Below are 121,896 nucleotides of genomic sequence, written 5' to 3'. Positions count from 1 at the left end.
TGTGGTTAAACAAAGGGAATTCACTGCATGCTTAAAACCATTGCTGATGTCTTGGAATTCATTATGAAGGTGTAGTTGAAATACAACTACTTTTGATTTTCCAATAGATGGTTCTTAAGCTGGTCTTTGACCCCGAGTGAGCACTCTGCGCTTCTCTGGGGTTTAAAAAAAACAAAAAAATCAAATATCTTCACTTATCCTGATAAATAATCTGCTCTGTGTTATTATATAAACTGTGTATGCTACACTGTAACCACACCAGTCCTTTTGGATACTTTAAATGTCTTTATAGAATTATTGTGGTATTTGTTGCCTTCTCTGCTGCCCTCTGGGCACCATCGTTTTTAATGTCAGTGACAGTTTTGCCACAAACTGATTGCAGCTTCTACCTCATAAAATTGCCGGATATTATTCATAAGAGATGGTTGACAATATGTGTTGCACATTATAGCCCAACAGTTCATTTCTAGCTGTTTAAATACCAACAATCATTTTTTGGCAAATACTGGAAATCGTTTCTTGGCCTCAGACTTTCAGGTGCTGATTCTCATTCTGCAAATCACTCCAACGACCTGTTGTTGTGATTTGACTCTATGTAAATGCAAATCAGTCAAACGTGTCTGTGAACTCTGACAAAGCATTTCTGTCCTACAGGGGGAGTCTTTTTTTCCTGTATACTGATCTGGATCATAAGCTGTAGATTCAGATTGAACCCACCTGTACACCTGTGCTGTTCACTGAGTTTAAGGCACTGAAGCATGACACTAGAGCCAGACTGATGCCAGGATTGAATTTTACAGTAGTGGGTCTCGGACAAGTTCAAATCTCAGGTTGAGGTCAGAGTTCAAATTTTCTAAAAATCTTGCGAACACGATAACTTCAGAAGGAAATCAGAGTATTTTCAAATTCATCCCACAGGTGCATCTACCAGCTGCCAGTATTGTATTATATGCAAACGCAGCACATCGTTTCCTTTACGAAAAGCTGCTGACTTGCATTTCTTTGGGTCGTACGGTTACATTGTAACCTTGGTTCTCTGAGTGAGAACCATATGACAGAGAACGTCACTTTCCTTCGGAGAATATTTGTCTTCAATAAACTCCACTTGTTCCAACTGTTTGCCTCCACACAGGAGCTGATTTTCAAACGTTTCATTCAAGTTTTACAACTATGTGGCTGTTATTCGGTTATGCAATAGCTGGAAGGGGGATGTTCAATATGTGTGTAACTATCAACACTTCATGGTTGTAGCGTGGGGCCCGGTCTAAAATTAGAAACTATAATCCTCTCCTCACCCAAACACCATAACAGACAGCAGGCTCTCATGTCCAGTCTTATTACTTTAGGGCCTCACATTAAATGAGCTGTGGCCTCCTTTAGTGTTCAAGTCGTACAAAACAAACTCAAAATGCGACATAAGTGTCACTGAACTAACACAGCCGATCCCTCAGCATGTTTGTGCTCATGTTGCCTTCATATTAAATCAGTTTTTGTTTTTTAAAGAACTTATTTGAACATTGCATTCAAACAAATCCTCCGTAACAAAAAAGTCACTTCGAGGGTCAAACTGCATTAGATGATGCAAGTGGGGGTGACGTGGGCCGCGAGTTTGAGACCCCTGATTTAGACATTTTATCAGGTTACATTTGAGTCCTCCTCACTCCCACAGTGGGGGCTGCTGGGAAAATGGTTAGTTTCTTTAAAGCCAGACAAAAGTGAAGAGACCTCCAAAAAGCCACAGACCTTTCAGGTGTTTTTATTCATTTCACTTTGACATCAGTACAGAGACACATATGCTTTTTGTCCTTCCCTCCACACCAGCCTTCCCAAAGCTTCACAAACTGGAACCAAAGTCAGCCAATACAGAACAGCTGATGTTAGTGAACAACACCTACATATCAGTAAAGCAGAAAGCCATTGACAAAAAACCAAAAAAATCAAAGTCAGACACACTCTGGTCAGATCGTGAGTCGAACGTAACACTCAAAAGGTGTTGTGCATCTGGAAGCTAGTTCTCTTTGTTTCATAGCAATACTGGTGGGACGACTGACAGCCTGAGGTCAGCTGGGTGAATATTAAAGGGTCAGGATGAGCTTTCCAGAGAAGTTAAATAAAAACGGGGGAATCAAAGATGCTGACAAAATAAAAGTTACAAATGTTTCCTTAAAAAGTAGCAACGGCTTCATTTTCATTAATAAGCAGATGTGAAATAGAACTAAAACATTTTGTTTTAATGCAGAAATCTAACATCTAATAAATCTAATCTGAATGACAAGACAACTTTAAAATAAGTTTCAATATGCAACGTCTTCACATTCAAATGTAGAAAGAGGGTGCATAACAACAGTATCTATGTGAGATCTAAAGTGTGATTAGCTCAAACACATGCCGTGCCCTCTGCACCCGGAGCAGCTGGACACAGGCCGGCCGGCCCGGGTCAGCAGCACGAGGGCAGCTGACCCGGGCTGGCCGGCAGGCTAACAGGGAGTTACACCTGTGGATGTCTCGCTCGCCCACAGTGCGAACAAGACACCGGCACATGCAGAAGGAGTCAACACACAGAGGACATGCATGGGGAGCGGTGAGCACACGAGGCAGGGGCGGCCTCTCGCCGCCGGCCGTTGGGTACGTTCAGGAGATGAGCAGACTTGCACGACGAAGCAACACTAACACACACTATGTCTCATTTCCATCCACATATTCATCCCTTAAATTAATACGGAGATTAAGCAGTAGTGCCGACACAGGAGATCAAAAACACCATAACAACAATCACGAGTATTCATATTAAACCAAAGTCAGGATCAAGAATATGATACAGCCTATAGAAAGACTCCAGCTTACACCTGCGCTTCACGGCAGTCAAAGAAAAACAAGATGACACACAGAGCTCTGTAGTAACCCGCCCCATCTCCTCCAGCAACACTACATTCAAAACGCACTCGCCTGTTTGTACAAACCCACACCTATGCTCTAAACTCGCAGCCGATGCATCGCACGAGTGAGATTTCCCAAACAATATTAATAAGACCTTTTTAAAATGCACCAAAGCTAAAGCAACTCTGTTTAATAGACATTTAATAAAGTCGAGTTACAAACTAAAACACATGACAATGCTGGAAGATTCAAACATTTGACACTTTGTCATTTTGAAACTCAACAAAACAATCGTCTGCAAAGTTAGCCGGGACGTTAGAGTTAAGGGTTGTGGCACAGCTCCGAGTGTGTGCTGCTTAACCTAGTTCATAATCAGGGATTCATGTCTCGGGAGGCTTCTGACAGACCTCCACGTTAAACTTATGAAGCTCAAAAACACTTAACATAACTCTTACATTGCTACTGTCAAGCTAGTAGGGAGATCAAGCAGCTAATGTATAATTAATACCAATAGCAGTAATAAGTGAGAAGAAGAATCAAAATTTACAAGTGAACGTGAGAACTCAACACTCTGGAGTACGGGACTTTCCTTTAGAACGCGAGGCTAACGTGCTCGAACACAGAAACCTACATCTGATCAGAAGGTGAACTAGACCAAATTATCACAGCTGGCTCAGAGTTCCCATCCTTTTTATTTCAACCTGCTCATGAAAAAATAAAGTTCAGTGCATTTCAGAAACTACTTACATAGACAAGTGTCTGTACGGTGAATGGAAACTTGTTACCACCCAAAAGGATGCCGACTTTTTACTTGGAGACAACGTTGCCATCTACCTTCAGGCAAACATGCGGCTCAAGTACAGACATTTGCTATTTTGTGACATCAGCTGCCATCGTACACCCTCTGCTCGCTGCACGAGACAAAACCAGGTCATAGATTCAGTCTAGTTCACTCGATCCCGTCTCCGTCCCCCCGCGGCACGTCCACAGCCAGGCGGGGTACGTCGTGCCGTTACGCCACTTCCTCGCTTGCTATGTGCTTCCTGTCTGCACAGGCACAGTTCTCCTCTAATGCTTGCAAGTTAAGCTGCACAGTAGTTGATTATTGAGTAGCTCAGAGATTTTCTATCTAGGAAGTTTCAGTGTAGTAGGGTGCTGATGGTGGACGGTGTGGGGAGGAGGAGTTAGACCGGGGAGTCGGATAAGGGAGGGAAGATATGGTGATGGACATGAAGATGATGGGGACGTGGTTCTTGGTTTGGGGCTGGGGGATCATTCAGTTTTGCTGCGCTTCACAGCTCCTGGGAGTTTCTCTTGTAGCCTGCGGGAGAGAAAGCACCACAGGAGTGAAATCCAACAACCTGGACACTGAACGAAGACGAAAGACACGTTTCTGCAACACTTACTTGGCAATAGTAGTGTTGACTTGAGTACGTGCCAGGTCGATATACTGATCAATCTGAGTCTGGAACAACAAATGAGAGCAGATGTTACCACCTCAGAGGAAGACAAAGTAAGGAAAACCCTTTGGAGCGCATCGAGCTTCTCTGTGTGCAGTCGTCGTCCACGTTTTCAAAAACTCTTTACTAAAAACAAAACGGAATCAAATTCATTGCATCAAATAACCTGCTGCAGTCACCCAGTGTAAAGTGCAGTCAGTCTCCTGTTAGTGGGGTAACTGGTCAATCTAAATGGGTCTGTCTCTGTGTGTTAGCCCTGCGTCTCGTGGGACAGGCTCCAGCCCCCCTGCAACCCTCAAAAAACGGATAGAGAATGGATGGAGTCTGGGGTCGGGCGACTGGACGAATGTATCGACTATCGCCGACAGGCTGAGCCCATCGCCGATCGTTTTTACAAGGGTGATTTATTTATTTCCTTATTTGCTCATGAGTAAGTTTGCTAATAATGGAGCTAATAGAAGCAGTCAGCAGAAAAAATAAAAAAATCTCTCATCTGCGAGCACATGCCCCTCCTCGGAGTGCGCCCAAATGCTCGTCGATGGAGCTGCAGAAGCTGCTGGTAGCCTAGCATGCTCAGGTTTACCTCTATGATCTGGTTTAAAGCCAAAGAAATCCCAAATTGGTGACTTTTTATTTCTTTTAGTGCCGTCAGCGTTAACGCGCCGTCATCACGACTAACGCGATTAAAGATTAACCATCTGGAGCGCAGACTGAGTCTAAATCCCTGAAATTTCGGCAGTTTGTCCAAAGTTTGTTCGTTCTGCGCTCCAGATGTGCCGAACGCGTGAACATTTTAATCGGGTTAATCGTTAACGCTGACAGCCCGAATGTTTCGGGAAATTAGTTCGTCCGTGTTTGGACTTTTTCTGTGTTGTAAACGCCCAAATCAGTCCATGCACGATTACATGGCTCCGCCCATCACAAAGTCTGCGCATGCGTGGATATGTCACCTGTTGGACTGACGAGTGTCGGTTGGAAAATTGTTACCTATCGCCCGACCCTAATGGGCTCTCCTTTTACACATAACAGTCATTTCAGGAAAGAACAGTGGATGACAAAGACATTCAGGGACCGCGTCACTGACAGCAACCACACTGGTTAATTTTAAACTATTGTGAGCCATAAACTGGGACCAGTACAGATGATGGTGCCTGCCATTCCTGGCAGTCCGTGACTACAATCCCCTCAGTGAGCCAATGACTTCATGTTGTCAGGGCCTCAAAGCCTTCAGTGTGTGATGAGACTGCACTCACTGCTGACGGCCATGTTTACACCGCTGAGCTGATCAGGAAGCCTGAGACTCACCTTGTTCTTCTCGTAGACGGGAGGCACCGTGAAGAGCAGGACGTCGGCTGGAGAACAGAGAGAAACACGTTAGCCGACAGCAGATCCTGCAGAGCAAGTGCAAAGCTTTGAGTCGCTCTTTGACCCCAGAGCAACACAACCACCTGACCGACATGAGAACGCAGCACGGCGTGCATGAACAGTGAGCGGTTCAAAGCTTACCCAGGATGAGGATGGTGATTCCATTAAAGACGGCGCCTACGTAGGTCAGCAGCCACATGACCACAGCCAGCTGCGAGAAAAACAAAGAGCAACTCAGAGAGCTCAAGATCAACAACAAGCAGCGCTTACACACGAATGACATCTGCTCAGTGTGACGCCACTCATCCTCCTTAAATCCTTAGTCGTGTAGGGAGCGCTTGATTTGCGTTCTCCTGGCTGAGTGTTCGTTTTCAAACTGTTTAATTGTGTTTATTTAACAGTGGAAAAACCAAAGTCATGGCCGAGATTAAAAGCTGATTAATTGTGCAGTCCTGACACAAACGAGCAGATGCTGTTTCCTCCCTAAAGAACAGCGTCGCTGTCGTTGGGGATGGGTTTTGATTAAAATCGATTTTAGCTTGAATCACGTGATATCGATTCATTGAAATCCTGAATCGATTTTTTAATTTACATTTATTTTGCCCCAAATGCCAGAATCTCAGGTAAAGCTCACGAAATTTCAACAACCACCAAACAGCTGAAACAGGAAATGAGAGCAGGTACACGGACTCTGACGTAAACACAAAGAGCCGACCCGTCAGACACAATATGTACTGATAGTGGCAAAATGTCCCCGATTCAAATCAAAATCGATTCTAGAAATCAGTGACGATACGCAGCCCAAGTCCAAACAAGCACTCTTACTCTGACAGCTGCTCTCTGTGGAGGCATTCTAGCTTGATATTGAATTTCCAACATTTAAAGAGCTCGGAAAAAAGGCGACTGGACTTCTTTGAGCTTCTTGAAGACGTCTCACGTCTCATCCTGGAGTTCAGAATCGCCACCACGTTACCTCCAAGTCAGAGTCTTCTCCAAACTAATCAACGTGCCTTTGTGCAGATTTAAAATACGATCTGCCCCACACATAATTCAGGTTCATCTGGTGACCGAGCTCTGATCAATAAAACAATCAAATCACAGCCGTTAGTAAATCATTTTTAGGAATTCCCAGTCAGGAAATCAGAGGACCGGCTGGATCTAGAGGCAGATCTGTCTGCGCTTCCCTGCAGCTGGATAAGGAGTACTGATGTGGGACACAGTCATAACACGGTCATAAATCCTGGGGTTATTCTGAGGATGGAGATGCGATCCAACCGTGACCTGGTTTGAAGTTAACATTGCACCAACAAAGCAAAGGCTGCAGCAGGCGAGCAGGGAGAGATCGGGGCTGGTGCTGCGCGACAGGAAGAGGAAACCGCCACCGACTGACACAAGCTCAGAGCTGCTCACCTTTAGGGAGTCCACAAGGTCTTCAACCAAGAAAAGGTGGCTCATCTGCTTCAGAGCTCGGTTGATGTAGGTCAGACTTGCATCCACGTGTTTGCGGAAAGACTCTGGAGCGATGCTGACATCCTTATCTATCAGTGCTCTGTGGAGGGACGGAGGAAAAGAGGCTGAGCACAAAGGATAAAACCAGTCGCACTAAAACACTCACATAAAATAAAACAAAGACAAATAAAAAAAACAAAAACACGCCTTTCTAATATTTAAATGCAACATATTCCAGAGTTTGGGAGCCACAACTGAAAAAGCTTGTTCTCTAAGTTTCAGGCTAGTTTGTGGGACAACCAAAAGCAGCTGGTCGGCTGATCCAAGGACCTGCGAGGAACGTAAGGACGAAATTCCTCAGAAAGGTGTGGAGGAGAACGACCGACTTCTAACATGAACAAAATATAAATCAGCACAATTGATTTGATTTCACCAAACGAAACATTTTCAGCAGCCCGCACTTACACCAGCCAATCAGAAAGCACCTACAGCTTCACCGACTTTCTATCCAAGATAAAGGTGGGAATCAGATTCCACATGACAGCAGATCATCACAATAATCCCCTTTGATAGGACTGGGTTAGGTAGGGCAGTATTACATCATCATATATTGAAATGTATCACTTCTTTTAAACTGTGATTTATGTCTTCAAGGTTCAACTTTATTCAGTAAAACAGATAAAACAACGTTTTTGCTGTCCAGCACACCAACCCTGCCTGACTGGGTCATGGTGGCAGCAGTTAACTGTGACAAGCAGAGAAATCTCCCATCTGCGGCCGTCTTACTTGAACGGGTGCCCCTCATTGGACTTCTGCACAGCCTGGACCACAGACTTGTAGATGCGGAAGGTGATGGTGACGCAGAGCAGAGCCAGCAGCAGGTAGGAGACCACGCTGATGATGCTGAAGGCTGCAAGCGACAGCAGCATCAGCAAGGACAGGCCGAACGCCACGCCCGACTTCTTGGGGTCTCGCCAGTGAATCAGATCCTTAGCTGCAGAGAGAAGACGGGACTAATGTGAACATTTCCAAACATACATTTGACTCCAGCCCTAAACTCCTGCAAACTCCTGCAGCTTTAATCCACCTTTAACCCTTCTAAGCCTACAGGCGTCTCCGCAGTCCCATTCACATATCTATTTTTAAATCCCGGTAGATTTGCAACCAAATAAGCGAGAGCAATATTTTTGTTCTTTGCATGAGAAAACGGACGAGTTACACTTACATTTCCTGAATTCAACCAGGTGGTGGCTTCCTTCCACTAATGCCTTTGCAAAACTTGTGTAAAAAAAAAAAACAAACAACAAAAACATAATCCAGAAACACGTTTGCTGATCTGTCAGCTATTCATAGCGCTTCCATGTTGGAATAAACGCCATCGCATCGTCAGCAGGAGCTATCGCATGTCCGCCATTATCTGCAAAAACCGTTTTTCCCTCCTGCAGGGCCTTTCACTGGTGCTACTGGTGCTACTGGAAGTCGTTCCTGGGACACTTGGATCTTAAGCTGCACTGTTGGAAATGGTTGATTTTCATGCATAAGCTGTTTTTTTGCAAATTGTGCTCAATAAGATCCATTTTCATTTTTGCTGGAGTTTATAAAAATGAGTCTGATACCAAAAAAATCTGCAGAGGTTTGAGCCTGAAACTGTTTCACACTGTAAAACTGATTTTTGCTGAAGGCGTAATAACAAATAAAAGTACTGATACGGGAGCCATAGGATCAATTTGAAACTCCCACGCGGCCTCATTTTCGAGTTATCGCATTCACAAACGTGGGCGTCAACACCGCCCGACCGCTGCAGTTTTCACAGCTGTATTGTATTGGTCCATTTATAGCAGTAGGAGTGTTGTTTCAGGGACCAAAGGTAACACGGCCTCTGTTACAGGTCATAAACATAAAAACATGCCAGCTGCCACAGAGAGACAACAGGAGGGTGGTCTGGTAAACACAGGTCAGATGATTCAGGCATGAAGTCAGAGCTGCTCTGGTTCTCTTTGTAGACGAGTCAGTTATCTACAAAGAGACGGTCGTTTTCAGGCACTCGCAGCACATCAGCTGTGACTGGCTGATTTCAGGGGAAATGAAGCCATTTTCCTTCAAGAACACATTCTGTGAGTGGGATCAGATAAAACCTGAGTGTTCACCATCAGTCTCCTCGGGCATCTGCAGCCCACAGTAACTGAATAACTTCGGACACACGTTTCATGTTTGTATGCACGTGCAGACGTAACAGCCGCAGTTACATAACGGCGGGATGGGTTGGCACACTGGAAACTGACTTCCTTACAGTGTATTGGGAAAAAAGGGGGCAGTTAAAAAAGCCTTCTGCGGTGCAGAAACCACATGGGCTTATGCCACGGGGACAGTTCAAGCCTCAGTGCTCCAGCAGCTTTAATTGGAGCAACTGTTATATAGGCCTCTCTCACTCGCTCACACAAGCAGTGAAAAGCAGCTACACATCGTTTTGTTTTAAACAGGACACCAACTAGACACTTGCAACAGCGGCGTTACCCTCAGCCAACTAGCAGACTCGCCCAGGGTATCACGTTCAACATCCTACGTCACCGCTCTTGAGTTCATGAGATTTTCAGAAAGCTTGACCTCTGACGTTCAAGTCGAGGACAATGAGACCCAAAGATGTCAGACTTTTAGTAGATGCACCTATCTGAAGCCGAGTCGCTATAACCTGTGGCAGCTGACATGCAGAGCTGCAGCCATCACCTCACATTATATGGACAATAGACTGGAGTGGGGATGGAGCAGCACGCTGGAGATGCTGGGACGCTTGTTGGAGCAACAAGCAGCGATCTCTGCAGCTCTGCTCTCACCTGAAGTGAGGAGAAGTGATCTCTATACTCTTACAGAGGCTGATGGAGAACATACAACAAAAGCTCTGAAGCCACTGCAGGCAGCCAGCTGCTTTGCACTACAGCATTTGAATATGAATGCCGAACATTTCCTTCCAGTAGCAACAGAAATATGTCAACTTCTCTGGTTTGAGTTTGATATTATTTTGTAAATAAATGCATTCTTAAATAGGATTTTTCATCTTTCAACAGCAAGAGACTGATGGTGACAGAGCTGAGGAAACTGCCTGTCCCTTGGTCCCGATGAAATGCATGATGCATCTCCAATTAAGAGGTCAAATGACTGCATTAATGGTTCTCCTTGGGCCAGCCTTCTCACCACAACATCACAGCATCACAGGAAACGCCAACTCAGCAGGCAAAGGAAGAAGTCAACAGTTGCAACCGAGTTAAGGCTGTTTCATTGATCTGGAGGAGCGACCATGCAGGGAGTGTCCTCCTTTGGCTCGCCGAGCAAAGCAGCATCTCTGCATCCCTGGTGAGGCTGTTCGATATAACGATATATGGATATGAAAACTTCTATCGTTTCATTTTACGCTATCATTTGTTTCATGGTGTCGCAAAATAAACTGTTTACTGCAATATTTTTCATGGTTCTGATGGTCACTGTAGTGTACTTTAATTTCTTAATTTCTTTCTCTTATACTTAAGATATCAGGACAGACAAGCGCCTGTTTATTTTCCACATAAACCTTTCACAATAGAGCTGAAGATCCTGTTGAGATTTTTCAAAATAAGAGATTCACAGGATTTACAGAAAATGTAAATGTTTGTGATATATATCGTTGTCATGACGATAAATGTCTTCTATCAGGATATGAGATTTTGGTCATATCGCAGAGCCCTAATCTCTGGGACCAGTTTAATTCTGAACCATTTTTTCCCAGCTACTGGTGACATTGTTACTGGGAACTGCCTGAATCCACAACATGTAGACCAGCTTCTCTTCTCGCAGAGAAATCCCCCGTCTCTTCACCCCTGCCCTCACTCACAGGAGTTTGTTGCACCAACAAAGAGATACAACGGGCAAAAAAAGACACGTAGATATATATAAATAGATAAGTTTCTTCAAATGCAGTCAGATTATCTTCCATTAGCCCCTGAACTGCCCACTCGTCTATGTTGCAGTTAGGTTGTTTTTGGTATATGCAGAGGTGTGACATGACACTATAGATTCAATATGAATCTTGTGATATTCATTCAATACTTCAATGGGAACATGAGCATATAAACCTGCCTCAGCTAACAAACAATCACCAGTCTCATCGCCCATCGACACAACTTTATTGTCGTGCACGACAGAACACACCAGCACAATTGTGAACAACTGCTCAGAGTGTCGAACGCAGTAAACCAACGCTCACACAAGGCGTCCCATCATAACAAAGACACTGTATAATTCATGGAGTGCCTTCACCTTCAGTAAGACTAAACAGCACGTCAGGACAATGAGGATGCTGGGCGTCAGCGATTATATTACTCTTACTGATTTAAGCAACTCTGCCTCAAATGCATCTTTAATAACATCTACATGAGTTCAAACACACACGTTGCTTTTGGCATTTAACACTTAATTTTCATTCTAAATAAGTTGAGTAAGAAAAAAAGCGAGGAACACCTTTGCTCTACTTCTCAGCAACATTCAGACACAAGCTTCAAATTTCGTTGGAAAGTTTGCTGGAACAGATGAATCCATTTAAAGAGGAAACAAAGTGAAATGGGTTCATTTCCATCTAAGATAAGATAAAACTTTATTAATCCCTCGGGTGGGTTCCTCTGGGAAATTCGGTAATCAGCTTGTAACTAAACGGTTTATGCTCATCTTTTTTATGTACATTAGTGTTAGGCACGTTAAAAAGGATCTATATCCATGTACAGAAGATATTTTGGGTTTGCATGAGGATCAGGGCAGCAGCTATCGATTATTTTAGTGATGGATTAATCTATTAATTATTCCATTGATTGACGTAATCTGATAAGAAATACTCTTGCCTTATTAATGAGCAATAATAAATATTTAAAAGAGAAAAAATAAAGGTCTGCGAATTGGTTTCCAAAATTCCCATCAGCATGACATCAGATACACACACTGACACAAACCCAGCCAAGAATATCCCACTTAATAACCTCGCAGAGCAGCACTAAAATAGCACAAGCTCGTGGGGGGAGGGGGCGGCAAAACAGAGCTTCATTTCAAAGCTCATTAATAATACAGTTAGCAAACATTTACAAAAATGTCCACTGAGAGCAGAGAGCGAGGCTCATAGCAGCTTTAAAGTCACACTAAAGTTTCTTTACGTGTGTGGCTGCACACTCTACTGGGTTTCTAATTTCAAGAACACCAGCACAGACACAGCAGTGTGTGTGTGTGTGTGTGTGTGTGTGTGTGTGTGTGTGTGCGCACATATAATATCTTCCCATCTGGTGACCACCTCATGAACAGTACAGACTGTCTGTCAGAATCAGGCCAAAGCTTATTTTAAGTAGCTCAAACTCCAGTGACTCTGTAAACAAACTGAATTCTACAACAGAGCTCGAGCCTGTAAGTGGTTTGGAACGACAACGACAACACAACCCCCCCAAAAACAAAAAATCCAGCTAAAAACGTAAAAATATAAAAAAAAGATTTTTCCCCTTCAAAGTTTGTTAGGACAAAAAGAAGATAACAGACGAACATGCTTGTACTCAGTATGGATTGATGAGTGTCGAGTGTTAACGAGTGCCTGGACACTCTGTGCTAACAATCAGATATGCAGCTAGCCATTTTAAGTGGAGGCAGTTTTTAGCAGCGTTGATTGTTGATATGATTGTTGGGTTTTTCTCTGTATGTATTATTGTAGGGTCTACCTTACGATATAAAGCACCTTCAGACGACTGCTGCTGTGATTTGCTGCTGTATAAATAAAACTGACTTGATTACACTTCTCAGTAATTCTTAGATGCCACTGAACTCTGACAACCAACTCAGCTCAAGTAAAGGATGGCTTGGCTCTAAACACCAACTACTCCTTTCACTCCAAGCACAATCATGTAGACAGAAATTTCATTCAGCTGCAAAATCCACTGTTATGTTGAACATGATATCAGTGGCTTGCTAAGTTTAAACCCCCCCAACACTGTCTGTATTGCTTTTGAGGTTTTTCACTTACAAAAAAGAAAAAAAAAAAAAACAAATCTCAGCCTTTTTATCTTAGACTGTGCAGTGTGTCACGTCCTGTGACATGTAGCTGTCACTTATCACCCAGAATCAAGCATAAATAACTTAGATCATGCTTACTCTTTTTCTCCTCGCTGTAAGTGAGAAGTAAGAAGCTAAGCATGATCTGTTTTTTTTTTTTTAGTTATTTATGTTCTCTTAATATAAATCTTTGCTTCTTGGTGATAAGTTTCAGCTACGTGTCACAGGACATGACACACTGCACAGTCCAAGATAAGAAGGCTGAGAGGGCCAAAAAGCTGACGATAAACAACAACAGGAATCCTTTTGCTACACAGGCAGTTATAAGTTGCTCCAGCTAAGGAGCGTGCGTGAGGTTAGCAGGCTTGCTGCCCAGAAGAAAGAGATGTTACCTGATAAGTGGGTTAGTATTGCTGTCAAGACATGCTCAGCAAGATGATAGGCCTCGGCCACCAATTCATCGATAGCTTCTACCTCTTTGGAATATTTGCTGTCATAAGCACGGACGTGCTGGGAACATGGAGGATTAGTTACTGATGCTAAGGAAGACTGCTGTACAGATGCAGCGCTGAGGTCAGTTTGGTCTCGGGCTGAAGCCTTGGTATGGGTTTTCACCGCCTCCTCCTCCTGACTGCTGCAAAGCTCTTTGAGAGCACTGATAGTTAGTTGTTCTTGTTCAAGATCCAGCACCACGGTTGGCGGTAACTGGGAAGGATGCAAACTGGTTTTGTTGAGCTCGCTCTTTCCGTGAACACCTTGATGCACGCTGTCGGGATATTCTTCATCTTGCCTCGATTTGAGACATTCCCGCATGAATTCCACAAAACTGTCTGTACGTTCGGAGATGGAGCTCTCATTCTGTGCACCATCTGCAACAACGTCATTGCTCATTTTCTGATTGGACTCTTGCTCGCTGAAGCTCCTTTGTGCCTCGCTTTGGAAAGAGGAGTAAGGATTTGGGGGGTATTCTTGTAGAGATGGCTGATCAGCTTGCTCTGGGGAAGCTTCATCTTTCAGTGAAGCGATATCACCCAAACTTCGCCTGTCCTCGGTAACATCGGTTTGTGCAGAGCATGCATTCGGCGTATCAGGGTCAGTTGGGGAAGGATCAGAAAGAAACCGCTCCTTAGCATTGCTCAGCTCTTTATGGTCAATGTCGTACAAGGGAGAAGATGCATCATAATCATAATCAAATGATTGTCTGTCATATATATCATCCTGCATAAAGGTGGTTTTAGAAAGAGGAACAGTCTCTATGAAAGTCTCTTTTGTGGGCATATTACCCTTCTCATACAATTTGGGCAGTGTGTGCTCCTGAGCTTCGTCTGACCACTCATCATCATTGTCTGGAAAGTCCACTTCTGCATTTGTGAGTGTGAACTGGGAAGGTTCTTCATTCATTTTACTTGGAGGAATCTGTGATTCATCAGCTTGTGCTTGGGAGATGCCCGATGCAGTGTCCCTTGGAGCAGGGGGTTTGGGTAGGGTCTCCGACTTGGCTGCAGATTCCCGATTGTCTATTTCTGGAGAAGTTGCAACGATGTTGCGTTTGGGCGAGTACTCGGCATCAGAATCCACAGGTGAGGATGGAGGCGAGTAGCCTTCCATGAACTCAGTTTCCAGGGGACGCGTTTTGGGTAGTTCGGTTTTAGTGTCTTCAGGTTGTGAATGTGAGGTTTCTGGGCTCTCGCTGGCTGGGGGATTTTCAATTTCATAATCCACATCTTCCGCTTCAGGTTCCATTTCCATCTCCTCCTCACTGTAATTTGGTTCATCCGTCTCAATAACATTGATTGTTGGAACCTGCATTAATTTCCTCTCCGACCTTGGTGGAGGAGTCTCCTTTTCTGCAGGGGGAACATTCGAAGATGCAGGTGTAGCGGTGGGATCTTTCGAAAGTTGTGGCTCAAAAGATGGATGGGGGGCAGAAGCAGGAGCACCCGCCTCGTCTTCAATAACAGTGTCATCCGACTCTCCTGAGCTGTCTGCTTCACTTGGCTCTGGATCGCGGGTCAGGGAGGCCTTCTCTTCATCTGAAGCATTCTGCTTTGCCTCTGGACATGGAGTGCCAAAGCCTGCAGGAGGTGATGCAATCACTGAGTCAAGATTTGAAGGAGGCTGGTCATCCGATTTGTCCTGCTGATCCCACATGTACGCTGTTGGCAAAAAGTTAAAATCAAACTCTTCCTCAACGTTTGGTTGCTTCTTTGCATTATCAAAGTCATCTTTCACTGAGGGAGCTTCCACGGGAGAATCCATAAAAGCATCAGGGACACTCGTAAAGGAAGTAGGTATAACAACCCGAGTCCCCTTGTCCTTGGATTCAACACTGTTGGTGCCTTCAGTTAAATCTACAGAAGTTAAGTCTGGTACAGGTGGCAAATGAGCCTTCATCCACTCTTCTGTTTCTTCAAACTCGTTTACTTGTCTCAAATCTCCAAGAACTTCAAAGGGGGATCCTGGTGATTCCTGCTCAGAAGAACCTCCCATTTTCTGAATAGTTGGTGTAATTTTTTCATTTGGAGACATCCGATTCTCAATAGGGGATTTTGAGCTGTCAGTAGGAGACTTCTCATGGTGGCGGTCCCTGAAAAGAGAGAAACCTCCATCGCTTCTAAAATCAGATTCCTGCTTCTTGGCAGCGAGAGCCTCCAGGGCCTTTATTCGCTCAGAAACAGGGGATGTCTTTATTGGTGAATCCGGCGGTGCGTCCGGTGGTCCTGCTTCACCTCCATAATTACCAAGGGAAAATGAACCAGGTTTGGAAGGAAAGCGAAGAGATGTCGCTACACCTTCGCAGGACTTGTCAGATCCCAAAACCACTCTTTTGTCTGGAATGTCGTGTATGGGGAATGACAGCCAAGAGGGAAAAAGGAGGTGAGGTCATAAACGTCACACACTAAACACACGTGCAGTTTAATATCGTTCAGCAAGGCCTTAATGCGACAGCTTAAGCATTCATGCACTGCATCATGGAAATGAATGGCATATTGATACTATGGATGATATCCAAGCTTTTCCATGCTGCTCATAAGTTTAACGAGTACTTAGTATGGAAATGGAATTATCAGCATGATCAAAAAAGGCAACAGAAGAAAATAAAAATGTTACCAGTACATCATGTGTGGACAGGGTGATGATGCATGTTCACTGCAGTGTGTATAACAAATGTGACTTGTTTCACACTTGCAGACTTTAGCACAATTTCTTTTTGAACAATATACATTTGCTTGTGCACCTTGAAAACGCTGATTTGGTAGCAGTTCCACTGAGATATAATCTGCTAAAGATATTCATTGTTGCCATTTCCAAACTCGACCCCTGATTTCATCTCAATTAATCTGTGGTTGTGTCCAAGGGTATACAAGAGATTTCTCCCGCCATTTACAACTGAAACCCCCCTCTGATACAACTGAAACCCCCCTCTGATACAACTGAAACCCCCCTCTGATTTCTCTCAGACACACACACACACACACACACACACACACACACACACACACAAAATATAATTTTTTTTGCTAATACTAGCCACTCCATACGACGCAACAGTGACTAACGTTACCTTTACTTAGAGCGCAGAATTAAAAAGCTAAAGTAACAGGGGATGAACACAACCATTTCCAAAACCAGGCATAACAATACGCCTAGCTAACAAGCTATATAGCACTTACCTTTCAAAAAAACAAAACAAAACTGCATTCTTTCAAAAACAACAAGTGAGTTCACCTCAAACAGTCAAGCACTGGAACTAAGAAGAAGCAATCAAACCACTACTCAAAGCTGTTTGTCCCTACTATGGAAACTCAGGAAACTAGGAACATGGCAGCATTAATATTTGTGTAGGAATTTGGGGCAAAAAAACCAAAAAAACTTAAATGAGGCAAAGCTGGTTTAAAATTCAGATTTGTTCAGCTTCTTTACCTCTTATGTGGATGAACACTGTTAAACAATGGGCTAAATATTAAATATTAATTGTTTGACAGAGGTACAGGTGGCGCAAGTCAATAGAAGAAGAAGAACCCCAAACAAACTAGGGCTGTTCGATATAACGATATATATCGGATGACGATATGAAAACATTTATCGGTTATTTCGTGGTGTCGCAAAATAAACTGTTTACGACAATATTTTTTCATCGTTTTGATGGTCACTGTAGGATCTTTTTAAAGTTCTCGCTTTCTCTTATATTTAAAATAACCACACTGCGGACGGACAAGCCCCTGTTTTTACGTGTTGTCGTTAGCAATAATGACGGTAAAACCATCACGTGACTCTGCCGTCCGCTTGTTTATTTTCCACATAAACCTTTCACAATAAAGCTGAAGATCCTGTTGAGATTTTTCAAAATAAACCGAATCACGTGAAATAGTATGCAGAGTGTTTACGGAGAAGCTAAAAAGAGCCGCCAGGTGCAAAAAAATAAACCTTAGAGTCAAACGTTAGAACAGGCTTTTCCTCGCAGCACGTCGTGTATAAATACTCAAAGACAATTGCGGCCATTTCAACTTGTGTAACACTCGACTCCAGGCACACGACGCTCAGCTGGAAACACTTTACCCAAGTTAAGTTGCCCAAGATTCACCGAATTTACAGAAAATGTAAATTTTTTGTGATATATATCGTTGTCGGGACGATTAATGTCTTATATTGGGATTTTGGTCATATCGCACAGCCCTAACACAAACAAAAACACACTACCAGTAAACACTGGTTACATCCCTTAACCCAGGCTCTGAGTACAGAACCAACTCTGAACCAGGAAAGACGTCCTGTGTCTGACTCATATCCAAGACGTGCAGGCCAGCAACAGAAACACTTTACACTGGCAGCCCAATTACTAATACTCATCACTAAAGGTGAATAAAGTTAAACAGTGAACTTATAGGAAAAGTTCAGAACAGACTTTTATAATGAATTCAAGCCTTCATTACAACTTTTAATACAAATTTCATTAAAAAAAGCAAGAAGATAAAAACAGTCATAATTGCCTTTTAGTTGTCGAGTTATTTTCTACATAATTAACACTGGCTCGTCGTTAGCTCGCGATTATGTAACGTGCTTATACAAATATGTGAAGAGTTAGATAATACTGTTGCCCTTGAGCAGTAAATTGGGCCACTGAAGCACTTTCTATTCTCTTGGAGTGTTGAAGGCTCTCTCACTGCGGCTGCAGTAACCCTGTGCCCTCGGCAATCCTCCAGGCTACAAAGATGAGTCATTTTCAGTCCCCATGGTGACAAGTACCTGGCACATATTTTAAGAAATGAACATCAGCCCAGTATAACCAGTGCACAGCAACATCCAAATTCTCATGACCAAGGCTTTACTTTGTAATTTGACATTGATCAGTCTTTTCAATTTACTCCAAACTTACATTTTCTTCTACTTTTTGGGGAGCTGTCAGCACCCCTCCCTCCCTGCTCTCTGTATAAGAGTTTTCCAGCCATACTCAGCTGACTGCTCCACTGTGTCTTTGGTAGAGCTGCCACCTCCCCTGCACCACAATACAATGCTTTGTTCAAACCAGGCCACATGAATGCACTTTCCATCTTTCCAACAACGTTACGGAAGCTTTGGACTTGTAAACAAATCCCAAAACACATATTAGTGCTCGGGTTCCTTGTTAGGACGTTCGTGCTTCGATTCAAAGGTAGCTTTAAGAACTTGTTTAGTTACAACTGTCACCATATTTGCATATTAATAATCCCCATGTGCCATCGTGTGGCATCTTACAAATGGGGAATGAGTAGCCTTCTGCTTCGTGCAATCTGCTGTTACACTAATGGAGAGTTGAGTGGAGCTGTTGTGTAGCCACAGAATGGAAAATCATGGAGACTATGAACTGGCCCAGAGTGACTCCATATTTTCATTTGGTTGCAGCGCTGTGTCTGAATATCTGTGAGCTCCAGTGGGTGACCCCACACCTGTCTGCTGGTGGACCTTGCCACTGTGCTAGTGCACCTGAGCTTTCACTCACAGGTGTTTCTTTTAGGTTGGCAGTCTGATGGTCTATGTTAGCATCATTATAGTCTGTGTATGAGCTCACTACAGTATAAATTATTTACATTTTCACTCATTTTTCATTACATTTGCCTTATTAGAGACGATATAAAAAACCTGGTTTTCTAAATGTCTTTCATCTACTTAACACGCTCTTATTCAACTATATTCTCACTGATCCCTCAAATACTTGTTGCCATTTACAACAACAGAGGTGCCACATAAATAGTCTTCCAGGACTCAGCTGTTATTTGTGGCAGCTGATAAAACAGCAAAAAGACCCAAGACTGAGTTTTACTCCTGTTTATGCTTACTGAACTTGTACTTGGATTTGGGTCCAAAATTGATTAAAATTCTGCAAAAACAGCTAAAAAGTGTGAAGTTTGTATCTTTGCTGAGAAGCCAGTGAGTCCGAGTGCAGATTCCACAGGGTGTGGTCATAGTCGGTCAAACCTCAGGGCGGCTGCTTGTGTGTTGTATTGGTGCAGCTCATGTTATCACTCACGCTACCCCTTATCTAGGCTTGTCTAACAAACAAGTAAAGAATGCTGGCGGTGATAGAAACAACAGTTCAAAAAGAATCAGAAAGCGAAGAAGCTAAATTGGGGGGTTAAGGAAAAATGTACCTACTTGTTTTGCATAAGCAATGATGTGAGACATGCACAAAGCCTATAGAGCCGTAAGTAGGTAGTGGGATGGAGGGTGAATGAGCTACAGGCAATGGCAGACCCAGGCCACTGGGCGGTCGATGATATCTCCAGTGCCACTCATCCTCCAGTACACAATAGCTTCTAGGACTGAAACTGGGAAGGGGAATTCAGATACTAGGGCAGCAGGAAGGTAGAATCATTCCCCTGAGACACCAACCTCATCCTTTTTTAGATTTCTGGTCCTTTATGCACAATGTGAACTTGAACTTCTCTGCCTTCCTAAAATAAGGTGGCAATCTCGGGATTATCTTGAACCTACAGTGAGCGATGCTGACCTAAATAATGCCTGCTAGCAGGCAGCAAAGACTGAGATGGATCACACTGCTAGCAGCTGCAGACAGAGGCTTTTATGAGCAACACTCTTAGTGTACAATTCTGGGCAAGAAGAAGCAGCAGTGAGTTCTCACATGGCCCAAGGAAGGCTTTGAGAGTGCCAGTGACTCGTGGCAAGAGACGTTATTTTAACTCTACAGTATGACTATGTGAACAAGAGCTGTTGCGGCTCAGATTATGGCAATGGATAGGTGTGTCTAAGGAGCCTGAAAAGAAAATCAATCAATCTGTCAATAGTCCTTGAAAACAAGGGGAGCTTTGCTGACTGGTCAGCTTAGAATAACTGCAGCAGCCTAAAGGAATGCTGAAAACAGACTGAGGTCTGCAGGAGGGGCGGGGTAAGAGCAGGTTAGGGCCACAGCCACCTATGCTGTTTCTTTGCAGGCGAGCTGTTTTTACTGGGCTCTTATTTGGCAGGAGAGGGGCACTAGAAAGAGGCATGAGGCAGAACTGCACAGCAGCAGGGCAGCAAGAAAGTACAGGGCAGAGGGAGAGAGAGCAGGCGAGCAATCGAAGAGAACCATACACTTGCCTTGAGGAGACTGAATGAGAGATACAGGCGAAGAGGAAAGAAAGGAATCTGAAAAAATAAAGAGGACAGAAGAATAATCATCGTAGAAGACAAACATCTCCATCCACCGTCCTCACTCAAAAGAAAAGTTAACTTATCCAGCCTTAACAACTCTACACATGTACTACTTCACATAAGGACCAGAACAAACCAGTGCTTACAGGTGGCCATCGTTTCATTCAAACTTACAAAAACTTTAACACATGCACTTATATTTGCTACGCAGGAAAAAAATCAAGACAATGTACTCAACAAGCAGACAAAAGCACTCGAAGAGACAGAAGCTTCACACACAAACATTTAATTTACACAGTCATTGCTCCACAGCTCTGTCCAGTACCCATCTCCACATACTTTGGACTGCAGCTTGGTTTGGGCTACAACCTAAACAGCACACGTTCCATTTCTACTTCACCGATACAAACAAAGGTAACATAACCAACGCTGTGGGAGTGTTAGCCATTCTTCTGAACTGTAGATGGTCCATCGGTCAGAAACTGGTCTTTATGGTGTGAATTCAGTTTTTGTTGCATTTACGCCACAACATTTACTTTGTGGTTGGACGATTCTATCAGTCATTGGTACGATAGAACGATTGGATTATTCGTACCCCTGGTACACAAAGGGAGCTCCACATAAGATTTCCAATCAAGTGTGTAAAAACTAGACTAGCTTGGACAGCGCTCCATCTGCAACAACCTCCAACAAGACCAGAATGTAAAGCGGGCCTGCACTAAGCTTTGCATGTGACTAAATGCCACCAACCAGCTTACAGAATCTACCTAAAGTAAAAATGCTGTGGTCCACTCGCTCTTAGTCAACCCCAACTTCATATCTTCCACTGTGAACTAGGGGTGGGGGAAAAAATCGATACTGTGTAGTATCGTGATATTTTGTTTGCTAATAATGTATCGATACAGGGACAGCAGAAATCAATATTTTGTTACAAAAAAGGTTTTTGTGCTCTGACTTCAGAGCACGTTGATCCTTTTTCTGAGCAAGAATCCTGACATTCCTTCACTGTCCAAATGTGTTTAACTTTTTTATGGCAGCAATAAACATGACAGTTTACTTATTTTAATTTAAGACATGTTTTATTTTAATTCAGTTTAAAACTTTTTTATTTAATGTAAATTTATATTTTGTTTTAATTTACTTTCAAATTCTTCAGTTGCTGAATGGGCTGCATATTTTTCATAAATTGCTTAGTTCAGAATAGCTATAATTGTACCAGATGGTTGCATTCAGTTAAGTTGGACTAGACTGTAATACAAACCGTTCAGTTTGTCAACAATAAAACTGACTGAAATCAGAGAAAGACTGAGTGCGAGACTTTGATATTAGATAAAATGAATATTGATAAAGTTTACCTTTATGTACAGAATCTGAATATCGCAAAATATTTTTAAAAATTGCAATAATATCGTATCGTGCGTTAAGTATCGTGATAATATCGTATCGTGGGATATATGGTGATTCCCACCTCTACTGTGAACGCTGCCTTTCACGGTAAAGTGGAAGCCAATAGGAGCTCATGCTTCACTCTTCCTTGTCATCAATCAAAATTGGACGACTACTTGAATTGTGGGAAAGGAACTTTCGCTGCGTAAAGATGAGGTGTGGCGTTTGCTTTTGTTTCAGCTCAACTGAAGGTGGTACAGGTGGGGCAGGTTAGGGTTGGTGTGGTGCAACATTCCTTCTCTCAGATTCATATTACTGTTACCCTTTCAAAACACCACACCTCTGGTCTTTAACGAGACTGCAAGAACTAAATGGTAAGTGGACTGGTTCTTACATAGTGCTTTTCTACTCTACCTGAGCACTCAGTGCCTTTTCTAATACTCAAACATTCATACCAATGGTTGCATTGACAGGAGAGGAGCCTGGGGTTAGTATGTTGCCCGAGGATATTTGGCATGCAGACTGGGAACAGCCAGGGATCGAACCGCCAACCTTAAAAGTGCTGCAGGCACTCCAAGCCAAGCTAAATCCATATGAACCACTGATGCAAGTTTATGTTTTTCAATAGCTTCATTCATATCTGCTTGCATACAACAAATCAACACCTACAAATCTGCACATACATCAGGTCACAAATTGTGAGATGCGTAAAAATGAGGGGTTTTCTTTGAAAAAGTGTGGAAATACAACAAGAACAACACTTTACATATGAAAGAGGATGGCAGGAACAAGAGACCGTGTTGCCTTTTACCTGAAACAGCTGCTTGTTTACCGTTTTTGTCCCCCTGCATAAACGTTAGCTGAGAAATCCAGTTAAAAGGTGAAAAACAAACTACGAGCTAAAGGAGGCCATACAGCTCAGAGCTAAGGTGAACTCCAGAGTTAGAGATAATTCTCTGTGGATCTGTAGCCACAAATGACTCCTTAAAATAGAAAGTAGTCATTAGTGCAGCTTTAACCAATGTCTTATTGCAGAAATCATGGATCTGGAACAGAGTGCCTATACGACGAGGCTCCATGCAATCACAATAAGCATCCAGATACCACAGACCGGCATGTGAAAAAATGGACTCTAGCTTCTTAGTTTAGGGCCTGAATGGAAGTGAAGGGAGGCTCTACTGCCATGCCTGCAATTCCTGCTCGAGCTATCTTGTACTGTCCACCCCTGAGGGCTATCTGATTGCCTCTGTGACCCTCAGCAGGGACTGGAGAGAGGAGGGTCAGCTTGGCAAAGAAGGAAGAGAGCCAGCGAGGGGGATGGGGGCTGAAAGAACTCACTGTTCTTTCAAGCTTCGATTGTGTGCTTCACTTTTAACTGCTCAGTGGTGAACCGTTCTCACAAGAAATCATAAACAAAGTCATATAGAAGGTTCTGGCTGTAGGTAGCGCATCACTAACTCCTGGATACTGTCAACTGCAGTAGCTGCAGTCTGCATTAGAGCAAAGCAGAGAAGGGAAAACAGACTGATGGGGGTTAAACATTCACTACTAACGAATGTTTGTTTGTGCACATGATGCAATATGAAGAATGCACACAGTAGAGGATTTTAACCATCAAATTATGAGCTGATGATTATGAGCGCTGCATAAATTCACCACAAACTGCAGCGATACTCTGATGGATTCCAAAGCCAACTCGTCCTGTAAATATGATGCAACATAGTTTGAGAAATGAGGTCCCCATTTCAAAGTGTGCCACTTCCTTTGTGACTACAGCCAATCACCACTGTGGAACTCAAGTGTAATGGGCTGAGCAACAGATAGAAGCTGGGCAGGCCAGGACATCTGCTCGCGCTGACATCCACAGACTCAAAATCCTGAGACAATTACCAGGAAAAATGCTGCCAACAATTCTCTAAAAAGCAAAAAAAGAGAGATCCTGAAAAGAAAAAAATCCCCAAAAACTACAATAATAATTTTCTCTTGTCAATACAACTCTAGCATAACGCATGTAATAACTGGGCCTTAAGCACAGGGAAAGATGCAGTGTGCTGATGCTGTTTTGAAGCAGAATCATGGGAGAATTTTCCAACATTATTCAGGAATAAGTCATGTTCATGGACTCGTCTCAAAATCTAATCTTTGACACCAAAAGCACCACATCATCTGCAAAAAGCAGGCACGCGATCCTGACGCCACTAAAGTAGAGGCCTCAGACACTTGCCTACACTTACAAATTCTGTGAATTATGAACAGAATCAATAACGACTTTGACTTATTGCTGACAAGGTGGACCGAGCTCTTGCTGCGGTTATACAGGGACTGAATGGCTCATAGCAACAGGCCAGATACTCGAGTAGCACCTCCCACAGGATCCCCCAAAAGGATGCTGTCGAATCTCTCCTCCAAGTTTTAAAACACATTTGGCTGGGCGAACTCCCCCACGCAGCGATGGGAACTGATGAGAAGTTAGCAATTCAGATTCCATTATCGACTCTCATTGGCTCCACTTTGAACGTCACCACCATCTCTAAGCAACATATCAAAGACATTACATTCATGCAAATTAATTACATGCCGAGTGGACTTTTTTGCATGCTGTGGGTATTTCCCATCTTTGTTGTGATCATTGCTGAGGTCGTTACTCAAAAAATTGATTGCACGTATTACACAGAACACTTTTCTTAAATGTAATGAGGTCCGTTACTTAATTACTCCCAGGAGAAAGACATTCGTTACACTACTTGTTAAGTTACTTTCATGTTACTCTGTAAAATGATCTGAAACGCGCAGTCTCATAATTACCAATTAACAGCATAAACTTGAGGCTACAGTCCCACACACCAACATAAATCCCTATCCTAATGAGGACACACATATCTTCCTCTTAGTATTTAGCAGAAACATGAGCAGGTAGAAACGGAGGCTGCAGCCTGGCTGCTCGTCGGTTTGTTACCTGTTGAAGTTCAGGTGCTTGCAAAGAGCCAACGTTGTGTTAACAAGTATACTGCAGTTGTTTGCAGTCTTCACTTTACCGTCGCGCTCTCATCCTTTTGTGCAATAAAAATAAAAGTAATGTCCATGCTGTAGACTGCCCCACTATTATTCTCCTCCGACACACGACCTGAAATCAGCTGATTGTAGCAGGAGTGCAAGTATAGATAAGCGGGATCGATCGAAGGAATTGGACTACTGGGATTCCCATCCCTAGTTAACATTAAGGTAGTGGCTAAGGTCAATAATAAAAAAATAACATTAATGTAGGAACTAGGCAGCAAACATCAGTTCTGCCTGCCTGTAATGTCAACGTGGTGTTAATTTAAGACAAAGACACAATTATGTTATTGTTAGGTTTCGAGATTAAAGCTAAGAAAAGTCTACGAGCAACTAGACAAACAGTGGCAGCCTTCCTCACCAGCTCTATTTGACAGCAAAAGCACAGCACAGCCTCTGACAGCCTAAAAATACTGGCCTCATTTACTAATGTGGAAATGAGGCCAGTATTGGTAAAGGTCTTAAGTTCTGTGCACACAAATTTAACCTCTTCTTACCACCTTGCATATTGGACATGCAATAAAAATATATTTAAAAAAAAGATTCTGCAGGATTCGTGGGATAGTGCCCAGAAATTAATCTGTTAGTGATGACAAACGACACACGTAGTTTAATTAGATAAGACACAAGGAGCAGTCAAATATGTTTAAATTAAGAGATTAAAACCTTTATATTTTCAATAACACCTACTCGGCTCAACTCGAGTCTACTCAGTTTCGGTCGTCTTCCATTAGAGTACCACCTCAGTGTGGGTGGCTTATCCCTGACACAAACACAACAAACTGTTGAGCTGATGGTATACCTGCTGCTCCGTCTTGTTTTCTCTCCATAGACTCAAACAAGAGAGAGTTAAACCTCGCTGTCGGGTTAAATTCTTGTGCAGGAGTCACTCTAATGACTCATCTAGTGAAGTCATTTCCTGGCCAATCAGTGGCAAGAAGTCTGTCACATTTTTGGCTTGACTCTGCTTGGTTGGAACCCGAGTAGGTACTAAAAGGAAAGGGACTACCAGCTAATGGAAAACCATAAAAACTGAGTCGAGTCAGGCCGAGTAGGTACTAGTGCTTTTTTATTCTGCTAGTGTTGATACTGTTGCAAACTTATTGATATGAATATCAATTAAGAAGTTATAGTACTGTGATAACCCTAAACACATATTACACACTAACAACATGCATTTGAAAAAAGTTGTAAAGGATGACAAAGTTATTTCCTTGTAGAGGAGCATCTCTGCAGACAGGCTGCTGATCAGAGTCTAAACACCAGGCGAGTTAGTTCAGTGCTTCATTCATAAAAAACAAACCAGTTACACCTCACACTAACTTGACAATGTTTTTCCAGGATTCATACAAGCACAGACAACTCAACTTACTTGCACCATCTGTAACTGTTGAATAATCCGATTATACAAATACTGAATTTTAACATTTATTGTTAAATATATTGTCCTTAATTATTTATCATGTTACGCATTACATGGAAATTTCTGAAAACTTGCCAAACCACAGTTATCTACTTCAGCAGGAAGAATGTGCCACGCCCTGTAGGATCCAGCTGCTGGCATCACCACACCTGCTGCATTTCTTGAAAGTCTACAATCTTATGATTCACGGCTTCAGCTTTGTAGGATTCAGGTGGCGCAACCATGGAGTTTAAATCATGTCAGCCTCATACGCGGATATAGAGAGGGCGTGATGGTGAAACTGTAGATCCAGGTTGTGAGTTTTTGTTTGAAAACGGGCTCCATGTGGAAGTGGAGCTGACGACAGCTATAAACTAAGTAGTAAATGAGCGTGCCGCAGCTCGTCGGGTATGCTGATGTTCATCTGGCTCCCATAATCCAGGCAGTGCCAGGAAAAGGCCGATGTGCCTTTAAGAGGTGCCTCTGTGGTAACTGCACAGTGACAACGCCTCTGCACTGCAGGCAAACGCAACATTTCGACAACGTTCAGCAGAAAAACCCGTCATGTAATGTTTCTGCACTTATGAATAAGAATGTAGCTCTAATCGGACAGCAGGATTTACATTTAAATCTAGCTGACATCAAACGTCCCACGCACACGTACTTTAATCAGACGTGTTCCCTTTGTTTTAAACGAGGCCTTTTCAACAGTATTACGCCGTTCAGTAGCAGGCTGGTTACCGTCTGTCAAATATATGATCCCCGATTCTGCAGGGCCGCCTACTTGCTGTGCTCCTGTTTGTCAGTAAGGCCAAATAAAAAGAGGGATTCAAACACCGTGTTAGCTTGTTGTTTCGCCTAAAACGAGCCCAGACAGCAGGCAGGCCACAGCTGCACGGAGCGTGACTGGGCAGCCGTGTGTCAGGAAATATCCACGACCACAGGTGTCTCCCATCACAGCTGAAATCAGCTCCTCATCCAGGCAGCGGGAGACACAGTGAGGGCGTTCAGCATTACAATGGCTGTAGTCATTACGTTACTGCGTTATAAACTGGACGTTAACCGATATTCATGCGTGTAAATAAAAGCCCAACACATACAGCTTAACGTAAGGTACGAATAAAACACGCATCAAGCTCTACATTTAGCTAGCTACCGTATCCTTTGGTTACTTCTTACCAGACAGCTTTGATTCTTTGGTAGCAGAATTTTGTCCATCGGCAAAGCCTTGCGACGACGATATCTGGGCGGACTGAGTCACTGGATCCATTTTATATAAGTTACAACACAACTGCACAGAAGCGGCGAAACGTCTGTCGTCTCGGATGGGTTCCTCTTGTAATGGTCTATCAGGGTGTCTGTGACGTCTGACTTTCCTCGAATTTCCCTCAAAAGCGGGACTCGGCTCTGCACCTTCAGCCTATGTCCGAGCACTGGGAGCGGAGCGGAGACGGAGGGAAACGAGGCAGAATGTGGAGGAGGGGCAAAAAAAATGTCTGCGTGTGAGACGTTCAAGGCTTACGCTTCCAGTAGGACGTGTCAGCGTTCAACAACACCAGCAAAAAAAGCCTTTATCATTTATCACCATTGGCTGATCTGTCCGTCTCGCTTCTACTATTTAAAAAAATTATATCAACTACAACAGTGCAGTGTCACTGAATTCCCGAGCAGCACATAAAAAACAGACCACAGCATCACAACAACGACTCCTTAGCACAGGGCACCATGGACAATACCTTGTGTACTTCGGAAATTAGCTATTAATTTACTGGTAGACTGAATTTGAAATACGTTTAATCGAAATATTAGATCATGAGTGCAAATCCACGATTTCGATCAACGTGTACAATGACAATAACAGGTTATTCTGTTCTATTCTGTAGACACACATATGTCTGAGCTTGTGTCATAGCCAACGACATACTGTTTAGCCAACGACATATTAAAGATAAATATGCCGCGGTACATTCTTATGTTATCCTAAATGTTTTATGCTCCATACGTGCCCCGTTTTCCGTTATGTAACATTTACTGTTGTTCCATTTTAAAGCACGTATCTCTTAAAGGCGTCGTGGTGACCTCTACTGGGGGTGTAGGGGAATACCCTAAAATGAACTGCATTTCCCAGCATACACGAGGAAAACCCCACTGCGCAGGACTTACGATCTCGAAGCATAGGGATGGGCCTAAAGGCGCACATTTGCGCTCGAGAGAAGCGTGCTTGTTGCTGTGAGATCTGCTTCGAGACGCAAACGTCGACATATGCCAACTGACTTTCGGGCAGATTGAGCTGCGCGGCAAAAGAAAGGGGACACAAACAAAAACATGTGGCGCGAGCTGTGAGAAAACGGGTATGCGATCACTTAAACATTGGTCAGATTGTTGGCTGATGTAGAGCTGAGGGTGAGTTGGTGTTGTTGTATAGCTGGTGCGATATATTTTCCAAAAGCTCCAATAGTAGTGACTTTAGCTGATAGCCGCTCGTTAGCTTGTTAGCTTAATAGCTGCTCATTCAGGCAGATAACGTATTCCCCTCCGCGTGTGACTCATTTTCGGGTTTGGTTTGTGTCTGCATGTCGTCCGACTTATTTAAACAAAGCAGGACTAATTCAGCAAATTAGCGCGGCTTGAAAGGCGAAATGAGTAGCTAACTTAATTTAGTAAAGTTAGCTAGTTAGCTTACGTCACACATTATTCTACCATATAAATGGACCTAACGGAGTATTTCGTTTTAGGATGACAGAGTGTTCGCCCCAGTGGTGTTCCGGATGCGTTTCGGCACAGTGATCGTTGTCATGAAACTCTAAAAGAGCGGCTGTTTGCAGCTCTGCATTGAATGTACGCAGGTAGCAGTGAACCTGCCCCGCCCACCGAAGCGCCATATAACCGGCGTTAGCGGCATATATGTAACCGGCATTACGCAACAAGTCCAGCCACTCAGCCCCGGTCCAGTGCTATGTCAGTGTTTATGTCTTAGTCTGTTCAGCACTTAACAGTTACTGCTGGCATTATTAACCTTCATTAATAACCAATAAATGTTTCGTATACTCCTTCATACCCGAGACTGTAAACCAAACGTGACACATGTTATGCTGCGTTGTGTGCGGTGTAACTTCTGTTAGCTTTCTGTGTAGAAATCAGTGTTACAGTATCGCTATCTTACGTTCGGATATGAAATATTAAAAATAAACCAGTTTTTATTAGTGTCGTATTCGTCTGTGCTGACGTGGTTTGTCACACGCATTCAGCAGACCAGAGAACCGCGGCCACAGCAAATGTTTCCTTGTGAATGGTAAATGGTCTGTATTTGTATAGCGCTTTACTTGGTCCGAAGTACCCCAAAGCGCTTTACACTATACACAATCATCCACCCATTCACACACTGGTGATAGCAAGCTACAGTGTAGCCACAGCCGCCCTGGAGCGCACTGACAGAGGCGAGTGAATGAATTAAGTAATTTAAAACTTACAGTAACAATAATGTATGAACTTACTGACTTTTATTTAAAGATTAATGAAATAAGTCGGCTTTTATAGTTGTGAACTGTTTTGTTTTTAATGTTTTCATCTTCATTGAGAAACCAGAGTTCTTGGCGATGAGCCAGTACGTAGGAAACACGTGGTTTTCTATAAGGAATTATTTTTAATGGGTCAGCTTTGGAATTTGCCTGTTTCCCACAGTTTAGCGTGTGATCTGGAGTTACAGATGAACTGACTGCTCTCCCCGTTCAGTACTGCAGGTGAGGAGGCACGCATACATCAAAGTTGTGACTGACAGCAGGCATCATGGGTTTGCACTCGGCCCAGAAGAAGCACTTTCCTCTGCGGGGAATCGATGGAGTCGTTCAGTTGTTTGATGCAGAGCTCCGGAAACCAGAGCCGGACTTGGCTCTTCTTTCACTGGTCTTGGGTTTTGTTGAGCACTTCCTGGCTGTGAACCGAGTCATCCCCATAAATGTTCCAGGGGTCCGTTTTGAGCCGCTGGAGCCGGATTGTCCCATGTCTTGCTTCCCCACAGTGGAGCTGGGCATGATTTCTGCTCTGTATGAGCGGTTCACAGCACAGATCCGTGGGGCTGTGGATCTGTCCCAGTATCGGAGAACTGCTGCGGGATCCAGCCGAGAGCTGGTGAAGAAGGTATCGGATGTGATCTGGAACAGTCTCAGTCGTTCTTACTTCAAGGATCGAGCCCACATCCAGTCCCTATTCAGCCTCATCACAGGTAACATGGTTTTTCTCATGATGCTTGTTAGGTGAGTCCAACATTTATTGATTAATTGTTGAATTGAACCAGGTACCAAACTGGATAGTTCTGGAGTGGCCTTTGCAGTAGTGGCTGCCTGTCAGGTCTTGGGTCTAAATGATGTACACCTGGCACTATCTGAGGACCACGCCTGGGTGATATTTGGTAAAAATGGTGAGGAGACAGCAGAAGTCACCTGGCACGGGAAGGGTAACGAGGACCGGCGAGGACAAACCGTCACAGCTGGAGTCAATGAGAAGGTGAGGCCCGTCTGTCAGCAGAATGAACCAGCTGCCTCTAGCTCTATCAGTATGCTCAGTGTAGACACGTTTTAGACACCACAGTCAAGCCTATTTCTTTCATGTATTTTAACTTCTACAGATCATTAAGCTCTTTAAAATGTCGCGATTAAAAAAAGAAAATCATCATGAAAAGTCTTCCCTGCATAGAAATGTGAGAGATGGTCAATGTACAGTCGTTGATACTAATTCCACGAGAAGAGTGTGGTGCTAAACCACTCATGTGGTTGGAATTAGAGTTAGAGCGACATCACGTTGGGTTGATATTCTGACACTATAGTGAGCAGTGTAAGTAAAAGAAGGACATTTTCCACCAGCGACAGCAGCAGCGTGCTCTAGTAGGAGTGAGACTGCATGGGTCATATGTTAGCACCAAAGAGGCCTACTCCATGTCTTTGCTTTTACCTCAAGTGGGAAAACCAGTGTGCTGTTCATGCAGACAGAAATAAATTTCTATGCACACATGAATAGATTAATCCTTTAATTGTCCCACAAGGGGAAATTTGGGTGTAACAGCAGCAAGGAAGACACATATACAAACAAACGGTACACAAGACACAGAACAGAAACATACACAATTTTACATATTTCCATCAAGGACAAGATCATGACCCCGATGTAAAGGAGTTTTGTACAAAGAGGGTACGAATGTACGATATTTTTGCTCAGAAAATGATCAATAAATGTTGGATTGGTTACATTTGCAGGGATTTAGAAGATGAAGTCAAGCTGTATGTAGTGCTTAAAAAATAATCTTAAGCTGTGTACACACTGGGAGTGATTTGGTCGTCACACGTCGCTCTGAGGCTGCCAGCTGGTTACTTTTGCACATTTCAGGACTCAAATATATCTGACACACATCAAAGCTCTTGAGGAAGTCAGTCACGTCATCTGTTCATTCAACTGCAGTTAAATGAATTCTGTTTTCTTACTTCTCACAATCCAAGTGTGCAATCCGATCCGCTGTAGGACAAACAGTGGCACTCTTCATCTGCAGCGAGGAGGCTGTAAAACTTTGTGTAAGGAGTCAAATAAGAGTTTACAGGTCAGCAAAGCTCATTCTGTGTGATGAGAGCGATGCTGAGGCGAGTTGTTGTGGATATTCCAACCTTTCCTGTTGGTAAGCACTGCTGGTGTCGTCGCTGTTAGCAGCCGGTAGTTAGCGTTAGTGAAGCGGATCCTAACATTGACACTGATAATAAACTCTCGTAAGATTTGAGAATGTAATCAAACTGTTTATCAGAAGGAAAGTGTGATTTTTAGGGCAGACCAACATTAGCTGCTATAGTATTAGCTTTCTGAAAATGCACTTACACACTAATCAGTATATTTATGAGGTTTTTTTCTATTAAACCTCAAAAGTTACTTTCTGTACTTCAGATTTATTGCATCACCAGCTGTTTTTTGACTCATAATCACTTGAAATATCCAAAAAGCATTTACTTTCTATAATCCCTGATCACCATGTTGCTGTGAAGTGCTTCCAGTGTGTACACAGCTTTAGGCAAATCTTGGGACTCGGGGTGGCTGTAGCTCAGGAGCTCGAGCAGATTGGTCCCTGGCTGGCTGGTCCAGTCAAATCAAAGTATCCATGGGCAATCCCATAAAGTTGATTCTGTCACCACTCAGCTGACTGCAGGTTTCCGCAGCCTTATAAACATTATCTTTGCACAATGACTGAAACTAGCCCACTGAGTGAACAATGGGCTGTGACGCTGAGACTAATCCTGCTAGTGGAGCTGATCACAGCCACAGAAACAGCAATTTGAAACAGCAACATTGCAGCTGTGGAAGCAGAGCAACTGGTTTCAGCCTGTCTCAACAATGCAAAGCCCCAGCATCCAAAATCAGCATGGAGGAGAGGAGGGCACTCACATCACTTAGTAATGACAACAACATTATCATCCTCGCAGCAGACAACGGTAGGTGGATGGTTTTGCTAAACCAGAAAGGCTATCATGAAATGAGACCCAGGAAGTGGTTACTGTAGGGTGATAGTTTCTCTGAAGCAATTAGAATGAGACGGTGCTATTGGCCGGACGTCATACCACAGGCATTACGGAGGGGAATTTACACCAAGTCTGTATAGTTTACCGAAGACATAAACAGGATGCACCTTTACAACAAACTGTCCTTATGATCGACTCGGTCACCGTTAACATTTCAACGTTTTTGGCTTCAATCCTCAACCCGTTGGTAGGCAGCTTTGAATCAGGTCCCCCGACACAAACAGAGTAACATAGTGTAGCTGTTAGTGCAGGATTGTCAGGATTTATACATCGGGGAAACCAAACAACCTCTGGCTACAACACAGAAGAGCCACCTCGTCAGGCCAGGACTCTGCAGTCTATTCACACCTACAGTGGACACTCTCTCAATGATGAGGATGTAACATCCAGGACAGGGAGGAACGCTGGTTTGAGGGCGGAGTCAAGGAGGCCATTTATGTGAAAAGGGAAAGACCATCTCTGAGTGGAGGAGGGGGCCTAAGGGTACATCTGTCACCATCTTACATGCTGTGATTGCAGCCATTCCCCAACTCTCTGTGAATGGTACTCATGGCCACTGATCAGTAGTCATGAGAATTAGCATATTTATGATCAAGGACCTGACCTCCCAGCATTCAGTGGGCTGGCTTCAGTCATTGTGCAAATGTACTGTTGATAAGATTGGGGAAACCTGCAGTGAGCTGAGACTGAAGATGATGATGAAACGTTTCTCCCACTGAAAACATCCAGATGAACAGAATCCACTCTTTGGGATTTCCTTACCTGGATGAGTGAGCATGCATCAAGATATCTTTGGGCAAGATACCGACTCCAAGTTTCTCTCTGATGCGTCCATCGCAGTGTGGATGTTGGATAGAAAGCACTCAGGCATAGATAAGTGCTTGTATGAATGGGTGAATTAGGCATGTTGTGTAAAGCACTTTGAGTGCTCCAGTAGAATAGAAAAGCACTATATAAGAGCAAGTCCATTTACCATTTATTCACAAAGTGTAGCTGTGATCCTTCGTCTGTCCCTCAGAGCTGGCTGTATCTGAAGGGTTCCTACATGAAGTGTGACAGAAACATGGAGGTGGCCTTCATGGTTTGTGCCATCAACCCATCACTGGACCTGCACACAGACAGCTCCGAGCTTCTGCTGCTGCAACAGGTGAGGCCTGCACCTACAGGGTAACGATGAATGTTTGTTTTACACAGCAAAAAATCTGCATCAAGCCTCCAGAGGTTGTTTTAAAATATGCAGATGAACTGTTGACTTAGTCCGCTGCCACATTTAATATATACAGCTCACTGAAGGCTGACGGCAGCCGTCTTATTTCACACGGAAGCAAACAGGGTGAGTCTAAAGGGGGCGCGGTGTGTACTAGACGATCTTCATTTAAAGGTTTTCATAACATTTTTATGATTAAAAGTGAAATAATAGAAAATACTGGCTCAATTAATTTGTGTTAATATTTAAAAATATAGAAGTAAAAGCTTTTCTGGACATGGACAGTAAAACTCTGACCTGAGGGATTTTAGGTTGGGCAGTGAATTAGTGTTGATATTGATTAACGTCCACACCATCATCAGCTCTCGTTTTCAGCAGCACAGAAACCTTCAGTCGTACAGTTTGTGATTACATTGTAATTTTATAATCTACACCTGGAACAACTGGAAACATTGTACTGCCTGTGAAAGTCCATCCAGGCACACATGAAGGAAATACGCTACAGTCTTGCACTTGGTTTCCTCACCTTTCTTTTTCCCGTTGCTTTACCAGAAACTCCTCTGGCTATTGTATGAACGAGGCGACCTGGACAGGTGAGTGTGTACCAGTGCACTGCTGAGGATTCATTAAAGACTCTTTCAGATTTGCCCTGACACCAGCTGAGCAGCAAGCGTGCTCACTTTGCCGTAACATTTAATGGTACATCGATGTACGTCTGTCAGCACGACACAACTCAGGCCGACCCAAGATTAGGACAGTGCGTCATCATGTTGCTTCTCTTCCTGCCATCTTTGGTTTCCACCCAGTGCTTTTAGAGAGTGACTGAACCCACAGTAATCGGAGGGGGCAGAGACCAAAGCGTTGAAGTCTGAACATATTTCATAAACCCACAATACAGAGTTAAAAAGACAGTTTATGTAGTTTTAGTTGGCTAAGGTGAACACTAGTGCTCCCTCATTCACTTTGCTGTAATATTTACATATCTTATTACAGTTTATAAAATATGCTTTTACAGTGAACTCGTTACTGTGATGAAGGTCAGATTTCATCACATAGCTGTGAGCTGTCATTTAGAAGGTCCAGCTTTGATGAATAATGTGTGTCACGGTGTTCTATATTATGCAGGGTCAGGGCCATTAAGGCGTCCATAATTGGAGAAAACAGAAATGTTACATGTGCTGTATTTAAAAAAATGCTTACGTAACTCCTCGAAGTTGACATTGTGCTTCTGTCTCGGCTTACGCACCAGATATCCCATGGCCATGGGCACTCTGGCAGACCTTGAAGACCAGGAACCAATTCCAGGAAAAGAGAACCCCCTGAAAATCCACCTGAAGGTAAGACATCAACCAGTTTCCCAGGTCACATAGCGGCGAGCAGGGAAGACTTTTACAGGCTTCATATTTACAGAACATGTCAAACTTTTCGTGTAGATCTTCTGCATTAGTGGGGCTGAAGATCAGACAGCAGTTTTTCATCTTTGTCTGTACAACACAAGCTACTGGAAATCAGCTGCTGGTCTCTATCAAAACATAGTGTGGAAAGAGACCTGGAGTAAGCATTACTGCTCGGTTGAGTCCAAAACCAAGGAGGGGGTGCTAACAACACTGAAAGTGACTGGCTGTTTGTTTACACGTGTCCAACTGACTGCTGCATAGATAAATAACAGCCTCACTCTGCCATTGGCTGTGTGAGAGGACTGTCAAACTTAGATGCTGAGCGCTCTGCTGGCCCAGGGGGGCTAGGCCTTTTATGACCGTAATGATCCAGCACCCTCTAGTGGACAGACTGTGCAGAGCACTTTAGTATTTAAATGCAGAGTGGTGTATAAAACAATAATAATAACTTTACTTCACTCTTCACAGGATAAGAACCACAGAGTCCTTCACAATAACATTAACAACACAATGGATCATACAGCACAACTCTAATTGTGCCAGTCTAAATAAATAAGTCATAAATACAATCAAGGCAACATTACGATGGAGGTAAAGCTTCCCATAACCCGGGGGCCTCCGCTCTAACTGATCCACCTCCTCTGGTCTTAAAACGTGTTGGTGGGGCTGATCTCAGGCTGTGAGAGGGAGCGTGGGGTTGTAAAAGATCAAAGATGTAGGCAGGAGCGTCACCACTCAGAGCTTTAAAGTCAGTACTAAGAATTTGAAATGAATTCTAAAACGTACTGGGAGCCAGTGTAATGAGAGTAAAACCAGTGCTGTCTTTGTGCCTTTGTTAAGAGGCTCGCAGCAGCCTTCTGGACCGACTGGAGACGGTTACGATTCTTTTTGCTCAAACAAAGAAAAAGACTTTAACAACAATCTAAGAGAGATGAAATAAAAGCATTTCTAACTCAGATTTAGACAACAAGGTTCACAGTTTGGAGATGTTTCTTAGCTGAAGAAGGCTGTTCCTAATTAACTGTCCAGAGTGTTGCTCTAGGGACATGGCAGAATCCAAAATAACACCGATGTACCCGAGGCTCGGCTGGAGCCAAGAGGACCAAGATATAAACACAAAGAGAGTGAAAAAGGTGACTGAGTGCATCATGGGAATCCCCCACAGCCTAGAGTCAGTCTCCCGAATCCAAACTGGAAGCCGGTTCCACAGAAAAGCGGTACTGTGATGGTACTGGTGGTGACAGCATGCAGGAAGTTGCACACCTGCTGGATCTCTCTGGTTAACACCCTTCTTCCTGTTTGATGCTCAGGTCCAAGTGCTTGTTGGGATCACTGGAGTTCTGGTTTGCTGCTCGTTGTCAAACTGAATAAACGTCTCCACCATGACCTGTTGCTGAATGCTGATACTGAACCCTCTTAATTCTGAGTTCAGCATCATTTTTTTAACTTTCTTTGATCTGTCTGTGTCTCTCAGGCCGTCACTTCTGCTCAGAAGCACTATAACAACGAGCACATCTACCCCTACATGTACCTGGCTGGCTTCCACTACAGGCACAGGAGTGTGCGGGAGGCCCTGAGGTCCTGGGCTGAGGCCGCCCAGGTCATGCAGGAGTAAGTTCACACTAATGAGACTCCTGATCCAGGAAGCGTCCAGTATCTCTGCATCCTCACAGCTCCTCCCCCGGCGTGCTGATGATTCTGAATGAAGTGTTTGGATAAAGTGACAAATAGAAGAAAACAAAATTATATTGATCTCACTTTTAAGTAGTGTTATTCAGACACTAGACACCTTTTTCTTCTTTTAGCTGGTCCCAGATGACATTTGTACGTGAATGCTATTTCAGCAGATGAACACAAGATGGCACTAAACCAGCAGCTGTGTTTCCTGCCCTTGTGGTTCTTTGTTGCTTCGTTATGAACCCAGCCACCACTAAGGGCTCAGTCACACTTGGCCTGGAAAGGTGTGGTGCTCAGTCCAGGAAGTATCCAGCTCTGCATCCTCATGTGCTCTCCTCCCTCTAAACACTGTTCATGATCTGCAGTTATAAATAGCAGCTCTGACCCACCACACACATTCTCTCCACATCCATCAGCTTCCGTTTCCTGCTCCCCATTGTTCTTCAGGTTCAGCCCACGCTCTGCTGCCTCACAGAGAAATATGTGCCCGTGCTTTGTTTTGTTTTCTGAACCTGTCCACTTGTTCCTCACTTGTTGTCATGTCTGCCACATGTCACAGCATCCTGTTTTTACTCTTATATTTTTTTTCTGGACTTCATGCTGTGACAGGAGAAAAGCGCATGTATGTATTAAAGCTCCTTCTCCACCTTCCTGCAGCTATAACTATTTCCGCGAGGATGAGGAGATCTACAAGGAGTTCTTTGACATTGCAAATGATGTCATCCCTACCTTGCTGAAGGAAACGGCGACAGCAGCAGAGAGTCCTGGGGAGGGAGGAGAGGAGACAGAAGGAGGGGACGAGGTGAATGTTTCTCCAGAGTACATACACCCACAGACAGTAGGTGGAGCAGGGCTCCACTAGCAGCTGTTCTGTAATAATGCAAAGCTCTAATTCTCTCTTCAGTAACAATCACACTACCACCTCAACCCAACAGAACATGTTCTTTCTCTTGCTCCTTATCAGATGACTTCCAAATTCAGCTTCTCTCTGATTAAGAATGTAGAATACATGTAGAAACTCGTGAACATTAACAGACACCAACAGAGCGCACCTCCACCTGAGTTTAGATCATGTTGTTAGATGCACATCATGAATATTACTCACTGACAGATGTGGCCTCAGTCTTGCACCTCTGCTCTCTTGCAGGATCAGCCCAAGCAGGCAGCGGCTGTCTCTGCACTGCAGGACCCCGAGTGCTTTGCCCATCTGCTGCGTTTTTATGACGGCATCTGCAAGTGGGAGGAGGGGAGTCCCACGCCGGTCCTTCATGTGGGCTGGGCCACATACCTTGTCCAGTCTCTGAGTCGCTTTGATGCCCAGGTGAGTTGCCCGTGACTGCAGGAGAGCCACAGACGTGTTAGCGCTTTCTAGCTAAACACACATTTGTGCTCCGATTCCAAAGGTGCGTCAGAAAGTAACAATCATCACCAAAGAGCCAGATCCCCAGGACGACGACGACCAGTCGAGCGAGGACTTCAGGGAAGGGCGCAGGCGTGGCCCCAGGAGGGAGTCCAAGCTGGAGGACCAGAGCTCTCCTCCTTCTGCCGCTCCTACCTCCCCGTGCAGCCAGCCGGCTGCAGTGGCAGCTCAGCCCAAGAAGGTGGGAGAAGGAGGGCTCCGCCGGCGCTCCTCCCAGGGACTACGTGCTGGAGACATTGAAGGAAAACCCAAGTCCCCCAGTCTCCCAGACTCCGCATCTTCTCCTTTCTCCCCGGAGCAGGCCCCCCTCTCGCCAGCTGGCACTGTAATCGCCTTTCAGAGTGAGAAGATGAAGGGGATGAAGGAGCTCCTGTGCGCTGCCAAGGTGAACTCCAGCGCCATCAAGCTGCAGCTCACCGCACAGTCACAGGTCCAGATGAAGAGGCAGAAGAGCACTCCGGCGGGAGATTACTCCATGTCATTCCTGAAGCGCCAGCGTAAGTCACTGTAGACATCCTGATTGTTGCAGGAAGAGACTGTAGGACATACTGTGAACAGAGACGGGGACACCGATTAACCTCGATCCTGCTTGTCAACGTTTTTACCAGTGTTTTCACCCAGAGGGCCCTCTCAGTCAATATCCTAGTTCGAGCAATATGTCTGACATGCACAGATTATCTTGAGTTAAGCGTCACTTATCAGGTTGGAACATTTAATTGAGTTTTTATTTAAGAAATGGTTTCTGGAGACGTGCCTGGTTTGATCGTCAGTTTGCGTTTTGATTGGCAGCCTGTTAGGTATCCGTTACATGCTGTCTGGATGTTTAAAGCCAAAGTGATGAGGACCAGAACATGATTTTCAGACGTGTAAAATACCAACATGAACTAACCTGTTCATGACTGAAGCCTCAGAAGTGTTTAAATTTAGGATAGTTACTGTGTAACATTGTCCACTCTGCTCTACTGACAGCTTCTTTCTTATCAGCTCTATGTTGCCTTACTTTGCCTGTCTTCTTTTTTAAAGTAGGTGGCCTTTAGTTTTGAGAATAGCTGAGTTAGACGGATTTCTAACAATGAGAAGAGAGCAGTAAGACCATGCACTGTTGAGACAGAGCCACATTAGATGGCACTGCTCCATCCAATTTGATTGACTCGTGGTTTGTGTTCTTGTTTTTCTATCTGCAATAATAAAGCTCTGATGAAAATGGAACGACATGTGGTCCAATGATGTGTATTACATATATATGAAGGCGCCTTCACATGCTGTGAGTGGCCGTCAGTAATATCAACTTTAAACAGCCTCTGTCATCATCTGGTACATCATGCAGGACGTTAGTGGCTCGCCTTCCTCACGATCATCTTCCAGAGACGACACGAGCTCTGCTTGAGCAAAAGTGTGCGCTAAAGTTCCACGTCATATCCACTCAAAACAGAAGAGGCACAGACTGCATGGCCTCACTACTATGAAGTAGTGTCACTAAATATTTTTCAAAAAGTTCATAACATGCTAAGCTAATAGCTGCAAAAGGCCAAAGTCAGACCTTGTAAAATGCTGAGTTAAGTGATGATGTACAGTTATGTGTTTTCATACTTCAGAAGGAGTAAAAATATTCTTCATGTTTGAAAGTCTGCTGAAAGCCTCCTGCTTCAGCATGTGATGGAGGATGTTCATGTAAGAAAGCCACACATGCATGAAGTCCGTTATAGTAAACACTGAGACAGGAGCCAGAAATGTTCACCTCATCAGTGAGCATGCGCGACTTTTGAACTTGCCATCTGAACAGTTAGGTCGTCAGTATTTTCAGGTCCAGATTGCGATGAGAGAAAGTCACACGTATGAAGAACTCTAAGCGGAAACTAACTGAGGTCAAACTTTAAAACAAGCCTGACGGGCTTTTCTCGTAGAGCTCGCAAATCACGCCTTTAAGCGTGTTCGTGCCAAGGGTTTATTTCAGACGTGATTTTGCCACGTTTGAAAAGGATGTTCATCTGAGGGCACAGGAGCGCGCAGAGGTGGGAGGCTTACTGAGGGGACCGTGCTCGCTCACGCGTGCTCTGACTCGAGCGGCTCTCGGCTGTGTCACCGCGCTGCCTCTGCCTGCCTAAACGGTATAATTAGCCGGTTCCGATCAGTCGTCCCTGGGCCATTTCACAGAGTTCGTCTGCCCGTGCTTCCGTTCTCTCCGCCGATATCAGCAGCGGCTATGTGTGAGTAAAAAGCCAGCCAGGCTCCCCGCAGCAGCAAGAGGTGTCTCCAGACATGGACCGGATAGGAGTGTCATTCCTGGACCCGCTGGATGACTACGAGCTCATCCACAGGATTGGGTGCGGCACCTACGGAGATGTTTTCAAGGTGAGTGAGAACCTGTCCCCGTGTTTGCACCGCGCTGACAGAGAGAAAGCCTCCATCAGGGCGCTGGGGATGTCACTTCCTGTCATCAAGGTGAAACTTCGTCTTTTTGGACATGTACAGAGCCTGATGTGACACAGCAGTCCCTACCGAGGCACAGAATCAGAAAAAGTCCGAGTTGCATTTTGTTTACTGACACATGATCAGTGTGTCAGACTGTGCGCCTCCAACAAAGCTGTAGTGCAGGTTTCCTGCAGAGCGCTGCGGTACTAGCGTGCTGCGTGCGCGGGGCCACAGGTTCGTAATGTTTTCATGGAGGTGTGCGGAGAAATCTCCTGTTTTCACTGCTGTCACTGAAGAAGTGGCAGAATAATCAACACATTATCGACGAAACAAGCGAGTAAGAAAGACTGATGTTGTCAGATGTGCAACAAATGCGTTCCTCGTAGTGTCATATCTGCCGTTTCACATAGGTGGCAGGATTCTGAAGTGAACCGTGTCATCTAATCGAAATATTAACCCCTGACTGGAACCGTGCAGTTAACACACCCTGGTGGCTTGTGCATCCAGTTTGTATTTGACAGCACGGACAGCAACCCTGTTGCCTTTATGGAAAAACAAACACGTTTATTTTAGCAGCTTGCGGCCGTGAGTCTAATGTTCAACGAATAAAAGACTAAAGTGTGTCTTAAACTGCCAGGCATCCACCCTCAGCTCTAAGTCAGGTTATCTTAAATATAGCAGGGGTGTGTCAAACTGCATATGTAGCACTTTCTTGTTCTTCCAAGTTAAACTTTTAAGGATCACAGCAACCAAATAAGCAATAATTAACCTTTTACTTCTATGACAGTGTTGTGGTGAACTGTATGAAACAAAAACGTTTCAAAGAAACATCTCGGTTTTTAGGTGAGATTTAAATTTTTAGATACATAGTATCCAATAATGCTTTTATATAATTTATATATATTGTTTTAATAACTTTCAGCAATACCTTTCACAAACTAGCTGGTCTGCTTGGTCAGAATGCATGAGCCGGACAAAGAGGACTAAACAGCAATGACAGAGCAGAGTTTCAGTACTAGCGCTGATGTCCTAGTAAAACTTCACTGTTGTTTAACACAAAACACAATCAAGAGAGATGCCCCCCCCCCCCCCCCCCCCTCCAAAAAATCAATAGAAAAGGCCATTAACTGACAGAAACAGGATGTTGACTCTTTTTGTTCTTTAAAATGGGTCACAGTGAACAACTTTCCACAGTGAAACCTCAGAAATCTCATCAAAGACTAAATCACTGTAACTCTTTATGAAACCGTCCTCAAATAAGAGAAAATGCAGTTTGCTGAAGACTCTCTCAATCCACAATTTATCGTTTACAGCTGTCTTTCCCACGACATCTGAAATATGGCAACAGGCGTGCTGTGTTTTTGCTTTGTTTTCAGTGGTTTACACACGGCAGGCCTGACAGCCTGTGTACACGACACTGTGGGCTGAATGTTGAACGAGTACAGCAGCAGTGTTGTGTCCTGCCTGCCAACAGCACCAGCATGGCTGAAATGTTCACACTGGGAGTGTTATGTTATCTTCAGGTGCAGCTGAGGAAGTTCTGAAGTTTAATTCTGTGTAACGTCTTTGTTTTTCCCTAATGAGCATTTATAAAAACTGTTTTACAGCAGTTTCATTGTTCTGTAAGCATTAAGACTGAAGGAATGGGTTTTATATGTGCAGCTTGTTCAGCTGTACCTTTACTAACACCACTGAAGGAAGAACAAACTGTGCGTCACCTTGTCACGGGAATGTCCGAGTATTAACTTGATGATTTAAAACATTGACAAATGTTTTACACTCCTGGAAACACAGACCAGGGATACCTGTTCAGTCACTATTATTTGAAGTTGAAGTAGTTTCCATGCCTCCCTCAGCAGGCTGTGGGACAGTGGATCCAGTTTAAAGTTTCAGAGCTCTAATGTGCAGCCATCACCTCAGAAGCAATCAGCAGCAGAGAGAGTGCATACAGTGATGAATTGAATGTTTGTGTGCAAACCAGCAAATTAACAGAAGGATTTTCTCTCATCCTTTTTTACCCCTCAGATTTAAAAGGCTGATGGTTAGGTAGAACAGCTTAGACACCCAAGTTTGTGAATGTGATAACTCAAGAACAAGGTGACGTTAGATTTTGAAATTGATGCCATAGGTGTGTCTACTTGGAGGCTGAGGGGAACCACTTGTGGTTAATGACAATTGAATACGTTGTTTGGAGTAGGTGGCTCTCAAAGGGACAGTTTTCCATTAAAAAAGAGACATAGGATCTGTGAATCCACCCCCTCTGTGACTGTCAGACGCCGACTTTAATGTGAACGCGTAGAGGAAATCCTGGGTTAACTGGAGTTGATGACCAGCTTCGTGTTTGCTAATGCTAGGATAAGTGAATCCAGATGATGAAACGAAACTCTGCATATGTTAAACAAGCTTTGTAGTAAAGGGCCCTGGTTACTGAAGAGGCTGCCTTTCTGTTTGCCATTTATTTTAGAGAATCATAATTAACTTTAAAGAGAAAAGATTCAACTCGGGATGTTAAGTAAAACAACCAAAGCCTAATTTCTACAGATACTAAAAGCAGAGATGAATCAGCTTGTAGTAGGAGTGAAGAACTTTGCTTCCTACTCTTGTAACAACCGTGTAGACCCAAAAGCAGAGCCAACAGAGACACGTATCAAAGTATTACAGTCTTTATTTACTGTACATATGAAAACATTGAGGTAAGTACTGAGGGGCCATGGGAATAGCACAGGGGCTTCCTCCGGGTCTCGGGGAAGAAGGAGGCTTTCCAAAAAGGAAGGGATACCTTACCTGGTTGAGTTCGGGTAAGTGTTGCCGTAGGTGGGTGAGCAGGCAGATGGAAGAGTAGTGCAGAGTGATCCAGGTGGGTACTGTGAACGAACCAACTTTCTCATCTGATGGAAGATAACGGAAACGAAAAGCTATTCAGCTGATGGGAGGAACATGGGAACAGACAGAGGCACGTGAGAATAGGAATGCTAGGAAACTGCTAAGGAACAAGGTGTTTGCCACTTGTTGGAGGCAGACTATCTGGCAGAGTATGGATGGCAAAGCTGGTCCTTTTATACTGAAGTTGAGGAAACGGATGACAGGCAGGTGTGTGCAGCTGAAGAGCGGGAAACCCAAACTCCACCCAAAGAAAAGGAGCGTGCCTTCGGGATGATTGCTTGGAGGAATAAGAGGAAGTCCAAACAACCAGAGCCCGACTATGACACTACAGCAGCATGAATCTCCCAGATGTTTCTGTTTGTTATGAAGAATGGTTGAATAGTCCCCCATTCATATTTAGAAGTATTGTTTGCTTGAAATTGCCATCCCCAAGTGTGTGTGTGTCTTCCTTATTGGGATAGGCATAGGTGCCGATTGTGAGATAGCACAGCCTCAGTGTTAGTGATACAGCGATGTTCACTAGTGTGCACAACAAGCTCACAAGTGTCTGAGAGCATGGCATTTTGTCAGCCACCTATGGCAATAACTGCTAATTAAATGCAGAGGTGTGTATAAACACATTGTGAGTGAAAAGTGATGAATATAATAGCAACACTATGCAGTGCATCATGGGAAGCCCCCAGCAGGCTAGACCCATGGCAGTGTAACTAAGACCAGGCCCCCCTGCTATGAGCAAGCAGCTGTTTGCTCATAGAGGGGACATCTGATTGTTGGAGTTTCTTAAGTACCTTGAAGCAACTGTTGATGTGTTTTGCTGCTATTATTACTATACAAAGGAAAAATGGGTGATTGGGTATTTTTGGATTAACTGAAGGCTTTTCAGGGAGTTTTTAGGAGAGCCTGACAATAACAGTAGTCTAGCCTGGAAGTAAGGGATGCATCAACTAGTTTTTCAGCATCAATCTGAGACAGGATATTTCTAATTTTAGAGATACTGTGCAAATGGCAGGAAGCAGTCCTACATATTTGTTTTATATGCACATTGAAAGACGTGTTGTGTTCAAAAATGTCTCCTAGAATGTCCTGAGGTAGTGCCATCCACACTAAGCATCTGAATTACCATATTTCTAAGACTTTTAGGGCCAAGTCCAATAACTTCAGCTTTATCTGAATTAAGAAGCAGGAAGTTAGAGCTGATCCAGGTCTTTGTGTCTATAAGATATTTATGCAGTTTAACTAATTGGTGTTTGTTACCTAGCTTGATAGATTGATAGAAGGTAGGTATCCTCTGCATAGCAGTGAAAATGTATGCTATGTCTTCTAATGATGCTGCCTAAGAGAAGCATGTATAGTGTAAACAGAATTGGTCCTAGCACTGAACCCTGTGGAACTCCATAATTAACCTCTAGTTGTTTATGGAGTCTCCATTTATATAAACAATTAGATAGATATGATACAAACCAGCTACGGCATGCAGTAAGTTAAATATTATGGTCGCATGCACTGAGGTGTAGCAGGACAAGCACAGAGACGAGTCCACTGTCAGAGGCCATAAGAAGATCAGTTGTAACTTTCACTATTCTGAATCCCGACTGAAACTGAAATTTAAATAAACTTCTGCAAATGATTAGTTAACCTCTTGGCAGCTACTCTTTCAAGAAGTTTTGGTGTAATGTCTTTCAGCAGTCTTGTAGGAATAGGGTCTAAAGGACCCGTTGATGGTTCAGGGGAATAAATAATTGAAGTAAACAGAAGATTGATAGGAAATGTCACCAGGTGTTAAAGCTGTTATACTGAATGTTTCATCTATGGCATGGCTTTGAATAATTTTTTCTCTAATGATTAAAATTTTATTTGTGAAGACGTTCATGAAGTCATTACAGAGCTCTGACTGTCAGCCTGGCTACAGTGCTGAAGAGAAACCTGGGGTTGTTCTTATTGTCTTTAATCAGCGATGAGCAGTAAGACGTAGGGTTTTTTCTTAAAGCAGCAAACTATTCTTCCATGCTCACTGATAATGATGCCAGCTTATGAGTTACCTGCTTTAAGGTGCACGTGTGAGAGTTATAACAGGGTGTCAAGTACTTCTGATTTGGATTTGTGGGAGCAGACTTCAGGTAGCTCCTCTGGCATTAAAAAAGATAACAGTAGAGGAATTATGTGCTTAAATTGAGTTACAGCACTTTCAGATCACTGCAGAATTAAAGGGCAGAACAAGATATTTTTTTCTCAGTACCTCTTTAGTGGAGCAGACGTTTACGTGGATGCAATACTTTTATATTTCTTATATCTGCTAGTCCCACTTTCTTTTAAAGCAGCAGTACAAACAAAAGGGAGCTAACAGTGTCAGTGACAGCTGATCTCATCTGAAAGCAAAGCTACATGCTGACATTCTGCAGCATATTTGTAGGACAGTAACATTTGGACATTTTGCAGCCTTTGTGAGCAACACACCAGACAATAGCCCGTTTTCATCTCCCACAACGATTACAGGATTGGTGGAGCTGTGAGTCAAGAGCGAGGGCTGCACATGTGACTGTCAGAACATTACTGTTATTCAAAGTGTACATCTCTAACAGAGCATAGCCAATCAGATGCAGACTGCTTCTGACTTTGTAGCATAAATGCTTTTTTTATACATTTAGAATGTTTCAACTTTTGACTTGATTCATAAAAACGGATTTGTCGTGATAAAGTGAAGCTTCCCAAATATTACTTTTATAAAAAGGTTTGATTTTTTAAAATATCAATGTTCTTCATCATCCTCATTATAATTGAACATGTCGTAGTGCCATGTGTTAGTTCAAAAATAAAATCGTTCAGATTAAAATACGCAACTGTAACAACACTGGTTGGAGTTAGAGTGCACAGACACAAAATGGTGATTTTGTTACAATTTGGCATTTTTCTGTCAGACTGCTGAAAAGCCTTGTGTGGTTTATATGAACCAGAATGATCTCATTTTTATTAAAGTGCTCGTCTTACAGTTTGGTGTTGAGCTGTTGTGATGCTGTCAGTTAGCTTTTAGCATTTCTCTCTCCAGTTCTGTACGTGACAAATACAAGGTTCAAGTTGAATGTCTTAAACCCGATTGGCTGTCTCGCTGTTAGCATGTGATCAGATCAGTGCGTGTGGGTTTTCACTGCTGCTTTTTTCCACTTTTTGCTCGTTCGTGCTAGACCAGGATCAGAAATGCAAAAATGCAAAGCTGAGATGGCGCATGTCAACCTGAAAATTGTAGGCTGAAACTGTAAGAAGTTATTTCCACAGTTTCAGAGCCTTTTGCAGCTTTTTAAGTCCCAGTTCAAACGTGTTAGAATGTGATGCCAACAATCTGACTTTAATATCTCACTTTTTAGTAAATGTAACTGTATAAGCTCAAATTCACCTGGTTTCTTGACTCAAAGGTTTCCAGTTTCATTGTTTGGTGAAACCTGTTGTTAGTGTGAAAGGCCACGCACGCTCCACTTTAACATTTGCATTCAGTGGGAAACGGCACACTGCAGTTTAGCAAAACACAGCATCGTCACAGGTCATGTGGGAGCCTGATCAAAGTGCCGTGACGCTTCCTCTTCCACCACCGTTTGTACGTAACCCAGGCTGGGTGTTATTTCATGCCTGGCTGCATGAAAAGCCTGCCAGAGATGTTACTATGAGTGCAGTCACAGGAAGCTCTGCGGTGGAACAGGAAAGAAAACAGGAAGTGAATAGAGGCGGGCCACAGGTTGTGTTGAGCCAAAGTGCTTATCCCATTTATCGCTGCCTTGTTTGTTGTGGATGGCCAGAATGAAATTGTGTCCATGTGACATCATCGGAGTGAGTGGCTAGTGATGACTGTTGTACTCAGGCAGACATGAGGAAGCTGAAAATATATACACCCCTTAAAACATCTACTTTAGCTCCAATCTACTTTAACTAGCAGCTGTCTGTGAGACTGTCTAACCTGTGGACAGCGAGACGGCAGGGTAAACTCTGTGTCGAGTGTAGTTTACAATCATTAGAAACCATTCAACTTCAAGATAGCTTATTGAGCTGTTGTATATTTGCCCAGGTATGTATGTCAGTCAGTGGAGCAGGCAGGAAGCAGAGCTCCAACCAGGAGGGCAAATCAGTGAAAATGGACTGAATGAGCTTTTATGTAACAGTTTTCTTGTCTACCTGACCAGTCAACGCACTTTAGACTACAATTTAAATACATTTATTTATTTATACACATTTAATGTACTTTTATACAGTGCAGAGTTCTGTACCCTTTAAGTAATTTATCTACTTGTCAACCATGAGTGAGTTAGAATAACCTAAAATGTGTGGATGTCTTTGGACTGTGAGAGACGGCCAACGCACTTGAATATTTCGAGAGCTGATGTTTATTTAACCCTGTCAGTCGACTGCAAGTTTGATTGTCCATATACAATATTTTAAAGAACTGCTCCATTCTTATAATGAGGCAGTGAACGAGCCCAGATCCCTGTTTAGCAGTTGCAGTCTGCATTGGATCTGTTGGGTCCATTTTCCGGCCAGTTCATACTAAAACGGACCCAGGGCCAAATCAAATTCAAATTCAAATTTTATTTGTCACGTACACAGTCATACACAGTACGATATGCAGTGAAATGCTTGGACAACTGCTCGTGACCTAAAGAAAACAAAAAAGGAAAAGGCTATGAATAAGATAAGATAGGCCAGTACGTGTGTGTGGGTCCAACTGGTTCTTAAAACAGTTTGCTGTGTATACCTGCAAACACAATATTCGCAGGCGTGACCAGCGTCCAGTAGATTTGAAAAAGTGGCGGGGAACTAGAGGCATGAGGAACATGAAGGCCTAGTTACCACCAGAAGGTAGCTGAAAAACTGGAGGAGAGCAGTTTGAAGATTCCCTCTGCTGATTAGCCGCCAACAGATTTCAGGTGAGACCTTGAGAGAGGAAAACGCAGGCTCCAGATGGAAAATTCCCAGACACTCAATCGGACCATGACAGACAGAGCTGGGCACCAAGGGTCTGGAACAGTTTACCACTCCGGCTACGTTTAAGCGACTCTGTGGAGTCTTTTAAAAGACACTTTTCTGTTTAATCAGATCTGCTGACATTCATGTGTTGTTGATGAGCTTGGAAAGAAAAGCGTCTGGACTTCTTTAAGTTTCCTGAAGAGTTCACCTCTCATCCAAGAAGCGTCTTCAGTTCTAAGAGCGACTGGTGGAGAGTCCCAGATTTAGGCCCTTTGGGAGTGTCCCCAAGAGGGTCGTGGACCCCCTATTGATCCTCTACCTAATCACATGAGCCAAGGTGTGTAAGCGGGTGTGGCTTGTGTGACCTACGAACTATGATGACCTGGATGACTGAGAACCTTCACAGACGTTTTGTTATTGATGTTTTTTAATTTTATTTTCATGTATTTTAGTTTATTCTGCTTTAACGTGGTTCTCTGTTGATATTGTATGTCAGACAGACACAGGCTGACCAGCTGGCACTAAATCCCGTCATAAATGCTACATGCACCTGACAAACCGAACTGTTTTCACTCCCATCCAACTGAAAACAAACGTATGTTGACTACTTTGGCATTTTGGGTGTGAGATAGCCATCACCAGTCCTCTGGGAGACAATGAGCTCTTACTGTGATACATGAGTCCACAGCCTGTGTTGTCCATACGTTGCAGTTTAATGTAACCCTTTCTGATGTAATCAAACTATCCTGAGTTTTAGACGTCTCCTCTCTGTAGAGTGTGGGTGCAGTTTAAATAAAGGTCTCTGGGTGTATATTTGTGGATAGTCCGTGTTTCCTTCTAGATCGTAGCTCTGACGCTCACCAATCCTCACCTGTTGCTTGAACAGCGTCAGGACTGTGGGTGGACTGTGAGGAGATTTCATGTCTTGACTTCAGTGGCATCTTTCCATCCTGTGGCCAGCTTGTTATTGAGTAGCTCATTACTGGTAATGATAGCCTGGATTCTATCCCTACAGTTCAGATGGGTTTTCAGCACCTTCTGGAGGTTTTGGCTTCACCTTCCTGAATCCTCATGGTTTCCGTTAGTCTGTGGAATACCCAGGTACTTGTAGCTGTCCTGGATGTATGCTATCATGCCTTCTAGCCGCTCCACCTCACTTTCCCACCATTTGGCCACACTTATACAGTCTGAATATGTCAGATCCAGTGGGGGCAGTGCATCAGCTTGGTATACTCTGCACTTGATGGTGACATGTGGAATTGCCCTGCAGTTCACGCCTCCAGTGTTTCCTTCCACAGTCTCACTGAGTTCCTAATGTATGTTATTAGTGTTGTACAGTGCCAAGCACATCCATGTGTGGGGCATTGATCTGCATTAACTGACAACTGTTGTTGTGATTTGTCGATGTATAAATAAATTGAAAGTTGAGGCTTTGTTGTAGTCCAGGTGCTGCTCAGGTTAGTCAGTCTGCTCTTGGTGTACTGCTCTCTCAACCCAGAGTGGATGCTTTGGTGCTCTGGTGTTATTTTTAATGCCTTTCTGAGCTGTGCTTATGTGTTGACTCATGTGCTAACTCAAAGTACACTTTTTCATTTCTGTGTGTGTGTGTGTGTGTGTGTGTGTGTGTGTGTGTGTGTGTGTGTGTGTGTGTGTGTGTCTTCACTAAGGTTGTGATACTTTGTGCCTGCAAACATCACAAAGTGGGACCTTTGCATAGTCACGGAGCAGAAGAAGAACAGTATTGAAGGTTTTGCACCAAGTAATCCAAAATACAGAGTAATGCATCACATAAATAATAACATTGACATATTTTTTTGCAATAGATGTGTTAAAATAAAATAAAATAAAAAAGTTAATATGTGACTACCACCACCTGGGACCTCAGTAGTTTCCTAACCATGACCGCTTTTGATAGTTTGGCTTCTGTTGGCCCCGTGTTAAATAACGCGGGACCATTGATCTTTGTTGTGCACAACACAATATGTCTGGTCTGGTGTACAGAGCAGCTTTATGCCAGCTGAATGCATCTCACCCAGGCTGTCAAAACCACAAAACTGCTTTCTGCCACAGCGTCGGTACGCATGTGACGCATATGACGCTACTGTATTTCTGGTGCTCTGTGGGTTGACACTACATGTACATCTCCTTCTCAAGTTAATCTCTCATTGACACTTTTTTCACTTGAGAACGAGGTGCATCTGTTGAAGAGTGCCCATAGTTTGGCACATCATGTAGGACAGTAAGGGTCACAAGAGCAGAGGTGTGAGTCTTCTGTGAAATACTGCCCGACTTTGACAAATGGGCAGAGAGAGGAGAAAAGTGGACTTGTGGTCCTGCAGAGATATTTGTAGTCTGCAGGCAGATGAGGGACTGCCCGTCTGGTGCAGAGAGCTATGTGGTCAAAGGGAGGCAGTGCAAAATATATGTGGTACAGCTTGTCTGTGGGCCACTCATGCTTGTGCTGTTGTTGGTTTTAGAAAAACAAAGTTCTAACATACAAGTTCCCTTCCTTATTCTCACCTATTCTAGTTCATGCATTTATTACTTCCAGGCTGGACGACTGTAATTCATTATTATCAGGATGTCCAAAAAACTCCCTGAAAAGCCTTCAGCTGATCCAAAATGCTGCAGCAAGAGTACTGACAGGGACTAGAAAGAGAGAGCAGATTTCTCCTGTTTTGGCTTCCCTTCATTGGCTTCCTGTTAAATCCAGAATTCAAAATCCTGCTCCTCACATACAAGGTCTTAAATAATCAGGCCCCATCTTATCTTAATGACCTTGTAGTACCATATCACCCTATTAGAGCACTTCGCTCTCGCTCTGCAGGCCTACTTGTTGTTCCTAGAGTATTTAAAAGTAGAATGGGAGGGAGAGCCTTCAGTTTTCAGGCCCCTCTTCTGTGGAACCAGCTTCCAGTTTGGATTCAGGAGACAGACACTATCTCTACTTTCAAGATTAGGCTTCAAACTTTCCTTTTTGCTAAAGCATATAGTTAGGGCTGGACCAGGTGACCCTGAATCCTCCCTTAATTATGCTGCAATAGACATAGGCTGCCGGGGGATTCCCATGATGCACTGGGTGATTCTTCTTCACTCACTATGTATTAATAGACCTCTCTGCATTGAATCATATCTGTTATTAACCTCTGTCTCTCTTCCACAGCATGTCTTTATTCTGTCTTCCTTCTCTCACCCCAACCGGTCGCAGCAGATGGCCCCGCCCCTCCCTGAGCCTGGTTCTGCCGGAGGTTTCTTCCTGTTAAAAGGGAGTTTTTCCTTCCCACTGTCACCAAAGTGCTTGCTCATAGGGGGTCATATGATTGTTGGGTTTTTCTCTGTATCTATTATTGTACGATCTACCTTACAATATATATCTCGTAGTACCATATCACTCCAATAGACCTGTTATTTAAAAGTAGAATGGGAGGGAGAGCCTTCAGTTTTCAGGCCCCTCTTCTGTGGAACCAGCTTCCAGTTTGGATTTCCCAAACAGACACCTCGTCTGGTGTTTGGAGCAGCTTGACACCGGCTGTGAGAATCCACCTCAGGCTTTCAAAACCACAACATGTTCAATATTGGGCTTAAAATGTTTGTTTTTTATAAAGCATATAGTGAGAGCTGGATCAGGTAACCCTGAATCCTCCCTTAGATTCACTGTAATAGATGTAGGCTCCTGTGTTTTGTCCTCACCCACCTTTTTACTAATTATGTGTTTATACCCCACGGTGCATTTAATCATTAGTTATTATTAATCTCTTGCTTGGTTGTGCTGAAAGTTTCTTTCTGTTAAAATCTGTTAAATTGTTATGTTGGTTAAGTGTAATTATAACATAGTAGGAGCATCAGCGTCGGCTGCACTTCCTCTGCTAGAGGACCGAGAGCTTGAGGGTCCTGAGGACTGTGTGGACAGAGATCTGGGATGATGTTTCTGGGATCGGCTGGAGGCACTCGCTCAGCTTGGGGGTCTTTGCCCCGAGTGCTCTGATTACCACAGGGACCATTGTTGTCTTCACCCTCCACATCTTCTTGAATTTCTCTCTCAGGCCTTGATATTTCTCGAGGTTCTCGTGTTCTTTCTTCATCACTCAGTAAAGCTACATCTATCACTACAGCCATCCTCTTTCAGTCAGCTTATTCCAGCTATTGGGAGGATTTCTTGATATCTGCTGGATGGTGGATAGATGGCGCCGGTGTGTGTGGCTTACCTGCTCTGTTTGTGATTGCTTTATTGACATCTGTTTTCTTAAAAAATGTCTCCATTGTCCTGGTTTATGACTTCATCAGCATCAGAGCCACTGTTGAAGAGCGACTGGTCCCAGGATGTCAGGAGTATTGTATCCCACCTGTCTGTAGAGCGCACCAATCCTCCTTCACCAAGGCCCACCTTGCCTTCCTCCCAGGAAGAAATGCCACAGGAGACGGGGAAACGGAGCAGTGTGTTTAAAAACTGCATGGCTGCGTCTCCGATAACTGATCCCCACGTTCTTCTGAACAAACTTTCCCTGGACCTCGGGTTGTCTCTTGGCGATCCCTGGAACTGACTCACCGATGGACCACACCTGTGCTTCTGCATCTTACTGTCCAGCTCTCATGGCATCTATCGCCCCATCTTCACAGAGGTGGAGTCTTTGGTGCACATATCTCAACTGCCATGCAGCACGTTCAGTTGCTTCAGCTTTTTTCTCCTTATTCACGGAGTGTTTGTTTGAATAGTTTTCTCTCAAACGTGGATTGAGAGAAGTTTTGTTCTCCAATGAACAAAAGTGAAACTTTTCCTGAGGAGCAGCAACTACACACAGCGCGCTTTGTTTAATAAAGCAATTTGATTCTGATCACCAGATTCTTTATCCCATCAATCGTGCGTCCCAGCCAGACATCAACCCTGTTTTTGACAGGCTGGGTCTGGTTAATGCTAGGTCACTAGCAAATAAAACCTTTATTCTAAACGACTTCTTCACCTCTCCACACCTGGATTTTCTTCTGGTGACTGAAACTTGGGCCTGTTCTCTGAACTTGTCCTTCCAGACTGTAACTAGCTCAACTCTCAAAACACATCAAAACACATAAAGAACATTTATTAAAATCCATCCAAAAACATTCATATATTTAAAACATTTATACTGTGTTAAACCTTCGTTATTCCCAAAGGTTGATTCTGTTCATCTCAGTGGGAGAAACGTTTCGTCATCCAGGTGACTTCAGTCTCAGCTGACTGCAGGTTTCCCCGAAATCTTATCAACAGTACATTTGCATAATGACTGAAACTGGAGAACAATGGCTGGCTGTGATGTCAGTTCCTTCCTTGTCATGACCATTAATCAACAACCACAGATTAATGGCCATGAGTACCATTCACAGAGAGTTGGGGAATGGCTGCCATCACAGCATGTAAGATGGTGACAGATGTACCCTTAGGCCCCCTCCTCGATTCAGAGATGGTCTTTCCCTTTTCACGTAAATGGGCTCCTTGACTCCGCCCTCAAACCAGCGTTCCTCCCTGTCCAGGATGTGTACATCCTCATGATTGAGAGAGTGTCACTGGCCTGTAGGTGTAAATAGACTGCAGAGTCCTGGCCTGACGAGGTGGCTCTGCTGTGTGTGGATGTAAATGTTTCTCCCACTGAAAACTTTCAGATGACCAGAATCAACCTTTTGGGATGAGTGAGCATGACATTACAACCCCCATTATTGTTTTCATTAATTATACTATAAATTTGCTTTGTGCATACATGATTCTTGTTTATGTTAGGTGTGTTAGGGACACCAGACCGACCTCTCCTTTCAACTTGGACCAAACGGCCTCATTGTCCCTAACCCAAAGTGTTTCCCAACACATTTAATAAAAAGGATTTTAAGTGATACTAAGGTCAGCCACATCCAAGCTGCCATTCACTTTGCTTTTGGACACCTTTTTGTTACGTCACGGTTTGTCCCACAAATCAGTTCAACACATAATTCATTAAGAATCATCATGACTTTGTGCTGTAGTGGAAACAAAGTAGCAAGAAATAATCATCTTGGTATAATATGGGTACTGACAATTGTTACTCATGCTTTGTCATTTGGATTTAAAATGTTCCCATTTCAGAACTACTGCTTTGTTTTCACATTCCTTGTTGAACCAGTTTAAAAGGCAACAGCTTTCCCACTAAACTGAACCATTCTAATAACACTATCGGGCATCCCATATTCCTTCATCACTGCCCACATTTAGGAATGTGAAACAGTCTTCTTGCTGCTGAATGAAGCAGTTAACCACTTGACAAGATGTACTCTGGATATTTTTCCATCTCTGCCGAAGCCACTGAAGGATGTGTTTGACTCTGTGTGTATGAGTGTGCTGTCTGTTATTGCAGCGTCCAGATTGGTTTGGATTGTTACAAACATACACACTCACTCTGTAAAACGTATAAAGTCTTGTCTTACTTCAGTTTTCTGTAAGCTACTTTCTGCTTTTTGGCCAAATAGGCCGGGCAGGCGATCGTGGCTCACGAGTTGGGAGTTCGCCTTGTAATCGGAAGGTTGCTAGTTCAAGCCCCGTCTCCGACAGTCTCGGTCGTTGTGTCCTTGGGCAAGACACTTCACCTGCTCCCTACTGGTGGTGGTCAGAGGGCCCGGTGGCGTTAGTGTCCGGCAGCCTCGCCTCTTGTCAGTGCGCCCCAGGGTGGCTGTGGCTACACTGTAGCTTACCGTCACTAGTGTGTGAATGTGTGGATGACTGGATGTGTAAAGCGCTTTGGGGTCCTTAGGGACTAGTAAAGCGCTATACAAACACAGGCCACTGTGCTTCTTTTGGGTGCAGTTACCTGCGTATCCTTTTATCTTATATGTTATTTATTATAAAGACTATTTTGCTTTCCTTTCAGGCTCGAAACATCAGGACGTCTGAACTGGCAGCTATCAAGATTGTCAAGCTCGACTCAGGTGTGTTAAAAGCCCAAACACAGCACAGGAAGTGCACAGTAAGGTGTCCATTCAACGTCCATAGTTCCCAGTATTGGTCAGTTTCAGTGAAACTTGCAAATAATATTACTCAGGGTCACATCAGCTGTTTTACAGTTTATAGCACAGCAACAACAGGATTAAGCAATCAAGCAATGGCTTATTATATTGCTTTGTCACACATGTTGCTAACTGTGATGTTATTGCTCTGATCACAGAGGCGTGGCTGGGCCCTCCTATCACCACTATGCTATTATCAGTAATATTCATTTCTTTATTATAGATGAAGTGTGAGTGAGAGTGGGGTCATGTTTACAATCCAATCAAATTCTTTTACATCCATCAGAGTCAAAGGTCAACTTCAGGATTTATGGGTGAAAAATTGACGAAAGGCCTGATAACTACGATTATTAGAAGTCTGCTGTGTTCATATAGAAAGTACTAAAGAGTCAAAGTGGTAATGCTGTATGGAGCTTTGTGTAAGTGTTTGTTACTGCCATCTTTGCTTTCATGGACTTCTTTTTAAAGGAAGGTGTTTTGCACTACAAAGATTTTCTTCTGGATTTGTCCCGTATATATTGTCCAGTATATGGGTTATACTGGAATGATATAAGGAACGGATTGAGTCCTTTTCTAGCTTAGAAATGAAAAAGTGAGCCTATCCTTGAATAACTAATAGTGCCATTTGAGTAGTTGTAAAAAACAGACCTGATTTCACTGTATCCAACACAGCTGATAACACTGAGCACCACGTGGGTGTGCAGTATTTTTTTCCACTAAAAGAATTTCCCAGATTCACTACATCCCTTGCTCCATGGAGAAGCTACCAGTCCTCCCAGTTGTCTAGCTATGTTTTGCTGTTCTGTAACTGTGTGAAGTTAGCTGTCATGAGTCAGTAAACCCTCGCTGTGCTGTCTGTGCTCAGGTGATGACATCACCCCCATCCAGCAGGAGATTACCATGATGAAGGAGTGCAAGCACAAAAACATCGTGGCCTACTTTGGGAGCTACCACAGGTGCTGGGTGTTTTCTGATGTGTGGAATTCCTCAGATTGTTGGTGGACTGAAATATGTGGAATTTGACTTTTATCTTGCACGCGCTGAATTCCTCTCCCACTCCTTCAACTGCTTAGTTACATTGTTGGCCCACCAGCTCATGCATGATACTGTGTGCTTGTGGGAGTAAATGCATTGACTTCATTATATTAAGGCCTGTCTGCTTCCTTCTTAAACGCAGTACTTGTTTTTAACCAATGCCTGCACAGCTGTTCAGCCACAGAAGAGCAGCACGCATGTCAGACATGTCAAATAAAAGCTGAGTGTCTCTCTTTAGAAACACCAAGCTGTGGATCTGCATGGAGTACTGCGGTGGAGGCTCCCTGCAGGATATCTACCATGGTAAAAACACACACATCTAAAATTCATGTCAGAACACGACGCATCTACTGTCCTCGATCGGCTGAATTCACAGCATGTGATTAAATTAGTGTCGTCCATTCTTAGTAATGAGGGCCTGTGATTGACTGGGTGAATCTCTGAATGTACCTCACGTGGATTGGATACGAGAAAGGATTGTCATTAAGGGAAATGTAATTAAATAATTATCAGTCATAGATTCTAGTTTGTCCTTCTGTGAACCAACTAATATGTATTAAAATAAAAACAAAGACTGCTAGCCTAACATATAAGTGGTTAACTACTCAAAGAGAGAGGAATAAGAGGAAATGTTTCCTTCTCAGGACCAGGAATTATTTTTAGGCACTGCAAAGCAAGAAACAACTAAAAAGCTAAAATCACAAACTAAAGCTATATGTTGCATTTCTTTCTGTCGTTACACTTTCCAAATGAGCCAATAAGGATGAATAAGACCATAGTGGAGCTGTTTAAACATAACTATATGAGTACTGTTTCCACCCGATGAGTCTGAGTGAGGCAGCTGAAGCATTTCCCAGCATGTCCAACTGTAACTACCACTTTAACGCTCAGTCATTTGAATAGTTGGTATAAAGCAGATGTGGAAGTAGGCACAATGATCCACTCTTACTCTCATGTCTCACAGCTGTTAATCAGACTCTTTTCCACAGTGACGGGTCCACTGAAGGAGAAGCAGATAGCATTTGTGTGCAGGGAAACTCTCCAGGTAAGGCTTTTCAGTCCAGGAAGCTTGTTACTGTTGCACTGCAAAGTCTTTACAGACACCCTGCTGACACAATGAGTCATGTGTTTTTTCCCAACTTCAGAGCAGCTCCAGTCGTGCCAGACCACTAAGTGCATTGTAGATGTTCTGAAACTGCCTCTGCAGTAGAACATGATAAATGGTCTGGTCCTGATATAGCTCTTTTCTTTCTAACGAAGTGCTACAAGTCCCTTTCACCTATATACAGTTGTACTCACACTGCAGTTCATTTTATTCCTTTAATTCCTTTTAAACAATCACACACACATGCTCACCGCAATAAATGCGTAGGATGCGGTTCAGTGTCTTTACCAGGGGCGGGTGGATACGCAGGTGGGAGGAGCTGCCAACATTCTGGTGGTGCTGGAAAACCCACCTGACCTCTTGAGCCACAGCAGCCATACGGCACACTGTGTTTTCATAGACCGTGACCTTCTGCCCACTCAAAGCTTTGTTGGATGATCAGCTTTGCAGACTGACAGCAAAAAACACCAGAAAAAGTGCTTCCAAAACTTTCACCAGTGCTGTACACGATCAGTGAGTCTGCATTCAAAGCACGTAAAGGTTACAAAAATCAAACTAAGGAAACATAGAGATATTGTTCCTGATTCATGCAAGACTAGATGAAGATGGGACAGCATGCTCTCCTACTGCCTGGGTGGAGTGCTGTGCAGTGGGTCATTAACACCGCCCAAATCATTGGCTGCCCTCTGCCACCCCTGGAGACTGTTAGTCAGTCAGTTCAGCTGTATGTTTTCTCTCTCTTCCTAGTTCAGTGTTGTAAACCATGACTTAAGCAGTAATTAAATACATTCTCACAGTAATCGGCTGATTTCCATCTTTTCCAGGGCCTGTATCACTTGCACGAAACTGGCAAAATGCACAGGGACATAAAGGTACAGCTGTTTAGTTGTTACTGTTTAATAGTGACGCTCAGACTGTGGATCATCCTGTGAACAAGCTTGGATCTTTATTGTCTTTGCAGGGAGCCAATATCCTTTTGACCGAGCGTGGAGATGTGAAACTGGGTCAGTGTGATTTGCAGTACTTATGCAGGCTTAGGTAAGCACGATGTTGGATTTAAGCTGCACTGTGACCCTGCGTCTCTCCTCTGTGTCCAGCTGATTTTGGAATCGCAGCAGAGATCAGTGCCTCTGTGGCCAAGAGGAAGTCATTTATTGGAACTCCTTACTGGTAAGATGAATACATCACCACTAACCCTAACCTTACCAAACCCTGAGCAAACAGTGTCTGTCTGTCGATGGTGACACAGACCTCTCTGTTTTTCTACAGTGCTGCTATCACTGTGAGCTTGGTATGCTGCCAGCGCTCTTTGTCTTTATGCTCAGCTGTAGGTTCATCTATTGTGCTTTTGTGTCACAGTATCAGTTAAGTGTTCTGCTTTCACTTTAGCTGAATTCGTGTCTGTTTTATAGCCTCGGTTCAATATATCAGCCTGTTTAAGGTTAGGGTTTTTAACCTCATACGTTATCAGAATTAACCAGACAAATCGATCCGCCTCATAAGAGCGGGCTTGCATCAGCAGCCGCAGAATGGAGGAGGAGTATCAGTCCCGTGTGTGTGCTGGGATGAGCTTTCCTGTGCTCGTACTTTCATGGCATGTCTATGTCTGTCAGTCTATGAGTTGCCGACTAACCCTCAGAAAGCATCTACTAAACCAAAGTCTATGAAAGAAAATGTGCAAAGGACAGATTTGTTTTAGTTCGATTTACAATAAAGTGATAAAAAACACACGACCTGTCTTTCTCCATATAGGTAAACATATTTATCTTTAGGTGAAGCACTGCTACAGTTATTGCAACGATACCTGATCACTTCAAGGATCAAGTTTCTAACAAAGCCACAGACCGCTCGCAGTCAGCTGCCATCTTCAAATATTGATGTTTCACAGATTTGTCATTGAAAGTTAATATGAGTGGTTGACTCCTGGACACACCTGTTTGCGAATCAGGCCCACTAACTCTTCCTCTCTGAGCAGGATGGCTCCAGAGGTGGCTGCGGTGGAGAAGAAGGGTGGCTATAACCACCTGTGTGATATCTGGGCCGTCGGCATCACTGCCATCGAGCTGGCAGAGCTGCAGCCGCCCATGTTTGACCTGCACCCAATGAGGTGAGTCAGCATAAACAATGGGGACTGGACAAACAGTTGGAGACAGACAGACTTGGCAGACTCTGGGTGATTGCTGCTTGGACATTTTCCAGTCCAGTGACGTCTCTCACACTGTTTTTCAGAGCGCTGATGCTGATGTCCAAGAGCAGCTTCCAGCCTCCAAAACTTAAGGACAAAGCCAAGTGGTAAATGTGCTGCTGATGGTCTGAAATTCAAGTGCATAAGCACCTGTGATCTGATCAGTATCTTCCTCACTGCTGATACATGTATCTTTGTCTTCCTCTGTCTGCAGGTCTGCTGGCTTCCATAGCTTTGTGAAGATGTCTCTCATTAAAAGCACTCGTAAGCGGCCCTCAGCTGAGACACTGCTGCAGGTTAGTTTGTCACTAAACAAGGAAAAACGAACCAACCGTCCGTCTTCACACTGGCACTGTTGTGTGTACAGTAGCTGTAAGCACATCTTTCTCTTCTGTTTGTAACATTAGCACAAAGGGAGGTGGTTGGCCGAGGCTGGCTGTTACGAGAGCGACTGGAAATGATTGCATTGCATTTGTACAGTTTATACTGGGAGCTATTCAGTAAAATTTCACGTGCTGATGAACATGTGATATTACACAAAATCTAAATGTCACATTTTGCTACAAATATTACAGAGCTGTCAAATCAGCAGATATCAAATGATGTACGATCAAAAACATCCGAGCCCTCAGTGCGTGGGTCGCTTGCTCTGCTGGTGGAGATATAGTTCTGTCCATCTCCATCCAGTTAAGGGCTGTGGGGAATGGGAGGTGGGGTGCACCCAGGACAGGAAGGAAGCTGGAGTACCCAGACACAGAAAGGCCACCAGCTGATCTGAGCCCAGGACCTTCTTGCTGTATGGCCACAGTACCCCAAAATTACATTTATAGCTAATTGGGTTTGGGTTTTTTTTTTCTATGTGGCATGTTTTGCAATGAGACTGGCTGCTATCAGCTGTTATCAAAGTACTTTTTACAACATTCACCTGCAAACATGCTCATACCGTTTGTGTTATGCCTTTAATTTCTTTCATACACAGTCGCATACGTCCTGCTTTTTGATTGGACCTCATAGTCAGTTTAGAAATAATACAGAAGTGGACAGATTTATGAAAATGTCATTTTTTAAATGTATCTCCCAAGTGCTGTTAAACAGAGTAAGAGCTTTAATACCGCATTTCTAAAAATCTAGTTACATTGTTACATTATTTGCATGTTTGCATTTGTTACATTGTTACATTATTTGCATGTTTGCATTTGTTACATTGTTACATTATTTGCATGTTTGCATTTGTTACATTGTTACATTATTTGCATGTTTGCATTTGTTACATTGTTACATTATTTGCACACAGAAACATAATGTCTTAGTCTTTTATTTTCCATGTCCTCCATGTGTTTCTCAGCGAGTTGAGCAATCTTAAGTATTTGTAACAATTAACAGTGTCAATGTCACAGCCATGAAGGGTTCGAATATGGACTCTAGAGCTTCAGGCTTCTTCAGGCAAGAGATTTCTGAAATGTCGAAAGTCGACCGCAGGTTTGCAGTGGTCAAAGGGCAGAGCCAGTGTTATGTAAAATGTTGCTCTCTTTCACTTGTTGCTGCACATCAGACATAAGAAACTTTATTTTCTTTGTACTGTAAGACAAAAACAAAGCGAAAGAGAGACCTGAGATTAGCGCCATCATTTCCCGTTTAAGGTGTGTGCCTTCTTTCTTTAGCATCCGTTTGTGACACAGCTGTTGACCCGTAACTTGATCATTGAGCTGCTGGACATGGCCAACAACCCCGAGCTCCACACTCCCCACACAAACACCATGGATGACATTGAGCTGGAGGTCAGTTCTCACAGCGTAGCTAAACTCACTGGATAAGGACATTTGATTTTGTACACTGTGGATTTGAAACCAAACAATTAAGATGTTATCAACGTGCAGCTTCATTCGAGTAGTGTGTTACCTGTTTAGGGTTAGTGTCTTTTCTAAACATGGTGTTCCATTTCAGATGCTTAAAAGTGATTGAACACTCGTGTTTCCGCTCTATTTCACAAGGAGTTAAACGGACTAAATATCTGGAGCTTTCAACATGGATCATTTGGGTTCTTTTTCTCTGGAAATCAACAATCTGGTACTTTGGTAAAAGGAAACCTACACTCTGCAAGAACACTATCGATTGAGGTCGTCTTAATATTGTTTTCAAGAGAAGCCTTCACAAATGGAAATACAGAGTTTACAACAAGGTGCAATCCACTGGTTACACTCGGGAACATGAAGGCCATATTAGACTTTGACTGAAAACACCTTTGGAGCATGTCCAGTCTGGAAAGATGAACTTGTACCAGAACAACGAGAAGACAAAAGTATAGAGAAGGAGATCGGTTGCATGCATGGCTGCCAGTGAAGCCAGGTCAGTAGAGTTTATTGATGATGTGACTGCTGGATGAATTCAGGAGTGCACAGGGCGATAACCTCACGCTGCAAAACTAACCAGACAGAGCTTCACTGTGCACATAACAGCGAGCAAACTGCTAAACCCAAGAATTCTCAATTTCCAATGGTCAAGTCAGTCACCTGATATCAGCCCCACAGAGCGTGCTTGTCAGTGACTGAAAACAAAACTGCACGTAGAGAGTGACCAGCAAACCAGCTGCAGTGGGACGTGGCTGCAGTAAAGGCCTGACAGAGCACTGAAGGGAGGAAACCTGCATTTAGTCTAAAGTTCATCCAAGAACATCCAAACAGTCACTGTGAGCCTCTGAAGATGGGGACTGAAAATCTGCACTTTAATCACATCTTGATTGTTTGATTCCAAGTCCACTGTGATGATGTACAGAGGTGAACTTACAGAAATGCTCTTCCTTCGGAAAAGCTGGGATTGACTTGTTTCCGCAGTGATTTGTGTCTGTACGGTTTTTGCTGTCTTGACAGGTTGGGGTAATGGCTCCTGACAAGATTCAGTCAGCAGGGAAACACCTGCCTGTGGAAAGGACACCGTCTGAACAACAATGTGAGTCCCGCCCCTTCCACACACACGGCACACAGTGGGTGGTTCCTTAAACATAGCAGGATGAGATTCCTGGCGTCTCGTCGTCACAGTGAGGTCACCGGCTTTGTGCTAGAATTGAACAAAGGGAATAAAAACCCTGCAGCTTGTCTCTGATGCACTACACCGTGCAGTGCACTTGATGGCTGAATGTGTGCCTGTGTGTACATATGTGTACATATAATATATGTCGGTTGTACTGGGAGAGTGGTTTCATTGTCCCATTGTATTCAGCGAAACAGCTTGTAGAATATGAATAGAAACAAAAGCCCCTCAGTGAGCGTGCTGACGGCTGCTCTCGCTCTGTAACCATCCACACGTGTGGGACGGAGGCCTCGTCAGAGGATGGCGCTGGGAACATGCCTGCTGTCTGACTTCATACTGCTCAGATGCCAATGGGCTGCTTGTGTTCCTGGTGTGACAGACTGTATTCACACACCAAATCATAAATCAGTCTGGTGTTGACCTCAACTTCCCTTACTAGTGTAGTCTAGTGTGCTAGACACAGCCCCGTAAGCCACAAACACCTGCACTGCCCTTTGACCAGTATGGTTTTAGAGGCTTACACAGGTGCTACAATGTATCATATACTGTATCTGTCATTGTCAACACTGATACAATGTATATTGTTAGTGCCATGGTCTGTGTGTTACACCTCTATGCTTTTAGTATTGATTAAATAGTATCAGAAACAAGATTACTGTTTTATTTAGCACAGCCAGTTCATGTACATGAGTCTGGGGAAGTATAGGAAGGTCATTCAGTCTTACTGCTACACTGTGTCCCTCCAGCTTTTGCATATTTGGATGGAAGTTGTCTCGATAAATGTGCAGTTTCTAACCTTTTTACAACTGACGAGCCTGAAAACCAGCTTTCTCACCTTTGTCCATCATCTTCTTGTTGCTGTCGTCCTTTGCTGAGCTTCTGCTGCATTACTCAATACAAATAATTACTTGAAAATACAGTAATGCAGTAATTAGCCTTCACCAAGCCCTGCTCTGCAACAGTAAGGTGTTGGTGTTCTGCTGCATGTTTCTGCACGATGATCTTCATGCAGTAACATGACTGACCATAACTGTGACATGAGCAACCGATGACTGCTGGGCAAAATAGTTTCCAAAGTATTCACTTTGTTGAGGTGATTGAATCAGAAGATTAACTTTTGAAATGTTGAGAGCATTTTTGTAGACCGCTCCTTTGATCCCATTTCAAACAGAAAAACTTTGGACTTCTTATTCAAATTCACTTGCAGGCGTTCAGCAACACCTTGCAAAGTAACTGAGCCGAAACGCAGCAGCAGCTTCTGCTTTCTGGTTTAGTCATTTCCTCATCTCCTGCTTCAAAGCGAAATGATCATGTGATCGCTGTGCTTCCTCCTTTCACATCACAGTGAAGTCATTAGAGAAACTGAGGCAAGATGCTAATAAAAGCTGTTCTGCAGATCTTAGTCGAAGACATTGCATGCTGCCACATGTGTGCAATTTCTAATTTCTTTACAAACAAACTAATGACTAGTTTAAACGATCTTAAAAGAAAGGGCTGCTAACTAACTATCTGATTACTATGGAAACCAGTGTTTTAACCTTGTTTCATCCTGTACAGTAATGACATCACAGTACTGTGTACTACATGTACAGCAGTAGTAGCTGAGATTCTCCACTTGAATTGGGAGATGTAAAAAGACAGAATCCAGTTAACTGCAGTCTAATGACATCTAGTGGTGAGATTTGATGCATATCGAGCCATTACTTGATGTTTTGACTTGTTGCCTCAAGAAAGCAGTGCAAGGAATTGCCTAAACTGATGTTATAAATACTCCTTGGTTGCATTTTGTGCCCTGTTCTTATTTGTCTTATTACCTGGCTGTTGGTATTCCTATCATCTTGGACTTTTAGTTTAAATTGCTAACACCCTAAAACTGACTGAATACCAACAGTGAAACCTTTTCTTTTTACCTCACATTTCTATTTCTTATCATAATTTCAGTGTGATTCTTTTTTCTTTTTAATTTTTAAATTTCTTTGACTGGTGATGCTGTTTTTTGCACCCAGCTCCATCCCTGTTTGGGCCCTGACTCAATATCAGGGTACATTTGATACATTCCAATTCAAGCATATGTTCATTCAATTTGTTACTTTGCCTGACCTGCAATCAAAAGTGTCACTTTGACTGAGCATTAAGACACACACACATACTTAGGAATACAAATACTTCTATTGAATTGAAGGAGGCGTGTCTTCTTCCAGCGGTACTGTGATGCATGTCAGCTGTCACTCCCCACACACAGGCGTGTTCCAGGCTTTAACATTAATGACAAATGTCATACTCTGATATACTACAGGTAGAATAAGCCATCTAATGTCATTTTTAAAAGCTTTACTGTGGGAGCTTCTAAACCAGCTGTCATCTTGTCTCTCATTTGAAACCAGTAGCTACGATTTATCAGCCCCTAAATGCTTATAAACCTTTTGATTCTTCCAGATGATTTTGATGGTACCTTGTTTATTGTGTTCAGACGTCTCTTCTCAATGACACTTTGTCATCGAGTAAAAATGTTATTCTCTGATATCTGTGCTCACCTGATGTGTGGGGTCAGGTCTGCAGACTTCACTCGGCCCTTGTTCACTGCTGATGTCACAGGTTATCTCTGGAGTGCACATCGATGGGAATCGGTGCACCATAAACACTGTGAAAGTACCAGGATTGTGTGTGAATGTGTTGGTCTGCCTTTGTTAGCGTGCTAAGCCCAGTGTTGTGTTCTTTTTGCAGTTGACCAGGTGAAGTTTGGGCCTCCACTGAGGAAAGTGACAGAGCCTTATCCTGACTTGGTAATGCATGTTTCCTGCAGGTATACTGATGGCATTCAGTCCATGACAACACGCGGATTTGACCAAAGGTTGTGTTTGGGTTTTCCTTTCTGCAGGCCTGTTATGATGACTGGAGTCTGTCTGGAGATGAAGGAGGCTCACCGTAAGACCTTTGTTTCATCTTTCTTCAGTTGCTTATTAAATATCGTTGTTTTTGGCTGTTGAGATGTCACATTGGCACACTGCACACTATAATATAACAAGGTGCATTTAAAAAGTTGCTAGATTGGATCAGCTGGAGGGAAGTTGTGTTCTGCTGTGGTTGATTGTTACTCTGTCAGGTAGCAGGTAGCCACATCAGTCATTTGTAGACTGGGCTAGGCTAACTTATCTGGATTTTTATATTTTTGTTTGTTTTGTTTTTATTTACAAAATCCAGCTGATGGGTAGCATGTATAAGTTTAGAAAAAACTTTGCATGAATTATTTTAGCAGGTGTTTGCTTTGTTCAGCCAACATGGAGTGATTTCGGTATTTTTTCCAGGATGTAGCACCATAAATCATAACTCATAAAAGTATACATGTGGTTCCTATGTGGCCAGAATGCCAGCTTATCCATACAGTATGAGAACAGTATTACTGCAGGTACCAACAGAACAGAGTGTCCTCCCAGAGCAATGAGGAGTAACCTGTAGTAAAAACAAATAAACAAAAAGAAATTTAGTATGATTTATTCTAACTGCATACGTTAACTGTTTGCAGTAAGAGTGGATGAATAAACAAACAATAAACAAAACACGAATCAACTGCAGACTCTGTTTAGTTAGTTTGTGCCTCTGCCCTCCAGCTGATCCAATCTAACTGCGTTATTCACAGATTGTGATAATGAAGTAATGCTCTGTATGTCTGGATACTTCCAGGTGCCAGTTAAAATAATGGAGACTATACTATTGGCCCCTTTATCACGTACACGTTGGTAGTGCTGTGTTGGACCCTTTTGCCTTCATGCCAAAGATTCAACAAGGTGCTGAAAACATTCCTTAGAGACTTCGGTTCAAACTGACATGATGGCATTGCATGCACTGCTGCTGCACATCCAGGATTGCACTGAGACCTTTGACCGCGGAGCACAGTGAACTCGCTGTCATTTTTAAGACCGTTATCCTGCTGAAGCAGCTGTCAGAAAATGGGTACACTCGTCTCACACGTCACTTCTCTTCCTGATGCTCAGTTTGAACTTCAAGTCCAACAGATGTTTGCATTAATGAGCAACGACCGGCAAAAATCGAGTGTACCCACAAGTGTACCTAATAAAGTGGCCAATAAGTGTATATTTATGAAAAAAAGATGGTTGCATATTCTATTTAATTTCTTTTATTTTGTTTTTAAAATGATGACATGTGCACAAAGGAATCGTTTACAGTTGTGATCAGATGTTTACGTCCACTCTGGGCTTTAATCAACACAACAACATCTTTAATGACTTAAAAAAACACCAAACTTTAAATAAAGTTTTGATTTTCACTAATCCACATAGAGTCAAAGTATATATGCTGGCTGCATATGCAGTTTTGTTTAAATATTTCTTAACAAGTTGTGACTGGACACTGTTGGTAGTCATCAACAAGCTTCTGGTGTAATTCTATCGAACCACTGTTCTTGGAAAACTTGGTAAATTGGTTGGTTTCCTGGTACAGACCCGACCTCAGCTGAGGTCAGAGCTTTGGAAAGGTGATTTCATAAGCGTCATGTTTGTTTTATCCATTCTAGAACCAGTGATGTATGTTGATGTGTGTTTGGGATCATTGTCCTGCAGTGTCCCACTTTGTGTAGCCTACCATTACCACCGGCAGCAAAACAGCCCCAAAGCATGATGCTATCACCACTACACTTGACAGTGTTCTCAGGTTTGAAAGACTCACCTTTACTCCTCCACACATACCAAACTACCTTTCTCTAGAAGGCATTTGGCTTGTTCATGTGGGCAGCTGCAAATTTCCCTCAAGCTTGTGTCGATTTTGAATTTTCCTTAGCTGGATGATTGAGCGTGCATCAACATGATGTTTCAGGCATCTACATCATGAAGCTCATTGAGAGAAGGCCAAGCGTTTGCAGCATTGTCAACAAAGCAAAGTCTACTTTGAAAATACAAGATGTATTTAGAATTATTTATCAATTTTTTCTTCGCGACATAATTCCATATATCTTGCTTCGTATATTTGTAGTTAAAAACTGAAAACATCAGTGTAGAAAGTCGTAAAAATAAAGGAAAAACATCAAATGAGAAGATGTGTCCAAACTTTTGACTCTGTGTGGATCTGCAAAAATTCAAATTAAATTCAAACTTGTACACCCAGATCTTGTTTTTTTTAAGTCATTAAAGAAAAGAAATCATTAAAAGTCCATTAAAAGGCTTTATAAACGTTTAACCACAACTGTATATAATCCCTGCTGCAACTCTTCAAGCATATAACTGGGTGAGTTGTGTTTGATGGTAGGTAAACTGGAAATAACCCTTGGCACAAAAACGAGTGCTCTAAGCCTGAGTTTGAAATGATAGACAGTGATCAAACCTTGGGTTAATTCCTTCTTGGGCCATTCAGGCCTGTAGTCAGATAAACATCAGGTGTTCGTGTTGCAGGAGCCTGTTGGAATGTGTGGAGCAAGCTCTCGAGCTGAGGTAGGCCATGTCCATTAACTCTAGCCTTTCCTAACACCAATGTCTCCCCATCCCACCTGAATTCACCTGAAATAAGCTGCTTGTCATGGAATTATTCTTGATGTGAAAATCAACCATTGTCTGTGTGTTGGGTATAATCAGCAGGTTTGTGTTCAATCTGATCTAATCCCAACCTCCATGAACTGGAGTTTGGGAGCACGTTTGATTTAGCACAAATGTACGTGTTTTGTTTTGTTAACTTCTTTGGGTTTGTGTTACTTGTCACTGATGTGGTGCTTGTGCTGATTCCCTCACATTATGTGGAAAACTGACTAGATTTTGGACAGTGCAGGGTTTTTTTTTTCTATTTCTTCTTTTTATCCATGATGTCGTTGGATATAGGAGGGGAGCTGTTACCTCCTGCATAGTGTTTGATTCTAAAAGGTTTCCACACCAGCACCGCCTCAGTGAACGTCTGGTGTTTGCTTGCTTTGTTGTAATGTTTCCTTCAGATTTTTGTTCATGTCCTGCTCTTAGCCAACCCTCAGCATCTCCAGCACCTGCCTTTATGTCCAGCTTGTTTCTATTATGCTTGATGTGGATTTCATTATAAGACGTCTTTGTCTTCTAGAGCATGACCATTGTTGCTCCTTTGTCTTTCAGGAGTTTAACCATCAAGAGAGTGCCATGTGCTGATGTGAGTGAATCATTCTACCATAAACAAAATCTCTGTCACAATTCAGTCACTCTAGAGTTGTTCATATATACTGTGTCTGTGTGTATCTTCAACTTTTATATACTAGTTTATATGTTGCTAAAGGTATTCACTCACCTGTCTAGATCATCAAATTCAGCTGTTCCAACTTGTATAGAATCAATTGGCTTCAAGTCGATATGCGTGTGAAGGCAGATGAGCGAATACTTTTGTAGTATGTGCAGTTTCTACTCTTCCATACTAGTTTAATATGTGTACACCTAAAGATGACAAAAAATGCTTAAAAATGCAAAGTAGCATAAGTGTTTTAATGGAAGGTGAAAATTGTGCAGAAAGCTTTAATTATGACTTTCCATCAGTTTCCTGCCTGTGCGTTCTACTAACTTTAAAATTAAATTAGCCTTCCTCAAATTCTACGTTTGCCTCAGTACAGTACAGGTCATTTGTTCCAACCAGCCTCTAGGTGGCGTGGTTTTACAGTGGGTAACTCTTGTTCAGACCCCACCTGGGGCCTTTCTGTGTGGCACTGGTGCGCTCTCCTCCTGCCTCTTGGGGTTTCGCTGGGTAACTGGCTTCGTCCCAGTGTAAATACATGCACGTTAGATTAACTGGCAGTTCTAAATTTGCCATAGATGTAAAGGAGATAAAGAGCAAAGAAGGCTTACTTAGCCAGCTACTTAACCCCCTCAACCAGCTAAACCTACTCCCGTGTACTGACTCTGTAAATGCTCAGGAATGTCTCTGAGTGATCAAACCATGTGTGAGTCCAAACTTATTGTTGCTTGTCTAGCAACAGTTCAGTTCCAGTCCAGCAGGATCTAGTGTGTCAAAGACAAAGTGGCTTCTTCATTATTTTCATTCCAATCTGATAATTATCAACACTATAATAGGACACTTCAAGGGAGGCCTTGAATGCCTAATTTAAGTCCAAAAACATGTGTTGAGTTTTTGGGGAAACTTGAATGTCCCCAGGAGAATAAGGATTTGGTGCAGCCTTCCATGACCAGGGTAAAAATTGCTTTATTCTTTCTGGATCCAAGATTGCATTAACTGCTGGACTCTTCTTTCCTGTACCCTAGCACAGACCTTCACAGGGATGCTGGGGGCCCAGAGGCTCCTAGGGTGCCCTAATCTCCCAATCCAGAGGCACCTTCTCAGTTGTATCAACTAGGATGGCTCCTTAAGCCATCCTAAACCTTAAGAAACTTTCCCCCAAGGAGTTGACCACTGCCCAATCCATTTGCCACTGAATCCCTCTGGCCGCCTCCTGCAGGTGGTGGATCCAAAGGAGTGCAGGCTTCCTTTGGGGTGCTGCTGGCCAGGCACCATTGGCTGGGGCCCAGCCACCAGGCACTCACCCTTGACTACCCCCCTCCTCCCTAGCATTGGCTGCACCTCTCGTGGGGTTTTTAATCGCTTATCGTCTGGTCCAGTTGTAGCAGGGGTAAAATGCCCTCGACAGCTGAGGTCCTGGGAACACCCTCTAATGCCAGTGGAGAAGGGAGGAAACACCATGACTCACCACAGAGGCATTATTCCATCTGATGAACATGCAGAAATGTGTTCAGTATGAAACCATGGGAGCAACATTCCCATGCACATCAGCCTTGTCACATGCAGTAATGTGTATTTGTATTTAGTAACATGTTTGATGGTGTTTCTCAGGGAGGCAGAAAGAGCAGTGTGTTCAGTCCGTCTACGGCCTCACTGCCAGCCTTCAGCTCTTTGACTCCCAGCACAGAGGACAAAGATCTTACACCGAGACCGACCTGTACACTGGGCCCCGACAGCGCTGTCACAGCCGACTCCACCACAGGTACTCATCACAACATTAGACCTCAGCTTTGTCTGCCTTTAAACAGACGCTTTTTCTTTTAACTTCTGTCCTGTCCCATATAACGTTGCAGTTTCAGATGTTTGTATTAGACTATTTCAGACAGTGAGGTAAACGTATGTGATCCCAGCGATGTCTTTATATACTTGATGAAATCAGAGTAGCATCCGTTAACTTGTGACCTTTGACCCCCCCTACGATCTTTATATAGAGAGTGTTGATCCATGTAGCAAATGTTTCTCCAAATACCATTGTTATCAGTGTTTGTTCCGGGAATACCCAACCCACTCAGTCGAATGTTTCTCAGCATCCAAGCTAAGAAACATTAAAGGCGATTTGTAAATTTAGAGCTTTCCTTATATTGTTGGCAACTCGACGGCTTGTGTGGAGGGTTATATGTGGGCAGGCAAAAGCCATCCTTCAATCGGTTCAACATATATGCTATCAGAGATAGAAAATGGATACTATGCCACTATCTCTCAGTTAGTTAAGATGAATAACTCTCCTGCCATCATAGGTGGCGACTGATGAAAGCTTAGTGGCTCCTACACCTTTAGAGGCCTTAAAGGTCCAGTTTTTGGCTTTTGTACAAGAGACTTAGTTTAGAGCTCCCCAGTTCATCAACACTAATCCCTCTCTCACCTCTCTCACCTCTGTCTGGTATAACAAGAAAGTATTTATTGGTAAGAAAGCGTTCAAGTGGGATGCGTGTGCTAGGGCAGGAATTCATCAGCTGGGGGATCTGGACCTTGATCTAATCTGAAGACTAACCCAGACCCTCCATCTAGTATCCAGGAGTTATTCCAGAACCTGCTGGAAATGTCAGAAAGAAGCCAGGATGTCAGTTCATATGCTGTATGCATGTGGAAAATACATGTTAACCTTATGAATGATCTTTTTCATCTTAATCTCTCTAAGACTCCAGCTTTGTGTGTCCTGGGTCTGTTACCTGACAGCATGAATCTTTCTGGAAGACAGAGGCTCTGGGTGCATCTGGCTGTTATGACAGGTTGCAGGATAATACTGCATCATCTAACTCTTGTTGAACAGGTCATGTACAGAGTTAAGGGGAGAGATATCTTTAATCAGGTCTGGGGTCCCTTTTTGCCTTACATGATGTTCTGTCTCAGGTCGGTTTCTAGAATCAAAGCTGCAGAGCACTGCAGTCTCTGTGACTGTCCCAGGATTTGTTTCTCTTAATCAGGTTATTAATTCCTTTTATGTTATAACTAACAAAGTGCATATGTGTCATTTTCTCTATATGATTGCATATTCCCCTTTGCTCTGTACGCGAGAATGGGATATTTTTAGGGTGCTGAATCCAAAAATGTTTGTTTTTTTGCAAAAAATCAGGGTGTTTTGTCTCGATCCCAAAGTTTCATCTTGAAGTAAGCAAAATAAACTTTATTCGCAAAATCCCTTATGTTCCTTTGTTGACTTTTAACAGTGTATTCAGCACAAATCAAACCAAAGTTGTCTGGAGAAATGACACAACCTCTCGGAGCCATAAAACAGAACTAAAACACGAGTGTGGCTGATACAGCAAACAAAATCCTGAATGTTGAAGCATGACCAAAATCTGATAGCAGAGTGTTTATACTCATTCCTACTGCCACAGAAAACACGTCAAAACATGCTTATAGCAGCCAGTGAGAGTCCTTACCTTTCACTATGAACAAAATAAACCTGTTGGGACGTGACCGTCTGAGCTCCTCCCACCACCAAACCCCCTACTGATACCCCTCAATACCTCGCATTTTCTATTTGTATTTTTCTTGAGTCTCACGCTTAGAAATATTAAATCAATGTACGAAATCATTATTTGATATGTTTTTTTTAAATCAAGTATAAAATCCAACATGATGGAATTTTAAAAAATTCTTCAGGGAGTAAAAATTGATAAGAAACGGTCAATAAATCCTAGGTGAGTGTAATCCACTCATGTTAAACCTAAACGCGTCCTCCGTCTGAACTTTATAAATATATTGTTTGTTAATATGGGATATTTTACTATCTGAAACCTATCTGCCTCGATGTTTTGGCAGAAACAAAACATCCACTGTATGTTGTGTGCATCTACTTCTTTGTTTCGATTTCTTCTTTCTTTTGTCACTTTCAACGTATCAATCAACACATATTCAAGTCGCTCTAGAATTGAGTTAATTTAGAGTTCTTCCTGCATAAGGGCCCTGAGGTCTGATGCTGACGCCGCTGCCTCCCTGTTGCTTCTCCAGCCTTCCTTCAGCTCCTCTTCGATGCACTCTCTTTCTCCACGCCCTGTTCAGACTCTCAGAGCTCTTTCAGCCGCCGTGCGGCCTCTGTTAGGTCTTCTCTCCGGTGTCCAGTTTTATTCTCAGCTTTGCTGGATATAAACAATTTGCCTGCACATTTATCCTTATAAGTTGCTTGATGGGTCTTTATCCTGTCTTCCTTCTCTCACCCCAACCGGTCGCAGCAGATGGCCCCGCCCCTCCCTGAGCCTGGTTCTGCTGGAGGTTTCTTCCTGTTAAAAGGGAGTTTTTCCTTCCCGCTGTGGCCAAAGTGCTTGCTCATAGGGGGTCATATGATTGTTGAGGTTTTCTGATTTGTCTGTATTATTGTAGGGTTTTTTACCTTACACTATTCAGCACCTTGAGGCAAATGTTGTGATTATTTGTTGATATATACATTAAATTGAATTGTTACAATGCGCCTGCATCAGCAGAGTTAGAGTGCAGAGCAGTTACACAGAATTAGACAAATGTAAGGACGAAAGTATCGTAGAAAACTCAAAACATAACATATAACACTTTAACAGAAAAGTAAATCAACCTTCTAACTAGACAATATTATCACATAAAGTAAAAAGTTATCTTCTACCTGGGATGTTGTATCTTGGCTCAGGCTTTTTGAACAACTCCTTAACGTTGTTAGTGTCTCCTCCTTGTGTGCCATCGTGATCTGGGTGTACTCGATGGAGTGTTTTTGCCTCAAGTGGTGAAACACGTTTGTTGTTTATTGTTTCCACCTTCAGCAGGAGCAGTTTTCTTGCATATTTTAGTCATCTTTGTACTTTCTTAGAGGTTGTCAAAGTATCTGCTTTTTCAGGCTGACACACTGCGCTTGCTTGTTGTTTTATACGCTAATGAATGTAAATGTCGTGATGTCGTGATGTGGAACTTTAATACCATGTAATAATGTATATTGCAGTTACTGCAGACATGACTTCATGCATGCATTAACTTCAGCTATGACCGTAATAGTTCCACTTTAAGCTGACCAAGCTCACAATGAGTCCCACAGAAATCTCTTTCTCTTTTTAGCCTTGGCCAGGTGTTCGGCCACTCAGGACATCACAAAGGGCTGCAGTGAAACGTGTCGGCCAGCGGAGGGCGCTGTGCCAGCAGAGTTGGTTACTACTGCTTCCTCACCCAAGCGAGAGACCCCACTATCACCAGAATGGAGCACACTGAGGAGGAAGACGAAGGATGATGTAAGTGGAAGCCTCAGCATATCAGCCTGTGTGACTTGCTAACCTTATAACTTCCTAATGATTGGATCCTTTAAAGGTGTCGGACTACACACCGTGTAACAGTCAAAATGCTGATTTGTGACATTTACAAAAAATAATAACATTTGTTGTGTGTAACCTTTGACATTTTTAGAGCGCTGATTGTCATGGCCTTCCTCCCACCCCTCAAGTCCATGTAAGTGTGAAGTTTAACATTTTACGGCCAAAGCTCTCATGACTAACACGATATGCTTCCTCACGTACAACCGTGTGTTTTAATGGCTGCGTCCTGCCAACGGATTCCACAAACCTCTGCACCTTCTCACTACTTCCTCACTTTTAGAGTAACTCTTGTGCAAACTGGTTTGTGATCTAAGGAGCTTTGAAAGACAAAGGGACGTTTCATCTCTTATCTGAGAAGCTCCTTCAGTTCTAAGAGCAGTAGGTGGAGAGTCCCAGATTTTAAGCCCTATTGGGAGACAAAGCTCCTCAGATTACCGTGACCTGGATGACTGAACAGAAAAAATTACTTGTGCAACTTTGAATAAAAGTATAACAGCCAGTTTGGTTTTGTTGGAAAGATAACATACCTAAACTGAAGAGTCAATCTAAACATGCCAGACCATACGTGATTCAGTTGCTCTGCTGCTTCTGTAGATGGGAGCCTGCTTCTCTAAAGTCTTCAATGGCTGCCCTCTAAAAATCAACTGCGCCGTCACCTGGATTTTTCCCAAAACAAGAGGTCAGTGGTTTGGTCTGTGGTTCTGTTTTTACTTCATAGTGGAGTAATGAGAGCGTTTTCTCAGAAATCTCACAGCAGCAGGTTTATAACAGGTTTATATTAATGTGAGCAGACAGTTCGTTTATGCAAGGTACGATGAAAAGGAGACTTCTTGTTTGAAAGGAAAGCTGTAACTGACTTAAATGTGGCTGTGTTCTCTTTAAGATGGTCTTGTTGTGCAGAGATGCTCTTTGTTACGTGTGCACGTCCTTCAATGTGTCACAATGAATGTGATGTGGCACTGTAGTGGCCAGGTGCCTGCACACAGCATGGGTCATGTGCGTGCTGTTGCCTGACATTGTAGCACAAAGAGGCACTCTTAATGGGGATAGCAGCCAAAGTGAAAGCAGGTCTGGTGTCTGAACCTTGTGATGCGATGGTAATGGTGTCTGTGTTTGGTGCTGATGGAAACTTCTTTATATAAACACTTTCCCTACTTAGATCAGTATCTTATTCTTGGGGCAGAAGAAGGCATCTACACACTGAACCTTAATGAACTTCATGAAGATACATTAGAGAAGGTAAGATCGTAATTCTCTCACATTTATAATGCTTTAACAGCCATGCTGTCCACTCCACTTAACTGGCCTGAATCCTTTATTACATGTCCTGTGTTTAATGAGTATAATTGGTAACATTTTAATGCTTTTCATTGCCCTCCATTCTGGTGAAGTTATTGGAAAGACGACTTATTTGCAAAGCACCAAGGGAAAGTCAGCAAAGCAAACTTTAGCTGTGCACAAAATTAGCCAACAACAAAACAGAATCCCAAAATGAGCACAGAGGCAGGAGCTATGTGTGGAAGACATGCTACATGCTACAAAACAGGGATTAGAACAAAGATGAACAGATGGGGATCAAGGTACAGGCTAAAATGATTGGACACAGATGACGGCGATGAGAGGAAAAGGAGGGAAGACGGACAAAAACACGACACACCAGAAAACTGAGCAACACATAGACGAGACAGAGGTCAGACAGGGGAAACATCAGGGCTACTAGTAACACAAGAACATTAGAAACTAGAGATGGACCGATCCGATATTACGTATCGGTATCGGTCCGATACTGACCTAAATTACTGGATCGGATATCGGAGAAAAATAAAAAATGTAATCCGATCCATTAAATGTCACGAAAGCACCTCACAAAACTTGCAACACGCCGTAACTCACCTCAGAACGTTAGCACGTCGAGCAGTATGCATCACGTGATAGAGCAGCTGTGGCATGCGGGACCTGTCGGTGGTCTGGATAGCATGTGGAGCTTCACCAGCAACCCGGCATTTCATCTCCGACAAAGTTATCCCGAGAGAAGTAAAGCAAGTGTGTAAGTCCATCTCTGAATGTTTGTAAAGCATTCCTGCGTTAAGCTTAACAAGCGACTGCCTCTTCTTGCTGCTACTTCAATCATGAAACTGCTTAACGATCAGCTGATCAGCTTTTCTGTCGCGAGTTCGTCTCTCTTCTTTGTTTTTGGCCCACTTTGCACCAGAAAGAAGAAACCAGCGGCTGAACAACAGCAGCACGTTTAAGCTTGATCAGCTGTTGTTAGAATTTATTTAATATTACTTTCTAGACCAGGATCTTTTTCTACGTAGCTGACGGCTGTAACTGTGCAGGGGCGGATCTAGCAAAGTTTAGCCAGGGGGGCCGATAGGGCATTAACTGGGAAAAGGGGGCACAAAGACATACTTTTCTTTCTTATTCTCATTTAAAATGTCTGGCTGTTATTAAATAATTATCTGACACCCAAAGTTTTAATCTGATGTAAAATGTATAGAAGTCAATTACTGTATATAGTGACTATTAAGTCTAATATATATACCCTAGTAAGCTATAGTACATTTTCCTTTGGGAAGGTACCATCTGTGCAGTCTGCAATTTTGTTGAAGAAAGATGTTGAATCTATTTAATATTTCTTGAAAAAGAATTGATTTCTGTGCATTTTTTTTCACACTGCATCAAATTAAGGTTGATTACGTCGATTAAGCATCATGAGGTGGCGCGTGAGGGGTGGTTCCCTATTTTTTATTTATTTATTTTTGTTGTTGCTGGGAGTTGGAACCCTATTAGTTAGGTTGCTTAATATTTATGCTAAGTACTCTTTAAAATACCAGAATAGGGAGGATGGTGTAGGTCTAAGTTTATTAGATTGATCAGTATTGCTGAACTATGAAATATTTTTTTTGTATACAGTTATAACAGAATAGCTTTAGTGTAGTTGTTGTTTTAAACTTGAGTATGAACTTATACAAAATGCAGCAAGATATTTAAAAAAAAACAGTTTTGTTGATTAAAAAACACTATATCGGATTCATATCGGTATCGGCAGATATCCAAATTTATGATATCGGTATCGGTATCGGACATAAAAAAGTGGTATCGTGCCATCTCTATTAGAAACACGAAGGAAAGTCAGCTAAGACTAATACTTTCACAATATCTTATACTGAAATGGGTCAAAGGTCAAGTGGCTATATTCATAAGATGCTCGACTATCCGTGCACAGACGTGCAGGAGGAATAACTCGGTCCAGCGCAGGTTAGGTCTGCAGCATAAGATACTATGACAATATAACCCCAGTAAGGAGCGACCTCCTTAAAACCAGTCTATGCTTAACACTGCAATAACACTGCAAACCCTAAATCTGGCAAACTTCTCCCGATGTTTCCACTGAAGGGGTTGGAAGTTAAAAAGCGCCGAAGGTTAGGTTTGGAGTAAATCATGGATGTGTGCATGTGAGTGTGTGCATGTGTGTGCACGTGTTTGTGTGCAGCTTGTAGTGCAAACGTGCGTGCAGAATTCATGCAGACATGTGTAACTGGTCGTTTTGTGGTAGAAAAGAGTGATGCGCGGTCAAGCTGGTAGTTGAAAGTGTCAGTCAGAGTAGAAGAGCATTGTGTAAAAATGCAAGTAATAACAGCAAAGTGCAAGTCATTAATCGCATCACCCTGAAAAACCTGAGTAAGGAGTGCAGCTCCTGATGAAAGGAGGAGCACTGAAAACCAGGAAATGATGTTTCTGGAACAGTCTGATGACTGAAGCTGGATGTTTGAAGTCTCAGTGAACTGCTTGTCTTTTCCCCACAGCTCCTCCCTCAGCGATGTATATGGCTATATGTTATGAACAATGTGCTGATGTCCGTATCAGGTAACAAACAGCGTGACACAAACGGAGAACATTGTGTCCACTCGATAATATGCTGCTCTAAAAAGGCTCCATCCTGCAGGCAAGTCGGCCCAGCTTTACTCGCACAGCCTGCCAGCTCTGTTTGAACAGAAAGGACATCTGCACAAGAAACACAGCAGCCTGTCGCTCAGCACCAACCGCCTCACTGAGCGGATCAGTCTCAGGTACGACACGCCATCACAGATGCAGGGAAACAGGAGCTGTAGGTGCAGCAGTATTAATAATGTCATGTATGATGCTACCACCTGATTTTGAGGAAGGAGGATACTGTAAACCCAATTTTGTCTGCTTGTTCTGACCTGGATATTCTCTGTTGGCCACAGAAAGTTTGCCATATCTGTAAAGATTCCTGACACTAAAGGTTGTAGGAGGTGCAGTGTAGGTAAGCAATGCAGAGTTACTCTGGTCAGTCTGTTTGTTCACGGAGAACAACTGCAGACACTTAGTCCTGCTCTCTCTGTTTCAGCAAGAAACCCATACACAGATAGCACATTTCTGTGCGGGGCTGTCCCATCTGGCCTGGTTTTACTCTTGTGGTATGAGCCTCTTCAAAAGTTCATGCATCTAAAGGTTTGTACAGATATGTCGAACTTGCCACCTGAATAAATGCCTTCCTTTCTAACTCTACCCCGATTTCCACAATGCAAACCAGCCATTAGACCTGAATTACATAAAAGTAGACAGACAGCATATCAGAATCTGAAGCATGCATTGTTTTTTAATAACATATGCATACTTTTTATTCAAGCCCAACAAGATTTTAGAGACTAAATAAAAGAAACGTTGTATAAACGCCGTCCAAAAACACCAACAGCACCTTCTCTGGGTCCAAGCTCGTGTAACTGAATGGTTACCATGTGTTTTCTGTGCTACAGGAACAGTGTTATCAGCACACAGTTCAACGCCAGCATGCACCATTAGATCACATAGCAGACTAATTGACAGGTTTTTTGTGAATGTCTCGCACATTTCATGAAGATAATGTATGTACTGTGAGAACAGAGCTCTGTGTTAAGCCTGTCTGCAGTCCTAACACAGTGCTGCTTGGAGAAACACGCCTGTGTCACAACATTATGGAAAAGTGGCATCAGTCCAAAGACGTGCAGTTAGGGGACAGGTTCATTGGAAACGCTAAATTGCCCATAGGTGTGAATGTGTGCGAATGGTTGTCTGTGTCTATGTGTTAGCCCTGCCACAGACTGGGACCTGTCCAGGGTGCACCCTGCCTCTCGCCCTAAGACAGCTGGGACAGGCTCCAGCCCCCGCCACCCTGAAAAAGGATAACCGGAAGCAGACGGATGGACGGATGATTGGATGGATGGATGGATGGGTGGATGGATGGATGGCTAGATGGATGGACGGACGGATGGATGGACGGACGGATGGATGGACGGACGGATGGATGGACAGCTGGATGGACAGATGGACGGGTGGATGGATGGATGGATGGATGGATGGACGGACGCATGGATGGATGGATGGGTGGATGGATGGATGGATGGACGGCTGGATGGATGGACGGCTGGATGGATGGACGGATGGATGGATGGATGGACGGATGGATGAGTGGATGGATGGGTGGATGGACGGCTGGATGGACGGCAGGATGGACGGACGGGTGGATGGATGGATGGGTGGATGGCATCGGTTTATCTTTAATCTCAAGATTTACTAATCATACAAGAATTCTGTTGTGCTGTTTTGGACGGTTGTATGAACAGGTTCAGCTCCGGTTTAACAAGCATCACTTAACCATCATGAGAATTTATTTAGTTTTTCTTGTTTCCTTGGTGACTGTTTCACAGCAACTCGCCATCAGACTCCCAGATTCTCTTCCGATATTTGAACTGCTGGTGTTGGCAACAGATGAGTTTCCTCAGCTGTGTGTTGGAGTGAGAGACTGTAGTAATGATAAACCACCAACCGGCCAACAGCTCAGGTTTGATATTATAGAGCTGAACGGCGCTCCTGTTCCAGTGCCAGGTAGGACCGTTTCTGAATTTCTCTGCTGACTTCCTGAAGCTTCAAGCTTCAACTTGTTTCAACAAGCTTCCTTGTTTCCGTGCGTCAGGAGATAGTGGAGCACTCAGAGCCGTGCAGGTAACCCAGCTGGACCGAGACACTGTTCTCATCACCTTGGAAAGTAAGTCCCCTCGCATATTGTGAATCCTTCAAATGTCTTTCATGCTCATTCTCAATCTGTGTACTGTTTGGACAGGAACTGTAAAGATCGTGAACCTGCAAGGACTTCCATCCAGACAGCTGGCTGCAGAAATAGTCTTTGACTTCCCCATTGAAACACTAGGTAGAAATAATGATGTGACAAACAGAATGAATGAGAGCTGATGTGTGTCCTGAAAGCTGAGTGACACCTCCTGTTCTGTCAGTCTGCTTGCAGGATAGTGTGCTGGCGTTCTGGAAGCATGGCCTCAAAGGGAGGAGTTTCCATTCAGATGAGGTGATGAACTAGTAAATTCATCCAACGTTGGCTGAGCTCGTATCATGTGCTTATCATATTTGTTCTAAGTCATTACACATGTGAATTTTCACTTTATGTGCAGGTAACACAAGAAATTACAGATGAGAGTCGTGTGTTCAGAGTTCTGGGAACAAACAGGTATGTTAACTGTATGCTGACAAGAGCTATCAATCACTGTGAGAAACTAGTAATCCTAGTACATCAGAAGTAATCAGGATAGTATTTTTCTTGATACTATTGTTAATAGACCTGGAAGTGATTTTCAGAGTAGCATGTGGAAGTAGCATGAATACTGCTAGCATTAATGGTAGCGTTAAAGCAGGAGTCACACTAGAGTGTTTGTTCTGTTGGTTACTCAGATCCAAGGATTTAGGAAATGCAGCCTATGTGTTTGCATGCAGCCCTCCAAAAAAACCAGCCATTAAAGTTACCAACTACTGTCTACCTGACACTTTGTACAGAAAACTACTTTCCTTAGTGCTAATTTTCTTTATGCTAGTACCAAATCACAACAATAGTCACTTCAAGACACTGTATATTGTAAGGTAAAGGCCCTGCAATTATGGTGCACAAAGGTGAAAAACTCCCTTTTAGCAGGTGAAAACCTGAACCAGGCTCGGGGAGGGGCGGGCATCTGCTGCGATTGGTGAGAGGGGGAAGACTGGACAAAGACAATCTGGGGAAGAGAGCCAGAGAATATTCTCAACTAATGATTGAATGCAGAGAGGTGTTTAAACAGATAGTGAGTGAAAAGGGTGACTGAAGAAGAAACACATCAGGGGAACCCGCCAGCAGCCTAGACTTAGGCTAACTAAGGGAGGATTCAGGGAAGAAAGGAAAGTTGTAATCCTAATGTTAAAAGTAGAGAGGGTGTCCGTCTCCCAAACCCAAACTGGAAGCTGGTTCCACAGAAGTGGTGGCTGTAGCTCAGGTGGGGGAGCAGGTCACCTACTCCCTGTCTACATGCCAGATATCCTGCATGAAAGTTGCTCTCCGGTGCATCCGTCAGAGTATGAATGGGTGTGAACGGGTGAATGAGGCAAGCTTTGAGTGCTCAGAGTAGAAAACCACTATATAAGAACCGGTCCATTTACCATTTACCAAGAGGGGCCTGGAAACCGAAGGGTCTGGCTCCCATTTTACTTTTAAATACTTGGAACGAAGTGCTCTAATGGGGTGATATGGTACTATAAGGTCATTAAGATAAGACAGGGGCTGATTATTCAAAACCTTTTATGTGAGGATTTTGAATCTTTTATTCTGGAGCCAATAAATGTTCTGTTTCTAGTCCCTGTCAGGACTCTCGCTGCAGCATGTTGGATTAACTGAGAGCTTTTAGGACATCCTGATAATAACCTCAGCACTTCCTTTTGATCATTTTTGTGGGGGGAGGGGACATTAACACCAGGTTTTCTCAAACAATTGACACACAACCTGTGAAAATGAATAATTTCAGTAACTACAAGTGTGTGTTTACATTTGGATCGTATAGATATCTGGCATTAAAGCTCAGTCTTCAGAAAATGTCCTTTCTTTTTGATTTCTTTCAGAGCAGTCTGGAATTGATTTTTGACTAAATAATTAAAACTAATAATAATATATTACTATATTATATTACTAACAAATCCAGGACACCCCTGTTGATCCAGCAGCTCTTAATGAAGTTTGTAATAAGAATCGTGGTGAGTTCATTAGAAACATTTCACTTTTCTTTTTTAAATCAGTCATTACTGGAATCATCTGAAGTGCAAAAACAGTGGGATTATATATGAGAAGGACGGACTCAAAGACTGTCGTGTATCACATATATATTACATAGATGTCCAAAATCAATGCATCATTAATGAAACTGAAACAAAAGTACTGAATTTCATGTGGAAGACCAAACCTCAGCATTCAGGAAAGTCTTATACAGGAGCAAAGATAATGGACGTTACCCGGAGTTTTCCACTGTGAAACCAGGAATAACAGCTTAAAAATGTTTCTGTGATCTAAATCATTGTCAGCCTGGCAGGCAAATAGCGTGGACACCAAAGTTTGTGAACGTGATAACCTGAGAACAAAGACATGTAGGATTTTAAATCGGTACCATAGGTGTGTCTACTGGGAGGCTGAGGCTTAGCGCTGGTGGCTGCCAGTACTAAGTATTATTATACAACCCTTATTTTAGTGGATCTTATCTTCTTTCCTTGTGTTTCAGTTAGTTTTTACTCAAACTGGGTGTAGAAGGAATCCCTGCAAAGGTTTCTTTTTCTTCTGTGTTATGTTTTATGTATTTCTCAGCTCTTTGCTTCCTTTTTTCTACTTTAAACTTGTTTGTATGCTGTTGTGTAAATGTTCACACTTATCATAAAGTTTAAAAAAGTAGTAGGCGTGGTGATGAGCAGGAACAGGAGTAAAACTCCAGTAAGTGTACCAGTACTGTACCAGTGTGTAGCATTAAAGTCAAACTACAGTGGTTGTAGTATCAGTAGAGTAGTGTTAGTACTAGAGGTGGGAGGAGTAGAAGCAGGTGGAGGCACTGGCTTTAGGTTAGTACTGCCTTTCTCTGGTTCTCCTTTACAACTCATCTCCTTCTCATTTGCTGACAATGTGCAGAGCCATCATCCTTCAGAGCACACCGACTGATGACCCGTCAGCACTGAGCAGCCTGTACATCCTGACAGGACACGAAAGCAGCTACTGAGAGAGGACACGGGGCTCATTCGACGGTGTTACCAAAGAAAAGCACAGCCTGTCTGTAACTGTGGGGTGGAAACGATGCTCTGTTTCACTGAGGCTGTGCCAGGAAACGGTTCAATGCTGGGAATGACAAATGTTAGGAAGGTATCCTGCTGACTGTCCAGCCTTCACCTGCACACAAGACACCTGTCAAGGTCCTCGCTGGGGTTATAGTTGATAAAGCTTTCTAGCTTTTCTTGTCTATTCAGCTTACCTGCTTAAATCAGACCTTTCTGTTAAAGCTAATGCAGACTCCACTGATCCGCCCGCTCAGTGTGGACGGGAGAATAACCTGAACATGGCCTCTGGGACATCATCGTACTGATGTTATGAAGCGCTCAGTCAGGTTTTCTTCTTGATCAGACTGAGGGGCAGACTGAGTGTGTTTTGGTGCCTCAACATTCAGTCATATTCTGTAAAGCCATTTTCTGTCTGCATGCTGCACATAACCTCTTTGGACCAGAGTGCTGTGACACCTACACCTTACACCTGCAGGAGCTGCTCGGCCATAGAAAGCTGCTCTGTGAAGTGCACGGCTTTTTTGCCAGTGTTGATTTTATGGGTTTAATGTAATAACTAATTTTTCACATCATCGTTTTGAGTCGTAATCCCAACGAGGAAACCTGGAATGTAAAACTTGATGGACGCTCCAGCTGAAGAGTGAAGTGTCAGACTTTTAATGGATCTTTCAAGCATTAGCGTACTTACAATGGCAGAAACAGTGCCACGTCTAAAGCATAGGAGCCATCTTCATCTCATTCTTCCCATTTCATGCAAGTTTCTTCTCATCCTCAGATGGACAGAATTTGGTTTGCTGACTTCATTCAGTCACACCATACTAGAGCATAAAAAGTGGAAATAAACTGGCCAGTAAGAAAGTGTGATGCTTGAAAGTATAGCGTAAGGACAGCAGCAGCACTGCATTTACAGCTGATATGATGACTTCAGCATCTTTAAAGAACTGTGAAGGAATTATCAGTGCTAACACAACCTTAAGCACGTGATGTGACCGTATACACTGCTTACACTTTCAGTATCCTTACTTAAAGAGAACATCTCAGAAAAAAGTACAGTTAGCAAGAAGCTTTGAGAACAAGGCGGTGTTATTGTATGCTAACCACCGTGGTGGTGTAGCTTGTCCTGATAAAAAGTGAATGTGGTCACATTATACTTGTTAACTAAAATGAAAAAATAAAATAATTCCACTACATGGGTAAAGATATTTATGATATTTATGGAAAGGATACTATAAAAGTAACACTGGCCTTTCCATGAGAGAAACTTGAAGTACAGTATGCATGTTGAGATTAATGTTTGTTTAATATGTTTTTGCTACTATGTGAAGATGTGATGTTATTAACAACACAGAATAGACAGAAATAAAGATTTTCATATCTCTTGGAGTTTTATGAAGAGTTTGTTGGGTTGTTCTTCTTTGAATGTGTGGATCGATGCTTCTGCGATTTATATCTTAATCCTTCAATTTGTAAAAAACATTTTGAATTCCGTTTGAGAAGATAAATGAAGGTTCTTGCGTTCAAGTGGAGGCTCTAGCAGACTGAGAAAGTAACTGCATAACTGTGTTATTCCTGCACCCATAGCAGCAAGTAAGTGAAGGCAGTGATGAGCGCTGATGAGTTCTAAGATCACTCAGTCAGTCTCTGAGCGTCACCTTTATTGTGATCGCGCACTTTAAGCTTTCATGCCTGTATTTTTGCACAATTGTGATAATACTGTATTGAAAGAAATCTGTGCACAGACGAACATGGGGCGGCTTTGCTCAGGTAGTAGAGGAAGGTGCTTCAATCCCCGTCTGCATGCCAAATATCCCTGGGCAAGATACCAACGCAGAGTTGCTCTCCGAATGTGTGTGAACATTACACAGAAAGTGCTTACAGAGAAAAGTGCTTGCGTACACCTGAATGAGGCAAGTTCTTTAAAGTGCTTTGAGTACTATATAAGAACCAGTCCATTTACATCGCCAAAGCACTCAATACTCTCTTTACGAAGTTCTCTGTAGTTTGTTTCTCCAGCACCATATTTGACTGCGGTCAAGTGAGCCCTCACTTACGACCACACAGTCAAGCCAGCCGCACCTAAAATGTTGTTGCACTATTCTTATGCATATTACGGTACGGGTGCTGACTGGCTTAGAAACGCAGTCTTTTGTGTCCTGACACTATTGTGCTTCACAATCCACTCCCAGTTTTGGTTCATCTCCACTTTTCACCCAGTGATCCACAGCCCAAATTACTGTACGGTTTTCCGGAAAATCAACAGTAAACTTTACCCAATTTACAGTACTGTACTATATATTTTCTCATCTTTGAGCTCAGATTACAGGAAAACTGTAAGAGGTGACACTGATATTTCACTGCATTCTGACTCTGGGTGACCCCCACTCTTCACCCTGTGATCCACACCAAAAATTACTGTACTGTTTCTGAGATTGCTGTGTTAACCCTCTCAAGGCAGGCGTTGCAGATTTGCAACAGTTAAAAGCTAACAACCTGATCACCCCACATACATATTTTATTAGTTTTTTTTACTCAGAAGCACCACTGCAGGTATTCTTTTGTGCATTAGCAACAAAAACGTAATTTGAGCCTGAGAGGGTTAAGTATGAGTATGACAAAGGCTAAGAAAATATACTGCCTACAATAATATCAAATTTAAACAACAAATTACAAAATTGCCACACCTGCTGTTATTGCCAGGTGTTCGATAGAGCATTATTTAGTCATAAAAAATACATATCATTGAAATATCATCAGTAAAAGAAATACTCTCACTATGTAAGACATGTTAGCAAATTCAGTTAATAAATAATGTATCAAATCTATACAGATGTTTGAAGGTATATTGCAAAGCATGTTTGTTTCTTATGGCTTACAAATGTGTTTGCCTTTAACATAATTTACATTTCATTTATACAGTTTCACAGACGAAACAATAAAATAGGTTTCCTGAACTGTTCTTCGTGGCCCAAATTTTGAATCCTTTTGAGGGTGATGCATTATCCATGAAGGTGGGCAATTTGTTCGTCGATCTCTGACCCTCGCTGACTCTGACGCCTCCTAATTCTGCTTCCAGCCTCGCTCATTAATTTGTTGTCACTGATGCTGTCACCAGTTGTACACAACATCTCTGTTTGTCCACCAGTCTAATCTGTAATTCAGGTGAACCCAGAATTACCTGCATCTTTGTAATGTTTCAGAAAATATACACTATATGTTGATGGGCTTTGTCCCACTTTTCTTTCCTTTATAAGTAAGAATCTCTGTGGTTTTAATGACAATTCATATACAGATTGTGGAGGACATTTTATTCAACACTCAAAAAAGTTCCTCACCAGCAGACTGTAGTACAATTTCAGCCCACAGTTAATAAACCCATCCAATGCAGCGTTATCAGAGAAATTATGCAAGTGTTATGTTTGTATGTACTGGTAATCTATTTATCATTTATCATGATTCCTGCTCTGATGATTACTTTCTTCTCCTTCTGTAATTTTAATAGATAAAGGATGTTGAACATTAAGCTCCAAACAGGATGAATGAGGAAGACCACAGAGGAGAACCGTGGATGTAGTGAAAGAATATATGCAGATGGTTTTTTTCATGGTGGAGGAGCAACTTCTGATACCATCTTAAAGAAAAAAACACATAAAATTGAAGAGTAAAAATAATGACAACAATATGTCTAAATTTTTTATTAATTTTTTAGAGCAAATGCAGTCTTGTCATGGTCAGAGTTGCCCACTCATATTTAACTAATTCAAATACAATTACTGCATTTAAATGCTTATGTTCTAATAAAAGGTATCGTTTAATACTTCTGCCATGACAACCCAAATAAATCAATGAGAGGGAAACGGGAAGATTAGTCATCAGGCAAGGTTTACTGTTCATTTACCATGCCTTGATAACAGTAAGCTTAACAAAAGAAAAATGTTGGCGACGAGAACCGGTGTGCTGTCAAAACATCCTACCGTAGCGTAAATTTATAGTCTTGTCTATCAATCCGTGCTAACTTATCAGAATATGCTACCTTACGTGGTTAATGGCTCTGTCGTATAGGTAGCGTGTTCAGATGACCCAATCACACTATTAAAACATGCTTCCTGCTGGGATTTATATAGGTAGCATGTTCAGATGGTCCAATCACACTATTAAAACATGCTTCCTGCTGGGATTTATATAGGTAGCATGTTCAGATGGTCCAATCACACTATTAAAACATGCTTCCTGCTGGGATTTATATAGGTAGCATGTTCAGCATGTTCAGTGTGCGGCTTCGACCTTCCCCGTGGTGCTTACAATTACCCATGGCCGTAATGCAGGTTCATTCAATCTTTGGGAGTGCAGTACCTGGAACATACAAGGACAAGGTTGATGTAAAGACAATAAATTCAATGAGACAGGGAGGACACAAATTGGCGTTAAGTAATAATTTGCCCGATTATCAATGTGTTAGTTTGCATCTACTTTACAATTATGGGCACATGATATGATAACGATATTTTATCAGTTCAATGATAAATGTATAACATTAATTAAGGTGGGGGGTGGACAATGGCTATTACACTCGATGCACTCCAGCTGACTTACCTTGGTATGAATGACGACGTACTCACAGTTTGGCGGCTTGAAAATAGCCAAATTTTGCACTTGTAAATTGGATGTGCGCCTCCAGTGACTTGTAGTTATGAAACTGGTTCCCAGTGTAAGCGCTTACTCCACAAACAAGATACGTGGGTAGGACAGTGGCGGTAAGTTGTCTGGGTCTTTACTCCACTGCCGTATTTCATATGGGTCCAGATTTGCAATGCACTCTAATTTTTTCAAGTGCTGCTGCTTCGCCTCTGGACGCAATCGGTCTCTATACCGTCCGTTTTCTTTTGAGCTGCTTTTAAACATGTTTCTTGTCGTCGTCGTTCCAACACAGTGCGTTTGTTTTGATTTGTGGACCCGGAAAATGGCGCAATACATTGCGGCGTGAACCAGGTGTAGGACTGAACTCTCCCACACACATCACATCACTATAAGACTGGACTCTCACACACATCACATCACTATAAGACTGGACTCTCACACACATCACATCACCACACACTCTGGTTTTTCTTCATGTACACTTCCTTATAATCTCTTTCTGCTATTTGCACATTTTTACTGTAAATTTCTAAGTTAAATCTGTACATTTTGTAATAACCTGTAAATTGTAAATACTGTAAAACCACTGTCATTTAATGGTCGGGCATTGCACAGCTACAAGCATTTCACCTCATGTCATACTGGGTATGGTTGTGTGTGTGACAAATAAAATTTGAATTTGAATTTGAAAGTTTTTCCAGGTGAGTTTGATCCAGGAGGGTCTGAAGCCAGAGTCAGACAGAGACTGTGCAGAGACTGTAGAAGGACAGAGCAGCAGCAGAGCAGTCCAGATACACTGATGATCCTCTGTCAGATCCAGAGGGACACACAGGGATGATGCTGGACTCTACATTGTGTCTGACAGTGGAGCTGTTCTCAGAGCAGTTCACTCTGCAGCACTGACAGTCATCTGCACTTCTTCTCATTCCTCTGTCAGTCACTGCTGGATGAAGCTCTCCTCTCCACCTCCCAGTAACATGGCCCAGTCAGAGCGTCTCTACACACAAGCTGCTGCTGCTTCAACCTCTCTGGATCATCAGGACACAGCTCCTCCTCTCTCAGCACACACACCGTCCTGTTTACCATGACCTCCACCTGCAGAGAGAAGAAGGAAGAGCAGAGGAGATAAACGAGTGTTTCCAGAGACTCTTCATCAGCTGTCAGTCAGTGATGCAGCACATCCAGTATAAAGAGCAGCAGGGACTTCAGTGCTGGGACTGTACTAGGACTCATTGTTGCTTCACTTTTTCTAATCTTTGGATTTTTATTGAAGTTGATGAAAATGTTTTTCCCTCCTAGTTTGAGTTTGGACTTTCATTCATTAGAAGAACCTTGGTGTGTCCACTCTGAACTCTGTAGGAACCCCAACAACAAGCCCAACAATCCAGATGGACAGTTCCAGCTGTTAACTGGAGGAATTCCATCCAAACATCTGCTCTCACTAAATTCTTCCTCACCTACAGACTGTGTTCTTCACTGCTTTAAACTTGGAAACGAATGCAGTCATTGGTCTGCGTGCTGCTTTGTTCAGAGAGCTGATTGGCTGTTGACAGTGTTTGATCAGAGCGTGTCAGCCGTTACCATGGTGACCATAAAGGTCAGAAACAGGAAGTATTTGTGTCCAATCCTGAAGCCTGTCACCATTCTCCTCTCACAGCTTCACTGAGAAGCTGCAGCTTTACAGGAAACACTGGATCTTTGTTTCATACTGACTGTGTTTAGTACAATACTGCTGACAGCACCACCCACTCACTACATCACTCCACTGACCTCAGAGTCTCCAGTCTGTAGTCTGGACTCTGCTGAAGATCAGACAGCTGCTTCACATCTGGATCCTTCAGGTTGTTTCCCCACAGCTCCAGCTCTTTCAGATGGGAGGGGTTGGACTTCAGCGCTGCTGCCAGATAATCACAGCTGATCTTTGACAAACCACAGCTCCACAATCTGTATAAAGAATGAAAGATGTAAGTTTATTAGACAAAGTGTGAGCTTGAAATCATTCAGTGTTTCATCATCTGTTCAGAGCTGAAGAAGGTTCAGAATGTAGAAGTTTAGAAAATGGAAACTCCAAACAGCTGAAGCCAACAGGAAGCAGCTTCAAACAGGAAACTGTGCAGAGTTTCAGACTATATGTCCTGATGCAGCCAGTTGGATTTTGGAGATTTGAATCTCTGTTCTGTGACTAAGTCCTTGAATCATTTCTTCCAGTTGGTCCAACAAGACAGACTAAGTGTTGGACATGTGTTGTGGCTCCATCAGGGGAGCTTCTAAATGTGATGTGATGGCCCCTCTGGGTCTGTCAGGTCACAGGACTGAAGAGAGCTCAAACTGGGCACACAGTTGTTCCAGTCTGGACCAAAGACTCTATACTGGGACTGAGGGACTGCTTTGACTGCACCCACTGGGACTTTTTAAAGGCTCATGTTCTCACTTAGATCATCGATTTCTACTTACATTTCTTTCTGGGAAAAATGGGGATTACTTTGGAAACAGGAAGTATTTTCCCCAATAAGCAGCCCTGGATTAGTAAATCACTCCAACATGTTCTCAGGCAGAAGAAGCTGTCTTGTTATGAGGGAGAGAAGAAAAAGATTGAGGCACAGAAACTTGTTGAAAGAGAGATAAAGCAGCTAAAATCAGGTGTAAAAGTAAAGCAGAGGATGAGCTGAATAAAGGACACTCAAGGCTGGCTTGGAAAGGAATGAAGTCTATGGTGGGGATGCAGGACAAGGAGCAAAGATGAATGTGATGCTGAATCAGCAGAAGACTTGGACTCATTTGATTCCAGCTTTGATATCATTGATTTCAATGAAGAGCTTTGTGATTGTAGCAAAGGGCTGGTAGCTCTGAGAGTCCCACTGATGAGGTGTTTGTGTGGAAATCTCTTAGTGGGACCAAAGAGAGAAAAAGCCCTGGTCCTGATGCTGTGGGAGGGAAATGATTGAAGTGTGCTGTGAGGAACTGACTGGGAGATTTTCACACATTTTCCAGTCCTCCTTGGAACAACAGGAAGTTCCCAGCATATGGAAACAAAGGTTAAGTGTCCTATGGCACTCAGTGATGATGGTGCTGTGGCCCCACCACCTCCACCTCTTTGTAAAGGAACTAACTGTCATCTGAAGCTTCAAATGGGACTAAGACTTCCTCCACTAGGTGGCAGTGTCTGATGAGAAAGTGTTAGTGGAGCTGGCCTGGAGTCAGAAACAGGAAGATGCAGGATTTGGGCTGAAATGGGGAAATGTGGTTAGCACTAGTGCCTTAAAGCAAGAAGGTTGTAGGTTGAAGCTTGTTGGCCTTTCTGTGGAGGTTGGATGTTCTCCCACAGTCCAATGAAATGCTGCTTAGGTTCATTGGTGCTTCTAAATTGGCTGTAGGTATGGATGTGAGAGAGTGCTTCTCTGTCTCTCTCTGTTGGCCCTGTGATGGACTGCTCACCTGTGCAGGTGGACCACGCCTCTTGCCCTATGACAGCTAGGGCACAGGCTGCAGCCCTGTGAGCCTAAGCTGAATAAACAGTTAGCAAAAATGATCCATAGATGGCCTGAAATCCCCCAGTTAGCAGTTTGGTAGATAGCTATGACATGCTAATCCCATCCAGCAGCTGTATTCTACCTGTAAGCTGATCCCTGCTGAGCCAAAGCACTTTTTCATATACAAATTACAACCTTTAATAGAAACCTATTGGTCAGCATCTTATTAGCCTGCTGTTAGCTTCATTCCACAGAAAACTGAGAGAAACTAACAGAGTTGATAAAGAATAAAGAGAAATGTGCTGATTTACAGCCTTTGAAGTGCTTCAGATGATCTCTGTCCACTTCTGTCCACTCATTCATTCATGTAAGCTTTCTAATGCAGCTTTGATCTTCACAGTCTGCTTTATGAAACTCATTCTAACCCTGAATGTCAGAGTGTTCCTCCTTCTCTTTCCCATCATTCATGCTGGCAGTGGAGGAGATTTGGATGTTGGACTGTGTTTTGGATGATGTGTGTATGTTTGTGTTGGACTGCTGTCTGTAAAGCAAACGCACATTTTGCTTTGGATTTCAGTGTCAGACAGACTTTAAGGTGGAATGAAGAGTTGGAGAGTTTCACAGTGAATTATCCAGTGGAGGATTTTTCTTCTTCTTTGAAGGTTTGAAATGTGAACATTGTTCTGCTGCAGTCAATGGACTAAACCAGAGAAGAAGAAAACAGACTTTACCATGAAGATCCTCAGTGTGGATCAGTATAATATCAGCCTGATGTCTGCAGTTTAGTGTCAGCACAACTTTCACATCATATTCATCTCAGCACAACTAAAACATGCTGACTGACCTCAGAGTTTCAAGTCCACATCCTGGACTCTCCAGGAAACCACACAGATGCTTCACTCCTGAATCCTGCAGCTTGTTGTTCCTGCTCAGGTCCAGCTGTCTCAGATGGGAGGGGTTGGACTTCAGTGCTGCTGCCAGATAATCACAGCTGATCTCTGACAAACCACAGTAACTCAATCTGTATAAAGAATGAAAGATGTAAGTTTATTAGACAAAGTGTGAGCTTTAAATCATTCAGTGTTTCATCATCTGTTCAGAGCTGAAGAAGGTTCAGAATGTAGAAGTTTAGAAAATGGAAACTCCAAACAGCTGAAGCCAACAGGAAGCAGCTTCAAACAAACACAACAAGAGAAAAAACTCTGAATGTTTCAAATTAAAGTCGTACATTTATCATAAAAACAGGACAAAGACTTGAAAAAGTCGTGTTTTTCCTTCCAGGAACCACAAGGCTTCACTTTTAAAGGTGAAGTGTGAAAGAAATGGACATATTTGAAGTCCAACACCTTTTTCCAGTCACATTATTAAAGCAGACAAACTACAAGCTCATTTTCATTCCAACAAGTCATCTTCTGACCTGGACTAACAACACTGGTCTCTATGTGCAGCTGGCTGTGAGACCAGTGCTCAGGGAGCGTCTACAAAGTGCAACACTGAAAGAACATCACACACTCATTTGCTTCCAGCACTTTCACACAAACATCTACTGTCATTATTGTCACCAAACTCTGTGGATCCTTTATTGCAAATTCAAATGGGATCAAATGGTCAGACAAAAGAGGGTTATGAGGAAATATGATGAAATGTTGTGTATTAGCAGCAAGTTATTGAATCATTTTCCTCAGAAACCAAACAAAATGATTGACAAACATGTTTTTACAAACTCAGTGTTGGACTTGGATCAGCAGGATAAGCTGATGTTTAAAGGCATTTGAGTCTCGCTGTATGAGAGTCCAGTTATTACTCAATATTTATGGATGATGTTCTTTCAGTGTTGCACTTTGTAGACGCTCCCTGAGCCTCACAGCCAGCTGCACATGGACCAGCTGACATTACCCAGCATTAGAGGTGGGTGTAAAAAAATGGATTTTCCTATTTAAATGGTTTTAATTTGAATAAAGCGATGTTGATTCATTCAATCCTGAATCGATTTTTAATATAAATGTATTTTGCCAGAATCTCAGGTTAAAGCTCCCAAAAGTATTTCAACAACAAGCAAACAGACAAAACAGTAAATGAGAGCAGCTAAACACACAAAGATGGAAACACAGAGCGTGGATCGTTCACTCGACGGCACGTACACGGACACGCCGTCGGGGCTGAAAGTGGACAGCTCACAGATCCTGAAGCTGCAGGTTTCATCTGTCTCCAACCAAAACTGACTGAACCAGCAGCAAAAGAAGATCCAAACTACACTTTACGTTTGATGAACATCGTCATGAATTCTCTCTGACTTTGACGTTTACTTCCTGCACAGCTCTCTCTCTCTCAGTGTACTTCAAGAACAGTTTACCTTCAAAAATCTGTTTCCTGCATTATTCACTGCTTATTACGCACCAGTCTGCTGTTGTGTTCACTGCTGTCGGCCTCCCAAAACAAAGCCTCATTTCTGCTGTTCAATACTGAAGAAATGTAAACCTTTTAAAATGATGACAGATTACAAACTCTCAGCTGTGTCTGTAATCAAACCTCTGTAACTTTGCTTCACTTCAGCAGCATCAGCTCATGTTCACATGTTGATTCATGGTTTGCTTCAGTTTTTGATGGACTGCAGAATATTTTGAAGGTTATCTGCTATAAAAAGCCAGAACAGGAAAATCTGCTTCATGTGTTTCTGTTTGATCCTCAGTGACTTTGACACAAAGGCCTCTGCTGTGATGATCACACCTCTGATCAAGTCTCACAGTGTCAGCTTTGTTTTTATACATATGGATATGTGCTGATAAATGATCAGAATTATAATATTTCCCACTGTCTGCTGTGTGCCGTGACCTTTGACCTGCTAAAGACAGTCAGCTGTGGATTATTCATTGTTGTGTCTGATACTTAGAACTGTGAGGAAGAACACTACACAGTTAATCAGGGTCCCCTCTCTCTGAATCAGGAAAGGTGGGCAGGCCGCGTGTGGGCCGTGGGCCATACGTTGAGTCTCACTGTTTGAAATGTGAACATTGTTCTGCTGCAGTCAATGGACTAAACCAGAGAAGAAGAAAACAGACTTTACCATGAAGATCCTCAGTGTGGATCAGTATAATATCAGCCTGATGTCTGCAGTTTAGTGTCAGCACAACTTTCACATCATATTCATCTCAGCACAACTAAAACATGCTGACTGACCCCAGAGTTTCAAGTCCACATCCTGGACTCTCCAGGAAACCACACAGATGCTTCACTCCTGAATCCTGCAGCTTGTAGTTGCAGCTCAGGTCCAGCTCTCTCAGATGGGAGGAGTTGGACTTCAGCGCTGCTGCCAGATAATCACAGCTGATCTCTGACAAACCACAGTCCATCAATCTGTATAAAGAATGAAAGATGTAAGTTTATTAGACAAAGTGTGAGCTTGAAATCATTCAGTGTTTCATCATCTGTTCAGAGCTGAAGAAGGTTCAGAATGTAGAAGTTTAGAAAATGGAAACTCCAAACAGCTGAAGCCAACAGGAAGCAGCTTCAAACAAACACAACAAGAGAAAAAACTCTGAATGTTTCAAATTAAAGTCGTACATTTATCATAAAAACAGGACAAAGACTTGAAAAAGTCGTGTTTTTCCTTCCAGGAACCACAAGGCTTCACTTTTAAAGGTGAAGTGTGAAAGAAATGGACATATTTGAAGTCCAACACCTTTTTCCAGTCACATTATTAAAGCAGACAAACTACAAGCTCATTTTCATTCCAACAAGTCATCTTCTGACCTGGACTAACAACACTGGTCTCTATGTGCAGCTGGCTGTGAGACCAGTGCTCAGGGAGCGTCTACAAAGTGCAACACTGAAAGAACATCACACACTAGCTGTGTCCCAAAACGTCGGCTGCATCCTTCGGAGGACCCGGCCTTCGCGGTCTACTTCAAAGGCCGAAAAGGCTGGAAGTGCGAGGCTGTGAAATGGGACGGTCGAGCCTTCAGATTTGCGTCACCGCTGTGTCAGTGGAGTTTAATAAACTCGGCCGTCTGCTCCTTGCTATCTAAAATATAACAGGACACTGGCATAAATTCTCGACCGTCTCACACTTCTGTTTAACGTTTATTCAGCTGTGTGAAAATCCCGGAGGAACCCACCCGATGGATTAATAAAGTTTTATTTTATCTAATAAGTTTGATCTCAGCCAAACCGATTTACTCCGGAACAAATAAAACACCGAAGTGACTTATATATCATGTTTAACCTGAGTAGAGAAAGAGCGGGGTCTGAAAACGATGAAGCCGGGCGTCCGTTGCTCTCGCCGGCTGAAGTGACCATTGAACCCCCCGGCTTGCTAGGGAGCGGGTGGGGAACAGACGTCTCCGAAAACGTCGGCACACTTTTGCAAATATGCGATGTCTTGATAAACCAAGCAGATATTTGAAGTTTACACAGTTACTTTCTTGCCTGAAAATATGTTAATAGTTTATTTTGTGACCCAGAAAGATTAATAAGACTAATTTTAAAACTTAGTAGCAGCCGCCATTGTTGGCAGCTGAAATTTGGCTGGGCCGCGCTATGAATTCTGGGATATGGTGGGCCACGAAGGACACACCCGACCCATCCTTCAAATTCGGGGAAATGAAGGACGCATTTGAAGGAGTCGATGAATACGGACAGCCTTCGTCGCCTGGCTGTGACGTAATCGGCCTTCAAATGCAGCCTCTGGAGGATGCAGCCGACGTTTTGGGACACAGCTACTAATTTGCTTCCATCATCCAACCTGAAGAGGAAACAGAGATGCCTCCCCTTCAAAGTAAAAGCTGCTCCTTTTGGACACAGTATCAAAGAAAGTCTACAGTATAACACAGAAAAGACAGAACAAAGTTTTGGTTGTTTTTAAATTGTGCAGAAATGAAACTACACTAAGCTCAATTATGTGACAGACATTTCATCCCATGTCAGTTTGGCCTCATCCTGGGCCGGATTATCCAGCACACACTCTGACCACAGGCCCAGGGGCCACGCACAGCTGGGCTCCATCCAAGAGACAGCAAACAAACCAACACAATAATAAAAAGCACCATGTGATCTTCTTACATCTTCAAGACAAACATAGTAAAAACATGAGCACATTTATTTCCTGATAAAATGATGTGACAGGTAGAACAGAGTAAAGTGGTGGTGTTACAGCCTTTCTCCCCTCTGCTGCCGAGGCTGTTAGTCTCTCCCAAACTCAGCTACAGGACTTCCAAATGAATGAAAGCAGCAAAAGTGGCTTTACAAATGAAAGAGGAAGAGGAGAAGAAGAGGAGAGGGAGGCCACCCTGACCATCACTCCAGCTGAAAACATCACACTTCCATTAAAGTTGGTGAGGAAATGTTGAGCAGGATGAGCTGCTGGCTAATCTGGAGGCTGTAGCAGCAGCTCTGCAGCCTGTTTTTATCTGCTATCATCAGATCTTCATCATCCTCATTCACATCCCTCACGCACTCTACAGCCTCATCAGCACTGACTTCATCTTCACTGACTGATGGAGCACAACATGAACCTGTGGAGGCTGAAACACTGTCCTGTCAAACATCTCCCCGTCACCACTCCACTTCTGTCAGCCTTTAAATGAACCCTGCTCAAGTCTGTCACTTCTGTTTGGAGCCAAAAGAGGTTAAAGATTATGCCACTACATTCTTGTCTGGAAAATATTAAAGTGTATTTGGTGACACACAAAAAAGGGTAAAAGTATAGTTTGGGTCCACACATGTCCAAACCCTGGTGTGTAGGCCTACTTAGTATTGAGAAAAGCCCACTAAAAGAACGCCCACCAGACCAAAGCAATGGTTTTGACTTGATCAGCATTAACCCCGCCCCCTGACTTTGATGGGTGAAGCTGACAAATAAAATGTATTTATGAACAACGATGCAGGGCCAGGAGTAGCAACGTGAATTAAATAAATACATCATTAAATAATTCATTAAATGTGTCAGTAAAATAATTAAAATAGAAAACAAACCAACAATTGATTACATTTGTAATTAACTAATTAGAATTGTACATAAATAAATAATGAATTATTTTAAATGAAATTAATTATGTACATTTTTCAATCAATCAATCAATCTTTATTTATAAAGCACTTCTCATACAAAAAATGTAGCACAAAGTGCTTTACATAGTTAAAAGCAGCCCACCCCACCCTCCAACTCACTCCCCACACTCACATTAACATAAATGATGTGAATACACACATATCCCCCCCCCACCCACACACACACACACACACACGCGCACACTTAAAGAGTAAAAATTGGGCTGGGTTCACATGAGCCAAGTGAGGAAACACTATAACAGGGAGCCGTCTGCACCGAGAGCCGGTCACAGACCGCAGCCTCCAGGCTGGGCACACAGCAGGAGGGAGGCAAAGGAGCCCCCCAGCCAGGCTGAGAGGGCTTTTATAATTTTAATGAATTACTGAAATAAATAATTCATTAGTGATGTATGTATTTAATACAACCATAAAATTATTGCTAGTTTACTCAAAATAATTTTAAGATATCAATATTAAAGGTTAAATTATGATAATGAATACATGCAACTATAACTGATGACATAAGAATTTGGATTTTTTTAAGCTAAAGCGAAGGTGCTGCCTCACTTGGCATCCCATATGGAAAAGAAATAGTAAAAACTTATCTGTGATTACTCATGAAAGTGGCCACTTTCTCATTACTTTCATATATTGTTTTAGTAGATATCCGAAACATACAAGTTTCATTATATAATTTTTCAAGGGATCTTATATCTGTTTTCACTCTTATATGCTTTTCATACAAGTTTCACACAAGACAGATACAAACTTTATAAGATTTATATATATCTTTTCCATATGGGATGTTACTCTCAAATCCTCCCTAATAACAATAACATAACTAGAAAAATTTGCATTTCCTGCGAAAATGCTGTGTGGATGCCTTAACGCTGAAGATGTCTGCTGAAAAAAGCTGAAAAAGTTGAAAAGTTGCAAAAAGTTGTATGGCGGTGAAGAAACTGAAAATTCTGCTGAAAACAGGTGAAGAAGCAGACATTTTTTGCTGAAAAGTGGTGAAAAGCAAAAAATTATATGGAAAGGGGTAAAGACGGAGAAATTTTTCCTCAAAAGTGGTGAAAAAAAATGTTGCCGTGAGCAGGATTCGAACCTGGCCCTCTTGGTCTGAAGGTAGCTTCTCGTCTCCCTGAGCCAAACTCATGCTCACAAAGAAAAGGTGGAGAGACTGACAATTCTGCTAAAATGAGCAGAAGCTGCTGAGAATTGTGCTGATAAGAGGTGAAAAGGCTGAAAACTTTGCAGAAAAGAGGTGAATCAGCAGAATTTCTGCTGAAAAGAGGTTTTTGCTGAAAGAGCTGGAATTTGTGTTAAAAATGGTGAAGAAGCTAAAATCTGTGTTGAAAAGAGTTAAAAAAGTTCAACTGTAAACTGAAAATATTATTGCCACAAGCGGGATTTGAACCCGGGCCTCCCACTCCGAGAACGCCTTCTCATCTCACTGAGCTAAAACACAGCTCAACCCGGCATGCAAAATCAGTGACCACATTGATAATGTGTTCCATTCATTTCAATGGTCAAAAGTCATAACACACATTAGCAGAAATAGCAGAATTTTTTAAAGTTTAAACATAGTATTTCTGCTAAAACTTAGTATTTATACTAGATAATAATTTTTTCCTGCCAAATCATAGCATTTGTGCTGAAACACAGAAAATTCTGCCAAATCATAGTATTTGAGCCAAATCATACAATTTGTGCTAAAACATTATTTATGATTTATGATTTAGCAGAAATACTGGGACTTGGTAGAAATACTATGATTTACATGAAATACTTTGACTTAGCAGAAGTACTACAATCTAGCAAAAAGTACTACAGCATAGCAGAAATTCTATCATTGAGCAGAATTACTAGGATTTAGAAGAAATACTATGATTTGGCACAAATACTTTGTTTTAGCACAAACACTGATGTGGCTCAAGAACCTTTATTGTGCAGTTATACTATGATTTGGAAGAAATACTATGCTTTGGCACAAATACTATGATTTGGCAGACACTATGATTCAGCAGAAATAATATGATTTGGCAGAAATACTAAACTTTGTCACAAACACTATAATTGAGTACAAGTACTATAAGATTACAGAAATACTATGATTTAGCAGAAATGCAATGTTTTTCCAGAAACACTGTAATTTCGCTTAAATAGTATGAAATAGCAGTAATACTATGATTTGGTAGAAATACTACTTTTTAGCACAAATACTGTGATTTGGCAGAAATACTATGACTTAGTAGTAATACTATAACATAACAGATTTCCTCAAAATACTATGAAATTGCAGTAATTCTATGACTTGGCAGAGATTCTACGTTTTAGCACAAATACTATAACAAAGCAGAAATACTATGACTTAGTAGTAATACTTAGTAATACTTAATTACTTAGTAGTAATACTTGAACATAACAGTTCAATGTTCTTGCACAAATAACACAATATGGCAGAAATACTATGTTTTAGCACAAATACTGTGATTTGGTATAAATACTATGATTTGGCACATAAACTATATTCCGCAGATACACTATAACATAACAGATATTCTACGACTTAGTAGTAATACTATAACATAACAGAATTATTAATTGGGCCAAAATGCTATAATTTGGCAAAAATACCATGATTTGGCACAAATACGATGATTCCGCAGAAATACTGCGTTTTAGCACAACTACTTAGATTTGACTGAAATACTATGATTTAGAAGAAATACTATGACTCCATACAAATACGATGCTTTGGGACAAATACTATGTTTTGGTTCCAATACTATGATGGGCAACAAATATTATGATTTGGCACAAGTACTATGATTTAGTACAAATACTACGAATTGGCAGAAATACTGTGACTTAGTAGTAATACTATAAAATGACAGATATACTATGATTTTGCAGACATAGTATGTTTTTGCACATATACTATGATTTCGCTCAAATACTATGAAATTGCAGTAGTACTATGATTTTGAAGGAATCACAGCAAAATCTCCAGTGTTAAATTAACACTGGAGAGTGTCTATATGGGTCCACACCTCTGAGTGTTAAATACAACACTGTTGAGTGTTAAATTAACACTTTTGACAGTGTTATATGTTTAAAAGTAACCTAGTCAGTTTTGAAGATTAACAATGGCTAACACTGAGCAGTGCTGATTTTCTAACACTGGAAAATAACTCAAAATGTTAGAAATATTCCAGTGTTAGAAAATCAGCTAAAAGGTACTATTTCTGCTTTTTAGCAGGAATACTGTAATTTGGCATCAATACTATAATTTGGGATAAATACTATGAATTGGCACATATACTATATTCAGCACATATACTATAACATAACAGAAATTCCTCCTCTTAGTAGTAATACTATAACATAACAGAAATATTATGATTTGGCCCGAAAACCATGATTTTGCACAAATACCATGATTTGGCAAATATACTATGATTTAGCAGAAATACTATGATTTAGCAGAAGTACTAAGATGTAGCAGAAGTACTTTGCTTTAGCAGAAATACTATGATTGAGGAGTAATACCTAAACATAGGAGAAATATTGATACACAGACACACATACACAGACAGTAAAGGGAACAGGAGCTGTTGCGAGTCTGGGCTTGGTATATGTAGGTCAGTTAAATTAGCTGCACCTGCTGTAGTCAGCCCTTACACACACAGAGACAGAGAGAGGTGTGAGTTTTCTTCAGTGTATTTCTGACATTCAGGATTCCCCTCGAACAAATGGCCATAATTTCCTAACCGTAGGGGTTAGAATGTTCATTCAGACATCGTTTTGTTCAGAACAGATGGGGGAATCTTTGGGTCTTCATAAATCAGAGATAAAATATAAATTATCAAAGATATATGACTTGTAATACACTGTAACTGAGAAGAGGCGAAGCAAAAACTACCTTGACTTGCCCTCAAACAACGTTTTGTAACTCTAAATCTCTATGGAGCATCAAAATCATTCTTTCACCGTAAGAGACAGCAGGCTTTGGTGAACAGTCGTGGAAATTTTCAGGTCTCTCTGGAAATCCGTTAAAAAAATATGACGAGAGAAAAAAGTGGTTAATTTCCAGTTTGAAATCTGAAGAAATCTGAGCGAAGGACGAATTTCCTACCCTCAAACAAGTCTAACTCATCTCAGAACGGTAATAGGTGAGAAAAAAATTCTTGAATTGTGAGCGTCAGGAGTGTCTGAAGATATACGGGGACAAGCCTCATGTTTTAACTTCGCTTCGTTAAGGAGATATGACGATTCGAATATGCCTCTCATTACAGAAATCAAGCGGTGATTTTGAACAAACTCTCCATTGAGTTCATATGGAGAGTTTTCACACTTTGTGTTACTCTGAGGAGATTTGCAAAAATCTATAAGTCCCACAACAATGATAGTGACATTTTCTGAAAGCCAGCAAAAACACCTACGTTTTGATGTATAATGTGTGGGGCTTGAGTGGAAATTGAACTAGCAGCAAGAAGTTATTCATACATGAAGAGAAAATTCAGAACGGACCAGCACTCACTCTGAGTTAATTGCATAGCAACCATAACAACGCATGTATTTTGTGTAAAATCCCAATTTTGCAACTGAAAACTTAGAGAGGGATAAGATTAAAACGGTAGAAGATCTGAAAAAGCTGAATCACACAGGAATAGCCCAATCATTTGAGAACATTTTAAAGTTTGAATGGAGTTTCTACGTGAAAGTATGAGCATGTAGTTAAGTTTCAAAGACAAGCAAGTTTTAGCAGAATTGTGGAAGTTTTCCATTCATTTCAATGGGACAAAAAAAAAAGGAAAAAAGTGTAATATTTTAAATGCCCTGTGAGGGCATCCACACAATAAAGAGAAACAGGAACTCAATAGTGTGAATGCGCTTTCAAGCATTCACACAACTAGAAAAATTTGCATTTCCTGCGAAAATGCAGTGTGGATGCCTTAACGCTGAAGATGTCTGTTGAAAAAAGCTGAAAAAATTGAAAGTTGAAAAAAACACTGCCCTGAGCAGGATTTGAACCTGGCCCTTCTGGTCTCAACACAGCTACTCATCTCACTGAGCCAAACTGATTCTAACAAAGAAGAGGTGGAGAGACTGACAATTTTGCTGAAATGAGCAGAAGCGGCTGAGAATTGTGCTAATAAGAGGTGAAAAGGCTGAAAACTTTGCAGAAAAGAGGTGAATCAGCAGAATTTCTGCTGAAAAGAGGTAAAGAAGCAAAAAGATGCGCTGAAAAGAGATGAATCAGCAGAATTTCTGCTCAAAATAGTTTTTTCTGAAAACAGCAAAGATTTGGTCTAATAAGAGGTGAAAAGGCTGAAAATTTTTCAGAAGAGGTGAATAAGCAGAATTTGGGCAGAAAAGAGGTGAAAATTCTAAAAATTCTGCTGAAAAGAGTTCAATCAGCAGAATTTCTGCTGAAAAGAGTTGAATGAGCAGAATTCTGCTAAAAAGAGGTTTTTGCTGAAAACAGCTGAAAAAGCTGGGATTTGTGCTGAAAAGTGATGAAAAAACTGAAAATTCTGCTGAAAAGGGGTGAAAAAGCTGAAATTTGTGTTGAAAAGAGTTAAAAAAGTTTAACTGTTAACTGAAAGAAATGTTGCCTTAAGCGGGATTTGAACCCAGGCATCCCAGTCTGAGAACGGATGCTTATCTCACTGAGCTAAAACACAGGTCAACCCGGCAAGGAAAATCAGTGAGGCCTCTGATAATATGGCAGAAATTGGCAAAAATTATTGCAAAAAAATATTCAGTATCTCAAAAAGTATAGAAGTTATGAGCACCAAAAGTCATAGCCCGCATTAGCAGAAAGAGCAGAATTTTTAAAGATTTGAACGGTGAAAATAGCACAAAAACTGTGGGAGTAGTTAAGCGCCAAAAAGTGTACGGAAGCAACTACAATAAAATAGTGGAATAAAGAATAAAGAGAAACAGGAACTCAATAGTGTGGATGCCCTCCCACACTAAAGAATAAAGAGAAACCGGAACTCAATAGTGTGGATGCCCTTTCAGGCATCCACACAATTACACTTTAGCCACAAGAGGGCAGCAACATTAATACAAGTCACGTGTATATAAAGGTATAGTGATTATATTACAGTGATTTTGACAAAAACAAAACAGAAGTTGATGGCAGTGTGTTTTTCAATAACATACCAACCAAAATAAATAATAAAAACTTTATAACTTACAGAGCTTTTTTAGAGACTTTGACCACTGGCAGCAGCCTCAGAAGAGCCTCCTCTGAAGCAAAGTATTCATTCAGGTCAAACACATCCAGATCTTTTTCTGATGACAGTAAGATGAAGACCAGAGCTGACCACTGAGCAGGAGACAGTTTATCTGTGGAGAGACGTCCTGAACTCAGGGACTTTTGGATCTCCTCCAGTAGAGAACGATCATTCAGTTCATTCAGACAGTGAAACAGATTGATGCTTTTCTCTGCAGACAGATTCTCACTGAGTTTCTCCTTGATGTACTGAACTGCTTCTTGTTTGGTCTGTGAGCTACTTCCTGTTTGTGTCATCAGGCCTTGCAAACAAGTTTGATTAGTCTTCAGACCCAAGAGAAAACGAAGGAACAAGTCCAGGTGTCCATTGGTGCTCTGTAAGGCCTTGTCCACAGCACACTGGTGGAGAGATTGGAGTTTTGGTTTATCAAATAATTTAGACCACATTGATGTTGTTTGTTGTTCTTCCAGCAGATTGATTCCAGAGTTGATGAAGGTCAGGTGGACATGAAGAGCAGCCAGAAACTCCTGAACACTGAGATGAACAAAGCAGAACACCTTGTTCTGGTACAGTTGTTTCTCCTCTTTAAAGATCTGTGTGAACACTCCTGAGTACACTGAGGCTGCTCTGATATCGATGCCACACTCTGTCAGGTCTGGTTCATAGAAGATCAGGTTTCCTTTCTGCAGCTGATCAAAAGCCAGTTTTCCCAGTGACTCAATCATCTTCCTGCTCTCTGGACTCCAGTGTGGATCTGTCTCAGCTCCTCCATCATATTTGATCCTCTTGACTTTGGCCTGAACCACCAGGAAGTGGATGTACATCTCAGTCAGGTTCTTGGGCAGCTCTCTTCCCTCTCTGGTTTCCAGCACATCCTCCAGAACTGTAGCAGTGATCCAGCAGAAGACTGGGATGTGACACATGATGTGGAGGCTTCGAGCTTTCTTGATGTGGGAGATGATCCTGCTGGCCTGCTTCTTATCTCTGAATCTCTTCCTGAAGTACTCCTCCTTCTGTGGGTCAGTGAACCCTCTGACCTCTGTCACCATGCCAACACACTCAGGGGGGATCTGATTGGCTGCTGCAGGTCGTGTTGTTATCCAGAGGCGAGCAGATGGGAGCAGGTTCCCTCTGATGAGGTTTGTCAGCAGCTCATCCAATGAGGTGGACTTTCTTGTTTCAGTCAGGATTTTAGTTTTGTTGAAGTCCAAATTAAGTCGACACTCATCCAGACCATCAAGTATGAACACAACCTGGAAGTCTTCAAGCCTGCAGATTTCTGATTCGTTAGTTTGATTAAAGAAGTGATGAACAAGTTCCACCAAGCTGAACTTTTCCTCTTTCAGCACATTCAGCTCTCTGAAAGTGAATGGAAATATGAACTGGATGTCCTGGTTGGCTTTGTCTTCAGCCCAGTCCAGGCTGTATTTCTGTGTTAAGACTGTTTTCCCAATGCCAGCCACTCCCTTTGTCAGCACTGTTCTGATTGGTTCGTCTCTTCCTGGTGAGGCTTTAAAGATGTCTTCTTGTCTGATTGTTGTTTCTGGTCTGTCTGGTTTCCTGGATGCTGTTTCAATCTGTCTGACCTCATGTTCATCATTGACCTCTGCAGTCCCTCCCTCTGTGATGTAGAGCTCTGTGTAGATCTGATTCAGGAGGGTTGGGCTTCCTGCTTTAGCGATGCCCTCAAACACACACTGGAACTTCTTCTTCAGTTGGGCTTTAAGTTCACGTTTACAGAGTGGAGCAAATTTTTCTGAAGGTAAGAAATTTAGAAAAAAAATATTATATAATAAATATCATAGCTTTTCAGTACCCTGAAAGGATGAATGTCTATTGGTCCATTTCTTGAGCTATTAGGAAAGATCAATATTCAGTCTTTAGAGAAATTCTCTTACTGCTCTGCAGATGGTCAGCCATCTCATGCTGCTTAAGTCTCCTCAAGAAGTGGAGTGTGATCTTCAGAAATGCTTCTCTGCAGCTCTTTCTTTCATCTTCATCCTCACCTTCAAACATCTCCTCATCCTCCATCTGGCTCTTTAAAGTTTCTGGGTGATCTGGACTCAGAACCTTCTGGATCTTCTTCAGCTCGTTCTTCACAAACATGGTGATGTTTTCCTCCAGCCGCTGGAAAAGAAGACTATATGAATTACCCAGTGGTAAATGGACTGGTTCTTATATAGCTCTCTTTGATACTCTGTGCACACAAAGCATTTATACAACATGCCTCATTCAACCAAGCACATTGTTCTATGCTTAAATACTTTCTTTCACACTCTGATGGATGCATCAGAGGGCAGCTTGGGTTTAGTACGTTACCCAGTACATTTGCCAGCCAGGGTTTGATTCACAAACCTAACTAGTAGCTGACCTGCTCACCTCCTGAGCTACAGTCACCCCAATCTGACTGAAATCATGGAGCCCAAACTCTGATTTATGTTGGACACACTGACAATCCTCTGGTCCACAAAGTGCAGCATAGAGGTGACTGAAAAGAACAAATGTAAACGTAGTACTACAAACCATAACCACAGAGTCCAGGTGTGTTTGATGTTGCTGTGCAGACTGACCAGTGGAAACCTCTGCTCTCTGCTGGTCCACTCTGTGGAGGAGTAATGTATAATTAGCTCATGTTATGTCTGTCCACACACAGACACAAGCTAAAGGTCCATGAAGTGATGTTTGGATGGGTTCAGTCAATCAGATGACTGTCATGGTGAAGCTTTGCTAGTCCTGCTGATCCCACTGAGAATTAACAACTCAGTTTCCAGATGTCTGTAGTTTTCTGCTCAGTTTCTTTAGTCCCAACAGCTCTTACCATCTCCTGCATAAAGCTTTCCCTCCATGCTCAGATGCCCTGGAACAAGGTGCTCTCTTTATATCAGTGACTGGTTTAAAGGGACAACTTGCAGTGCTCGCCAAACTTTGTGTCAGCAAAAGTAGTTCTAATGTTTCTTACATTTTTTACATTTTTACATTTTTACACACACAAATCAATGAATGCAAAAACATGAACTTTCCAGATATTTTGTTTTACAATGTTACAAAACTCAGTTCACAACTCCACAGTCTGATTTACAAGTACAAAATATTTATGACCACAGTTTGAGCCGATGTATGTCCCGAGTCTGTGGACTCAGTAGTTTTGTGTTGATTGTTCTTGTCTTTTGTTACAATTTCATTCTGATTAAGATTTTCTAGTTCTGAGGTTTTGGTTTCTGTGTTCCCTCTGTACTGTGTTAGTATTGTGTCTCTGTGTTCACTTCCTGTTTTATTTTGACAGTGCCATGTCCTATGTTAGTGTGTCTACTTTTGCTTCCCCTTGTCTGGTTATGTCCTATGAATCCTGCTGTGTCTCCCTTTTCTCATTCCCTGATGGCTCTTTTGTGTATATGAGCCCTTTGTTTTCTCCTGCTTGTTGCTGGTTCGTCTGTGTTATCTCCCCGTGTCTCCGTTTAAGGTTTCAGGTTAGTTTTTTCAGTAGAGGTTATCTTAGCTTCTGCACAGGCCATCTCCACTGCACTTCACCGTTTCAATAAAGCTCACTCACTTCACAGCAGTGTCGGCATCTTGGGTCCTTTATTAAATTCAACATGGCTCGCCCCGCTAGCCGTGACATAAGATGTGAAAACAATATCCAAAAAACATGAGGGACAAACAGGAAATAGTTTTAAGGTGCAGGGCCAACAAACTGAGTCTAGAAATAAACTCAGAGTTGATTGAATTAGCATTTTGAATTGGCTGCTCTGAGTTACTTCAATCAAGTCTATGTTCACTTTGAGTTAAGTTTATACGTGATTGATGTAAAAGAAAAAAGCCATCATCAGCAACTGATTCTGATTTAGCAGGTTTTCAAATCTAAACGGTACCCATCCCTAGCTGGCTGTAGTTAAACCTTTACTTAAAAAGCATCCCTAGACCCAGCTGTCTTAGCTAATTATAGGCCAATCTCCAACCTGACAATCCTTGAAAGAGTAGTTGGGGGGAGACAATCAGAGGGGCAGTGTGATGATCTTTGGTTACAAACTACCGCAGTCAAGTCCAGAGGTGGGTAGTAACGAGTTACATTTACTCCGTTACGTTTACTTGAGTAAGTTTTTGAAAAAAAATGTGCCATTAAAGTACCTTTTGTTACTTTAATGGCACACATGTTAATGTTAGCCATTTAAATATTAGCAGTTAGCTGAGGCCACAAGAAGAAGAGGCCCTAGAAGAACAATGGATGATAAGATTAGATTTTCAAGACTAGGCAGAGACGTGTTTTCCTTTACTGTCTCTCACAGAGGAGGGAGCAGATACCAGACGAGGTCACGGAGGTACGGGGAGGATTCGCAGCAGACAGCAAGACTGCCACGTCCATGCGAGAGAGCGATGGCTACGATAATCTCTGTTTTTGTCTCCCTATATAATGTTGTACAGCCCATGTGAGGGTTATCCTCTCTGTGAACCAGATGCTTGATTTCACACAGAGGTCCACCAACTGAATTTGATCAGTTATGGAACGATTTACCTCGACAGGCTCCTTCACTCGCTGCTTTCAAACCTCCTTTAAAACACACTTTTACTCCCTGACCTTTGACCCAGTGTGACATGTTGACTCACTACCTCAGACAGCTTAAAAAAGTCTTTTTGTTTTTTGGTGCTGCCTAAAAGAACCGTAAAATATCTGTCCTATATACAGTTATGTTCATATATTTTTGAACTACATCAGGAAACTCAAAAACATAGTTTTTAATATTTTAATCCTTATTTTTAAAACTGTTTTTGTCATTTTTATTCTCCCATTGCATCAAAAATCATTATTTACACTGAATAAATGAGTCAGCAGCTCTCTTACATTGTTGCTGCAGGTTCATTACTGAAGTTTAGAGGTATGTCTTTGGACCCATCACTCCTCACAGACACACAGCTGGATGCTGCAGATCCTGCTCCATCCTCTTCCTCCATCTTCTTGATGTCAGGGTGGAGTTAGTCTGAGAGGCAAACACACACACTCAGAGGTGCTGTTGTACTGGAAGCATCACACTGACGGGTTTCTAAAGTTCTCATTGATCATTTCATGGAGTTTCTGTGGTAAACACTGTCCTGTGACGTATGTGTTATGGTGAGGGTCATGAGGGCTAACCAGCCCCACTCCTTCCTCCTCATATTTCAGCCTGAAGCACAATAACAGCCTAAACCTAACCAGGAGGCTGTAACCTCAAAGGGACTTCATGGTTAGAAATAAAGGTTCAATGAAATGAAGCAGATCATAAAGACATGAGTTCCAACTTTAAAAGAAGCATCCACACGATGACGGCACAGCAGAGGAGCACTTTCTCTAACACACTGATTCAGTTCCACTGACACAAGGACACACACAGGAAGGCGCACACACACACAAGCCTTTATAAGAAACAACACAATCATCTGCGCTTGACTTGTCAATCCAAGTCCTTAGCCCATGAGCCCGCGGTATCACACCACAGATATTCCCTTACTTTGAAAAAATAAAGACAGTTTTCAGAACAGACCTGATGTTTATGCTACAGCCTGTTTACCAATATAATCAATATCAGATATCAGAGCAACAGAAACCTCGGTGATCAGGACGCTGGGACTGAGAACAGGAAGTGGCTCAAACGTCACAGTTTCATAACGTCACCCTGAACTCCACTCACCAAGGGCGTAGATTTGGCATGGATGGAAGGGACGTGTCCCCACCAATATCCAGCGATTATTGAATTGTCCCCACCAATAATTTGATCTCTTCGAGTAAAGAAAAACAAACCCGATAGTAAGAAAAAAACGATCTGTCAGCGTCTCGTTCAGCGAGCGGAGCAGAAAAAGTTAAATTACGTTCTCTACTGGAGTCCTACGTCATGTGACAAATATGGCCAATGTGATTGGCTGAGCCTTTCAGGGAGCTCTGTTTAGTTTCAGCAGCGGCAAACCTGCGCTGCGAGGAGGAGAGGAGGATGGCAGCGCAAAGGAAGAACCTGCATATAAGAAATTGTTTTTCAAAGAAACCTGTAAGTCACTTAAAGTCAAGTTCACTCATATAATGTGTCCGTCACAATAACGTTACAGGCTATGCCGGGGTTCTCACACAGCTGAATAAACTGCTGTGTGAAAACAGCAGTTTATTCGACCATCTACGCCAGCGTCCGGTTATATTTTAGACAGCAAGGAACAGACGGCAGGTGACGTAATTCTGAAGGCTAGACCGTCCAATTTCACAGTTGCTCATTTCCGGTCTACCCGGCTTTCGGAGGACCCGGCCCACTTAGACCACTAAGGCCGCGTCCTCAGGTGGACGCAGCCTCTGAAGTTGGACTCCGCCGGCCTGTTTCCGGCTGGACAATAATAACAGTGACATTTAACTTATTTTATCCGATAAATAAACACTGTAAGTTTCAAGTTTTTTGTATATATATATATATGTACATGTATCCCCCCCTCAGCCCCTTTGAATGGTCGTGTCCAAATTCATGGGCTGCATCCTCCTGAGGCCGCATTTGTAGATCGATTACGTCACAGCGACGCGCCAAAGGCTGTCCAAATTTGTAGACTCCTCCGAATGCAGCCGACAAATGCGTCCTCCTTTTCCCCGAATTTGAAGGATGGGTCGGGTGTGTCCTTCGTGGCCTACCATATCCCAGAATTCATAGCGCGGCCCAGCCAAACTCCAGTTTCCAACAATGGCGGCCGCTACTAAGTTTTAAAATTACTCATACTAATCTTTCTGGGTCGCAAAATAAACTTTTAACATATTTTCAGGTGAGAAAGTACTTATGTAAACATCAAATATCTGCTCGGTTTATCAAGATATCGCATATTTGCAAAAGTGCTTCGACATTTTCAGAGACGTCTGCTACCCACCAGCTCGATAGCTAGCCGAGAGCTCGAGGACTACTGATGTGGCCGAGAACGGCACAACTCCCGGCACATCATTTTCAGATCACCGCGGACTTTCGCTACTCGGGTTAAACGTAATATATAAGTCACTTAGACAACCTAAAAATGTTATTGTTGGGCTTTTTTCAGTGTTTTGTTTGTTCGTGAGTAAATCGGTTTGGCTGAGATTAAAGTTATTAGATTAGATAAAATAAAACTTTATTAATCCCCCGGGTGGGTTCCTCCTTGGTTTTTCACACAGCTGAATAAACGTCAAACAGAAAACTGATTAAACAGAAGTGTGAGACGGTCGAGAATTTACGCCAGTGTCCTGTTATATTTTAGATAGCAAGGAGCAGACGGCCGAGTTTATTAAACTCCACCGAGACAACGGGGACACTAATCAGAAGGCTCGACCGTCCAATTTCCCCAGCCGTTTACTTCCGGCCTACCCGACCTTCTGAGGACCCGGCCCACGTAGACCGCGAAGGCCGGGTCCTCAGGAGGATGCAGCCCATGAATTTGGACACAACCAATGTCTCCCTAATTCTGAGGTCTCAAGGTTGGCAAGTAGGTGCTAGGCTTGGTCCACATCAGTCTAAAATTGTATGTAACCATGAATAATGTGATTCCATGTCCACCAGGAGAGACTGGACAGTATAGATGTAAAACAAATATGCCAGCAGTTCATTTCAGCTAACGAGAGGAGCAGGCATGTGTTTGTTGTGTGGGCATGTAGTCCATATCTGTTGCTGTAACAGTAGTTCATGTTTAGAATTAAACATCCCAGCTCACTGATTTGATAGAGGGCAGTAGTGCCTAAAATGTTGCATAATGTTGCTGAGAGATCATTTACTTTGTGGTAATCTTAGATGAGTAGTTTTATGGACAAAACCCACCAGATCATTCAGTGTTCCCTTAGTGCTAATGTATCAGAGATGTTGGTTTAGTATAACTGAAGTAATGTTGTTAAGTCCTTAAAGTCATATTCTTTTATTGTCTTGACTGTATTTGAAGCTATTTTTACTTTTGTATGATACCTGATTTATATGGAATATGGCTGAAGTAAACTAAAGCCTGAAATACTTAGTCAGTCATTTGTTTAATAGTAATTTAACATTATATAATTCACATATAAAACTATGAATTGTAATTTTAAACGGTTTAAAAGCATGTAGAATAGCACATGTAGGCAAGTATATTTCTCCTCTTTTTATCAAGAAGCAAAAACAAAAAGGAAAAAATAAGAAACGGGGCGGGGGTCGATGGTTGAATCATCCGTCCCCACCAATGCCACAACCAAATCTACACCCTTGCCACTCACGGAGTTTCTGTCGCCATTGTAGTTTTTAAAGTCCCGTTATAAAGGCGGGTCTTTCTGTGAATCCGCACGCTCATTGGCTAATAGCTCGAGATTGACACATCGTTATCCAATGAGCGTGCGGGAACTTCCGACATAAAGTTGTTTCCTCTGAAAAACCAAAGTCTGATTATTTTTGCCTCCACTGACGGAGCCTGTTGTTCCCGCCACAGAGACACAGTAATGTCAGAGCGGTGTTAACACTCACCCTGCCTCAGCACAGCTCTCACTCTCCTCCTGCTCTCTCACACTAAACGGAGGCTCAGCTAAACTCACTTCCTCTCTACTTACAGGAAACCAGCGCTCAGAGGAGCCGACCGGCCTCACATTTCACCCACAGACACGAACAGCGTGGAATTATTTTATGTCATAAGAAGAAACATATTCATGTTAACACTCACCTGCCTCAGCTCCACCTTCCTCCTCCTGCTGCTCTGAACGGAGGCTCAATACTTTCACTTTCACTGCTGCTCCCTAAACACAGAGGATGCTGGGACTTGTAGTTTTTTCCTTCCGGTGCGGTCTTCCTCTTTGTTTGTTTGTGTTTGTGTTCAAGTTCTTTCGATCATGTAAACATCAACAGAACACGTGAAGCCACACAGAGTTTGTATGTCGAGGTGGGTAGGAGGGTTTGAGGGTTTGGGGAGGGGTCAGAGGGAAGAGGTCTCTCAGTCTTGACAATCCACATTGATGGCATTGCATCTTTCAACGTGTTTGTGGGTCGATTTGGATGCTCCAGGTGTGAGAGCAGCCACTCAGCCTCTACTGCAGATGTGTGTCACAAGTTCATCTAGTAGTAGGCTATGGCACTTGGCCACAGGTGGCAGCAGTGGACTGGCCTCCATGTGAGACTGCTCCAGCTGCTATGTGATAGTCCAGCTGCAAACTGAAGATCATATGCAAGTTTTGGAAATTAAACTGTACAATATAAAGCGCCTTGAGGCGACTGTTGTTGTGATTTGGTGCTATATAAATAAAATTGAATTGAAATTCAGAATATTCTTAACTTAGCTTTAAAACCAACCCAATCTAACTCTCCTCCACACTCACAAACAAAGACAAACCAACTGACACATCTGAGTCCCTCACTTTCTTCAATCCACTCACTCTCACAAGCTCCACTTAGTCACACTGGCTCTATTTATTACTAATTACTATTGTCTCCCCAGAAACGCTTCAGTTTTGTTTTTTCCTATTTGTGTTTTCGTTTTTTGAATTTGCATTTTCTTTTTTCCTATTTCAGTTGTGTTTTTTGTGCTTTTGCAGCGGTTTTTTTTATTGCTGGTGTTTTCTTAAGTTGCAGTCCGTTTGGCCTCTCAGGGCCACCGTAGCTATAGGCCAAAAATAAATACATAACATCATTTCAATCAGTTTAAAGGTTTATTTGCAAGACACAAAAACAGAAAAAAATTAGAAGTTCCAAATGTATTGTGCATGAAACAGGAATTAAAACGTGGCTCAGATGTGTGTCACAAGTTCATCTGGCTGTAGGCTATGGCACTTGACCACAGGTGGCGCTAATTGACTTGACTCCATTTGAGTGCGCACAAAGTAAACTGCACACTTTAGTTGTGAAGCGAAAACGCTGAAATCGCAGTAATAACACGCACGAGGGGAACGATAACGAAGACAAGATGCTCCTGATCGTTACTCTTGCTGTCCTGTGAACAGCATCGGCGTGGTGTTAATTGTTTGCTTTTGTTTTGGCGATCGCCCCGTGAATGAGAAGATGACCAGGTAAACCCGCGACATTTTTAAATAGTTTGTCGTTCAACAGCAACAAGACTGACGGAGTGTGTTTGAGGAAACCTCACAAATGTCACAGATGAAATATTTGGTGTTTATTTGCTGGTTTGTCGGTAGCAGCTCCTTCAAAGTAAGTCTACCACACATCTGTTTGACCAACGCCAGTTGATTTGGATCACCGGTCCAAACAATTTGAACGATTGTTGTGTTACCTTTTGTGTTGAGTTTGACTGATATTTGCTGGATAGCAAATGTTTTAAAGCTATGCAACCTTTATCTGTACATAGCAGTTAAACTGTTTAGATCAATCTTTATTGATAATATACATTATTTATTTATGAATTACTGTGTACACAAGAATAAGTTAATGTATTAAGATAAACTGGCTGAAATTTTTGTATTATTCTTGTGATTTTTTTAATTGGCCCTGTTTATTTACAGGCCAGGTGACCCTTTAGGGGTTTAAAATGCCGAGCCAATGAACGGCTGGGAGCAGGAATCTTTCTTCACTGAAGCTTCCACTTCCACGGGTCTGGTAGGAAGTTGTCCAAGCCAACAAAACAAACAGACAAAAAATCCATCTATCAATCACCTGGATCACCTGTTGAGAAAGAAAAAAGAGAAAACAAGCAAACAAAAGAGAGCAATATAATAAACAACATCACCGCGATGATCTATGTGAATATAACTGTAAATATTGAATATTATTGTGCAGCACGTAAGATCGACAGCACACAGTGTGCTTTGAGGTAGCAGCCAAAATGCAAGGCAAGTTTATTTATATCGCACAATTCAACAACAATGAAGGAAATTGCCATCCCGGGTTTCCTCCGTGGCGTGAGCGATAAGCAGAGTTTTGTCCTTTCCTTCTAAGATTCCTAATTATTTAAAGTAACACTCAGGTATGCCACTCAGCGTGTTAGTACGAGCTCGGGAGCAGCTTGGGAGAACAAGAAAACAGAGACTGCTTTAGGTTGCCTTCCCAATCGACTCAAAGGTTTATTTGATACACAGCAGTTTATATAGAGAAAAAAAGGTTCGTGTGTCAGCAAGTTCTCAGTTCAAACCAGTACAGACCAAATAAGGAAACGTCTTCCTGCCTTGTGAGCAAAGAAGTATCCTGTGTGTAGTTTATCAGTTCAGCTACAATTTATGATCATCCCAGCAAAATACACAGAATACAGAGTTCTTTCATTAGTGAATTCTGAAACAAACCACCTGGCCTTTAACGAGCCTTTTTCTAAGAGATAAGGAAGGGAGGATGGGAGTAAGGAAGTGGTCTCATCTCTGTGGTGTTTTCGACCTTGGGGTACCAGCCTGTGAGTCTTACACCTTAATTCTTGGGTCACAGAGAAAGAGAAAAACAACTAGTAGATGGGCCATATTGAGTAACAGTTTTCCTGTATAAAACAATCTTCTGTAAATGCTAACCGTGGTATCAAAATATCATAACAAACAAGGTGATCCCAAGTTCTTTACAGAACATTAAAAAACAAAAACAGATAAAAAGCATGATTTAAACGTGACGTGCCCGTGAGCTCCGCCGGCAGCCAGCTGTGCCAGAGTGACCGAGCCCCAGGCTGAGAGGCCAAAGGCACCCCACCCCCGAAGGAGCCCGAGCGAGCCCCAGGCTCCAGGCCCCGACAAGCAGTACCTGGACGCCCATCCCCGGACACAAAGAACCACCAATGCACCGATGTCTGAAGGCGTCTGCCACTGGCAGGGGGAGTGCTGGGGGGAGATAGGCCTCCATACCTTGGAGGGCCTGAGATGTCCCCAGAGAGGTGGCGTCTGATACCCGACCTGACATATGGACACAGACAAACAGGCACACACAGATACAAACATCCATTCCCACCCTCATGCTCTCATATGCAGTTACTCAGCAGCAGGTAAGCGCATAGCCCCTCCTGGTAGCCCTCAATGTCTACGTGTATTTAAAATTGAGAGGTGGGCAACGGCGCCAGGGGTGAGGTTGTACACCCTGATGTGATTCTGATCTTGGAAACATTAAAGACATTCATAGTCAGACTGCTGACTTTGTGTTTTTATTCAGTCGCCTAACAGAAGTGCAGTGAGAAACGATTTACCCCATCCTGATTTCTTAGCTATTTGCATATTTGCCACACTTACGTGTTTCAGATCGTGAAGCAAATTTTTATGATAGATAAAGATGACCAGAGTCAGTATAAAATAAAGCTTTTACATGTATTGCTGGGAGGTCGGCAGCTCCCTCCACTGCTTGGCCCTCTGTGAAAAACAACTGGGATCCAGCTTCCCTGTGATGCTGAATTATATACGTGGACAAAAATAAATAGATAGAAGGATGGATGATTGTATTTTGTGTACAATCGTTGAAGTGTAAAAAGGGTTGGCCCTCCGTGGTGCCCTAAGCAAAGTTTGATTTTTGGGGCCCTTTAATAGTGCCAATAATAGTGATTAATGATCACCTACTATAAATGTATTTCATTTTCTAATGTTGATGTTGTTGTAATCCACAGTGAAAAATGTCATAAAAACAGATAACAAATTTGCAACTTTCATGAAAAATGTTTTCATTAATATTTTAAAAAAAAAAAAAAAAACACCTCCCCCTGCTGGCCACACAGAGAAACAATAGATAAAACCTGAGAGCTGCACAGTTGCAGCAGTGTGGTTTACGTCATTCTGTTGTCAGCCTGTTTTACACATCGGTGGTTTCTTATTGACGTGTAAAAAGATCTGAAATCGTAGTAAATTCAGCTGCTATTGTGGGCTGGGGATGATTTACACTTAACATTTTAATAACTGGGTATTGAATGTCAGAGGCCCAATGTTCCCTCTAATTTTTCACGTGTCTGAGCGAACACACAAACTCCCTGAGCGGTTCCTTGGACCACTGTGAGCCACATCAGACGTGTGCACTGTGGTCACGCCGGCATCGAATCCATCCAAGTTTCATGGTTTATTAAAATAATCAAATTACAGCGTTTATATTTATGTTAGACTACTTTTAATTAACTGCTTCAGCCCATTTACAATGAAAATGTAAAAGAAATCTTGTTCATGACCTGTGTAGTATGTTAACACTATTGGAAGTACAAATAACTTGAACTCCAATTTAGAAAACACAACTTTTTTTTTTTTATAAAGCTCTGACTTGTATTATGAGTCCGTGGTCTGGGAGAGAGTCTGTAACTCTCTGTCTCCAAAATACAGGATATAATGACCAAAGCTGGGAAATCAATCAATCAATCAATCAATCAATCAATCAATCAATCAATCTTCATTTATAAAGCACTTTTCATACAAAAAAAGTAGCACAAAGTGCTTTACATGGTTAAAAGCAGCCTATCCCAACCCGCCCTCCAACACACACACACACACACACACACACACACACACACACACACACACACACACACACACACACACACACGCACACTTAAAGAGTAAAATTGGGCTGGGTACGCATGAGCCAAGTGAGGAAACACTATCACAGGGAGCCGTCTGCACCGGGAGCCTCCAGGCTGGGCACACAGCAGGAGGGAGGCAAAGAAGCCCCCCAGCCAGGCTGAGAGGACCCCCAGAGCCCCAGCAGCCACGGTCGATCACAGCCCCGGTGCAGAGAGCCCCCTCCGAGGAAACACTGGAGATATGACACAATAGGATATATACAGGGTAAAAAGATGAAGTAAATAAGAACGGGATACAATATAAATAGAAATATAAATAGGGTAAGAAGATAAAAAATGAATAAGAATAAAATCAATAAATATTGGGTAAAACCTAAATTAATAAATAGAATAACAGGACAGAATAAATAAGCATAAAATAAATAAACGTTAGGTGAAAGCTAAATTAAAAAGGTGGGTCTTGAGCCTGTTCTTACAAACATGTACGTTCTCTGCGGCCCTGAGCTCCTCTGGCAGGCTGTTCCACAGACGAGGACCATACCACTGAAAAGCTGCCTCTCCGTGAGTATGTGTCCTGACTTTGGGAACAGTCAAAAGGCCAGTGCCAGAGGACCTCAAGGTCCGCGAGGGTTCATATGTTAAAAGCAGATCTGAGAGATAAGAAGGCCCAAGACCATTAAGACATTTAAAAACCAATAAAAGAACTTTAAAATCGATCCTGAAACACACGGGGAGACAATGCAGCGATTCTAAAACCGGTGTAATGTGGGCCCGCCCTCTGGTCTTCGTCAGCACACGAGCTGCAGCTTTGTAAAAGTTGTAAGGGTGATATATTCTTTTTGGGGAGACCAGAGAGCAGGGCGTTACAGTAATCAATGCGACCGGTAATAAAAGCATGCATCAACATCTCCGTGTTGGCCCGAGAGAGAATAGGGCGGACTCTGGCTATATTTTTTAAATGATAAAATCCCATTTTGGTTACATGTTTAATATGTGGGATAAAACCAAGCTCAGAGATAAAAATAACACCCAGGTTTTTCACTTGTAGTGAAGGACATAGTGAAAATGCCTGTAATTTAGACAAGAGTTTCTCTCTCTGAGCCTCAGGACCGATGATTAAAACTTCAGTTTTGTCCTGGTTAAGCTGTAAAACGTTTTCTGCCATCCAAGATCTTATATCTAAAATACAGTTAAAAAGGGCATCCATTGGTCTGGTGTCATCGGGAGACACGGAGATGTACAGCTGAGTGTCATCCGCGAAACTGTGGAAGTTCACTCCATGCCTCCTGATGACACCGCCAAGAGGGAGCATATACAAATTAAAAAGTACAGGGCCTAAAACCGACCCTTGGGGCACACCACATGTCATTTTATGGATCTAAGAGGAGCAATTAATTATATAGTTACTTCTTCAAAAAAGTAACTCAGTTTGGCAAACAAAGTTTTTTTGCAGCTATTTTTTTAAATGCAGCCAAGGCATTTTTAAATAAACATTTCAAACTATTTACAGAACAATCAGCTGTTCTGCATCAAATCTGATGCCACACAAATTATTTGTGTCACTCCAAAAATTTATTTCTGTCCACTATGAGATAAAGGAGAACAACAGCCTGATACCTGCAGGCCTGACAGCAGGAGATGTTTGTCTTTGCTCAGAGGTGGAGAGCGCTTTCGAGACTTTTTTCTTATAAAACGCCTATTTAACCATTTCTTCCTGCAGTAAATATAAACAACCAGTATTCAGGAAGAAAACCAAACATTGCATATTTTTTTTATTACAACTCTGGTTTTACGTGGCTGTGGAATACACCAGGCACAAATACACGCACACGCAGGTATGTACTGCCAATTTCCACATTTATTGATTTGTTTGTTTGTTTTGACAGCTGACTCAGTCGCACAGCCTGACAGCTCACGAGCCCAGCTGATCTCTCCGCCGCTCCTCCCCGTCTCACTATAAACACAGCGGAGGGAGACCATCATCGGTACATAAACACCATCAGCTGTTCTTACCGGCCTCGCAGCGCCGCCCTGTTGAGCCTTCTGCTCCACTCCTCCCCGGCAGCTGCGCCCGGGGCCACGCCTCCGCCACAGTGGCCTATCAACACAATTTAAAAACTGGTGTAAAGTCCCCAATTTTTCTGTCAATTGTTCCGTCTGTCCTGCTCACATCTCCAATGGTTGTACACGTTGTCATTAACGTGGCTTCACTCCACATCAGCCACGCCGCTTTGCCAGCTAAAACACCGGTGTCGGCACATAAGGACGCTGTCATAGCCTGTCAACAACTTTGATTGGCTGCGCATATACGCATTATTGGCTGGACTATGGGATAAGGTGGCATCGTTCCCATATGGGAGCAGCCAGTCACTTACTGACTAACACTGCAAAACAGAATTTCAATTCAGGTTAGATTTTTTTTGTGCGCAACGCAGAATTTCTGTGTGCAGAGACTGTGCCAGCAGTGCGCAATTGCGCAGCTTAGAGGGAACATTGCACTGCAGTGAAAACTGATGTTACTGATCACGAGAGAGGAGCATATGTTAGTGACAAGTTTTTTTGTTGTGTCCCACCTGTATCTACCCAGACCCTGTGGTCTATATCATGAACACCTACACATTAAACAACTGTAACATTATAATGGCTTCAAGCTCACGCAATGATGCCGACATGTTACTTCCGGTGTTCCAGATCTATTCCAGACACAATTGAAAGGTACAAATGTGCATGACACGAATTCAAACGTGGTGCAGATGTGTGTCACAGGTTGATCTGGCTGTAGGCTGTGGCACTTGGCCAGAGGTGGCGCTGGTTGACTCGACTCCATGTTAGTGCACAAAGTAAACAGCACGCTGTAGTTGTGAAGCAAAAACGCTGAATTCGGAGAAATAAACCGTGCGAGGGGAACGATGACGACGACAAGAGTCTCCCGATCGTTTACTCTTTGTGTCCTGTGAACAACAACGGCGTGGTGTTACTTGTTTGCTGTTTTCGCGATCGCGTCGCGCATGAGGATATCACCAGGTAAACTCGCCACATTTTTAAGCATTTTGTTGTTCAACAGCATCAAGACTGACGGAGTGTGTTTGAGACAACCTCACAAATGTCACAGATGACACATTTGGCGTTTTTTTGCTGGTTTGTCGGTAGCAGCTCCTGAAACGCAAGACTGACACACATCTGTTCGACCAACGGCAGTTGATCTAAACGCCAGTAGATCTGGAACACCGGTCGAGTGAACACTGGCGCGCTTGGCTGCCGCTGCTCACCGGTTATTATTATCTTATTTTTTAAGTTGCTGACGACAATTTAAATCAAGTACCTAAGACGCGACTCTGTTTTGACTTGTTTTCGCAATATTTACGGGCTTCTATTGCTTGCGCTGCAGCTGTCAGCTGGTTGTTCGGTCCCTCGGTTTGTGTTCAGTGCTCGGCCCTGATTAAGATGCGGATCCACAGGGTGTTGGTGTGGCTCGTGCTCACCTGGGGTTTTTTATCCATCATTCATCACCCGGCGACAGCTCTTCTCCAGTACTCTGCTACGGATCTTTTGCGGCTCCGTTTTTGACTGGCAGTCTCTCCACCGGTGGCTCTATACTTCTACCCGGACATCGCCTTCCAGCCCCGCCGCAGGTATATCCACCGAGGGCTTCGGCGGAAGTTCAACATCAGTGACACTAACTCAATATTTTCCATCTGGTCAAAAACTCGTCGTCCTCCCTGCAAGACTGACCGGGCTGTTGACCACAGTGTGCTGGCCTACCTGGCTAGATCAACTAAGCCTACTGTCAGGCATGGTAACTCCAGCATCAAGTTTGGTCTATTAAACATCTGCTCTCTCACTGGTAAGGGACATCTCGTCCATGATCTCCTCTGTGATCGTAAGTTAGACTTTCTTTGTTTGACTGAAACATGGCAACTGCCTAATGACTTTGTTTCTCTCAACG

General features: G+C 42.7%; 4 protein-coding genes across 10 annotated transcripts; 2 read left to right on the top strand and 2 right to left on the bottom strand.

Annotated features, from left to right (window-relative positions):
- Nucleotides 1-1,740: 1,740 nt before the first annotated feature.
- Nucleotides 1,741-28,152, bottom strand: rtn3 (reticulon 3). Of its 3 annotated transcripts, XM_085400755.1 has the most exons (9): nt 27,853-28,152; nt 20,778-20,825; nt 13,592-16,030; nt 7,938-8,145; nt 7,113-7,251; nt 5,844-5,913; nt 5,643-5,689; nt 4,284-4,342; nt 3,028-4,198 (listed from the first exon to the last, which is right to left on the bottom strand). In XM_085400755.1, exons 1-9 carry the CDS (start codon nt 27,941-27,943, stop codon nt 4,150-4,152), a joined length of 3,150 nt encoding a protein of 1,049 aa, XP_085256881.1. In that variant the 5' UTR covers nt 27,944-28,152; the 3' UTR covers nt 3,028-4,149. The 3 variants fall into 3 exon arrangements, with proteins under 3 accessions (XP_085256879.1, XP_085256880.1, XP_085256881.1); XM_085400753.1 differs by lacking the exon at nt 13,592-16,030 and having other exon boundaries at nt 1,741-4,198; nt 27,853-28,138; XM_085400754.1 differs by lacking the exons at nt 13,592-16,030; nt 20,778-20,825 and having other exon boundaries at nt 1,741-4,198; nt 27,853-28,134.
- A 716-nt stretch (nt 28,153-28,868) lies between these two features.
- Nucleotides 28,869-40,134, top strand: men1 (multiple endocrine neoplasia I). Of its 3 annotated transcripts, none has more exons than XM_085400750.1 (10): nt 28,869-29,024; nt 30,406-30,895; nt 30,968-31,176; nt 34,243-34,371; nt 34,984-35,024; nt 35,681-35,768; nt 37,303-37,439; nt 38,163-38,307; nt 38,653-38,826; nt 38,909-40,134. In XM_085400750.1, exons 2-10 carry the CDS (start codon nt 30,460-30,462, stop codon nt 39,434-39,436), a joined length of 1,887 nt encoding a protein of 628 aa, XP_085256876.1. In that variant the 5' UTR covers nt 28,869-29,024; nt 30,406-30,459; the 3' UTR covers nt 39,437-40,134. The 3 variants fall into 3 exon arrangements, with proteins under 3 accessions (XP_085256876.1, XP_085256877.1, XP_085256875.1); XM_085400751.1 differs by having other exon boundaries at nt 28,884-29,076; nt 30,414-30,895; XM_085400749.1 differs by having other exon boundaries at nt 28,885-29,076.
- A 572-nt stretch (nt 40,135-40,706) lies between these two features.
- map4k2 (mitogen-activated protein kinase kinase kinase kinase 2) lies at nt 40,707-84,746 on the top strand. Of its 2 annotated transcripts, XM_085400748.1 has the most exons (32): nt 40,707-41,277; nt 56,034-56,091; nt 57,035-57,125; nt 57,443-57,507; nt 58,194-58,249; nt 59,134-59,181; nt 59,271-59,313; nt 59,407-59,479; nt 60,285-60,416; nt 60,539-60,601; nt 60,709-60,790; nt 62,156-62,272; nt 63,362-63,440; nt 66,246-66,304; nt 66,400-66,446; nt 68,924-68,962; nt 69,605-69,638; nt 71,322-71,472; nt 74,793-74,962; nt 75,135-75,176; nt 75,638-75,722; nt 76,203-76,282; nt 78,853-78,913; nt 78,993-79,116; nt 79,276-79,334; nt 79,419-79,522; nt 80,758-80,935; nt 81,024-81,095; nt 81,171-81,257; nt 81,340-81,410; nt 81,514-81,569; nt 84,030-84,746. In XM_085400748.1, the coding sequence occupies exons 1-32, from the start codon at nt 41,185-41,187 to the stop codon at nt 84,115-84,117; spliced, it is 2,607 nt and encodes an 868-aa protein (XP_085256874.1). In that variant the 5' UTR covers nt 40,707-41,184; the 3' UTR covers nt 84,118-84,746. The 2 variants fall into 2 exon arrangements, 1 of the variants encoding a protein (XP_085256874.1); XR_014910337.1 differs by lacking the exons at nt 80,758-80,935; nt 81,514-81,569; nt 84,030-84,746 and having other exon boundaries at nt 81,340-81,392.
- Nucleotides 84,747-93,102: 8,356 nt separating this feature from the next.
- On the bottom strand, nt 93,103-106,679 carry LOC146676493 (protein NLRC3-like). Of its 2 annotated transcripts, none has more exons than XM_085402121.1 (3): nt 106,472-106,679; nt 104,535-106,329; nt 93,103-93,298 (listed from the first exon to the last, which is right to left on the bottom strand). In XM_085402121.1, the coding sequence occupies exons 1-3, from the start codon at nt 106,677-106,679 to the stop codon at nt 93,103-93,105; spliced, it is 2,199 nt and encodes a 732-aa protein (XP_085258247.1). The 2 variants fall into 2 exon arrangements, with proteins under 2 accessions (XP_085258247.1, XP_085258248.1); XM_085402122.1 differs by lacking the exon at nt 93,103-93,298 and adding an exon at nt 94,851-95,631.
- Between the last annotated feature and the right edge of the window lie 15,217 nt (nt 106,680-121,896).

This window comes from Rhamphochromis longiceps, linkage group LG3 (genome assembly GCF_057381845.1).
Source record: "Rhamphochromis longiceps isolate RC_006_pf linkage group LG3, R_longiceps_female_GT1.1, whole genome shotgun sequence".
Taxonomy (NCBI): Eukaryota; Metazoa; Chordata; class Actinopteri; order Cichliformes; family Cichlidae; genus Rhamphochromis; species Rhamphochromis longiceps.
This window is presented reverse-complemented; position numbering and strand designations above follow the sequence as displayed.

Coding starts and splice junctions, on each gene's coding strand:
- map4k2 (XM_085400748.1), top strand. CDS start 41,185: ATGGACCGGATAGGAGTGTCATTCCTGGACCCGCTGGATGACTACGAG. Junction 68,963..69,604: donor GAGCAAGCTCTCGAGCTGAG/GTAGGCCATGTC, acceptor TTTGTCTTTCAG/GAGTTTAACCATCAAGAGAG. Junction 71,473..74,792: donor CACAGCCGACTCCACCACAG/GTACTCATCACA, acceptor TTCTCTTTTTAG/CCTTGGCCAGGTGTTCGGCC.
- LOC146676493 (XM_085402121.1), bottom strand. CDS start 106,679: ATGTTTGTGAAGAACGAGCTGAAGAAGATCCAGAAGGTTCTGAGTCCA. Junction 106,330..106,471: donor GGCTGACCATCTGCAGAGCA/GTAAGAGAATTT, acceptor TCTTACCTTCAG/AAAAATTTGCTCCACTCTGT. Junction 93,299..104,534: donor AAAGTCTCTAAAAAAGCTCT/GTAAGTTATAAA, acceptor TTCTTTATACAG/ATTGAGTTACTGTGGTTTGT.
- men1 (XM_085400750.1), top strand. CDS start 30,460: ATGGGTTTGCACTCGGCCCAGAAGAAGCACTTTCCTCTGCGGGGAATC. Junction 38,308..38,652: donor AGACAGAAGGAGGGGACGAG/GTGAATGTTTCT, acceptor GCTCTCTTGCAG/GATCAGCCCAAGCAGGCAGC. Junction 38,827..38,908: donor TGAGTCGCTTTGATGCCCAG/GTGAGTTGCCCG, acceptor CCGATTCCAAAG/GTGCGTCAGAAAGTAACAAT.
- rtn3 (XM_085400755.1), bottom strand. CDS start 27,943: ATGGATCCAGTGACTCAGTCCGCCCAGATATCGTCGTCGCAAGGCTTT. Junction 20,826..27,852: donor CAAAGAATCAAAGCTGTCTG/GTAAGAAGTAAC, acceptor TTATTTTTTCAG/ATTCCTTTCTTTCCTCTTCG. Junction 5,690..5,843: donor AATCACCATCCTCATCCTGG/GTAAGCTTTGAA, acceptor TCTGTTCTCCAG/CCGACGTCCTGCTCTTCACG.